Source organism: Aythya marila (genome assembly GCF_965140915.1).
Source record: "Aythya marila genome assembly, chromosome: 4".
NCBI lineage: Eukaryota > Metazoa > Chordata > Aves > Anseriformes > Anatidae > Aythya > Aythya marila.
This window is the reverse complement of record NC_139045.1, coordinates 24,841,992-24,965,427: the sequence shown is the minus strand read 5'-3', so window position 1 is coordinate 24,965,427 and position 123,436 is coordinate 24,841,992. Positions and strand designations below refer to the sequence as shown.

The 123,436-nt window shown below is 40.5% G+C and overlaps 4 protein-coding genes across 7 annotated transcripts; 2 read left to right on the top strand and 2 right to left on the bottom strand.

The window, feature by feature from the left end:
* Window positions 1-1,957: 1,957 nt before the first annotated feature.
* Window positions 1,958-72,713, top strand: GALNT7 (polypeptide N-acetylgalactosaminyltransferase 7; the record flags this gene model as incomplete). 3 transcript variants are annotated; one of them, XM_082758501.1, is made up of 13 exons in its annotated part: window positions 1,958-2,077; window positions 33,338-33,795; window positions 49,225-49,391; window positions 55,696-55,826; window positions 56,007-56,086; window positions 57,499-57,681; window positions 57,846-58,028; window positions 60,764-60,881; window positions 62,690-62,812; window positions 63,851-64,069; window positions 66,294-66,392; window positions 67,689-67,817; window positions 70,341-72,713. In XM_082758501.1, the coding sequence occupies 13 exons, from the start codon at window positions 1,958-1,960 to the stop codon at window positions 70,476-70,478; spliced, it is 2,148 nt and encodes a 715-aa protein (XP_082614627.1). In that variant the 3' UTR covers window positions 70,479-72,713. The 3 variants fall into 3 exon arrangements, with proteins under 3 accessions (XP_082614627.1, XP_082614625.1, XP_082614626.1); XM_082758499.1 differs by lacking the exon at window positions 57,499-57,681; XM_082758500.1 differs by lacking the exon at window positions 57,846-58,028.
* Window positions 72,714-79,810: 7,097 nt separating this feature from the next.
* HMGB2 (high mobility group box 2) lies at window positions 79,811-82,097 on the bottom strand. 2 transcript variants are annotated; one of them, XM_082758773.1, is made up of 5 exons: window positions 81,975-82,097; window positions 81,363-81,533; window positions 81,114-81,259; window positions 80,842-81,016; window positions 79,811-80,369 (listed from the first exon to the last, which is right to left on the bottom strand). In XM_082758773.1, exons 2-5 carry the CDS (start codon window positions 81,510-81,512, stop codon window positions 80,217-80,219), a joined length of 624 nt encoding a protein of 207 aa, XP_082614899.1. In that variant the 5' UTR covers window positions 81,513-81,533; window positions 81,975-82,097; the 3' UTR covers window positions 79,811-80,216. The 2 variants fall into 2 exon arrangements, with proteins under 2 accessions (XP_082614899.1, XP_082614900.1); XM_082758774.1 differs by having other exon boundaries at window positions 81,940-82,074.
* A 12,696-nt stretch (window positions 82,098-94,793) lies between these two features.
* On the top strand, window positions 94,794-101,294 carry SAP30 (Sin3A associated protein 30). Its single transcript, XM_082760394.1, has 4 exons — window positions 94,794-95,344; window positions 96,246-96,368; window positions 98,824-98,922; window positions 100,965-101,294. Exons 1-4 carry the CDS (start codon window positions 94,991-94,993, stop codon window positions 101,085-101,087), a joined length of 699 nt encoding a protein of 232 aa, XP_082616520.1. The 5' UTR covers window positions 94,794-94,990; the 3' UTR covers window positions 101,088-101,294.
* A 2,604-nt stretch (window positions 101,295-103,898) lies between these two features.
* Window positions 103,899-111,107, bottom strand: SCRG1 (stimulator of chondrogenesis 1). Its single transcript, XM_082760395.1, has 3 exons — window positions 111,020-111,107; window positions 106,251-106,514; window positions 103,899-104,737 (listed from the first exon to the last, which is right to left on the bottom strand). Exons 2-3 carry the CDS (start codon window positions 106,484-106,486, stop codon window positions 104,683-104,685), a joined length of 291 nt encoding a protein of 96 aa, XP_082616521.1. The 5' UTR covers window positions 106,487-106,514; window positions 111,020-111,107; the 3' UTR covers window positions 103,899-104,682.
* Window positions 111,108-123,436: the final 12,329 nt, after the last annotated feature.

Sequence of the window (123,436 nt, the reverse complement as noted above, 5' to 3'; positions counted from 1 at the left end):
GGGCCCGCACTGCCTCCCAGCGGGCATCGGCTGCTCCTCCTCCGTGGGGAAGAGCTGCCGGCTGAGGAAGCCGCTGCCCTAGGGCGGCTGAAGGGGAATTGATTTATGGCCGGGTGCCGGGCTCTGCCGCACGCGGGGTCACCCTCCAGCGGGGAGCTCTGCGTGGTCTAGGAAGTGCCCTTCAGTCATGGGTATCGGCAGGATGTAAGACTCCATTAAAAAAAAAATATATATATATAATAGGTGGGCAACCTTACAAATGTGAAATCGTGTAGTATTGACCGGCATGCAGGCAGCCCTGTCCCTGTCACTCAGCTTTGACAAGCAGCAGCAGAGCGGCTTCCTAGGGCCGCAGCCAGCTCTATGCCACCCTCTGTGCAGCACTTAGAGCGATTTGTTTCTTCTTCTTGAGTGTGCACCAGCACAGCAGAACAGACAGGGATCCCCAAAATGGAGGCTAAGCCAAGGGAGGCAGGCAATGCCACCTCTTGCTGCAGTTAAGGTCTCCTGAAGTCGGGGGCTTCCACCCCCCCAGCCTCGTGCAGGTGCTGTTGTCATCCTAAAAACAAGCACTGGAGCCTTCATGTGGAGATGTCAGTGTGATCACTGCCATCGCAAATGGGGAGGGAGCTTGGGAAAACACCCCTGGGGACCTCTCCTCCAGCCCTCTGGAAGTCAGAGGGCCATGCAAACACCGGTAAGGGTTAGAGCTGTTGCCCATGCTGTAAGTGGTGCTTTCCCATGCCTTGTACCCTGTAGCGTGGGGAAGGATCATGGGGTGCTATACAGCACTTGCATGGGTTATACGAATAAACAAAGACTTCTGTGTCTAGGTGTGTCAGCTACAAAGGTCACTCTGTTTCCTTTTTTTTCTCCAAAGTGATCCTGTTCAAGGTGTAATATCCTGTTTTATTTCTACAGCGCTTATCATTGAAAGTTAATGTTCAGGATTGCTGGATCTGATATCCTCACAGTGCACACAGGGAAAAAAAAAAAAAAAAGGATGAAATATGTAAAAATAAGCGGATATTACTGAGCGTATAGAAAAGGCAAAAGTGTTACATGGGGAGTATTGTCCTTACATCACTGTGCTTTGTGGAGGACTCAAATAATCAGGTTTGTGTGTGCGTGCAGGTGTGTGACAGCCCTTCAAAGGCAGAAACAGGATGCCTAACTTTTAATGCTGAAAATTAGTAATGAAATACATGCAAAGCTAGGGGCTGATAAGATCTCTGCAATCTCCTCCACAATCTGCTACCCTGAAGAAAAATGTGTTGACTTTACAGGCTTGTCCTGAACGCGCACCAGCGCCGTTCTGCCCCAGCTGCCTGCAGTAATTAATGGGGCCTGTGCTTGCCCAGCTGTACGTCCATCACTGTGCTCACACTGTGCTTGGATATTCACCAGCCAGTGCCCCATTGCATACCACGAAAAAAGAGAAGCGGGGGCGGATAAATCGAAAAATGACCCCCCCGTATACACATACAGCGGTCGGGGAGCTCTGGGGTCCCTTCCCCTTTCGTTTTGCGGGGGGGAAGCGGGGGCGCGGTGGAGCCCGGGACTGCGGCAGGTGCAGCGGGGGCCTCCCCCCAGGCTGGGGGCTCGGTGCCGGTGCGGGGCTCGGTGCGGGGCGGCCACGTGGAACCGCGGCGCCCGCTGCCGCCGCCGCCCCTTCCTGCTCGCCTCGCCCCGGCGAGGAGGGAGGGAAGGAGGGAGGCAGGCAGCTAACAGGGAGGAGGGGAAAAGGAAAGCGAGGGGGAGGGAAAAAAAAGATTTAAAAAAAAAAAAAAAAGAAAGAAAAAGAAGGGGGGAGGAAAAAAAAAGTTTGTACGTGCAGCGGCGGGCGAGGAGCGGGGAGGCGGCGGGGCCGTGCCGAGCCGAGCCGTGCCGAGCCGGGCGGGGGGCGGAAGGCCGGCGGTGCGCGGCGGCGGGAGGCAGAGGGCGGGCGGGCGGGAGGATGCGGCTGAAGCTGGGCTTCCTGCTGCGCGCCGTGCTGCTGGCGGGCAGCTTCTTGGGGCTGCTGCTGCTCTGGTCCTCGCTGTCGCCCCGCGCCGAGGAGCCGGCTTCCCCGGGACGGGTGAGTGCGCGGCGGCGGCGGCGGCGCCGGGCGGGATGGGGGCGGCGGGCGGGATGCCGCGGGGCCAGCCCGGGGATAACGGGGGGCGGCCGCCGGGGCCGCGGCCTGCAGGCCCGACACGGGGAGCGGCGGGGACAGCCCCGGCCGGCCCCGCATCCGCACGGGAGGCGCTGCGCCGCGGCCCAACGCCGCCGGGAAGAGGAGCCGGGAGGGGGCCCGGGGGGCGCCGCGCTCCGGATGGGCCCCGCGCCACCGCCCGGGGGGTCCCCGCTCCGCCCCGTGTCGCCGGGGGCGGCCGGAGCTAGCCCGGGTCCCCGGGGCCGCGACCCCTTCCCTGGACGGCGGTGCCCCGGGCGGGGACTGCCCCCGAGCTCCGGTGTCTGGGAGCCCAGGGGCGCGCCGGGCCCCTGGGAGCTCTGCGCGAAGCGGGATCGTCGACAGGGCTTGGAAAAGTCACAGCATCGCCTAGCGATGGGGGGAGGAGAGGTCTTGCGCCCTGCTCGTACGCTCGGTCCTCTCCGGTGGGCTGTTTTGACTCATCGGCGAGGCGAGCGAGCTGGCATCATTCTCGCTTTTCAACACCGAAAATGACTTTGGGCTCCTTCGGCAGACGCTCTGTCTTCTGAAGCTCTCTCAGTCTGCTGTATCTTGGCAGTTACTGCTGAGATAATAGGCCGTGGTGGGTTTTTTCTTGAGATACACAGTTTATTAAGTGTTGGAGTTCCTGTAATCCGGTCTTCTCGGCACAACATGGGCTTCTCTGTGTACGGAGAATTCTTCATAAATGTTGCTTCCATATCTCCCGGGAAAATGTCAAGAAATAAACATTTCACATAAAAAGCGGTTGAATTACTCATCCTGCGTAGGAAGGAGAAACAGACCTGCCAGTGGGCATCCTTGGGACAAGCGGGATGAGCAGCATGGCCTTGCAGTGCCCGCCCTTAGGTGGCTGCCCCAGGAGCCCCAGCTGAGGTATTGCACTCCCAGCACAATGGGGATTTCTATGAGTGCTACACTGACTCAGGTTACTTATCCTTCCCACCAGCCTGAAGGATAGTTTTGAGCTGAAACCTTGTATCAAGCTCTGTTGACATGTCAGTCCAATGTGGAAATCCCTTCTCACTTGCATGTGTGGCGATAAATGAGTGGGAAGAGTTTTTGCAGCCTGTCCCTGACAAAGCAGTGCTCTGTCTTGATTACCTCCGTCTGGGTTGGAGGAAGAAATATCTGTGATAGCCACCTCAGGAAATAATTCAGCCTTTGTTGGGAGCAAATATAATTCTCTTAAGTAAACACTGTCAAAGAGAAATCTAAACAGAACATGTGGTTCATTAGCGAGATCAGCCGTTTACTTATCACCATGCCGTGATATATGTGAGAGAGAACAACGCATTTTATCGTCGTTTTCTAGGAAATGGTGGTGTCATTTCTAAACTGGTGTTTTGCTTTGGACTGCTTGTCTCCTGAGCAGCATCTCAGGTAACAGATCCTAGCGAAGAAGCAGTGTGTAAGCGGTGGCTGTGCCCACTGCTGGCTGTGCCTTGGCATGTTTTGGGGAAATGCCAGGACGCCTCCAAGCACACTGCTTGGTAGGAAAAGGCTGCCTGCCCCAGGACTCGGGGATGCTCCCTGTAGCACCTGGGGATGGGCTGTGCCTTGGTACAGTGCCTGCTTTCTGCAGGTAGGGGTGTAATAAGGCCCAGCACTGTGGGGCATGCAGCCTGTGCTCTGCTCGGTCATGCCAACACGTGTATTTGCTCTGCTGGTGGCTGCAGATAACAGAATAATTCTTCCTTCTGTACAACACCCTCCTCCTGAAAGGTCTAGCCAACGATTTAACTTTTATAGCTAACCTTGGGCAGTACCTTTCCTTCTCTGCACTGTAAGCCCGGGCACAGCCTGGAGCATAACTTTAATAACACCCAGGCATTAAAGAAACAAAGCTGAAGAGTTCTGCTGCCTTGTTCTTTTTATCTTCACAAGCGTGAATCTTTTCCTGCTTATAGCAGCTGATGGGGATAGGATAGGCAATAATACTGAAGATTTTAGAGTAGTTCTATAACTATGTACCTTTTTTAAAAACAAAACAAAACAGTGCATTCTACCTTCAAATATCTTTTTTTTTTTTTTTTTTTTTTCCTGTTGATCTTAAAAGAATTCAGTGGTCTTTTAGAGAACTGGCATGACTTGAGGTGCAGAGTTTCCAAAGAAAAAAGAAAAGTGGAGAAGCATCTATTTAGGAAGGAAATGAGAGAGCACAATTAATAACAGTAATACAGAAAGGTGGAGATAAGGCATTTCTTTTTCCCTTCTGGTAGAAGACTACCACAGATTGATGTATTCACTGCTATTGAAAGCATATTTGGAACATGAGGAAACAATACACTTTTCCAGATAATAAGCCTGTAGAGCTTTGTTTCTGCAAGATGCATTCAAGAAAAAAATGTTTGTAGGATCCAGAGGGAGAGGTTAAGTAAATATCTGTTTTTGTGTAAGTAAAGACATCGGTTATCTGATAACAAGGATTAAAAAAGGTACCCAAGATTTAGGTAGGGATGCACGCATTCTTGTTTATAGCTGCAAGAAAAGATTAGACAAAATCTTTGGTTAGATTATTATGTACACATTGTGGGGTCTTTGGGATGTTTTCTGAGAGTTTGTGCTCTTCTCAATCAAGGGATGATGGTTTTGGAGCCAGCAGGAGATGATTGAGGCCATTCATTTTAAGAAGATTGCTGTAGGGATCCCAGCTATGGTGCTTGCAGGTCTCAAGTGAGATATGTTGCTAACGATCAGCCTCGGAGGTACAGCCTTAAAATCTGGTTTTGTCAAGGAGAGAATAGAAGCGGGAGTACAGCAGGCAGAGCCAATGGACTGAAAAGGTAAAGAAAGATTCACGGCTGAGAAGTTGAAAGCAGCATACCTGGAAGGAGCCTTACGTAAGCTTAGTATAGGTCAACTTTAACTCTCTAAATCAGACCAATTACAAAGAGTTAAAGTGATTGAATTACTATGCAGAAGCTTTTAATTAAATGTGTAACTAATTTTATTTTTTTTTAAGATCTGTTTAGCCTACTTGAGGCAAAGCTTGGAGCACAACTTTGCATGCTCACAGTTTATGTGATGCAGTGTAATTAGTGGTCTCCTATGGTTTCTAGTCTTTGCTGGACCACTGCAGGAAGGTCATGGAGATGACCCTGTTTGTTTGTTCCTGTGAAGGAAAGTAAGAAAGAGAGAGTGTCCAGCATGTTTTATCATCCGTGGCTTAGGAAGCTCATAAAAGATTTGATGGAAATATGTGGCTGACTTTGCTCAGGTCAGAAATGTGCTGAGACAGCAAAAATCATAAAACAAATGCCATGTTCTGACCACTTCCCACGTGCAGTGAGGAAAACGTTCCTGACGAAATCTCAGCATGTGCTGCATAATCTCCTATATGGGAACCTAGTCCTTCCGAGACACTATAATACTAGCGATGTTCCCCAGCCTCCACTAGCTGATAGCTACTTGCATCCCAGCCACTGGTGGGCTCCTAGTCATCCACCCCTGGGCACCCGTGTAGGGGTCAGTCAGCTCTCGTTGCTGCCAGCTCTCCTAAAGGAGGAGCGGGGCTCCCAGTTTGGGAAAGGTCCTGGTCCAGGTGCTGTTCTGATGCATCCTTTGGCTCAGGGAACAGCTCGCAGCCAGCTACCTGGTGGCTAAATGCTACAGATCTCATGTGGCCACTGGAAAGTGGAGGATTTATGATTTGGAGGAGGAGATAGGAAGAAACAGAAGGCAAATGGAATTTTTTTGACTTTTCTCTTGACACCCCCTTTCCCTAACTTTAAAGACCACTAATTTCCTGTACACCTTGGCTGGATTGTCACTGAGGACTTAATGACAAGTTGCAGGCTGAACTTGAAGTGTTATTGTGGTTTAAATTAGATTCTTCGCAGTGGAGGTCCCAGCAGAAATTTGCTGCTTTCCCTTAAGGAGTAAAAGCAAATGGGCTTGGAAGAGAAACAGAGAATTGGGGAATTTGAAGTTGATGTCATTACTGGAGGGAAGGCAGGAGCCGAGCCTGGAATAAGGTGATAAATATGATGCAATGGGAGCAGTGGTGTTGTGTTGTGAAGGGATTCAAGCCTAAGATAAGAAATGTGAGCGTGGTCAACATGTGATGCATCATGGCAAGCAAGCAGTCAAGCAGCGAGGTTGTCTCTCTACAATTGCTAACTGTGGTTAACTATATTTGTGATCACTTTTATTTACTGTTTTGCCTTCCTGTAGTTGGGTGAGACCTTGACGCGAGGAGCACTGCATTGGTGCTGCCACTCCTGTGATATCCGAAAGCTCAGTGCCCTCAGTCGCTTTCTGTGCCAGAGCTCCCTTGGGACATGGGGCTGGACCTAGACTTTCCTCCTCTCATGATCAAAGCTCCAGCGAGTCACTGCTTCTTGCCTGATGCTCAGCAGAAGTGAATACATTGGGAAATTTGTAGAATTTGTAGAAACTCACCAACGTTTGTTTGAAATTTGCACGCAGGGAGGCAGAGAGCTTGCTGTAGCTGGAGTGTTGCTGTTCTAGCAAGTAAACATCACTCCCCCCTCTCTGCCCCCTGGTTTATTACAGTAATCTTTCGTGTTGCTAGTGACAGTAATAGGCAAAATGTTTTGAGATATTAAATGTTAATGTTTTTAATGTGTGCTTTCATCTAAACTGGCTTTGAAAAAGCTTGTAAAAATCTGTCACCCTTGGGAGAGTGTAAAAACCCCAATCCCTGTCTTATTAAAAATGAAGTCTTTTGTCAAATGCTTCCAGTTATGTTACAGAATAAGTGACCACAGAGTGGTTTCCTGAATAATGTGAAGAAATGAAAAAAGCCTTACATAATTCCTCCAATTTGTGTATATATACATAGATTGTATTAAAACTTTCTTGAACTTTTCCATCATAAAAATCACTAGCAATAAGTTAAGTAAATAACTCATTATCTCAGGGCTATTAATTATGTAAAAACCTACTCTTCTGTAGGGAGCACTTTAGCACCATTTTATATGTATATGACGAGATTCCCGTTGTCCTGTTCTAGCCCCAAGTATTACCATTTGTGATTAATGTAAATTAAATAACTGAACAGCAGAAAAATGAAAGATGTTAAGGCTGATGTTTGCTTTTTAAGAATCCCACTGCTGGGGAAAGATTTCTAGATTGTCCAGGGAGCCTTTGGTAGCATCTGCAGCATGGGATTAAAAGTGGCTCTGTTCTCTTAGTGGCTCTGTTCTTTTTGTGCAACAAAAAGCTTGGTGGTTGTGTTCACTTCGGGAACTGTGGACTAAAACTATTCCACTAATGCTGTATCTGAGAAAGAAACCATGAGTAAGACCACAAAAGTTGGGAAGGAACAATCTACACAATGGGTTTGATGGGTTGTTTTTGGAAAACAAGTGATAATAGATGTGGCAGTTGGAGCTGCTTAGTGGCTGCAGAATGGGGCATTAAAAATAGAGTGCAATAAAGCCCTTACTTTGAAAGGTGTGAAAATCTAGGTAACTGCTAACTCTGTTCTAATTTATTGAATTGAGAGGTGATGGCTAAGCTAAAGCAGTAGAAATAAGTTTAGCTATCAGAAAAGGCCCAGTGGGTCATCGGGATGTCAGCCTGGAGAGCAGCATACCACATAGAGAAGTGTGTGCGTGGGTTTTTCATCACATGGCAAAGCAGCACGAACCTGCTCCAGCTCGAGCTCAGTAGAGTTAAAATTGCTTGTACTGAGCTGGCATTCCCTAATGAAAAATGACAGTATCTTTGTCCTATTTTTGTCAGATATTAAATCAGCATTACGGGAGACTGCCAAGTGGAAATAGGGCAGGATAAGCTGTTACATTAATAGGTTTGACTTCTACCTTGGAGGGGGGTGGATGCTTTTCACAGAAAATAGGCCATATAAACTGAGAGAAGGATTCCAAGTCTGGTAGCAGTTACATTTAATTACTAGATTTCCTCCATAAGTATGGAAAACAAACGTCTGCTGTGAACGATTAGTTTAAAAATAGAAACATGCTGCTTAAAAGGCCGCCTCCTCCATCAGTTTTCTTTAATCTTTTTGTGAATTAAGGGGAATTTATCTTGCTTGAATCTGCCTTTAACAGTCCACCTCCACCCTGCAGTGCTCTAGATTTTGGCACTGTGTTGGCAAATGAGGTATTTTCCCACTATGACTAATAGGAATGCCAAGGTACGGTGTGCAGAAAGCAGGATGTTGCCAGTATGGTCGAACAAACGGGAGCAGTAAGCAGCCAGCAATGTGCATTTCTGCGAACTGTGGTGCTGTTCAGGCTTGGATTTTGGGGCATTCAGAACTTTCAGGAGTAGACTTCTGAAAAACTTAACCCAAAAGTTGGGCTTGTGCTTTAGAGCAGGTTTCTGGTTTAGGGTTTATTGGCTTAATTGTCAGCTCTTTCCTGAAAGAGCTCGCTGGCAAAGTATGTGCTTTTGTGGAGAAGGGTGCTTTTCTTGTTGGTAATTGTAAACCAGGTAGAGGAGAAGGGGAATATTTTTATTCACCCTTTGTTTTCAAGTAGTAATCCTTATTGTGTTCTTCATATATGTGGTTAAATGGTTTTGAAATGTTTGCTTAGTCATTTGATAGCTCATTTGAATTGGTAGGTCTGAATTTTTTGGGGAAAAAAAAAAAAAGAGAGAACAAATTCCTTGCTTGCAGCAAGCTGTTTGTGGAATAGGTTGGTGCTTTTCTAGAGATGCGTTTTATAGAACAGAATTCCTATTGTCTGAAAACCCACTGCCTTCCCATTTTATTTCCACATGGGAGTAACAGTACTATTCTTACCTGGGTAGGTATAAACTTTATGTAGAAAACAAAAATGGCTACTTTTTTGAAATGAAGATGATGCTCAAAAAAGGACTGTATTAAGCAGGAATACCTGAGGAAAGAAAAGCTGAGACTTTTCACTCCCACCACCGCTAAGGATAGAAAAATATTAGTGTCCCTACCCAGCTTGCCATTTTCATTTCTTTTATTTTTTAAATTCTGTTGCCCCAGGCTAGTAGACTTCTTATCATTTTGAAGGCTTTTTATTTCTCCTTGTGTAACCATGCTTTCTTGCAACTCACAGAACAAATTAGTAGTTTTTTTCCATGTTATATTAATTGCATTTCTTTCAGGTTTCTCTCTTACTACCTTTTCTTGAATCCTTCATTCTAATCACTGACTCCAGTAATGTTTTGTTTTCGTTTCTGTTTCATATTGCTCTGGCTTTCTGAAGCTGCATCTTATTTTCTTTTGATTTCCTTGTGGAATGCTAAGTTGCAAATAGCAGCAACCAGCACTGATGTGTGGTACACCTCTGAGCAGCAGGAGGGGATTGCAAGAAGGTGTAAAGTAAAATCAGTATACTGGTTCACATTTGGAAAATTTCTTTACAGTTAAAGGTCTCAAAATATAACTGTTAATGAAATTAAAGCATAAGCAGATGGTGCTCTGCCCACAAAGTTTCTTATTTGTTTTGTTGTCTTAAAAAAAAAAAAAAAAAAAAAAGCAATGAAAATGGCTTAGCAAGAACTATTCTGAATGGAGTTAATATAGTCGGTTGATTTAAAAAGACAAAGTATTATGTTAAATAATGTGCTTTAGAAAAAAAAAATGCAAGATTTTTACTGAAATTGAATATTGTTTTTTCATAGTTGAACATTTTAGTCTCAACTTGGGGATTAAAATTTGCTTTGGTTTTAACCTGCCATAAAAGATTTCCTTTTGTGAAGGATGACTAAAAAACAATGAATAGCTTTTCAATAGGGATGAAACACAGCGGGACTCCCATTTTATTGCTCAGTTCCTGCCTTTATGGGCTTGAAATATTTAAACAGCGTCTTTATTTTGAGCTAGTTAATAAGAATTCTTGATAAGTCAAACAAAGAGGTATTTATTGTTTTGTTAAGTTAATTTGTTAACAAATGCATCATCTAATGACATTTCAAAATAGAAACAAGGAAGAAACCAAGCCACCTCTTACAGCTGTCTGCAACTGAAATGCCATGAGCTTTCTATTCTTCCTATCAACGAAGGAATAACAAGAAAGACAATATTGAGATATGTTCTTCAATGAAAATAAATTGTTCTCTGCATCCTTCAGTCTTGAAACATGATTTGCTATGCTTTCACTTAAATGAGGCCTTGAAGTCAGCTCTTCAAGGCTTGTATATATGTCTTTTATAAGCCATGCATGTGTCAATGTGCATTTATCATGCATCTTAGATTGTTTCACCTGCTCTGCTTTTGGTAATTCATCTCCCACACTGTTATTCTAATATGCTAAAGCCTTCTGAGAAGCTTTAAGCAGCAGCTATGAAATATGTTGCTCTTTTTCCTCACCTCTTCCATGTTTTGCACCTTTCTTTTCCTCCCCTCTATGAAATATCTTCCTCCTAGGCAGAACCAAGACCTTCACTAGAGATTAGCTTAAAAAGAACAATATTTCATTGATCTGCCAAGGTGGAAAAGGGTAGGAGGAGGGGTTTTGGTTTGCTTGTTTTAAGGGAAGAACAGCTTTTTGTGGTAGTCTGTATTCTAATTGTGTATGTGCAGGCAATCACTGCCTCTGATCAGAAAGTGTTTAGCCAGCAGTTCTCAGGAGCAAAAGGACGGATGGTGTGTGGGTTTCCTGTGCTCATGGTAATAATGCAGATGAATCTTGCACTGCCTCTTACATCTCTTCTCAGAGATCATCAGCTCCAAATGGTGATGATATTTCTCTCAGTGTAAGATAATCCAGTATCTGTTTTACTCCAGACTTTTACTTGCTGTGTAAAGTGATTGTGAGCTGCACCCGCTGTCAGGTATTCCAGCCGTGCCTCTGGGCCTCTCAGGTAAGACTGCATTTGAGTGACCAAGATGTTTAAGAGGTGAAGTCATCTTGTGTCTTCTGTCCCTCCCTGTCTTTAAATACCAATCTAAAACGTTCATCTTGAAGACTTGCTTGTGTTTCAATAATGCAAACAGAATAAGAAAAGTCAGGCTGAGAAAGAATGTTGACTTGACAGTGAGGCCATGAACCTCTTTGAGCAGGTCCTGTTGTAAGCTCCTCCTTCAGGGTCACCAGTGGAGAAAACATCCTGTAGGAGGGCAGCTCTGCAGTCCAGACTGGGAGAAGGCTTTGTCAAACCTGGGGCAGGTGGTTACTGTGGTTGCTTTAGCAAAGTATGATGAGACCCTTGAGTAGGAATCCGAAGTGGTGATACCAGAGCCATTATTTCATGTGGAGAAACAAAGGGGGGAATCAGGGGGGAATCTGTAAGACACAGCGTTGTTATCTTAGTGAACAGTCTTGCCTTTTCCATGGCTACTACATAAGAAGTCACCTCTCAGGTAGTTGCCGAATTTTGTTCCCACTGTTATCTTCCACCAAGACTCGTGATGACAGGGGAGTTGTCAAGCTGTTCTGATAAAAGGGAACAGCCTGCCAGGATAGTTCATGTAGCCTTTAATCTTTGTGTATGCCTGAGGGTCCCTGGGAAAAAGAGGATGGCAGGGAGCAGACTGGATTAATTTTTCTGGATGAAATGGATATGTCCTGGGGGTTGGCCTACTTAAAAATAATGAGGATTCTTTGAAATTTGCTGTCCTTGAGCACGTTTTATCTGTCCCACGTCCCCTTTTTCTGATTCCCATATGCCTAGATCTTGTAGTTGAGCATTGTGAGTGACGCTTACTGCCTCTTTGGAAGGTGGTTATTTTGGTCATATTTCTCTGTGGTGCCTAATTTATGAACTGAAGATGACTTGAATACGTGTCTGTGAGGAAATGCGCGTTGAGACTGCACACGGGCAAAGGTACTTAGCTACTGTCAGCTAAGCAGCCTCTGTTCTCAGCGTAACAGTAGGGCATGAGGTGCTGATTTTCAGGTCTTAACATAATCTCATATTTCCAGAAATTGAGAAGATATCTTTTTCTTTAAAGAAAATAACTATTTGAAAACAGTCCTGTATGATCACATCGGGTGAATAAGGTATGATGAGATCCTCACTAGGAAGCTTGATATTGATCGTTGATTGACTGCAGCCAGCACAAGTTCGTGTTGGTGTAATGAGGTGCATTGACCTTTGCTGGTCCAGGTTCTTATTCCAATCTCATCCTCAGATGATGGATGAGTACCTCACTTAATTTTTATTTTTTTTTTCCCCTAGTCAATTTTATTTTCCTTGTTGATTCTTTGTGGGGATTTGGGAAGTTAATTGGGCTTCCTCTCATGCCACACTGTTCAGCAACTTAAGAGTTTTCTTGGTTTGCACTAAGATGATAAGAATACCTGGAAGTTAAGAAGAAAGATAAATGATTAGAAGAACAGATAAATTAGAAGAAAGATAAAGGATTAGAATAGTTCTCTTGATTTTTAATCCTCTGTAGTAGCTTGGGCAGTCCATCTTCTAACAGATTTTTTAACAGGTATATAAAATTATTATTAACAGGATATAAAACTACCACTTTTATGAATAAAACTGTTTCTTTATGAGCTCTACAACTCAAGTCTAGGATTACAGAAGTCTTTACACCCTTAAATGCTAAGCACCAAAGTTCCCACTTTTGGTGACTTGGCCAGTTGCTGTTACTGGAAAGGAGAGAGATGGCTTGAACAGGTTTTTGAACAGGTTTCATCTTGCACAATATTTGCAAGAATTTAATCTGTATTGAGAATTTGTCAAAATACTGTTTGCAGCTTAATCCCAGCAATCCTGATTTTCAGGAATGATTCACAGCTGTTAATTCCTAAGAAACAGAACTTTTATCTATTAATTTGGTGTATCTAACAGCCATAATGTACTTTTTAACATTACCCTGACGTGACGTTCCGAACAGAATTCATTATACTTATTAGGTCAATGTTTTAAAATTAATTTTAGTATTTTAGCCAAACAGTCTTGACTCTGATACCTTAAAATGTTCGTCAGGGAGAATGGTTTCAAATATATGAAGTAAATTTATCCTATCTTCTTTTTTTCATTCCCAAACCTGAGATTTCATAAGTCCAGAGCACAATACTTTTACATATTTACTAAACTGTATAGGCATTTGTTTTTAAGCCCAGTTTTACTTAAGAGAAAGTTAAGGTTTCAAGTACAGGATCTGTGTCTTGTGGCTGAATTAGTTAAATATTCGTGTCTGTAGTTGTATGTAGTTGACGGTAGCTTTACAAGTGGAAGTCTTCAAAGCTGTACATACTCTGAGAGTCCTGATAGGTTCTAGCACCAAGCCCCTACAACTTTGTACTAAGAAGTCCATTTTTCCCCTGCGTGCACTTGTTAATTTTGTCAGGCATTATTGTTGCTTGACTGTTTCTGTACTGCATGGGATGTAGAACTCAGAAACCTTAAAGTGTACAAAAAAGACCTGATTAAGGTAGCTGCAATTTTTTGTAACCAATGCTGGCTTTATCCCAATGCACAGCAAGCTCTGCACTGTTCCTTTCCCTTTGTACAAACAAACACCATCCTACGTTACTGGATATTATGTGTGAATTAGAGATTACATGTCAACATGACAACAACAATTTGTTTTTCTCAGGTGGTTTTTATATCATTAAAACTTCGATGTGTATAGAATTCCTGGAAGCTTTTTTTTTTTTTTTTTTTTTTTAAGTAAAACTCGGGTTGTCTTTTTTTTTTTTTTTGTCACATTTATGTATGTTTTATCTTTAGATTTTTATTTATTTAGTTATTTTTATTTATTTATTTCCCCTCTAGACTGAGAGAATGTGGCCAGCACTAAATTGGCATGTTCCTTAATACCATTTCTAATCTAGCTGTAGTGGTGTAGAAGATTGGGAAAATACTTGCTAATTTTGTTTAATTCTTTATCTTATGTGGAAGGGAGTTCTGCCTGACACTTGGGTGCATTTTGCAAGAAAAGCATAGTACTGGAGATTTGGAAAAACATGTTCAAATCTAGTGTTGTGAAAAGTTTTTTTTTGTTGTTGTTTGTTTGTTTGTTTGTTTTGTGTTTTGTTTTGTTTTTAATGAGAACTCTGTTGACACTTAGAGCTTTCCTGAGAGAGTGCCCTCATACAGTGCAGGGGCAACTGCTGGTTGTAGGCATCTTTCTGCCTCCCTGAATTTAAGAACATGCAGCTCTCTCCATCAGTCCATAGCAAGATGAAAATATTTGCTTCCTTGAAGAGCAATCTTGTCTTAGAAGAATTAGGAGAAATGGGAGATTTGTGTTTAGAGGATAATTGTTGTTTCTGCATTGCCATTGCCATTTACCATCGAACACTGGAAGAACACTCCTGGGTGCCTTGGAAAGGTGAACACCAAGCATGGCTCTGATCACCTGCAGCAAAGTGTTTTGTTCTTATGGGCTTTCCCTGCGCAGGAGTGCATGGGTTATTTCTGGTTTCTATGACTGAGATAGGGTCTGGGCGTGGAGGCAACTCAGAAAATGGCCCGGCTGGGCAAGCCTGCATCTGTTTCTGATGCTCTTATTGCACCAGGAGTGTCTGCTTTTGTGTCCAATTCCCCAACACAGTGAGAGGTGTGCCCTTGGAAGGTCCTGAGGAGAGCTTTGAGGATGTCTAGAAATAACTCTAGTGTTCTGTGCATTTTGCTGCTAGGGCACTCTCATCTGCCTTTTTCAGCTTCCCCAGCAGCTTTTTTCATGCTCCCATTGTGAACTAGCTCAGCACTGGTGTTCAACCTGCTTACAGGTGCCAAATCCGTTTGGCATGCCCACACAGCTTGCTTTGGGAGTCCTTGATGCAGCTCTGTGCAGGTGTAGAGGTGCTTGTGTTGGCACACAGAAAGGATAAAAATGTAGGGGAGAAGTAAATTGGTTGTGGAAATGTATCCATCTTACTCTCAAACAATGGCTAGAAAAATTACCAAACATCTAGCATTCATCAGGCGGAGGTTTAAATCCACAACAAATTCGAGAAAATAAAAATGCAGGGGCAGATTCTCTATATCAGCTAAAATCAGTATTTTTCATTTATTTGTTCAGCAAGGGCTAGGTGTATCTTTCAATTCATATTCCTGGTATTCCACAGCTCACCTTGCAGCAGAGATGAAAAATATCACCTTCAGGTCTTAACTGTATCAGTGTATCTGCAGTCTTGGGAAGATAAATGTCAATGTAATGCATCATAGTATTGACATTCAGAAGTCTTCTAAACTTTGATTTTCAAATAAAGCAGGGAAGTCAGATGAGTACCTTTACTCTGTAGGACGAATAGGTAAGTGATTCCCCTCCCCCCCCCCATTTAATAGAAGTTTGACTTCCTTTACAAACCTACAGTTATGTCATGCTGTCCAGAATTATGGAACTGGAAATGGCATGTTGGGAAAAAAAAAAAAAAGAAAAAAAAAAAAAGTGTGTGCTGTTTCCAGGAAAAATATTATGTCTGAAGCAACTTCTATTGCTTGCGGCTTTCGACTGCTCTTTACTAAAGAGATGCACAGAGTTCCTGCTATTCATGTTCCGTTGAAATTATTAGAAATGGAAGCTGAGTAGTAGCTTATTTTTAAGCTTTTTATATTTTTAATTGGACTGAATTAAATGCAAAGTGAAAAAAAAAATCTAGCTTTAACGAAGTCAAAAAGATTATTCCAACTCTTTTGCATAGGATCATAGGATAATTTGAGCTGGAAGGGACTTGGAGAGGTCCAACCTCCTGCTCAAAGCAGGGTCAGCCATGGGGTCAGACAGACTGCCTGGGGCTTTGTCTGCTTGGGTCTTGAGAACCTCCGAGGAGGGAGACTGCACAACCTCTCAGCCTAGCTTGTCCCACTGCTCGGCTCTGCTCATGGGGCAAGTTTTTCTCATATCCAGTTGGATGTCTCCATCAGTTTTTCTGAAGAACACGTTGACCTCTTTATGACTGTTCCTGATGGTTTTAGAGTCTTAAAACTGTAAAACGAGTCTTAAAACTCTAAAATACCTTAGTGGTAATTTAAGAAAAATAATGTTTTTTTGTGGTTATTTTTTTCTTTAGTTTACTAGAATTGTTCAGTAGAATAAGGACTTAATCTATTTTTTCTCTCTTAATTGAAGTTTGTCCAAATCTACATTGTATGATAATGTCACACACTGAGAGACCATTGATTTGAGTAACTAGAATATGATACATTTAACCAGAGCTTATGCCTTTTATATTGTGCTGTTGTCAGTGGTGAGCAAGAACTTTTAAAAAGGAAACAGGTCTTCCCAAAACATGATTGTTTAATAACAGTAATAATATTGGCTTGGTTGATGTCTGCTGAATGTATTGTCTCTGACAGAAAAGGCTCTCCTGTGTTGCTTCTCCTTACCACTTCCAGTATAGTAGTTTTGCAGGTTACTGAAAGGTAGCAAAACACAGTGGATTTTATCCCCTCTTTTATTTTTTATACTTTGGGATTAGAGTAGCTTCCTTCCTGATTTTTGGCTTTGTTTTGCTGATTACATTTGGATGCACAGTAAGCAAGCCTATATCGCTTCCTGTCCTGTCCAAGTACTGCTGTCGGTTTCTCCTCTGGTGTTTGATGGCCTATGCGTACAGCATCCCCTTCACACTCCTGATCCAAACAGTGACATCCTGCTGCTGCTGCAGTGCTTCCTCTTGGGAGGCACTCTCTCTCCCAGGCCAGACATAAGTAAAAACAGCCTCACTGACTCTTCCACCTCTAGTTGCTGGCCAGATTTTTCTGTTAGAGAGAAAAATAATATCTTTCTCAAGGACTGCAAATGGCTTGTGAAATCAGCTTTCTGACAGGTTTTAACAAAATTGTCTTTGTTAGAAGTTAAAGTGCAAGACTAGCATATAAAGATCTTGATCTGGCAATTCATGTTCCCATTTAAACACCTACCTAATGAACTGGGTACATCATAACTACACCTCGCTAATATCTTTTCTATGTTAGATGCAAGAAGTGAAGGCTGTAGTTTTCCTAAATGCAGTTATTAGCACCTCCATTTGAAGCCTACCAGGAGCATGCAGGCTTAGCGCTTATGGAAATCGCTCCAGCTGCAAGCAGCTTTATGAAAGAAAGTACAACCTGAGAAAAGGCTTGCAGTCATTTGGGGATCAATTTTTAAGCAAAATTCCATTCTGGTAATTTATGTAGAGTCTGAGTTGCCAAGACTTCCGAGTTCATAACGAAAATGTTTACAAGGAGCCAATGTTTGTTAAAAAGCTTACAGTTTGTCATACAAATATCTCTTGCTATGCTGTTTCAGCAGTGGGGGCTAGACCCAGTGCTGATAACACTGACTTCCATTTGTTGCAAGCAAGAAGGGACCCCATGCATCTTTCTTTGTCTGCTGTATGCAAAAATAATTTCAACAGGAGATTGCTACAGTCATCTACTGCTGATTTAAATGCAAGAGATTGCAGCAGGCACTAATAGGCGCTTTCATATTAAAGCCCTCTTAAAAAAAATCTATGAAAGGCTTATCACACTGATTGAAATTCCAATCACTTAAAAGGTATAAGGCTTGTGAATTACTACATGTCTGATGTCTGGCACGTTATACTAATGTCTGTGGGGAGCTGAAAATGACCACATGTATCCTGTAAAAACCAATGCTGGCTGTGATTTCTAGCCGTGTTTAGTGCTTTGGAGGGAGAGGGGAAAAGAACAGCTAGCTATTGGAGTGTGACACGTATTCCCTGCTTGCATAGCTGTTTCAAAGCAAAGGAATTGGTGGTGTTTATGCACATCTTCGCCAGACATGTGGTCAGAAATGCCAGTCAGAGTGTACCTGAGCTGGGAACAAATTCATGTGAATACTTTCTTCAGGATCCTTCTTCAGATGTAGGTGAGAGCCTTGAAAGACGTTCAGGGATAGGCGCTGAACCTTAGTGACTTTTTGAGAGAAAGAAGGTAGGATGTCAGTTCCCAAAGTTGGCTTTGAAAGTAAAGTTTTAACGGTTAGTCTTTCCAACTCCAGGTTTAGATGCACCAAGGATCACCAGCACTAGCCAAGTAAATGCCAAGGAAGTCCATTCCTTGAAGGCCAGCAGCAGTGTCTGCCCTTCCATTAGATCTTGTGGTGACTTCTCTGGTCAAAAGAAAAGATACTGCATGGAGAGCACAGAAGTAAGGGCAAGGCTGGAAGGGTAGTGGAGGGCAGGAGAGAACAAACAAACTCAATGAAGTATGTTAAAGCTGTTTGAAAAAGTATGTGGATTAGCTTATAGAATTCTTGCTGACTACCCGAAAGATGCCAAGAATCTGGCTGTGCTCACACGTGATGTGGCTGCTAAAGCAAAGCTATGAAATAGGTTTTGACATTCATCATGTCTACTTTACAGCAAAACAAGAAATGTCACTAGATGTATGTGTCGCAGAAAGAGTAGTCAATTTACCAAGATTGATTTTTTCTGTTCAATAAATTGGTTCTCACTACTTTGGTATTCTTGCAGACCTTTTTTCCCTTATGCTTCAAATGCATGTATTGTGTTGACTTTTGGTTGAATTATTTTAAAAGTAGTTAAGACAGATAAGAACAACCCTTACCTCAACAATTCAGTAGAATATAACGGTAATTTATTGGCAAGTACCACACAGATTCTCTTCAATGTCCTACACAGAAAAGATGCAGGAAGGGGTCATGGAAAGATGAAACAGAACACAATTGATCATAAGTGATTTCCCCTCACTTGTCAAGCAGTACACAAGGTAATTATGTAAATATTCTGAATGTCTGAAATCTATTGGGGGTTCAGATGAAATTTTCAGAAATAGGTTTCAGGCTATGTGTAATTTTCATACAATGCAGCTTTTGGATTTGGCTGTTTCTTTGAGAAAGCTTTCAAAATGGTAGGACTGATCAAATTGTGGAATGCAATTTAAGACAAATAGGCTGTTGTAAAGCTTGAGAATGGTAACAATATTTCAAGATAAATGAAAATCTAATCATGCAGTTTGTTTCTTAATAGGAAGAAATATGAAATGAGTTTTGAAAGTCTAAAAAGAAAAATTGGGCATACAAGATGTAGCACAGAAACCCGCATCCCCTGATCAAGCATATCCATCAGCAATGGATTTATTGTATTGTGAATGTCATTTACTCAACAAGGTATATAAAACAGATGTATGATTTTTAAATATCTTTCTGTCTCATATGATTGAGGAATAGGGATGAAGTTCCCCAGTCCTTCTCTACTGGCTTTTGTAAGTGTAGTGTTCATAGCCTGGAGGGCCAGGAAATCTGTTCTTGGCTGCTTAAAACATTAGGATTGATGGCAGTTTTTGTTTATTTTGGAGGCTTTTTCCCTGTGGAGGGAGAAATAATAGAAGTTGGTTATTTTCAATAGCAAAGCTGTGAGTTAGAAATTTTAACTCCTTGGTCTCTTAAATTTGCTAATTTAAATGTTGATTGTTCAAGTCCAGAAGAAACAGCTAATGTTTCTTTTTTCAGTCTACAGAGAGCATTCCTAAAAGGGTCTTTGTCTCAGTGAAATGAAAAGCCTTGCCCCCTCATAGGCCTCTGTAACACTACTACATAGGAAAAGGAGGCTAGTAATCCCTGTGAAATGGAGGAAGCAAATGAAGCTGGACAGAAGACATCTTAGAAGTTCTTAAGACTCTCTAATGACCATACAAATAAAAATTAGTTCTGTCTTTAAGATCTTGCTGAAACATGCACATAAAACAAATGATATTCCCAGAGCAAGACAGAATGTGGACAGAGCAATGATTCAACTAGAAGTGTCACCAGCTTCTTTTAATCTTGAAACCTAGTGACAAGAACAAATTTTGTACAGAGTCTCATCAATGATGCTATGTTTTAAGCCTTTGACCTTGGAGGTCACAACTTTCCAGGAAATAAAAGATGGAAGTGTTTTTGGGGATGGCAAAGAGATGGCTCATTACTGCTTGAACCATTAAGGGCTGTGAAATAAAGTTTTTAGCAACCATAGTAATGACTCAACTATGGGTGTAGGACCAGTTGAGGCCAGCTGCCATGCATGAGGGCATGAAAGATCTGCGCTGCTGAAGATCACAGAGTGCAGGCATGAAATAAGGACGTACCAGACAGAAGGTATATGTGCTAGCAATGATAGAGCTGTGGATTAAAGCAATATTACAGTGAAACAATCCCTTATGGCCATAATCCCTTATGGCTGTTTTCTACAATTTTCATTTGTTTGATTGCAAAAATTATTGAAATTGTTCACCAAGTGTTTTAAAGTGTGTGCCTTTGGCAGTAGTGGAATACAACTACAGAAATAGCTAAACTACATGGATCAGCATATACTAAATTCACAAGGCATTAATACAGTGTCACTATTTTTATTCCCAGGTATTCAGAATCATTTGTTCTTTATTCGTATTTAACAACAAAAATTGTCCTAGAGATCTGTAAGGGATGGAGTTAATTTTAACTACAAAACAGGACCTGCATTCTGCTAGCCTCTAATTGGCAATACAGAGAGCTCAGATAAAGATCAATGCATTCTTTTTTTTTTTTTTTTTTCCTGAAAAAAGGGGGAAAAAAAGAAGCCATGGACCAGGGTCATAGGTAAAGACCCGAAATGTAGAGGCCCTTTTGAATCTTACAGTCCACTCTGATAGAGATGAGGTATTAAACAATTGTCCATTTTGTTCTTAATACTCAGAATTCTTCAAGTCAAGCATTTATAAAATAGCTCTAGAGAGGAAAATTGTGGGCAGTTTTCTAATTATGGATTGAGGATAATGGCTGTTTCACAAGAGTACCTAACTTACAACAGTGCTGACATTTCAATTTAGAGATATGAATCCCTTGCTATCTATCAAATGTGCCCCCCTTCTTCCTTATATCCTTGAAATTTTTTTATAAGCCAGAAAGGTGGTGGTAATTTGAATTATTATGAAGCAATTTATTATATCCCAAGTATGTTTCTGATTATCCATCACTTGCAACTAAATCAATAAATGCCTTCAACTTCACTCTGTTTTGCTGGTCTTAACTTGAAAGTCTATTTTTCTATTAAGGAAAAAAATGGATTTCTATTTATCAAGCTGCATTAGGGAGCATTATGTTTGCGATATATTCTGTATTATATGGTCCAAAACCCTCTCTCTTAGAAAAAGCTTTTTGGAAAATGGAGAAAATCCAACACTTGAATCTGAAACTCTTGTATACAAGTTGAAGGACCGAGCTGATATCTTCCTTTTTTGGAAGACCTTTCTGTTTTCTAGATGTTATGAGAAACATTCAGCGCTGTTTTTGAAATCTGGTCAGAGTGTGGGATCATTCCAAACCACATAACCATGTGCAAATGTTGGAGGAAGGAGATGGGGAGGGAACCTTGCACCTTCTGCAATAAATACTGTCCATTTTTCAAAAGGGATTTGCTGATTTTCAAAATTATGTTCAGCTTTTTCTAGAAGAAACAGTTGGAAAAAGTTTTTCTCTATACTTAACCCCCCCCCCAAAGCAAGGTAAGCAATGGCACTATCTTAGTCAAAAACACTGTGAACAAAACTGGAAATGTTATCCACTTTGAGAGAGATTAAGAGGAGAACAGAAGGTTGCATTTGAACAAAATACATAATAACAAATGTTTACAGAAATGAGTCATGATAATATTGATTAGACCCAGCCAGAATTCTGAGCATTTGGAGACTTCCCACAGCTTTCATCTGTTTAAACAATTTTCTGGGGTTGGCTGAGCCCCTAGAAGTTACTTGTTTAGAAATGCACCACTTTATCCACAGCTCCTCCTGGGTACCTGTTGGGTTTGTGTTTTTTTTCAGCGTCTTCTGAAGTATTTGTTTAAGGATGCAGTTACCTTGCGGAACCTCTCACACAGCAAGATACCCCATGTGTTGCCTCCAGGTTGAGACGTTGAAGAAGAAAATATTTTCTTAAAGCTTCTTCAAAGAAAACATGGTTTAACTTTCTAGGCAATAAGTACTTTCCTTCCTGTGAGTAAATGCAACTTGACATCTACTAAGACATCAAGTAGAGGAGTTGTTTCAGGAAAAGAAGGAAAAATTGAAAGCAATTGGGTCCTTAGCAGAGTCTCTACTGGCAAGATTAGACAAGAAACTAGATTTTATTTTGGCAAAACAAGGCTCAGTAACTGGTGGGCTTTGCTTACCTGGGACAGTTATTTTCTGTGTTGCTGCAGCAGAATGATAACTGTACCACAGGGCTTCATGCTCTCCTTGCTCTTTGGCCTCTCCAGGGGACTTGGCTTTCTGAACAGCTAAATTACAATAAAATATTTAAAGCAGCTAAGTTTAGCAAACAAGTCAACTGATATACAAATCTTATTTTTTTGATTTTTGATTGAGTCTCATCTATAGTATAGCAACCTGTATTGTGCATAGGATAAACACACTGAAATGCCAAACAGGTGGTTTGGTATTTCACAGATCTTTAAGATTTGAGTCACTGTTCAGAAATGAATTACTGTGGATGATGCTCAGCAAAAGTTTGCAGTTGAAATACCATGTTAATGACAAAACGTAAGCTGCAGTATGTAGACATTTGTCTGTTATGCAGAGAAAGGAAGGAAGTTTACGGACATTGAAAAAGTACAGTTTTTGGCACACTCGGAGGTGAAGCACAGTCTGTCAGTCAGCTGGTGGTTGATTAGACCTGTCTTAAGTACTTAACCTAAAATGACTTACCTTGTACAAAGCACAGTGTTTGCTCTTCTTGCTTTGTGTCATGTTCCATTAGGGAGAGTGGAGCAGGCTCAGCGGAACCGAGCCTTCTTGGAGCAGAGGGGTGTTTAATATGCAAGGTAGGGCAGGCAAGGAAAGAGTGTGGTGAGCTTCACGGCACAGCAGGGAGAGCTGAGAAGAGCAAGGAGCAGATCTACAGCTGATGGAAAGAAACGTCCTGGGGACCAGAGAAACTGCACTTTACCGCAACAGAAAAAGGACACCTGATTAACAGGGACATAGTCTAGAAGCAAAACGTGTGAAGAGACGGTGGGTAGGGAGATGCTTGGTTTTATTTATGTTCGTTTCTGCTTCATCACTTTTTCCTTTACTGAAAAAGTTAATTATTCTAGTTGCAATAAACTTGTAATAAATTCTTGCTTTTCTGAGATTAAAAGCCTTTTTGTCATCCTTGGGGAACAGTCTATAAGGAGAATATATAGGAAGCTCTAGATCATACTTCTGCTTTATCCGGGGTTCTTTGACAACTTTTTTTCTGCAGAAGCAGCTACAAATACTTTTTTTTTTTTTTTTTTTTTTTTAATCGCACAAGCTACTAGTGGCAACACCACACCATTCTGCAATATGGGAAACTACAATATAACATGACCTTAGGCAATATAGCAGCCTCATTTATGATTCAGTTTATGAATATCTGTGCTACTTGAGTAATGACAAGAGGCTACAAATTTAAGCAGAGACTACCATAATGGAACAGGCTCCCCAGGGAAGTGGTCACTGCACCGAGCCTGTCTGAATTTAAGAAGAGATTAGACTGTGAACTTAGGCACATGGTCTGAACTTTTGGGTAGACCTGTGCGGTGTCAAGAGTTGGACTTGATGATCCGTAAGGGTCCCTTCCAACTCAGGATATTCTATGATTCTATGATTCTATAATATCTGTTTATTCAGGTCTGAGTCTTTCTGATCTGAATCTTTCTATTTTAGATCTTTTTAATGACTATCTAAGATTATGGGGTGCTCTCGGGGGCTACAAGGAGATAAACATTGCTTGTTGTCTCCACAGTTTTCTTGGAAATGTGTTAAGTGAACTTCATTGGGTGAAGCGGATCCCTGACAAGGCTTCTTCAATGCAGCATGATTATTTGTCAGTCAATGGGGCAAGGGACAGTGTGGAACAATAGATAAACTCTGACGATACCAGAAATGGAAAGACAACCAGATGGGTAAAAGCCTGTGAGAGCTGAACCTCAAGCAAAAAGAAAGGCAAGTAGGAGAAATTAAGTTGGCTCAGTATCTCCAAACAATGGGTAATAGTAAAAATGAAGACAATAAAAGTTTACTATTTTTGACAGTAATTTGTTCTGAAGTACTCTGTCTATTTTTACTTGCTTTCGGTCAGACAGAGGAGTCTGATTGTGAAAGTGGCTGTCACACAGGAATTCGAGAAGTGTTGCAGTTCTCCCAGACTGGCGCACGTGATGTGGCTGGGCCACATCCTCACTTTCCTATTTGTACTCTGAAAACCCATCAAAGGTGGGAAGGAGGGAGAGGGAGCAAAAGAAGTTTGCAAGCTTTATGTGAACAGTGGCATCCCTGAAAAGTGACCAGGTCTGGTGCAAAGGACTCAATCCCAAGTCTCCTGGCAGTCTCTGCATTTTATGAAGTTGACTTAACTTTGCTAAGTAAAGGAAGTTGCTCAATCCAGACCAGATATGCACAAGTGTAACCTTTGTGTTTATAGAAAATCCAAACTACTCCAGGAGGAGGAACATAGAGCAGTGCAGCAGGAGACACAGAGGCAGAGGGACATGGTAAGGAGGAGTGCAGGAGCAAGGGCAGGGGGTAGGGCAGTACAAGCCAAAACAGAGCTCAGCTTTTGTGGCAGGATGGTGTTGCTCTGCTGGAGCTGAGGTGGTCAGTGCACAGCAAGGGTGAAGATGATGGCAGCAGGAGAACCATTTAAATCCACACGGATATCTTACTGATTCATTTAAATATAGACGTGTATCTCTAAAAAGGTACTCTTAGGTAAATGGGTAAAACTCAGGATTTACCCTCTGTTAGCCAAATACATGGGACATCAAGTTATTTCAACTGAAAATGAGTATTCTTGCATTGCTAGGAATTAATATCAGTCACTACATTTTCAAGTATGCCACAAAAAAGGGAAGGACAAGAGATAATCTCTATTTGTGTTGAGGGCTTCTATATCTTAGTAAAACTTGGTGTGCAATGACCTTGTGAAATGTTGTCCGCAAACCAGGGCAGTATGCAAGCAATAGCCTGTAGTCACTGTCCTAGAGGAATGCTTCTGCTGTGACAAAGTAGATGGTATCTTCAGAAAAATCTGATAAGACAGGAAGAGCCAGTTGATGGTTTTGCCCAGGGAGCTCTTACAGCAATTGCGACCTTAAAAAAAAAAAAAATGTTGAGAAGCTGAGCCTTGTCTTTTCTAGCAGTTCAAACAAGATGACCTCAGCTGTTAGTGAATGTTGTTAGTTTTTAGACTCATTACGAGGTAACATGAACTTGGTTTTGCTATTTCCTTGTAATCAATGACACAGAGACTCAGATTAATGTGGATCGCTCAGAACATGAACGCTAAATTCAGTCAAACTCATTTGTAGTAGTAGAACATCAAGCACTTACCAAGTTCACATTTTGACAAACTGTTTCTCTCCTTTTTTATGTAAGCTATGTTTTTTCTTATGGATATGTCACTTGCTCTCAAAGCAAAGGGTGTGCATAAGCAATGCTCTCGAAGTCAGGAAAGTCAACAGTAAAATGGAAGTAAATTGTTAATCTTACTCCCCTAAGTTGTTTTGCCTCAATTAGTTCTGGTAATTTTGGGATTTTGGGGCACAAAGGTATTAGTACTTTTTTTTTTTTTTTTTTTTTTTTTTTTTTTTATTTTTTTTTATCCTAGTGGACTGGGTAGATATTAATGACTGTGGTCCACTGGTATCTAGTGAAAACTAATAGTTACTTCTGTCTGAATACCAATCAGAAGTGTAAATACTAATGATTCTCCTGTACTGCCTTATCAGATAGAACATTAGGAGTGAGTGGAGAAAGGAATTTTCCTCAATGCTGCTAGCTAACAATGTTGTAGGTATCTGGCAAAACAGTTCCCTCTTGAGGAGCACCTTGGGAACCAAGAGAAAGGGGGCAAGAAAAGCAAGCTGACTAAAAGATGCTGTGGGGTACTGTGTAATGCATCAGGTAGCAATCAGCTTGACCATTACTATAAAATCTAAGAGGTAGGTGAGGGGGAAAGTTGTCCTCCATATAAAATAATAATAACTGCATTTTATTTTACGTTCTTAAATGTAGTAGAAGTACAATACATGTAGTATAAAACTTTTGCTGAACATGCATTTCTCCAAAGCTGCTTTTGGCTCTTGCACCTCAGTTGCACTTCCAAGTTGTGTGTTTTTAATGAATAGAATACTTATGTAAGTGTATGTGTATATATATAATCATATTTATATATGTAATATATATAAAGTGACGTTTGCTTCAAAGTTCTGTTTAATTTTTCTGAGTTTTCTTTGTGGCTTCTGACCAAGTCTTGTGTAGAACACTCTGAAAAGTAGACTGATGTGGTCATCTTCTGGTAGGGTTACTTGCTGTTTGGAGATGCCATCACAGTAACACATTTGTGGTACTGTAGTCAAGTCAGTTCTGTCTGCCAAAACTTATTCCGGGTTGGTATTAATGCAGCTTTAATGCTAGTAGGTTAGATTTAGGTCTTGTTGAAGTACTTTTTGTTTCTCATAGAATATTTAACAAGGCAAAAATCCAGATAGATGGCATTGGACTTTGATGTTGTCAAGATATCTGTCAAAATTGAGGGTAACTGTAGACATAAGAGCATAACTTATAGACATGTTTTCCTGGAAGTGTTGGTGATGAATACCTTTAACATGTTTTTCACTTGAGTTGCACAAAGCACACAATTACAGTGATTTAGCAATCTGTTATTTTTACAAGCATGTATTTTTAAACCTTAGAAATTTTCTATAATTTAGTGTAAAATTATATTTTTCTCTGTTTCTGCAGTTCTCATGAATGTTCTGTTCTAAGCTTATACAGGCCCTAGAAGTTACTGTAGGAGCTACTGTGCACTCCGTCACCTTTGGAGTGGCTCAGGATGACACCAAGAGGAGAAGCCAAAGCAAAAGAGTGAGCCATTTTTGCTCAGATACTGTGATAGCAAAAGCCCTTTTCTTGTGGTCCAAATTCTGCCCTAATTTGAGTACATTGTGATGAAATTGCTTGGTGGAAGCTTTTGCAAAATTTGACAGGTGGGCAGTGCTGCATATGGGGTTTAGAATAGACCTTTTTATGCTGGAACACATAAATTAATGATTACAAATGAATTTATAATTTTTTATTTTTTCTGAAGTGATGGCAGTTGTGCCATAACTCCTCCTCCTTGTTTGCAAAGTTGTGTTTTTCAATTTCTTTGTGTTTTTGGTTTTGGTTTCTCTTCAGCAGATGATCCTGCAGTAGCTACATCTTAATTGCTAGGATAGAGGTTACCATGAAGGGTGTAATTGGAAGCAGTACCATCTCCTAGGGTTTCTCTGACAGCCAGCCAAATGTGTTGTGGGAATTATGGTTTATTTTATTTATTTTGAAGTTAGTGAGTATCTGCTGTGAGATCTATTCACAAATATGTTGTTGGATAAGATGGTTCTCTACTTTGTCTGTGTTTGGTTCTGTGCAATGAAAAGTCTTCAAATTTTTTATCAGAATTATTTTTTTTTCCTATCATGTGACATAAAAATAGCTGTAGAACAAAGAGCTATATTTTGACACTATTTTTTTCCAACTATGTTCTGCGCTTACTCTACCTGGTGAGTAAAACCTACACATAACAATTAGAAGCAAACCAATATATACAATTTGGTTTTCCCACACATGTTGTTAGCATATAGAGCAGAATCATGCTAGAAGCATGGCTGAGAACAGACAGTATTTTAGTCTCTCCTCAGCATGAGTCTAGTCAATAAGGAAATCTTTGTAGTTCCCTATTGTTGTATTTCTCTTTTCTTCTTTCTCTCTGTTTTTTTTTTTTTTTTTGTTGGTTGGTTGGTTGTTGTTGTTGTTTTTTCCTAATTTTCTCCCCCCCCCTTTTTTTTTTTCCTATTTTTCCCCCTTTCTCTCTTCCTTTTTCCTCTTTTTGTCTTTTTTTCTTCATTTTCTTTTGTCTTTTATCTTTTGTCTTCAACTCTTTCTTTTTCTATTTCTTTTTTTTTTCCCTTTTTCTTTCTTCCTTCTTCTGTAACTGAACAAATTAAAAACAATCCCTCCTATTTCCTCAACTAATTAAAATGGTAGGCTCAGGTGTCATGTGTCAGAACCCCTTTCAAGTGGCCTTTTTTCTTCCAATAAGCCAGGAGTGTGACTGCATTAAGATGAGGCAAACAAAGCAAAATACTTTAAATATGTTGAAATCCTTGCTGAAGTACTAAACTTAAGCTGAGAGTTGTGTAGTCTCTGTCATAGAACCTGTGACAGTCTCTATTCAAAATACTTCGTTTTTTCCCCCTTTGTTTACTTTTAAATCTTGTCACCTGCATGAAGAATTTCAGTCAAGGGAGCTGTGAGAGCTGTTGATTTATCATCAGTTAAAAGTCCTTGTACTCTTCCTTGTGTTTGCATTTCATGGTAAGTGCCAGTGGTGTAGATGTAGCCAGGAATTAAGAAAGGCAAAAGTTAGACTGGAGAAAAATGCAAGTATATAGGGATTGACCTTCTGGATTACTAAAATATTAAACCTAATGAGGTTTTGTAGTTTTTCATCAAGAACACCTGAATATTGTAATACTTGGTATCCATCTTTAATCAGCTGGGTAAGACTACATATATTCTGAGAGCGTAGAGTTTTTAATTTCCTTTTGTAGCCTTGGGTAATAAGTATACTACTGAATTGTACTTAATTATGCTTCTCTTCATTTATTGAAGCATCACTGATTTTTGTCTAGATGAGCAAGTTGCTTTTATAGACATTCTTTTCAATTAGCAAACTTTTTTTTTGGTATGATAATTTTCCATTTTATAGATTAAACAAATCCACTGTGTTTTTATTTGTTTTGTTTTGTTTTGTTTTTTTGTTTGTTTTTAAACACCAGTTTGTACTTCAGACATTATTTCATAGAATTTTAGGGAGTTGCCAGTCTTGAACTGGTTTACTTAAGAAAAGCAGATTATGCAAGTTTGACATTTTCAGTTTTATTGCCAGCCAGAGTTCCAGCCCTTCTGTCAGTTGACTAATCTTGCAGCCTTCTGAAGGCCTCTCCCATTTTTTATTCTTTTCCTTTGTATAATTTAGAAATATGATTCTGAGAGGATACAGTTACTTTCCTCATTAGTTCAGTTTCATTCCTCTTGTTTGCAAAAAGGAAGAACCTAACTTGCCAAAAAAAAAAAAAAAAAGAGTATCTCCTTTTTACACAAGTCAGGATTTGACTATGTTTATATCATCTCAATATTTCCGATACACTCATAGCAGTGACTCATACATAATCCTTTTAAGGGGTGAAAACAACATCTAAAAAATGAAGAAGGCTTCACTTGAGCTGGAGCTACAAAAGCTGGCAGGAAATCTCTAGATTTAGCCTATAGAAAAAAAGAAAAAAAAAAAAAACAGGTTTATTTCCTGGGGGGAAGAAATCTATATTATTATATATAAACAGTTTGCTACGTGCCCTTTGTAAAGATGTCATGAGATCTTGTTGCTCTTCTTTGGTGGTCTTTAGATGTGAGATGACTCAGATTTTTGCTTCTCTTCCCTAATTTCTGGAAAAAAAAAAAAAACAGGAATGTTCAGGTGTGTGTTGTGCTCACTTTTTTCTGAGACTTCCCTTCAGCTTGTTGTAATGGATTTGTTTTTTTTTTCCAAATTTTTTTTCAAATAATTTTAAGACTTTTTTTTTTCCAATTTTTGAAAGATTGTGATTTTTTTTTTTTCATATGCATGCCTTCCAACTTGTCTGTCATTGTTGTATGAATCTTTTAGAAGTTTGATTCTTCTTTTGCTGCACTGAACTTTTAATCACTAATTAAAAACTATTTCAGTCAGTTCTGGATAAGTCATTTAATCATTTAAAAAAAATACAAGAGAAGTCATCACTTATAAAAGAGAAGTTCTAGAAGTTCCTAACTAAGGGTTTATACATGTATAATGGCCAAAATAGTTCTTTGATTGTGGCTTGACTTTGCTTTTTCGTCCAGATGGTATTTAGAAATCCTTTGTCTCTGTTATCTGTGGATAAATAAGTAATCTCCTGGCCCTGTGTACTGCACTTAAGCAATTTTTTTTTTTTTTTCCCCATAAAATGCTGTTAATTTTCTTCACAGCAGTCTGTAAGGTTTGCTAGCAACACAGCATTGATAACACCAGTGGTATAGTTATGGTCAAGCAGTGCTTGCACAGCCTGAAGGCCTTCTCCATTTTTCACTTTGTCCACCAGGGAGGTGGCTAGGATTGAGCAAGGGACTGGGAGGAGGCACTGCCAGGCAAGTGACCCAAACTGATAAAGAGATATTCTATATACATATAATGTCATGCTCAGAAAGAAGAGTGGATTTAGGGAGATTAGCCATGTTTTGCTCAGGAACTGCCTGGGCATCAGTCTGCTTGTGGGAGGTTGTGAGTGATTGCCTTTGCGTCATTTGTTTTGTTTTCTCTCCATCTTCCACTTCTTCTTCACTTTCAAACTATTTTTATCTCAACATGTGAGTTTTCTCACTTCTGTTCTTTTTCTCTTCTTTCCACCCCACTAGGCATGGGGAGGGAGTAGTGAGTGAGCGGCAGCGTGGTGCTTAGCTGCCTCCTGGGGCTGACCCACAATGAGCACCTGCTGTCATATTGTCATAGGTGTGTAGAAATTGGAGGGGAGAGGTGAACGAGTGTTTGTGTGTGTGTGTGTATAATCTGCTTGTTCTATGCGGTATTTTCTAGCCCTAGAAAAATGAAATATATTTAGTGTCTTGAAGGGAGCAGAAAATAAGTGCATTATAATGCAAATTATGTGTAACAGTTATAATGAGGCTAAGTGTAATACGAGGTAAGCCATAGTTCTGATGGCAGCAAAATAAACAAATTACTTTTAAAAGTGTTTTGCTTCAGTCAGAGAATGGGTGAAGTCGAAGCTTGTAATGTTTTACAGGTGGTGGAAATGGAGTGAACAGATATTTAATTTGGTACAGACCAAGGGCATAAGAAATGCCTGGTGGACTGAGACTAGTGATCCATCTAGACCAGGGTTCTATCTGAGAGTGGCAGCAGGACGTGCAGGCAAGCCTCGCTTCTGGCTCTGCTTCCTTCTCTTTGGACTCTTCCAGCATCCACACAGGTTGAATTAGAGTTGTTAGAAGCTACCTTCCTGCCTTGTCCTTTTACTGTCCACTCATAAACCAGTCATCCAGCACTTTGCCTCCTCATCCCTTGTTCACTGTCGGTACTGTCTCTGTCCACAGCCTCCCATGTGGCATATTCCAGGAGATCACTGCCTGTGCAAAGAACCTTTTTGGCTTTGTTGTTGTTCTTTTACAAAAATTATCCCATGATTATTTTTTTTTTGAAATGCCTCTAGATCTTGGATTTAGGATAAACAGTGGTTTATCAACATATACATCACCCTCATGATTTTCTGAACCTCAGTCATATAGCCCTCAGCCATCACATTACCAAACTGTAATCCCAGCCCTTGTGGTCATACGTCCCAAGGCACCTGTCCACCTCCTCCTTCATTCCAGTTGCTCTGATCTATACTTCCTCTGACTTTGATGTGTGCTTTCGAGATGTAAAGACCAGAATTAAATATTACCAAAGACAGGAATGTAACAAAATGTTATGTAGTCAAAATTACAGTTTCTTTAAGAATCCTTCCTGATGATGCCCACTATTTTATTGGCTTTTTAGCTGTCTCTGCACTTGGAGCAGAAATTAGGCACAAATTTGTGAGAGGTCAGCAGTGTTCTAGCAGTTGAGTGGTGGAACCTTCATGTTGATTTCTAGGGTAAGTGTGAGGTGATATTCTTTTGAAGAGTCCTCTCAACACTTTAGTTAGATACATCGTAGCTTTTTACCTCCTCGCTAAACATGCCTTTTCATGTGCTCTTATCCTTCCCTTTCCCAGGTTGGCTTTTCAGGGATCCTCAGAAAGTGATGGAAGAGCAGAATAATGTAACACTTCTGCATTTTGTACATCTTCCCTGATCCAATTAGAACAGAGAAGTAGAACGTTATTTTGAATTGGAGCCAGTCTGACTCCCATTGTTATTGTGTTACTCTAGGCATATTTTATCATGGATTTTTCTTACTTTCTGAAGTTCATTATGCAGCATGGTATGTGAGGAAAACACTGCGATGTAGTCAGCAATGTGCCCTTGCTGCAGTAAAGGTAAACTGCATAATGACTAGCAAGAGCTTAGCCATCAAGTTATGTTAAGGGAAGTGTTTCATTTCTTGATAACACACAATTAACAAGACTGCATCTGAAGCATTGTGTCTGGTTTCTCCTCCTGCAGTGCCCAGTGTAAGAGAGAAATTCAGAAATGGAAGGGGCCTGGCAAAGACCTGCTGAGAAGGCCAGGAGGCTGCAGCACATGGACAGGGCAGAGGAGTTGGGGTTGTTTTGCCTGGAGAAGTCTAATGGAGAACTTAATTACAGCCTTTCACCCTCAAAATTGAGGTTACAGAGAAAATGGAAATAAAGTCCTCTCAGGGGTCAACACTGAAAGGACAGGAGGCAATCATTCCAAGAAACAACAAGAAATTTCTAATTGGGTATGAGAAGAAATAAATATCTTCACTGAGGCACTGGTAAAGCACTGAAAGAGGCTGTCCAGGGATACTGGGTGTTTTCAGAGTATGACTGGACAGGTGTCTCAGTAGCCTGATCTTTGGACTTATACCTTCCTCTAACAGGTTTGAATAAGTGACATTCTTCTGATTTTTATTATTATTATTTTATTTTGATCCTGTATTTGTGAACAGATAGTGAGATGTTGCTAAAATGCATGTGTTTTTAGGTGACACCGAATTCCACAGAGAGCATCTATCACATTTACAAATAGATAATTTTACCAGGAAATCTGAACTTTCAGCAATGTTTCCCCATTGTCCCATTGGACGGAAGTACTAGGGAAAGCAGTGACTCTTTTTTTTTTTAGAGCGTGTTCATGGGTGGGGCTGTTGTACTCCAGGGACTTCACAAAAAGCCACTCAGAGCCTTTCTGCCAAGTTTCTTTCAAAATCACCCTTGTCCTACCCCCATGGACCTTCCTGATCACTGAAAATGCCAAGAAGGTTTCGAAATCTCAGTGTGAATTTTGCGTTTCTCTGGGAGGATGCTGTAAAATTGCTGAACAATTTTTGGGGTGTGAACATTAGGCCCTTTCCAGGACTACTTGCTCAGGTAAGTGTGGACACTGTCCAGTGATGCTCTCCAGCAACTGCTAGCTTTAATGACAAGTGTTCATTCAGGCCCTGAATGAACAGAGATTTCTCCATTCTTGCTTATAACATACATTTAGTATCAATTCTCAGTGCCCAAGGTACTGGATTTGGGGGGGAGGGGAGAGAGAAAGGATAAATAAAAGTGATACATTTATTTGATCTCCTGCTGTTTCTCTGTGTATATATAGGATGACAAAGAAGCCAACAGACCCATACCAAACAAAGGAGAACGTGGACTGGGAAATGAGAAGTTCAAACCTGTGGTACCTTGGCCTCATGTTGAAGGTGTGGAAGTGGACTTGGAATCCATTCGAAGGAAAAATAAGGCCAAAAATGAACTAAATCAGCATGGTGGTGGTGATAACAATCAGCAAAATGTCATCCAGAGGCAGTATCTCACATTTAAGCCTCAGACATTTGTATACCGAGATCCTGTTTTACGACCTGGAGTCCTTGGTAATTTTGAACCCAAAGAGCCTGAGCCTCACGGAGTTGTTGGTGGCCCTGGAGAGGAAGCGAAGCCATATGTTTTAGGACCAGATTACAAAGAATCCATTCAAGCCAGCATTAAAGAATTTGGGTTTAATATGGTGGCAAGTGATATGATTTCACTAGATCGGAGCGTTAATGACTTGCGTCAAGAAGAGTAAGCAAACTTTTTGTTTTCTTTTAGTTCTGTTTTTATGAGGTTTAATTATTTTCTTTCCATGGATCTTAATTGATGCTTAAAATAATATTATTAATTAGGCCAAGTACTTGAGACTTCTTGTCCTGACAGGCAAATGTGCTGTACTGTACCAAATGTTTCCATATGTTATTCTTAATGCTGTTCCAATTATTCCTTTCACGAACACTTAATCTATATTGATTTGTCTCTGAAGTCATCCAGTCTAATTGCATATGTTTAGATGTTCCATGTCCAGTCAGTCTTCCTTGTGGTGTGTTCTCTTTATAGTCCATAACTTCTTAAGATTTGCTTTTAAGAATGCTTTTTTTAATTATTATTTCATATGTAAGTTCCTATAGTATGTTTTATTTATTTATGATTTCATGCCAATGCTTAAAAAAAAAAAAGAAAAAAAAAAAAGAGAGAACACGAAGTAATATTGTTCCCTTTAAATAACTGCTTAGTTACCTGCATTAACAAGAGTATAGATCTGCCATACTGGAGTTTGGATTTTGGAGCTGACAGCAGATTAATCTTCTACCTACACTTCTTACTGCATTTATCATAAAGAAGGAACTAATCTTAGGGAAAAAAAAAAATAATAATAACCTGCCTGGGATTAGCTTTTTTACGTTGGACAGGAGGGTGTGTGAATTTAGGTACAAAATGATGTATTGCCTGTTTTCTCTCTCCTCTCCTCCCCAGCAGAGAGGGGGGGCTCTGCCAGTCTCGGGGTTTGGTGCCCACCTCGACATTGCACGCTTCCAGCTGCGGCAGCTGATCTGTTTGGTTGGTCACTGGTTGCTCACTGGGACTGTACCGTGGCCTTTCATAAAAACGGTGTTTTTCCATGCTGTGAGGTGGGAGACAGCTGGCCAGCTGTGAGCCTGACTCATGCTTGTGCAAGCACTGCTGCGTGAATTTACTGCCTGCTGTGCATTTGTTAAAATGACTGAAGTGCATAGATTACAGCGCCTCTCTTTCTTCATGCCATGTTCCCTGGGTGACTTACTAAAGGTTTCCACCTGCCTGAAGCTGGAGGAGAAAAACGAGTCTGTCAGCTGCTAGTGGCAGGGAAAGGTTCACTATCTTGAGGTTCACTTTAATTTTATTTCATCACTGCAGTCAGCAGTTGGGCCTCTGTGCTGAAGAGATTTTTTGAAGGGGAGGAAATGCTCCAGGTAACCTGTTTGGGCCAGCATTTCCTTCCAGGTGGCCGTTCCCTAAGCATTGCTGCTTTTGTTGTGGTGTTGGCAGCCACTGAGGCCCTTTTTGTAAGAGGCAACAGGACTACAGACACTTGGAAAGAAAAATAGTTTCCCCACTAGGTGTGGTGGTGAACTGAGCAGAGTGAAGCTGCTCAGAGTCAAGAGTTTGTGTTAGCAGGGTTCATTTTGGCCCTGCCTTCCTCAGGAGAGTGGGAGGACAGAGGTGGGAGCATGCTCCTTTCTTTGTTCTCTGCTCTGCCCACACAGCTGAGCAGAAATGGCAGCATGTCCTATGACATGTCCTGTGAAGGTGGGACCAGGCTGCCTCAGCCTAGGCTACTGACTCTATCTTTGGCAGCCGAGCTCCATGACTTCATTCTGCCCATTTTTCCCCAAGGTGGAAAGCATCAGAGAGACTACATATCTGCCAAGTAGTTCCCCACCTGTAATCTCAGAGTTTATCTTTACTACTACTCTAAAGACAGAAATTCCCTAAGAAGACTTAAATGCTTTGAGGAATAGAAAAGACAGCCACAATCAGATCAGAAATTTAAAAGAGTTTCCTCCAAGTTCACCTGCAGATAAGTCTACCATGGAGGTCAAAGCCAGCAGATCAAATCAAAGTTAGGTTTTACTGTTTAATATCCTATGCAAGCATACAGAACAGCACAAAAAATGTTAACAAAACACATCTTTCAGGCAACTTGATATAAATTATTTTGTATAATGAATACCCAGGACGCTTGCAATTATTCTGAATAGTTTAAATGTTTATTGCTTCAATGTGTTTCCTGGGAAAGGCAGAAGAGAGGGAAAGCAATGTAGGATTGGCTGGGGCTGCTTTCAGATATCCTATTTTTTTTCCTGCTCATCCCCCTGCTACTGGGAAGAAATGTAGCAAAAGGTAGCAGATGGCCTGTTGGATGAATTATTTTCCCATTTATTTTCCTTCCCCTTTTCATCCTACTGATCTCTTTAGAAGGTCATTTTAGTTGGTAAGGCCGGTCAACATTCAGCATAATCCTACTGAAGAACAGTATAATCATCCTTTTTTTTGGTTGCCAGCATTGCTAATTGAGGAAGATATTTCAGGCAAAGACAGAGTTATACATTCTGAGATGTTCAAATCCAGGTAGGCCTCACCTCTGCCTTTTCCTTGAGGCATAAAAATTCTTCAGTGTTACCCTCAGCACTCAGATTGGTTCAGGGAAGTACGCCAAGTGCTTCCCCAGGTGGTGTTGGCAGGAGTGAAATAGCACTGCAAGAGCTGAGTCTCTCAGCTTAAAAGCCATGAAGCCTTGAGGCTCGACCCTGCTGAAAGGGGAAGAGGGAAGAAATGTCTGTGAAGGGGGATTCAGTCCTGCTACGGTCAGATTTGTCTTTCGAGTCAAGCACATACGTGGCCAAGGTGATTTGCCAGCTGCTGTTATTGATTCAGCAGGAACTTTGCTGGGGACTGTGGGCTGTCTCAGCTGCCATAAAAAGCCTCTTGCTGCCCCCTGTAGAGAGAAATAATATTGGATGGCGTGTTGATATGGTTTGTCAGGTACATCGGAAAATGTTCCTTTGGCTAGTACTGTGTATTCCTGCCTGGTGTATTGTAACCAGGCTGTTTTGAGGTTGAAGGCAAACACTTCTGTTGGCATGAAAGTCACAGGTTCGGTTAAATGAAACCAGGAATGTATGGGGATGCTGAAATATCTGTGTACAAAATTTCAAATCATCTCACTTCAGCCTTTCAGCACTCTGCGGGAGGGCCAAGGGAACCATAAGCTGGGTTTAGGTGGAGCAATACTTGTATTCCATTTTACTTCTGGTTGCAAAGAAATGGGGGCAGGCTGAGCAGACCCTGTCCAAAACCTCTGTACGGTTGCTGGAAGAAAACTTTTTTTTTAAAAACTTGGTGTTTTTTTTTTTACCAAGTTGTTGTTTTGATTTTATTTTTAATTCTAATAGGCAAAGCCTTTTAAAGAGCCTTTATTCAGTTTTACCTTTTGTTCTGCTTCCTGGCAGAACTCTAGTTAAACTAATGTTAGCTTTAGGGAATACAGTAATTAATTAATTTACTCCCAGGGTATTTTTGTGATCAGGAGTGTGCACAGAGATAAAGCTAAATAAAAACAAAATGATAAAGTTTCTGGATGATTTTAGATTCAAGATAAACACACCATGCTAGGGAAATAGAAAATGGATGTAGGCTGGGGATAAATTTTGTTAGGTACAAGGTGCGTCCTCTCAAAAAAAAAAAAAAATCTGAAGAGAATTTTGTTTCCAGCACCCCATCCAGTGTTTAAAAACCACCTGTCCAGTGTTTAAAAAAATAATAATAATAACAAATCCAAATGTTCTGGGTTTGACCAAAGATCTATCTTCTCTGTGTAATAACATATGCGTGAGAGAAAACATACAATAATGGAGTAACTTCCATTGCTGGAAACCGGTGGGCAAGGGCTTCTTGAGCCAAAAATTGCAACAGGATCGTCATACTTTGTGGACCCTTTTCAGTGCTCTGACTTGTCTTTTAAGTATCTTTGAACTTCTAGAATTCAGTACATCCTGAGAGAAAGTCTTTTTCCAGGCTGAAGTAAACAGTATGTGTGCTAAAATGCTCAAAGAGCTGTCCGTATTTGGCTCCAAGGTTTCAAGTAGCAAAAACAAGTTCGGAGACCGTCTCTGAGTGCTGTGTGCACTGTGTCTGTTTCTTACACTGTGTGTGCACTCACTTGCACTTGTAGTGGGCTCTCCTTCCAGTTCATTGCCTGGATAGTGTCCTTGAATTCTTCTGCAGCTTTTTATAGTCATTTCAATTGAGACTGCCAAAGTTTGTTTCTTTTTTATTGCCCAGTAATGACCTGGAAGAGGAGGTAGACAGCTTGGATCCCAGCACAGATGCTTAGGCTGCTACAGTCGCAAATTCTCTTCAGTGTTCATTCCTCCTCCTTAAGCAGTTATTAATCTAAAAGGATCTTCTGTCTTATCCTGATGTACTTTGCTGAAGAGCTTTGCTTGAAAAGAAACCAAAGATCCTTGTCAAAGACTTTGGAAGTTCAGTTACTCTATTTAGCAGACTCACTTGTGTTCACATATTTTTTTGATTCCTTTAAAAGATTGTAATATGTTTCTGCAGCATGGATTTCTTCCACAAAAGCTGTGCCTATGACTTACTAATTTGGTTCTTTATTATTAGCTTCTATTCATCACTGGAGTCGGACTTAGTAGTCAGCTATTCTTTAGATCCCCAGGGCCCTTTTGTAAAAAATGGTGTCAGATTTTCCTACTTCTGTTTGCTTGAAATGAAGGCTGGTGTCAGCAGTAGTTATACACCATGATAGTTAATCAGTTTATGTTGCATTCTTCTGGAAATACTGTGTTTAACCAAAAAAAAACAAACAAACAAAAAAAAAAACAATTAGGTTATTCAGAGGAAAAAAAATCCAGTAAAAGCTATCCTACAGATATCATCTGTTATTTCCAAATTACAAAGTCTGCAAGCTTTGGGTAGCTGAAGATAGGAGCATGTACTGGGAAGTATCACTGTATACTTGACCTTTTTTTTTCCATGGATATCTGATGTTGGTCACTGTTAAAGAGTTCAGTGGAAATATTTAATTTAGTTTTCTTGCTTCTGAAGTGGTCTCTTTTCATTCTGAGCATTTATCAGACCACCAGACTTTCTGGCGGGCATCCTACTTGTGTTTGAAAAAAAAAAAAAATCCAATAGCAGCTTTCATACTGAAGTAAGCAATTTCCCAAGCTTTTTTTTTTTTTTTTTTTTTTTTTTTCCCCTCCATCTATCTTATTACTTACATTCAGTTTGCCTGAATTAGTGATTAGTGCTCATTTCTGTTTTCATTTTAGATACCACCCAGTTTATTTAAAGAATGTCATTCTCACTGCTAGCAGCATCTCGTTTTTATTCATGCTGCCTTTTGTAGTTCCTTGCTAGACTTTTATTTATTTATTATGATTAGTGGTAAATATTCTGGGCTTCTAGTATAGTGTCGTTGAAAAAGCTCCCCTTTACAGCTCCCCTTTTCAAGAGGAGGTGTTAACAAGGACACTTATTTGGCATTGAACACTCAGCACGTTGTGCCCATAATTAGAACAGGGCTCCCAAACAGGTGTATTTTGTGCTGAGGACTCGTATCGTGCTTTTTCACTTGTGGGTTTTCTGATGTTCTGTCCCCTGGAAACACTAATGATACCTAAAACTGTATGCTCTGGAGCACAGTTTGTATTTATTGTGTGCCCTGAGGCAGTGGAAGTCTCTTGCCTGTGCTTTCTGTGCTGTCAAGTGCTCTGATTCCTCTGTGCACATGCTGGTGCCTGTCTGAATCCCACTTGGACAGCTGGTACTTCCCCCTGGTGGTATCGATGGCTTCCCTTGTCTTCATGCTAGAAGATCCCATTTAAGTTCTGGTAATCTGTATCTGGTTCATTTTGGAGAAGGCAATCTTCCCTGGATAAAGTTAATCTATGACAAAAATTTAGTCTAGTCTTCCTCTTGTCTGTAAGCCCTTCTCATTGCTCTTACCATTTCACCGATCTCAACTCCACCAGAGTTTTGCCTTTTCTTCTTCCTCTCTGCATGTGCTTGAGCATTTTTTCTCTGTACTCCTTCTAGGCAGTCAGGCCCTACTTTCCCTACTCTTGCTTTTTGCATCCAAGCTCCATCAGAAGCTCCTGGGCTAGCCAGGTGGGCTTTCTGCTGTACCATTCCTGTAGGAATGGGCTATTCCTCTTGAGGAGATTGTCCTCAGAGAGCTAGGCCCTTTTGGCAAACTTGTAACACCTGAAATGATGAGCTTCTTCTGGCAGATGTTGGGAAACATTTAAACAGTGGATTCATTGTGAAAGAGAGTCAAAGGAGAGAAAACTGCCTTATGGACAAAACCACTGAGTAAAATGTGGAGCTCTGAGAAGATGCTGTATGGTGTGTTGCTCATTTCAAGAGGTTTGCCTGGTTATACGATCCTGAGACAATTTTAGTTGTTCCAAAGAACCTGCATTCAGTGCTTCTACAAGAAATGTGTCTGCGACGTGCTAGTGGCAGCAGTCTCTCATAGCAGTTTTTCTCTCAGAAACCCTGAGAAGCAATGCAGGTTTTTCTTTATCAAGTTCATTTCCACAGCAGAACAACACCTCCCATTCTCTTATATGGAGAGCTCAGCTGGGCTGATGTCAAGCTCATTGCACTTTGGGTTAAGATTTAGGTCAAGAAGCACTCTCTTGAACTATATTGCAAGTGATGCTCTGTGAAACTCCCTGTTAACTAACTTAGGTTACTTTGGAGCCCTAAAGCCAGGGATGTTCTTACTGTTGATCAGACTTTATGCCAGCATAATTAACTGTGTTGTCTGTAAGAAAGGATCCCTGCTCAACATGCTTTGCTCAGACTTGATATGCTGTTGTTATCCTACCCATAGAAGACTTGCTTACAAATTATTATTACTGACCCAGAGGGTTTTAGTCTTATGATTTTATTTATGCTTGATTTTTTTGACAGCCTCTTTTGACAAATGCTACAGGAATTTTACCCTGAGTAGTTTGACTGGGAGAGAAAGCATTATGACTCTTTGTGAATGTTTATGATATGAGACAAATTAATCTCTTACTGAATTTTTATTTCAGTATTATAACAGATAACTGCTGTCTCTTCACCACTGTGAGCCAGAATCTCAAGTGCATTACCCACACTCATCTGTCAGTCTGATTGTAGCAAAATAAATATTTTAAAGTGTTTTTTCCTTCCATGGATTATCCAAATTTACTTTCCTTTTTAATGACGTTATTGCCTCTTACAGGGCATGCCTCCTGGGCCATAAACCCCATACTTGAATAATTGGATCTGTTGTCCTGGATCATCTTTTTACATCAAAAAGAAATGGTGATAAGTTGTTGAAAAAAAATCAAAAAGTAACTCTTCCTTGCTTGAGTACCGTGCTCTGGGTGTACAGAAATGTGTTTTCGGACAACTGTTTTTGCAACTCCCAACATTTTATAAAATGTTTTTTTGATGGTCATAACAAAGTGAATAAGAATTGACTTGGTTGTAAAATCATAAATGTAGTTTTGGAAGGCGTTCATACTATCATTTTATTTTTTTTTACTATTATTTTTGGTATAAGCAGAGGAGGGAATTCTTTCCAAAAATAAAGCCTTGAGTTAACATAAGAATTCTCTCATAACAAGCTGTATGTTATTAAAACAAAACTGTTATTTAGTAAAGACAGTTTCCTACCCTAGTTTGATGATGATGCCTTGGACGCTTTAGCTGGTCCCAGTGCTGTTAAAAATATCAAATTCTATAGCACGTTTTTAGTGCTTACTTGAGTTGAAAAAATAACAAAATCTTTAGTTATAAACAATTACTCAAGGCACATGATAGGGCAAATGAATCTTGGCTGCTCGTTAGAAATGGATGGCCTTTTTACTCTGGGTGAATAACATGAATTTAATATCTTTTATAATGCTTAGCTGTCCAGTGAATCTTGTCATAGCTAAGCTGATTGAATAGAAAAGCTCTGGAGTAGAGCCTGCTTTCTTCAGGAATGTGATTAGTAGCTTAATTATAGCACTGTGCAAATTACATATTTGATACTGTTATATGAAATAAGCTTTCAGTAATTACTGTTGGTATCAGTGTCAGTGGAAATGGAGCATTAGGGACTTGGTCTCATTTCACATGGTACCTTGGGAACAATCTTTTCTTCAGGCGTTACATAGTCTACTGTAACTCTTCGGTGGCCAAGAAAACTAGTTTTGCAGTATGAACATAAACCTTGGTGTGCCTTGCTGAGAATCAGGTGAACACTGGTGATCAGACTAAGTGAAGAAGGACAGTGTGTCTGTGGCCGTGCACCAGCTGCCTTACTCTTGGCAAAGTTACTGGGGGGGGAGGGGGAAATGGTGTTTAAAATGCAGTTGGGGATGTATTGTCAGAGCATCTCCTTGTGGTCAGGAAAGATGAATTTCACTTGTACTTAAGCAGAAATAAGTATTTTCTGTTAACATTTTGTTAACAGGTCCCAATGGTGAAAACTAGAGTAAGGATGGATCCAGTGTTTCTTCAATGCCAGCTACTAGCATTTCAAGTTTTAGGTTTCAGCAGAGAAATAGCTCACCCTAAGAGCACAAAGAAGTTGACAGAAGCACCAGGTGTGTTGTCTGTTACTTCTGTGTGCGTATACATCTAAGTGAGAAGACTGAGCTCTGAACAGAACCTCTTATTCAAATAAATACATATGCATAGCATACATATATGGTGTACAGCATATATACCTGGTACATATTCAAATTCTGCCTTAAGCCTTGAGTTTGGAGGAGGAAGCGGAGGAAAGGATGAGAGGTTTTGTGCAGCTGTTTATGTAACCATCCAAGTGAAGCCTTGGATCATAAACATTTTGGGGCAAATGGAGGAAGCACTCTCTGTCAAAGGAGTTGTACTATGAATGCAAAGCTGAAATAATAATTGAACTGCTTATGCTCTGTCTTGTTCCTGCTCATCAGAATTTCATGTTAAAGCATTTAAATAAACTGGTGTGATATAAGTTATAATTCAGCCCAACTGAGCCCAGACAGGAACATGGGGGTTTTGATATCTGATGAGCAAGACATGGCAGAAATAACGTATTTCCTTGGGACTGAGCCACAAGCTTCTTCTCGCTGTTTAGTTAATTATATTAGGAAACACCTGTCACAGACTGCATTCTTTTAAGCCATGTGTTGGCAAATGCATCAAGCTGCAATTTCCTAAAGCAGTGCAAGCTCAAGCAGAGAAATGATGAGAATTACCATATACAGGGAGTTGTAGCTTCTTTGCAGTATTTTCTGACAAAACTGTGCTAGCTGCTGCAGAGGGGAGAGCAAAGTATAGGGCAGAAGAACAGCTTTTGTGTAACTGACCCACAGGAACATTGTCTTCAGGTGTCTGGTGATCAGTTTGCCCTGTCTGCCTTCTCTCTGTGGTAGTGTGCTGTTCTGCAGAGGACTTGAGAAATGTGGGGAAATACATTTTATATTTTATAATACTATTTTAATTATTATTGTATAATTACATTTTATTGTATAATTATAAATGTATTATTTTTATTATACATTTTATAATACTATTTTAAACCAAGAACATATTTTAAATGTTGTATCTGCAGAGCTACAATGCCATAAAACCCAGCGGCTCTAACTTGGAAGGTGAAAATGATCTGTCTCATATCACAGGAAGAACAGGCTGAGGACAGCTTTGGGCACAACACAAAACGGGAGCTGTGGGGGAAAGGATTTGGCTCCCTATGTCTGCAAGGCAGCCTCCCCTGGGGGAGGGAATTTGTTTCTGGCCTCTGGCTCTCCTGCACCAGCATGTTTATTGCTTAAACTTTTTCAGTGAAAGTAAGACCATGGGCAAGATTCTTGTGATTTTTTAAAAAAAAAAAAAAAAAAAAAAAAAAAAGCAAGGTTTATTCTTTTGACTTTCCTATTAGCAGTAATGTTGGGTCTCTACAAACCTTGTCTTGAATTTGGGTCGTGGTGCTCTAAGAGATAGCTCGGAAGTGCAGCTTGTGCTTCCAGGGGAATGGGCAACTAAATTCAGTCATATAGCTTTGCAGGCTGCTTCAGGAATGGAAGCAGACAAAGCCTGTAGCTATTATAAAAATAGGAAATGCTGCTTTGGCATAGGTTTAAGCTGTTAAATAGCGTGTAAGAGCAGTTTTGCTACTGCTTGCTGAAGGCAAAAAGAAAAATACCCAGCTGAGCAAACTGTCCTTCCTGGGTTGTCTGTTCACTTCTTTCCTGGAACCCCTGTTTTGTGAGTTATCTATTAAAAGTTTATATTCATGCTGATAATGTATAAAAATATCCTGTAATGATTCATAGGTAATAAATACAAAGTTAACAATAGATTTACTTAGTTATACCTTAGCAAATGAATGCAGAGTTCTGTAATCTGCTTCTCTCTGTGCCAGACAGAGGCATTGATGTTTCAGACTTGCAGGCACTCAAGCAGCAGGGCTCAGTGAGGACCTTGGTGTTGGCAGCTGTATAGATGAGTAAACTGTTGGAAGGTGCTTTGTGAAAGAAGCTCTCATCCATCTTCCTAGGGGGTAGATGCAGTTTACTGCAGTAGTCATAATAAATTGATGATTTAAAACAGCGTGCAGCCCCGAATTCAGAATTAAACTATGTAAACAGCCTGCTGTCTGCTGAGCGCCTGTGTCCTTATAAGATAAGAATGGGGCTTATGAGAAAAGGAAGCTGCAAATGGCAACAGCTCCTGACTTCCTCTAAGGCTCTGCTAGTGCTAGAGCTGCTCAAAGAAACAAATGCATGCATTATCAAACAATTAGCAGTTGGTGATTATTGATATCACTGTGAATCATATGCATTTTTCAACATGAAATGCAACTTAAAGCTGTTCGTAATTTTAAATTGTATTTTATATTCATTCAAAAGAGAGATTAGAACTTTAATGTTAATCACAATTTCAGGTTAATGTGTTAATACAAATGCTAAATTGAGACCTTCATCTCTTCACTCACTCGGGGCTCAGCAGAAACAGAACTGACTCGAGTGTTGTAGGAGTTGTCTCCTTGGGCGGTTACAGCAGTGCTGCCCTGGAGAAACCTGTGCTGCTGCCTTCTGGGCTGAGCACACAGGCACGGTGCTGTGAAATTAGAAACAGCCAGATTGGGGCCCAGTGTGCCTTTGGTACACACAGGTGCAATTTAAGCAGCTGACCTGAGCTTGACAGTAACAGGGAGGAGAGCTGGCTGTGGCCACATGCTTGCTTTTCTCTGGATTTGAGATGCTTGCTTGCTAGGAAAGTGAGGAATTCAGGATAACAGGAAATTCAGTTAGCTCAAGATCTCAAATTATCCTTTAAGTAGCTATCTGATTGAGACTAACTCTTAAATTGCTGTCAGGGTGCTGTCATCATTTGCTGCTTGTATTTTTTGCTTGGTGGTTGGAGTACACTTCCAGGAGAAGCAGCAAATAGCCTGGGCTTTTTTTTTTTTTTTTTTTAGACTGAGGAAATTTGAGCCTACGTCTGTGATTGTGGTGGTTGCTGCCAGGGAGGCTGTAGGATTCATCCAGTCCTTGGGCCATGCACCCACATGTGGTCACTTCTGTGGGACTAAGGGCCATCAGCAAGAGCAAGCCAATAAAGAGAGAACTAAGCACTAAATTTCCTCAAGCCAAGGGGTGCTTCAGCCCAGATCTCCAACTTCTTGTACGGAGGAGTTCCCCAGAAAAGGTGTCCTCTGCTGAGGCAGGTGGCGGAGGGGCAGGGATGCTGGGTAGTACTGTGTCCCTTCAGCTATGGAGAAGGGAGCGGGAATAATTTGTATGGTAAGTATATGGGCTGGTGGTCAGAAGAAACATTACTCACTCTGTTTCTCCATTAGGTCATGGCTGTATCTTTCAAAAGGTTTCTTCTCCTTCCAGCAATTAGTCAGCCCATGGTTCTGCTCAGTACTACTGGTGCTTGCTTGGGGACAGGAAGCTTTGACTTGTGGGCTGGTCTGAAGGTGTTGATTCCCTTCACCTATGAGCTCCCTCAAGAAAGGAAGCATAGAGAGCTGCTCCTCCCTGCAACGTTACTGAGGAACAGTGTTGCCAGTCCTTAATGGATGTGTATGCTTCTGCCTCATCTTGCTCCATGCCAGAGCTCTTTACTGGGGTCAGACAAAGTGAAGTGTCTAGTGGCAGTGCTAGCTTAAGGATGCTCTGGTCTCACTCCTACAGATCTACTGCAGTGTGGTGTCATCCCAGGTCTACCAGTAAGAATTCAAAATATTTTTTGCAGGTGAGCTGATGTTTGCTATCCTGGTTCGCAGCTTATCGCCACAGTTGTCCTGCAGGCCTCGTCTGAACAGACACCATGCAGGACAGAGGCTGCTCTGAGCAGCACGTGGGCAGGACAGAGCACCCAGAGGAGGAAGCTAGGGCCTGAACCTACTTAGATCCTCTTTGTCACAGATCTGCTTGTACTTTGAATCTGCCCCGTGCCCGATTTTAAAAGCTGCATTGGCGCCTATACCAACTTGCCCCTATCTTTTAAAACAGAAATATTAGCTTGTAAGTGTAGGCTTTTAACTTCCCCTTCCTGGTGTCTAAAATTCACAGGTAAACTAGAACTGTAAAATCCAGCTTCAAACACGGGGAAAGTGCGTCATACATGGTTGGTTGGTGTTTGGTTTGCTAACCACTGGATGTCACTGCTGCTCCACAAAGAGATTCTCCCCAGCTCCCTTCGCTGTGGGACTGGACATACGGGAGCAGAGGATTTGGGGTTTTGCCACTCAAATAATTGAACAGCAATCACGTTTCTTGGGAAAATTGCCTGAGAGATTAAAATATACATTAACCGCTTATATCTAAAGCAACAACTAATTCCCAATTCAAGGTAATTCCCAATGCAAGGTAAGAGAAAAGATTGTGTGTGCAAATTACTGCAGTCTGTTACGTTCAGGGGCTTGATGAGTCGGTATGTTGCCTGTCTAGTAAGTGAAATCAAGTCCCTGCAAAAAATTAGAAGTGTGATTTAGAAGTATAAGTGCAGTGTTTTTACGGCTTACAAATGGTATATTTAGCAACACGTGATTTTTTAAGTTTAAGTAAAATGTGCTGAGAGATTTGGGGAGATTAAGTTGGGTTGGTAGAAAAAAACCCTAGACCTCTGCTTTTATGTTTTAAAAATATATTAAATACAGATCAAAAAAGCTTATAAATTGCTCACAGATGTGGTGTTCAATTCAATTTTTGTAATAGGTTTGTTTTTTAAATATGCTAAATTACTGTCTTTCATTCTTATGCCTTTAACCATTTTGTTCCTATATTATTTGCTTACACTACAGAAAGTGGAAGAAATAAGCACACACAAGATTTTGGTTTGTTGCAGCATTTGCTTTGTTTGTTTTGTTTGTTGAAGGCAGTCTGAAATGTCATGGCTGTCTGTCTTTTTAATTGGAAAGCAAAAGTTTCCAGTGAAAACTTCCAAAGATGTCAGTCAGCAGCACCAGATACTGCCTTCTTCTTCAAGGCAGTATCTGTTATTAATGTTCTGTTATTAACCTGCTGTTAAACGTGTAACAGAAAACCTTTCTTTAAACAGCTGACTTAACACACCTAGTTAGCCTCTCCATTTTATCTCTACAAATAGCTAAATAAGTTGTCGACAACTTAAATTCTTGTGCTAGAGATTGAAGTATTGTGACTTGTAATCAGCTGAAATCTCTGAGAGGAGTTTGTGGAAGAAAAGCATTAATGGCCTGATCCATATAAAAAAAAAAAAAAAAAAAAAAGTAAGTCTAGCACCTGTGTATTGGTACCTTATAAATACGATGAGCTGCAGGTACTTCAGGCATAAAAACAATCGAGTGGGAGGCTTTTAGACATTAAACCGTACTTCTAGAGATTATGCTGTTGTAGAGATTGCTTACATCAAGCCTGAATAAGGGAGGAAAGACCTGATCAGATAGCTCTTAGCTGCAGAGTGATTTGATTCAGTAATTTTCATTTCCCTCAGGAACAAAATGGATAGTTTTTCTATCAGCCTCAGTTTTCTTTCTTCTGGTGGGTGAGGACTATGCATCAATGCTGTTACCAGGCAATAAATGAAATAATTCCTTCTTGACCAAAGAAATGTTGTTTAAATATCTATAGACCAGTTAGATGAGTCCTTTCCATGTGTCTCTTAATTTAGTTTCAGAAAACCTGGTGATTTCTGGTGAAAAAGGTAATTTCTTTCCAAACAAAGGAATGTTTCTTTGCATTTAATAAGCTTTTTAATGTATATTGGGGAATAAAACTATGTAGGTTTGTGCATCCATAAGTTTCAAAGTTTTCATTTGTAAAAAATAATTTCTTAATACATAAATGGGTATCTTTGGAAAAAGTCAGATTCGCTCTAGTAGAGACTTTGCTTGCTTTACTTGTCTTCTGCCCACTGAAATCTGGGTCTGCATCTCTGGATTCTGTGATAGGAGGTATATTGCATTTGGAAAAGGGGACTGGTGATCAGGTAGGAAAACTTCAAGGTATAGAAATACCTGGACTGGTTGTAATTAGGGAGACTGAATAGTCTCATTTAGGGCTGCAGCTGGGGAAGCGAACACGACAATTGCAAAATAAATGCATTGTTGATAAATGTGATTTAATGAATGTTGAAAAGTGTGGCTGAAATACTTGTGTTGCTTGCCACTAAATCATCTGTAATCCCTCAGGAAAAAAAGACATGAGTTCTTCCAGACACTTTGTGTGGGAAAACTATGTAGTATGTGGAGGGAAAAATGTAATGAGTGGAAAAAGTAAAAGGATGATTATGCCATTATGTTCATTCACTTGCATGTCCTTTGCCCAGAGTGTTGTCTTCAGTTCTTGTGATATAGGCTGCTGCCTGTATAATTTCAGCAGCCGGAACAGGATTCAAAGGCAGTGATGTTTAGGGAATACACAGTCAGAAAGTCTAATGCTGTCTTGTGTGGATATGGGCAATCTTGCTGAAGGGAGGGACAAGGATGGGTTGCACTTTTTCCTTATAGTTAGACAACACAGTGAAATTGAAATGCAGAATGTTTTAAATGGATGCAGAAGTGCTTTTTGCGGCACAGAGTTTTACTGGTACAGATGGTTCATTTGAAAAACTTAGTAGGAATGAACATAGGAACCAGTCATGTTTCTGATGTCACTCTTTTTTGGTGTTGGCCAAGACATAAGAAAAATGAAAATAAATAAGAAAGATAGAGTCAGATATATGTTTGACTGAACCTGTTGCTTGAATATCCACCCAGTGCATTTGTGGGGATAGAAACTATTTATTTTAATCAATATTTGCATTTTATTATTGTGCTAGCATTTATTAGAAAATTTTAAATAGGCATAACTCTCAAATAAGCCATAAATTCTTTATCTTTATCTAAAATTAAGTGGACAGTGTTTAATTTCAGTGCTTAATTTATCACTACTCTGGGTTTTTGGCACAATTTTTGTATCTGTTCAAAATATACTTACTGTTGCACAAATTTGGCCAAAGCAGGCTGTTATTTGGGCATCATACCTCTGTAATGTGCTGCTTGAGCTGTATGATGTTTTGTGTCCTGATTCATCTAGAAGATCACCCTCAGTGAAGATTTCATGTGTGGAAAGATGATCAAGCAGTTCAGTAAATCACTGATAAAACTAACACAAGGAAATCCTTTTACAGGTGCAAATTCTGGCATTACGATGAAAACCTGCTCACCTCCAGTGTCGTCATTGTCTTCCATAACGAAGGATGGTCCACACTCATGAGGACAGTTCACAGTGTGATTAAGAGAACACCAAGGAAATACTTGGCAGAAATTGTGCTGATTGATGATTTCAGCAACAAAGGTACGTTGGCAATATTAACACACTGCTTGCAGAAAAGGAAAATTCATTGCTTTAAAAATAGGTTTCTTTTGATTTATTACCTGACATGGACTGAGTTGACTCTGCAGGAAAAATAAGTTAATTCTTCACAGTCATTTCAGTTTTCAGTGAAGGGAAAACTCTTTTCCAGTGAACTGCTTTCATAAAGGTGGTGATCCTTTTCGTGTTAGGTTCCCTTCTACAGCTGTGGAGATGTATGTAGGAGAAAGTTGGAAGAACTGGTACCTCTGTCCACTCTTGTGAAAATAAATAGTTTTAAGTGTATTGAAGGAGCTTGAGTTAAGTTTATTATAAATAATTTATTTTCTTATTCTGTAGAGGAATCCAGATTCCCTTTTTTTTTTTTTTTTTTTTTTTAACTGTAATAAAAATGTGTCTAAGGTTATTGAATTATTCTGATTCATTTTCACTATCTTTTTATTTTTTAAAATCTTTTTAAGTGCATGTTGACTTCTCCCTATATTTGAGACCTGCATATCAATGTTTTCAAAAGTCCAGAAATTTTTCTCTTCCTTTGTGATGTATGTCTGGTCTTGGTTTATAGTATGTATTTATGTGTGATTCTTACAGATATAAACATACATTGACGTTTTTCCTTTAATAGTAGTGTCTTCAGGGCTAATACAAGTCAAGGCTGAATCCAGAGAACTGAAAGCAGTATGGGAGAGATTCAAATATAACATGATTGATATAGACAAAATCACTCTGTTTTTAAACTTAATGTTAAACTTAATGTACTATTTTGATATTTGTTTAAAAAAAAAAGTCAAATTTTGCGAGATATTATTCTAATGTAGTTCTTCAATACAAGTAGACAGAGAAAAAGAGTAGTGGCATAAATAAGAACATTTTAGATATACAAGAAATGTATTCTTGTAACTGAGAGTGTTTAGACATCAGTTACTGCCTCTGACTTTCTCCTTTCAGCCAAATTATTTGATTTCTTTTTCCCTTGTCTGCTGTTAGCATGGCAATAATAGCACATCTGCCTTGCCCACAGGTTTGTGGGAATAAATCCATAAAACCAGCAAAACATTCAGGGATCAAGATGATGGTGAGACAAAAACAAAACAAAACAAAACAAAAAAAAAACTTTTGGTAGTTTTGGTAAGATTTGTAGGAAATGAAAATCTGAGATGAAAAGAGAATGTCTTCAATAGCTTTACCACTGCAAAAAATCATGGTTTCAAATCTTTGCTCTTTGCATGTTGTATAATGCTATATGGCTCTGATTTTGTGGGGCAGTTTCTCAGCAGGGCTAATCCATCATTTTGTCAAAACTTTGAGGGTATACAATGACAATTTCTTTTAGATGATGGTGATGAGCCAGGGTAGGCTTTTAGGAGTATGAGCAAGTTTGAGCTGGTCAGGAGCGTAGGATACACTCCCTTTGCCCTCTGTGTGCAATAGCTGAATTGGGCAGTGGCATAGAAAGCTGATGACTCTGTGCTGAGGCTCTCCCTTTTATCAAGTGATCTGGGCTTGTCCCAGCTCCAGCCTCACAGCAGGAGTTGTTTTCTGCTGTTCTGCCCGCTATAAACCCTACGTTTGAAATCATCATGCAGTTGGGATTGACTTTTTTGAGTATAAGTTGCTATTAAAGATAATTAATGCATACTAATTTTTACTTCGTACCCGTGGGTAGGTATCATTTTCTGTTTGTTTTTACAGGAGAGGAAAAGTATTGTAAACTTGACTACATCTGGCTTAGTCTAATAAAGATACTGAATGTTACATTATAGTCTCCCGTATCCTTTACAGCCTTTGAGAATTTGGCTTAGATATACACACACGCTGTAAAACAAAAATATCTTCTCTCCTAAGGGATATAATTTTAATAATTCAGTCAGCAGACATGTACTGTGTGTTTCCTTTTCGGCTGGGATCACAGCTTTCCTTCAGAGCCATTAAAGGGCTGCCCGAGTGAGCAGCATAAAGTAACTACAATGCTGATGGTCTCTAGAAATATTAGCAGGCTTTTACTAATGATTGGGTTCAGTGTTTGGGTTGCACGAGTCATAGCTGACTCCATGCTATATATATGTAATTTACAGAATGAGTTTGGCATAACTGGTACTACAGTTTCCAGTACCTGATTATTATTAAATAAAGGTAGTGTTTTTCAAGAAATTTGTTTTCGAACGCAGAACTTATGCTCTTTGCTCACATAAGCATGGCTAGCAGATACAGCTAGCCTAGAACTAACACCAGCAGACCCTTGTCTTCATTTTTCCCACACTTCATTTTCCCAAATAACTTTAGGTTAGAAAATTGAGTAAAGCAAGCACAAGATGAAATGTTCTCATGTGCAAGCGACTCGAAAACAAGCAGGGACTGGAATTACTCTGAACACCTTGCTGCAACTGCACTATTTCCCTATAACAATTCATTAAAGTGCTTTAGGCTATTACTTGGTAAACATAATTAACTTAATTTCAATAATTCAAATTGCATTCTAGATGAAAAAAGTGGCTGAGGGAGGAGAATCTTGCTCTACTTCTTTCTCCCCAGAGAAAAGCACGAGCTAGTACAGCCTGCGCAGTGTGCCAAGCTGCCTAAAGAGATCTCCAGTTGTTAGGAGAGCTGCAAAACACAAACACCCTTCCCCATAGCAGAGCTGCTCAGGGCTTTTTCTTCTTCGGCCAGAACAGAGGTGGTGCCGATTGAAGTTCAGGACTTTCTCCTTCCCCTCCTGCTTTCAGGCCACTTGCTTCCTGTCTGCCTTTCCTTACATACCTTACAGGGAGAAACAGTTGCAACACTTGGAAAATGTTATTTTCATTTGAGTTCTTTGTATAAAGTCAGCTGGGAGCAGTCTGTTTGCTGTTTGACACTGCCTTCCTTCCGTCATCTCTTCTGCAAACAGTTGAGCTGCACGGAGAGATGTGCTGAATTCAGATCCAGCTTTTTTTTTATTTGCCAAACACAGAGAGAACAGTAACAGGAAGATGATGCCAAGCTAATTGAATTATGCTAGTTCCGATATTTTCAATGAAAAACCCTGCACTCATGTGTACTAGAACTGAAAAATCATTGCAGAGCTACCACGCTGTTGGTGTGGCCACACTGCTGCCTATATATTCTCTGCTTCAGAGTTTCTTGTACAGATCAAAACTATTTTGCTGCTAGCATTAGCTGTGCAGAGAATGCAGCTGGTCTGGAAGGGCAGCGAGGGCTCTTAAAGTACGCTTTCCTGCAGCTCTCTGCAAGTGCAGTTGTGGGTATGTCTGCAGCAACTAGCTACACATTTACATATCAGCAGTATTTCTTTCTGAAGAATGCAGGTCAAAATCTCAGTGATGCATCTGCCTTTTGTAGCCGATGCACGTAAAAAGAGTAACTACGAACATGGCAGTGTTCGCAGTAGCGTTTAAAGGATTTGTCTGTATTTTGCATTTATGTGTTTTTTCTTTATGGCTGTCTGATGCAGCATCCCCTACAATAACAAAAATGGGAAATAATGAGCACAGACAGGTAACAGAGTTTTTATTAGCTTGCTTAATAGTGCTCACGGGGTAGGGGGGGAACTGAAGCGTGAATGAGTACCCGTATTCAAACTGAGAGCTCTGCACCAGCAGTGTTACAGCACAGGGCACTGGGAGCTTGAGGGAGGGCTTCTGGTACTGTTTCTCTAGTTCTTGAAATGACATCCATGTGCCAAGGAAATAAAACAGAGCTCTCCTCCTCCCCACCCTACGTTGTAATCTGCAGCGCCTAATGCCTTTTGGAGAAAAGACGTGTTTTTTAAAAGCATTGATTCATGCTGTAATCATGCACTGAGACATGGGAGAACCACCCAAACAAGGGAAGACCAGATTGGTGGTTGTAGTACTTTGGGGGGGGGGGGAGGGGGGTAAAGCAGATGTTTTCAAACAGAAAATAAAATACTTTGAGGCTGTTGACAGATATCATAAATACACCTTTTAGGTGAGTGACATTTAATACTGGCCAAACAGTATTTCTAACTGTAAAAGGATCAGGTTTTTATACGCTACTGTCACGCAGCCTTGCAAAGCCAAGTCCTTATAGTATGGGAAAGCGGGAAAATTCAGTTTTCCTGTGGGAAATAGCACTTGCTGCTAGCCCAGGCACAGTTTCAGATAATGGACTGCAAAGTCCTGAGACTTATGCTGTAGAAAAGCTTTACACAATCAATATTACAGGTTTTTACAGCTCCCTGTGAACCTTACATAGTTGAACATTTGATAACTAAAACATTTGGATTCACAGGCAGGAGAGCTGGAAATAACTTCAGGGTTTAAAAACTCTGAAACATTCCTGACAGTCCTTCTGTAGCATGTATTTGGTATTTTCAGAATAAATGATGGTGTGATATAGAGATTCTCATAGTACCATTTCAGGATGACCTCATAACTCTCTTGAATTTAGCCTTTAAAAGTGTATATAACAGCTTTCATATCACATATTCTATATATAATACATGGCATGTTATTCTATAGAGCGTAAGTGATAAAATTGTTCTTTCTCTAGTTTGATATTTATATACTCTCAAAGTTTTTCTAATGCACAAGGGTTTACAGAAGACATTGTAAATGTGTGTGGGAAAGGAGAAGAGGTTACATAAAACTTTCACTTGAGAAAACCTTTTTTTTTTTTTTTTTTTTTTTTTTTAATAAAGTTGAAGAGGAGGAATTCTACCAGTATTAAACGATTACTGGTTTGGAATATTTTCTGGTCTTTGGTAGAACTGCTGAATTTTAAAGTTTGGAAACTTCACTTTTAACAAATAAACATTCATATTTCAATTATTTATATGTAGCTTCTGTTTAAACTTGACATTTTTTGAATACTTTTGTTAAGAACAGAAAATGTACTAAAATGTAAGGTGCAGCAAACTCCAGACTCTAGTCATTTCAATTCAAGGTGCAGACAATGCTGTAGCTGAAGCACCTTGATGGATACGTTCCCATTCTCCTGGCCATGCCACGTCTGGTGTTTGCCCAAACAGAAAACAGAGCCACCTTACCCAGCAAAAAAATACTTTTCAGGCTGATTTCTGCCAGACAAATGGCTTGTGTGGCCCCAAGGTTCAGCACTGGTGCTAGGTGTAGGATATGCTCCCAGAGGAGCCAGAAGCAGTAGAGGAGGAGAAAGACCTGCTATTCTTCATGGCAGCATGCTCTTAGGTCAGCCCAGACATGTTACCTGCCTGACCCTCCAAGTGTAGACCTGCTGTGGGTGCCTCTGCTCTAGCTTAGGTGGCTCCTTTTGGGTCCCCTCTGGGAGATCCTGGAGCTGGAGGCCATTCTTTCCAGCCTTTCAGTACAAAAATAGATTTCAAATGAACAGCAATAGTTAAATTAGTGTAGCCTCAAACTGCAAGCGCCTGACTGCCAGCCCTTCTGCCTTTCTGAATTTTCTCAACAGAATCAGCTGTGCGAAAATACTATGCAACACTATCATCCTTCTTTCAATTTGTGTGGTAGGAATGTGGTTTCCAGATTAGTTTGGCAAAGCTCAATGTGCAAATCCAGATCTGTAAGCATTCAAGTATAGCCAAATTTGATTGATTGATTATCTGTTAACTCATCCCTTTACTGACCAAGTCCCTTTGGCTAAAGTGTTCCTGTACTTTTTTCATTCTGTAGGTTTGTAGCGTGATCATCAGTATGAAGAGCTACAGCTCATCCACTGCAGTTTTGGCCCTCCAATTATTCCTTGTATTATTTTAATTGAAAACACCACCACCACCACAAGTGGGGAGAGATCTAGATGAGGGAGGGGAATGACTTGAGTATGGTGGGCTTTTGTCTCAGGTTTCCAGATTTCATAGGCTGACACACAGTTTTGTATGTCAAAAAGAAAGTCAGTGAAGAAAAATGTTAAACTGAAAAGTTATGCTTTCTACTGTATATGTGACATCTGGTGAGGAAAGGTCATAAGCTGAAATTTAGAAAATTCTCTGTTGGTCTATGTGGTTGAAATATACATGAAGACTTGAAAGTCACTCCTTGATATATTAAAGTGACTGATAATTTTTCACCCAGCTCCCCTGTGGTGTGGACAGCTTCACCTGATTTTTCTTTAAATGTGATTTTAAAAGATGAACTTGTGCCACAAAGCCAGAGAGCTCCAAGGCTTGATCCCTTCAGGTTTAGTGTTTGTGAACAGCAGCACAAGTAGTTGAATTCAAGATTCTGTAAATCCTCTGTGTCTGTAAGTATTAAGTAGAGATGGATTTGGGAATACAAAACTGATTATTACTAAACTTCACCCAAATATTTTTTTCTTTGTTATTTTATAGCACACTTAAAGGAAAGACTAGATGACTACATTAAACAGTGGAACGGCCTGGTGAAGGTATTTCGAAATGAGAGGAGAGAAGGTTTAATCCAAGCTAGAAGCATTGGAGCCCAAAAGGCTAAACTTGGACAGGTAGGAACCAGCTCACAAATAAGTCTTATATATTTTTAATTTTACTCCTTTTAATCTTCATTTTTCTGCCTCTAATATCAAAGTATGGCAATGTAAAATAAAGTTAATTAAATCTTTGTGATACCCTGTATAGAGATAAAAGTGACTGTACATCTGCTTCCTTGTTTTTCTCTTTTGAAGGTTTTGGTTTACCTTGATGCCCATTGTGAGGTGGGAATTAATTGGTATGCGCCACTTATAGCTCCTATATCCAAGGACAGGTAATGTTCTACTATGATTTCCAGTGCCTGGCCTCTTAGGAAGGAAAAGTCAGAGTAACAATCCATGCTTTTCAAATTCAAATCAATAAGTTGTATATCTATATCAATATATATCTATTTCAAGCTACATCAATATTTGCTGAATCAAGGTTTTATCAACTCCCAGCAAAAAAGCTACGTAAGGAGGAAGGAAAATATCCAAGTAAATTTCCAGATAGTTTATTTCAATTGGTATACTGAATGTTGTGCTTGTTGTAGATTAAATATCAAACAACTCTTGTCTTTTGCAGTGATCTGAGGGACAGTTACAAACGTGTTCTGTTGTAGCCAAGTAAGGACCCTGATTAAGCAAAGTGTTTATTATAAATAAACAAAATCGTGATTTGGGGTCAGAGCAGTAATGGTAAGAGTTCTGATTTAACAGGGACTTAAAGCCCCTGTGATCTCAAGAGTTTGATAACTAGATAGAGGTTAAAAACGCTCGCATGCTTCCACTGAGTGTGCATTACTGTTTTACGTGCCATAGAGGTGGGAGGAGGAGGCAGCTGCAGAGGCTCCTCCGGCACTGCCTGCAGAGGATGCATATGCAGGAGGTGCTGGCAGCTCTGCAGCCTCCATCCAAGCGCTCTCCCCTGGGCACAGCGTGCTGGTCCCTCAGCACCCAAGGGAAGAGCATGGCATTATAGCTGCTTGTTGCCTCCCCCACGTGTTTTTCCAGTCTCATACGGGATTTGTCTTAAAAAGATGGAAGAGCTCTAAGAAGAAAATAAGATTGCAGTTTGGTCACTGGGAGAATTTGGGGAGAATAACATGATGTCTTTTCCTTGTCAAATGCTGTATATGACAGATCATAATGAGGAGCACATTGCAAATTAAAAAAGAAAAATTCTTTGCAGGCCATTGCTAAAAGAGCACCAATAACATATTTTTTATCCTTAAAGGCTGGATTTGCAGCACAGTTGGGCAGAAGAGTGAACATCCATATTTACACTAGTAAAATGTTTATCGTACTTATTGGCAGCTAAGATCTAATATGAATAGAAATTATAGAAGATAATAATACTGTGAGAGTTTTAGCTTTCTAAAGGCTCCTCTGTTGCCTCCAGCAATGCTTTCTTAGAAGACCAATGTCAAGAAGAACACATGCAGGAAAAACTGTAAATGAATTGATGTATTAGCATTTTAGACTGAACTTTCCTGCTTCCAGAATGTCTTAAAACAACATAAAGAAAAGACTCTCTCTTTTTTCTAATGAGGCCTCCTTTTGCAAATAATGTTTACGAGTGACTTTTCATATAAACTACTCGATGAGGAGATTAATAATTGATGGTGTAAATTTCAGATTAGACAGATTACTCTTACTCTTCTTAAATTGTATCTTGCTCTTTCTTTCCCTTCTATAAACGTTTCAGAACTACATGTACTGTACCTCTAATAGATTACATAGATGGGAATGATTATTCCATCGAGCCACAACAAGGTGGGGATGAAGATGGTTTTGCCAGAGGGGCCTGGGACTGGAGTTTGCTATGGAAACGAATTCCGTTAAGCCACAAGGAAAAGTCCAAACGAAAACATAAAACTGAGCCTTATCGGTAAAGAAAGCTGTTTACGTGTCACGGATTGTAATGAATAACTGTCTAAAGCCTTTCCTTCTTCCCTCCTCCCTCTTCTCCCGTGAACCACGATTGGCACACGTGTCCCACGCGGGTCCCTGCACATAACCGCATCCTCCCTGCCACCATCTGCCGCCCCGCAGAACCACATGCACTGTGCCACTGATAGATGTCATAGATGGCAACACTTATAAGATTGTGCCGCAAGGGGGTGGTGACGAAGATGGGTTTGCTAGAGGAGCATGGGATTGGAGTATGCTATGGAAGAGGGTTCCCTTGACCAAGCGAGAAAAGGAAAAAAGAAAGACAAAAACCGAACCGTATCGGTAATCACTAAATCACTTACCTGTTTCTTTTTTCTTAAGTAGCTATTGATCCACTAAAACTTGCATGTACTTTTAAGCCTGAAAATCTTCGTATTGCTAACCATGACAGCTGCTTTGTTTAATCAGACCTGTTTGCTGCAACTGATTACTTGTCTAAAATAGTTTTGCTACCTTCCGCTGCCTCTCCACTCCTGCTCTTGTGTGGTTAATAGGGTGTACATCAGAATAACATGGTTTTGCTTGGTGAGAAAAAGGATTGTATGACTTCGTTTCCAGTGAAAACTTTATTTAGCTATGGTATTTTTGAAAAGTAATGTTGGAAACAAAAGCTCTTATTTAATCATCTGATTTGAAATAATGAGCATGCTGTGAGTATTTGTAACAGCTGGTAATGCATAAAATCTGTAGGTTGCTGTCATGGCTTGATGCATGCATACAGCTCGTGGGTTATGCATGTACATCAGAAAAATGCCTTTTGTCATGTTTCTCCCACTTGCTTCATAATAGATCACATCTGACAAAGATGCATACTATTTAAGAATTTTGGCTACATATTTTCTAAGGTCTGAATTTGCTTGGGGATTTTACTTTAATACATATAACTTGAAGAAAACCAAAATTTATTTTCTGGGAAAACTCCAATGATTTTCACATAAGTCCCACCTTTTTCTTTGGCTTTGTAGGGGGGTATATGTTTTCTTCCCTGCAAACAGAAACTGGCTAGAAACCCTAGCTTACGTTTCTGGATTGCTTTTCAAGACTGGGAGGCTGCGGTTCTGCTGTTTTTTATTACTTTCCCCTTCACACTTAACTAATCGTGTTACTACATTTGAAAACAATCTTCACATCTTCAGAATCTAATGTCTTCTATTGCTTGTATGTATGATTTAAGCACTGTAAGAACTTATGTTGGTAATTCCCTCTCCTCACCCATGATTGTTCTTTGCTAAAATGGCAACACATGCAAGGAAGTTACAAAGCTTTGATCTGTTTTGTGTACAATCTAAATAATACCATTTTCTGACAAGGCTGTCCACATTGGAACTTTAATACTCGCTCAGAGGGGGATAAACTATTTCAAACATCACTGTTGTGTTCTGTGTTTACCATCCAAACAGGTCTTAAAATCCTTTAAAATGTTCCCAGAAACACACAACACATGTTCTCAGAATGGTTTAAAAGATGACTTTATTTTTAATAATACTTTGATAGTTACAGTGCCTTTTCTAAAAAGAGATGTTCCCTGCATCAGTTATGGCCGGGCTCTAGGCGTTTTGTTGCGGAAAAACCAAGGCATGTAAGACCAAGTAATGACTTTGCTTAAATTGTAGACATGATTGCCTAGTTTAAAAAGAAAACAAAACAATAATGAAAAAAATCCTCAACACCTTAAACAACTTAAATGACTTCTGGTAATGGGGGAGAATAGCCCCAGGACCAAATCCCACTTTCAAAAATACTGTGCTTACCCCTTTTTATCTTGTAAAATAAACTACTGAGCTTATGTGGATTTTACTGTGTTTTTTAACACACTTGATGGTGTGTTAAAGGCCAAGACTTTACTCCAGCATTTGAGGCCTCTCTACACTTGCCAGGTCTTTACGGTGCTCAGGGAAGCCAGCAGTGCAGGCAAGCCACAGGGCTGTGCGATGCCATGTGTTTCTCCCTGCTGTGCTTACTGGCTTCCTGACCCTCCAGTCCCTCTGGAGCAGCAGCAAGGCTGGAAGAAAATCCCACAAGCAGACAAGAGGAAGGAAGGGGGCATTCAGGAGGCACTCAGCATCTGATCAGGTGGTCTGGACAGCTACGTTTGCTGTGCTGTGGGCCACCCCATGTCACCTTTTCCTTGTCACCATTTTTAATCCCCAACCTAGTGGGGACTGCAGGTTTATCCACTAGGGTTTTTTTATATTTATTGATCCTTAGGGGGAAAATGCTTGGTATGTGTGCAGGAAATGGCTTAATGTATTCTACTCTCCATTTCCATGTAAGCAAGCTGCCAGAAAGTTTTGGTTAGTTTCTGCACAAATGTTCCAGTCCTAGTCACAGCATCTTTCTGACACATTAAAACTTGTTAATTGAACTTTGGCATATGTAGAGGGATTTACAAAGCCTTTTTTTTAAAAAAAAAAATAAAATAATAATAATAAAAAAAATGAAACCAAAATGGAAACCTAATATGCCTTGATCCAGGCCCTCTTAAAAATTTCACAGAGGGTAATGAAAAGTGTTTCACGTGATGGAGGTAGAAAAAGAGCCAGAGGGAAAAAGTAAAAAGCCATCATTTAACCAGGAAAACTCTGTTGCTTGATTAACAGTAAGTAAACATCAGTTTCAATGTGGCAGCTCTGCAGAACATAAACTTAAGTATGTTATATGGTCTCATCCCTTATATCAGAAACTTGAATGTCTGTTCAGTGAAAAATGTCTTGCCACAATGACTCCTAGCATTTTTCTAGTAGAAGCATGGTGGCTGGCTGAATGATAACTCTGACCAAAATTTTGTATAATTAAAAAAAAAAAAAAAAAAAGATATGCAACCTCACTAAAAATATACACAGGTCATTTCAGGAAATCACTGGAAGCTTATGACAAAGCTTTAAGATTTTTCAGTGTATTGCCATTAATCTAATCTTTATTACATGTTAACAGCAAATTGCTTCCTTGATTGGTGCTTTCTCTGAATGTTATCTAATCCTTTTGGCAGGAGGAATTACACTGTATTCTTCTTTCAGGTCTCCCGCAATGGCTGGTGGATTGTTTGCCATTGAGCGCGATTTCTTCTTTGAACTCGGTCTCTATGATCCAGGACTTCAGATCTGGGGTGGTGAAAATTTTGAAATTTCTTACAAGGTAACACTAAATACTGAAAACTTTCCTCTTGGCATCCTTGCAAACTTAGGGTCAGGAGCTGTCAGAGAGATGGCTTAGCAAAGAGACCCAAGTGCAGAGCAATCTAGATTTCAGTAATGGTTTGGGATCACACATGCTCCCCTGAATATCCAAACTGAAACCAGACTGGCAAATTAGATAGAGGAGGGGGGAAATCTGAGTGCTCTCAGGGTGTGTATGTGTTTATAGAAAAATGTTTTTTCTAACAAAAGAGAAAAAGAAGCACTTGGTTTGTGCATAGATGCATGTAAAGTATACAAGGATGCTACCAGAAGTAATCTATCCTGGTTTCTTCCTCCTTGCCATTTTTCTGGGTGAAGAATGGTCTCATGCACTTTTCAAAATTTCAAGAACTTCTCTACAAGAGAAATCTTCATGATTGAAGCACTAACTGCATAATTCATAATCATTGCAGAAGATCTTATTTTCAATCCCAGGCATATGCACACTCTTCAGTTAGCAGGAAATGTAAGATGATGATCATTAGCTTCTGGTAGCATCAGTATTCGTAATGACACAAGTGGCAGACAGCAGGAATCTGTCCCAATTAAGAAACGAAAGTGGAGACATCTAATATCCTCAGCAGTGATCTGTGAAATCGTAGCTGAAATTTACTAAAAGTACATTCAGAGCTCCCCAGCTACTCTTGCTGTTGATGATTTTGAGGAAAGCTCTGAGTGCACTTGCTCAGCTGTAAATCCATATGCAAAAGACAGTGACTGAGGATGTTACGTATACAGGGTCTTTATCCTTCTAATTCCTCGTCTTGCTTAGATCTAAATCGTGATTGAAATTGCATACAGTAGTTTTGTAATTGAAGTGGATAGTTGTTGCTGATTATGTAGAGACCTCCAAATTGGTTTCATGTAGATCAAAACCAATCTTCAGAACTAAATAACATTTATCAGTGTTGCATGCTGACTCCTAGATAGCGAATAAAATTGCTTTGCATATCAGTTTTTTAATCAAGCTCTTATGAAAATTAATATGATGATAAAACACATGCAGTGAAGGAAGTATTCTGCCCATCTTACCTAATAATGTTAAGTCTGTTTTTTAACTTAGAATTCAGTCTGTTTTGGAATATCCACAAAGTTAGTTTGAATTTGGGTTTGATGCTACATTTTAAACTTGTCAAAGCTATAAGCGATTAAATTCAAATTATTTAGGTGCGTTTTCTTTCTCCCACAAATAGATGGATTATCTAAGGACATGTGGGTGGGAAGGAATTTCAGAATGGTAGTACACTTTCCCCATTTTTATTTTCAGCTACTACCACTGAAAAAAAATATCTGTTTGTTCTTGGTTGTAATGCGGTTACCAAATACATCATTACCTCCTACTGGTATTTATTAAGGAAATCTTAATTGTGATGGGCATCTAACCAAAACCCATCTTAGTGACAGTATGTGAATTGCTCCAATAAAATCAAAATACTGATTCTGTTATTTTAAAAATTACCCCATTCCATATTTTGTTCACTCATTCATTACTGTTCTTTTAAAATAGCAATGGAATGAGGTGACAAACTATTTTAAAAGCTTTTTGAAAAATTACTTCAGTTGAGTGATTTCATGTTGGAGTTGAAGATGTACTCAATACATCTTTATTTCCTTTCATTTCAGACATATTATGTCTATGCTTATGTCTGAAGTAAAAAAAATATTTAAATGTATCACATGGTGGTATAGTAACAGAAGTATTTTCTACGTATTTATCTATCTTAAATTCCTGTATATTAATATCTGCATCTTTGCTTGAACTTGTAGATCTGGCAGTGTGGGGGAAAACTGTTGTTTGTCCCCTGTTCCCGTGTTGGACACATTTATCGTCTCCAGGGTTGGCAAGGAAATCCACCTCCTGTCTACGTTGGGTCTTCTCCTACACTGAAGGTACTATTTTGCTGCTGATTTGAGATAACAGATTTAAATAAATCTGTGTAAATTATCAGTAGCAATTTAAAGAGCGCTTCATCCAAAGGTATTTAGTGTCTAAAGTTAAGATGTTCAACCACACGGTGATCGTGGGTTTGCATTCCCCCACTGGCCTGAAAGGGTGTTATCCCAGGCTCTGGTGAATTGATTAACATTTTAGTCAAGCTAACAGTAGGAACAGTACTATGGAGCGTAGCTGGAAATAAGCACAGATGGGCATAGTGACAGAGAAAAAGGGCAATGGGAAGGGGGCTTGTAAATGATAGCTTATTTTTCAGTGCAGGCAAGCCTCTCTGAAATTATAAAACCCTACCACTAATCTGAAAAATCTGATCAAAAATATCTTCTGCATGTCTAAACTCCTTACATGAGTCAACTTGCCTGCTTACTGGGTGAAACGAAGCACTGCTGAATGTTCTTACATAGTAAGCAGCTTCTACGTACGAGGTAGTATAGAGGAATATCTTTCTCCCTCTTCAGGCACCCTTCTATCCTAACAAGCAACAATGAAATACTTCACTTAAGGTGCATGGGAATGTAAAATCTCCTTGGTGTTTCATAGCTGGCTTGTTTAAGACTTTTTTTTTCCACCCTTAGTGGACTAAAGCATATCATTCTGGATATTTAAATTGCAGAAGTTGAATGCAAACTCTGAATTGTAGCTCTGGTACTTAGCAAATGACTGCAACATTTATTGCACCACTTACTGAAGAGTCCTTATTTAAAACAAACAAACAAACAAGCAAATAAAAAAATTTAGAAGACTTTGTACTCTCATTAAGCCAGTTTATTTTACTGGCCTAAACTCTAATTTGAAAATAGTAGTCCTGTGTGTCATAATCTGCTGAAGATGACAAAATATCATTGCTATATAATAATTTCACACTATTATGGTTTTTAAGAGAAGAAATCTTTAAATCTGTGAAATTGACACGTTATTGTGTCTGACCTGTTGTGCATGCACTGAAATAATAGCAATGTCATTCTTCTTCACAGAACTATGTCAGAGTTGTAGAAGTGTGGTGGGATGAATACAAAGATTACTTTTATGCCAGTCGGCCAGAGACAAAAGCGCTGCCCTATGGAGATATATCTGAGCTGAAAAAATTCCGTGAAGATCACAACTGCAAAAGCTTTAAGTGGTTCATGGAAGAAATAGCATATGATATAACATCGTATTATCCCTTACCGCCTAAAAACGTGGAATGGGGAGAGGTATGTAAAGCACATAACCTGTATTTATTTTCTGAGGATTTTTTTTGAAGTTCAGAATTAAAAAGGAAACGATTATTATTTGACATTAATCTGAGAACAGGCTCTTTGTTTCCTGCTATACCGATGTAAGTGATACTGGCCAGAGGACTACAGAGAAATAACCAAAGGGGGAAGAAAAAAAAAAAAAAAAAAGAATGCTACTTTAAAAGCTGGGATTTCTTTAAAATTAGATCCATGTTTCTTTCAAGATTAATTTTTGTATCTATCCATGGTCTCAGTTATGTTTAAAACTCTTTTCTCCAAAATTGGAATTTATTTATTTTTAAAAGAAAAAAAAAAAAAAAAAAAACGTTTGTACTAGAATATTGGCAAAGATTAATAGGTGAAAATTTATTTATTTATTTATTTTGGTGTAGTCTTCAAGAATAGGTAGTGAAATACAGAGAGAGTACATTCTGCCTATGTTTGCTAGCCTGAGATGTACTCATATTGGTACAGCCTCAGTAAATCCCTTGTCTGCATGTAATGATTTGATATGATTCTTTAAGAGGAGTTTCCAGCATTAATGTATATGAGTATGACTTTGCTAAATCAAGGGTGTAGATATGCCTACACATAACTTGGCATTTTCACTTAGAGAAAATTCATCAAAAGCGGCAATTTCACTTAGTTATGCTACCAGGTGATACAGGACACCTCACTGAACCTGCCCTTCCCTTCTGGCTGTAACCCCACACTTGGAGGAGCCATTACTGTAGGTCTCCTTCCCAGCTTCAAATGATTTTTTGGCCCTTCTGAGATTGTCCAGCCTTGCCCTTTCTCTTCTATCAGTTTCACTTTTGAAGATAGTAGGGGCAAAGCCAAAAAATTATTTTGCTAGCAGGGGATGAGTCCTGGGTCCCGCCAAACTGAACAACCTTCTTTCTGATGTACCTGGTTTTGTAACTTCAAAAGAAGATTAGAAAGTTGAGATCTATGCATATTCATGTGACCAAGAATGTGTCATCTCTAACTTCTCTGAGGAATTAGTGATTTATAGTGTGTGCATGGTGGAAAGAGGGTACAAATAGTCTTGTATCTGGGGACCAGGTGAACGATGCCACTTTTATTTCTTATCTGAAAGCCGACACAAAGCATCAGGTTAGTGCATTAACTTTAGACCTGCTTTTGAATTCACATAAAGGGTTAGAAACGCTTGTTATGTATTGCTCTTCACTGGGGTGAAAATATCTGAAGAGAATAAAATAATAATGGTCACCTTGTGGAAAATCATCCCTGATAAAAGCGAACAGCTCCAGAGCAGAAACAGGAAAGACTGAAGTTCAGAGGCTTCTGTGAAGTTGTCTTCAACTCTTCGCTAGCTGACAGTTATCCTACAACATCTGAGATATTTTTTTCGCCATATGTTTGTAACATCACACTAATTGCATTTCCAAACCGTCAGGAATGAAAGCGGGGTTTATCTTCCCTAATACTGTCTGGAAGTCAGGTCTCTGGGCTAAGCTTAGTCCTCCAGGCTTCCTTCTGCAGTCACAAAGGAGAAAGAAGCTCCAGCAAAGAAAATAGGCTTGGCAAGAAAGTTATTTTGTGCCATAAAGCCTTTTCAAAGCCATTTGTTGATCCTTCTGAGAAGAGAATGGGATAATCAGCAGCAAAGGAAGGCATGCTTTCTGGCAGGACTTGTGTTCTTTATCCTTGTGCCTGTGCCTGCCCCTCATCAGCGTTATCTTTCCTTTCCCCGTGTAATTGCTGCTGCAGAATGAACTGCTGAGCAGCTGGGACTGCTCCTGCCTGTACTTAATGACCGCTGTCTGCAGCTCCTTGGCATCAGATTTATCTCCTCACGTCTTCCACAGGATGAGAGCAACTTCATCAAGCTCTGCCTTTATTTATGACGATCCGAGAGACCAAACGTGCTTTAATAGGAGATTGAATAAATTAAAATACTTGGAAGTCCTACACTGTAGTGTCGTTAGTTTGGAATTGAGCTTTGCAACTCTAGTTTCATTAGTGTAACTCCTATAAGAGCCCATAGATTAGCCTGGGCAGCTAGGAGCTCCATCTCCAACAGTTAACAGAATTTTTTAAATTTTATATGCAGACTTCTTTTGTATCCATCTGGCAGATATTTGTTTCTGGTCTGAAAGAGAAGTGGGAATTTTCCGAACTTTTCACGCTTATTTTTCCTTGAGACTAACTGAAAGTGCACAACCTTTTTTTCCAGATTAGAGGCTTTGAAACTGCTTACTGTATTGATAGCATGGGCCACACCAACGGTGGCATTGTCGAACTGGGGCCGTGCCATAGAATGGGAGGAAATCAGGTAAGTGACTCTGAGGCAAGGTTGAAAGAGAAGTGCTTTCAGCGAATGATAACAGATCATTTTTCTTTTAAGTCTGCACATGAAGTCACTTATGTGCTGGCTGTTAAAATGGGAGCTAGAGGTTTTTCTTAAGCATACTGACACTGATAAAATACAGGAATCTGAAAGTATCATTTCAAACACAGACTGCACAGAATTGAAGGCAAATTCGTAATCTTGTTTTCACAGAAGCAGGTATATGTGGAAGCGAGAACTGTGCTTTAAAGCAACCTTATCACTGCATTATAGAACATCTGCAGCTGGTAGCATCACTGCTGATTCATCGTTTATCCTCCCTTAATAATTAATCCTTCAGGAAACAGCCCCCCCTTACTCTAGCTCAGTGATTTCACAAATTTGTTTTGCTCTAATGGAAGCATAAAATACTTCTGTGCAATAACTCACCTTCCACCACAGGAGACACAATATTGAATATAAATTTGTCTGCTTCATTTACAAATTAAGTGTCAGAACATAATTACTAATAGATGATTGCAATCCAAGCTACTATTATGTTTGACCTGCGTCTTCACAAACCTATGCAAACTACCAGGCAAACATGCTGTTCTGTATTTGCATCTCCCTTTTCAGTTGGATCACTTTGCAGCATTTAAAACCCCTGTTTGTACTGATGTAGACTTGAAACAGGCAAGTTGTGTCACTGCAGTCCTGAAATCACATGCAGGAAGATTCTTCAAAAAAATCACGGTTAATTCTTAATAGGTCTTGGAAATTTATCTTTTACTTTGATATTTAATGCAAAAGTTCCCTAAACTACTTTTTCTGTATATGTTACCTCCAAAAACCTTTAGTAATTATTTCATAAGAAGTAACTAAGACAATCTTTTGTATGCATTAGTTTGATTTCCTCCATGGCTAAAATACCAAAATGTTACTGCCTTCACCTGAAATTACTGTCCAAGACCAAGGACTTGCTACCAAACCTTTAGAAAGATAACGGGTCACTTAAACATCACATCATACAAAGAATTTTAACAAACACTTTCGGAAATCTCCCAAATAGGTGTCCCTTTATTTTTATCATTTTTCTCTTGCTAGGTAAGTTTCTTAGCCTTTCTCAGGAAAGTGATCAAAAAATAGTGTCCAAATAGTAAAAATGTGTTACGTCATGTAAAATGAAGGTAGGTGTAATAATACCAGAGAATATTTTTAGTGATGGTATTTCATTGGTATTTCACTTTCTAAACTGTTATTTCAATTCAGCTGTTAAAAAGGTGGCATCTTTTTTTCTGCTAGCTTTTCCGAATCAATGAAGCGAACCAACTCATGCAGTATGATCAGTGCTTAACTAAAGGACCGGATGGATCCAAAATTATGATTACACACTGTAATCTGAATGAATACAAGGATTGGCAATACTTCAAGGTATGCAACAGATATATATGGAAAATAGAAATTATAATTCTCATCTTGTTTTGTTACACCTTTTTATTATTATTCTACATGTATTGGAAAATAGAGATCTATGACAAGATTAACTGAACCACATAAAGTCAATTGTCAGTCGCACATTCTCAGAAATCCATGCTTGCTGGGAAGACTTCTCCCTAGGGGTTTTGCTAGCACTTCCAGTCGCTGACTTCTGTAGCAAAATCTTTAAATAAAATCTCCTGAGGGGACATGTTCTGCCACAGGTATGTTAGGAGTTAGCACTTGTCTCAGAGGAAGCAAAGAGGATGTCTACTACCAGTGATAGTGTTTCTAAAAGCTCTTTATGACACCACCCTCTCTGCTTGTGTGCTTTCTGTCAAGAAAGCTTCTTTATTGGGTGTTGTGAGAAGATGACTTAAGTGCTAAGGTGCATTTAGCAGCTAAGAACAATACATCTAATTTTGGGAAGGCTAAATTGAAGTGTTTAAAGACAGAAGGCTATGTTGGAATAGGTAAACATAGTTTTTCTTTCTGCATTGTCTTTGCTTTCTTCAGTATTTCTTTTTCCTGTTCATTAACCATTCCCTAAGAACATGCTCTGTTGTGAATTAAGGGTGTGGCACCGTTATAAAGCTATTGCAAAATCTATGCATTTTTAATAAAGACTTGGAATGTTGGCTGATATACATGAGAGGGCTGTTACAGCCTATTTAGTAAGTACATCTGCAAGTCCGCCATTAATTCTAGTTTTGAAAGTGTTATTTTTTAAAAAGTCTTAAAGGTTATATTTCTGTTTCTCTTAAAAAAAAAAAAAAATGAGAATGAATAGTCCAAGGGTGACGTTATCCTTGGATATGGCTACACATAACTTGGTTCTGTGTCTAAGAAAATCTCATGCCTTGATTTTTTTTTTTTCTTCAATCTTTCTAGCATATTGCATGTTTCATTAGCTGGTTATCTGGATTGTGTTTGTCTGAAAGATGTAGATACTATTGATTGCAGTGAAATCTGTCTGTTATCCTTTAAGCCACCACACTGTTTCTGATACTTGCATAGAGCTGTGAAATCTCAAGCAACCTAACACTGTTTCCACTCAGTTACCTTGTGGCATTTAGACAAAATTCTTTACATCTGAAATTTAAAAATCAACAAGTAGTGTTTCAGTGCCTGCTGACTTCTGCTGTAGCATTAGAAAAATATATAGCACTTGCTAACTCTCCAGCCATTCTAGTGTGCCCCAGCATGTTACTTGGCTCTTCTGTAAGCATTTCTTTTATGCGAGAAGATCCATTTCCTCCACAGTGGTACCAAGTTGTGTAATTGTTTGCTTATTACCACAAGTTATAAGGAAGCCCAGTAGGCACAGTCTGGGCTGTAGAACAAAAAACTGACTGGCTTCCAGAAAAAAAAGAGAAAAAAAAAAAAAGAGGTGGGGGGTGAGAGCGAAAGGACCACCAAGGGTGTGTAACCAAGCAGATATTAGAAATCTGGCACCCTTTGCTGAGCAGTACAGAGGGTATGACCGTTTCTCTTAATGAGGAGGGTGTAAGGAATGAAATGCTTATGAACTGCTGAAAAATGTTGTGGCCTGGTGCAAATGAAAGCTGCCAGGAGATGTTATCTGGTTGGTTGGTTGTTTCTGGAATGAACATTTGTGTGCAGTTTGGTGAGCATAACGTCTGTGCTTCTGCAGTATGGAGCAGGAGGGCTTTTTGGTGACCGAGTGCCGGAGAGAGTGTGTCTTTCCGCGGCCATGGGAGCAGGGGACAGGGCTGTGAAGCCTCAGCCATGGTGCTGCAGGTTTTTCTGCTACTCCGTCGTTTGGATGCAGCTTGTCAGTGAGGCAGGGCTGCCTCTGGTGCGCAGGGTCAGCAAGCAAGAGAGAAGCCATAGGGCTGCTTTGCAAATGCGTGAGATCCAGGCGCTGCAGCAAGGGGATGTGGAAGGAGCCAAATGTGCGAGTCTCAGCCTGACTGTGCTCCACACAATAGGTCTGCAGTTTCTTAGGCAGTCTCCTGTTGCTCTGGCGGCCAGGCTTGCTCTCATACCCTCTTTTCTTCCTTCTACTAGTCAAACAGGCAGCGAAGTTATGGCTTTTTACCCCAGTGGAGTTAATGTTGCTGTTGTGCATTTGCTGTATGTGAGGGCTAACTAAAGGAAGATCTGCCCAGCGAAGTCAGTTCTTGTAAAGCCATCCTCTAGAGTTAATCTTCTGTTTTGGTTACAGGATGGATGAAAGTGCTAGAAGCATTTTAGATACGGTTTTGCTTATATTCTTAACAGTTTGCTTACAAAGAGAAATGCAAAGCATTTCAAGCTAACTTACATGCATCAACATTTTATAATATAAAAGGTGTAAAAATCTAGTTTTAACAAAGATGGAGGATGAGTATAGAACTGACCTTTTTCAGGGCCCCTGAAACCTGTTTTTGTAACAGCAAATAGCTATATTACAATTGTAAAGAAAATGTTTTAAGACAAACAAAAAAACATGTTCCTGATGGTTTTGTTTTCCAGAATCTGCACAGATTTACTCATATTCCATCAGGGAAGTGCTTGGATCGTTCAGAAGTCCTACATCAAGTTTTCATTTCAGAGTGTGACTCCAGTAAAGCAACACAAAAGTGGGAAATGAACAACATTCTTAGTGTGTAGACAAACAAAACCTACCTACTGACACGTTAATTTGTACAGGACTGAAAATAGCCTGAAAACTGCTGCAATTATTAACTTTGTACAGCTGCGAGCCTCCTGATTTGGATGAAGGACATAGACGAACTGTGATTATTACAATAACATTATCATCCGCAGTTAATGTTTACAAAACTGCTTTACCTTAAACTCTGTAGATGTTTACATCTTTTTGTTTTAAGATGTTGGTAAATTAATGTGCTGTTAGCTATGTTTCATAGGAACATAGCTAAAAGCGTTGTCTTCTTTGGGATTACACTCAGGGGTCTGAAGGCAGTTTTTTTACACACACTTGAAAAGGTTGGAGTAACCAGATTTTCGTAGAACTTGGTGATTATCAACCTGTTGTATATTTTTATTTAATTTTACATCTTACTAAGCACTGCCACAGGTTATTAGCCAGGGTGGCCTTCTCTCACAATCATGCTGCTTTTTTGGAAGGTGAATTTCAACATATTTAGTGCCTCTTTCATTTCTCTCTTTCACAAGAAAAAGCATTTGTCAGAAATTATACAATGGATTTTTCTGAGCTGTCACCACGGGTAGGGATCAACTGTACCACCCCATGTAATTATTGTGTTGCTGAAGACAATTTCTGTCACTAGTTCGGCCGCTTGTTGGTGGGCGGGAGCAGAGGCTGCACACAGACGTGCTGCAGGCTCTCTGATGTGTCCCTTTGCTGGGGATGCTCTGAAAATATTATGCTGGGTCACTGCCCCATGTTCTACTCCCTGCATCTGCTGTGCTTGGCAGTGCTGAAGCAAGCAGATGCTTTGTGTGGGGCAAGGAAGAGCTTAGTGTCGAGTTTAGCACCAGTGTGGTACATGCTGATGGAAGTAAGCACCCTCTCAATTCCAATTACAAATTTATAAGCACTCACCTGCTTGTTTAAACCATGCCTTACATAAAAACAATATTTTTTTTTAAAAAGTGAAATAAAGTAAAACTGCATGATTATGTAAAAAAATAAAATAAAATAATGCTTCATTTATATTATTGTTTTAAATGGAAATCACTTAGAGATGAACTAAAACTTTCAATCAGGAAAAAAAAATCCAGCTTGCTAACACATTTGCTTACTTCTCTGAAAGGACATCTGTCAGCTAGTTTGGAGCCCAGTCTTAGATTTGAAAAGAGAAATGGAAATCCTGAAACCACATTTATTTGTGTTAATTTTTTCCGTATATTTTTATTGGAAACTTTTCCTGAGGGATTATGAACACAAAATACAACCGCTTGGTGCTATAATGTACAGAACAGAACATGAAGAAGTTTCTGAAAATGTTCCGAAGAGGAGTTTGTGAGAGCTCCCTTGGGAGTATAAATATTTACTCAGAGTGAACAGACAGGTGAAGGAGAAATGACTTATCCTCACTTCCTTATTCAAGATTTCGTGACTGTTAAGCGTTGACATCAGTGTACTGACTTAATAAGAGTTATGTCTATAACATGTCACACTATTAAATATGACTAAATACTTCCCTGAAATCTAGAATAGCATTGCATGCAGCTTCCATTGATGTTAACAAGGGTTATGTATCATATTTGGTGACAGAGTTTGATCTTTATAGGGCTGTCTGCACTGATATATTAGTTTGGGATCTTTCCTAGTTTCTTTAAACTTCTCACCTATACTTTCAGAGGTATGAAAAATAGAAAATAAAGGAGGGAGAAACTGGAATAAGGAAAATAAGGGTGTGTGTTGGTACTTGTTCCTTGTGTGTATGAAAACTTACTCCATTTTTATGTGTTGGGTAGATTAATTTAATCATATTACTATGCATAAGAGAAAGAATGGTGGCACATAAATTGTGCGGGTGTGCATTTTAAATGGGTATTTTGTGCAATTCATTAAAAGCTGATGCTGTGTGTGAACATGAATCTCTGTATGTGAGACTGAAACCTTGCAAAACATGAGATCATAAGAAGCTGTTGCTGTAATGACTTTTTCGTACTATAGCCTGCTTGGAAAAAATAATTCCCATATTCTTGCTTTGTAAGTTGATGATAATATCACTATGCATTTCTACATATTTTATAAATTTGATTTATGCAGATTTTGATACACTGTATGTTTCTGTAGAAATTGTATAAATCTTTAAAAAATTTATTAGGGAGAAATCTGGGAAACATGTATATCTTATGGGTTGCTTGTTTTTTAGGTGAAGTAAATAAAATATTTGAATTTTGGGTTTACTATACTTTTGTAGAGTAAAAATGGATTATTATCTTTATAGGAACTCCATATCTCTAAAACCGGACAACTTCTATGTTACAAACTTTAAAATATTAAAAGTGTTTTATTTTCCCTTTTTTTTTTTTTTTTTTTTTTAATCTAGGTACTTTTTGTCATATCTGAGGGAGCTCAGTTTTTTATCCAGCAAAGTCAAAAATTACTCCCACTGTGAGTTGCCACATGGACACATTTGGATTTTTGTACCTCCTGCACTGATCGAATTAGGTAGATTTACCATGCCCTCAGAAAATGAACCTGAGAATGCTGAGAATGATTTCTAAAGTAGAATCAAAGGTCCAGGTAAAAGGGGGCAAGGGGCAGGGGGACGAAGCAATATACACAAGCTGTAGGTTTTTCACAATATTGCATTGTTCTGTGGCTGTTCTGAATGATCACGTGGAGGGAGACTCTGAATTCCTTGAAAGAGCTGGTGGTGGTGGCATGTGTTGGGTGAAAACATGCCCCCTGCAAGCAGTGTTCCCACACAGGCAGGGATCCCTTTCCCAAAGCCCCCTGGGGAAGCACGGTGTCCTTCTGTGGTACACCTGGGAGAAACCGAGTCATGCCTGGCAGTGGAGGCCTTGCTAGATTGAGCCTGTAGGACAGCTTCCCTAAGGCCAGCATGGTTGTCTGATAGAGAACTGCAATTACAATTTTCCTATTTTCATTTCTGAGGCAGCATAGACAATGAATGAAAGTAGCAATGAATGAAGGTAGAGGCCTTTGCTGGATTCCTGGGGATTCATAAGAAGAGATATTTGGGAAGAGATGATCAGAACAAAAAGTACACCTAGTTGTGGAAGTGCTTCCAGTCATACTTTCCATTGTACTGAAGAATGCCCTGAAGTCCTGACTGTCCTGAAGCTGCTGAGGGATCTCTGGAGGCCAGGAGTGATGACAGAAGGGAAAGTTGTCTGTCCTGCGGCCTGGGAACTAAGGTAAGGTGGTAGAGGAGGAAAACAGCTGTGTAACCCCAAGATACAGAGTGGTAACTGGTTGCTAGTGGTATTGAAGTTATCAGGGATAAAGTAACATTGTACTGAGCCATTCCCACTTGGAGACTGGAGCTGCCCCTTCTGGTGTTTTTGTTGCTGTTGTTTGGTGTTTTTTTGTTTTGTTTTGTTCTGTTTTTGTTTGTTTGTTTGCCTGTTACAGTGTCCCGTTACCTTCCGTATGATGTTTGTGGTCCATGCTTCTGAAATATCAGGATCCCTTGTCTCTGTTGGACAAAAGCAAAGAATATTCTGACTTAGGACATGAACTGAGCTTAACATAAGAAATTTAAAAGCACGTACGAGATCAGACAAAAAGTCTAGTTAGCACAGTGGTCTTGCTTCCCTCAGTAAGCCTCACTGTGGTCAAGCAGCACAGGGCAGAGCGAAAAGACAGGGTGAGGATACTTCTGTAACACTCTCCCTACTTCTGGCAATTTACAGTTCAAGGGCTGTCTGAGCTAGGAACAGTGTTTTTCTATTTAGTATTCCAGAATTTGTCTGACCAGTTTTTGAATCTCGGCAGACTTTGGTCATCTATCACATCTGATTATGCAAAAAGCATGAAGGTTTCTAAAGGGACACACTGGCTCTGCAGCTTGTTCCCCTGCCGAGACAAATCAGTGAGATACAGAAGAATTATGAAGGCTTGTTAATGGTCTTAATTCCCAAAGGAGGATTTAGTGCTAGGTCAGTGCTGGGTTCAGCTAGCCAGGAGCGGGCTTCAAGGTGGCAGCACTGACAATAATGTCATCACAACACATTTTTCAAAAGACCTTTTTAGAAGAATGTGGTCTTTTCTACTGGAAGCTACCTGACCCTGCTGTTAAAGCTTGTCCATTCAAACATCCGTTCGGCTCTGCTGAAGAGATGATTTACGTGCACAACTTTACGAATAGAAGTTTGGGTCAAGAAACTTTGAGAATAGCCGTAGAGCTTGTAGATGTAGCACCAGATTGCAAGCTAAACATTTTTCTGGTGGCTGACACTGTATTCAGTCCTGAAAATCCAAAAGTGTCTCCAATAGTGAGGCTAAGGCTAGTTGATCTCATGATATCTAGTTGGAGCTACCTACAGGTTCACTCACTAATTGCTGCTGGCCTTTGACAGCTCTTGATTGCACTGATGAAGAAAAATTGGTATAGACAATCAACTTTTTTACTGGGTAGGTTTAAATGTCATGCACATCCCACAGTTGGAAGGCTTATGAGTCCCACAAGGGCTGTGTGTGTTGGAGAATGTAGCAATGAGCTCTACATCTGGGCTCTGTTACTGGATTCTTGACACTGGATTCAAAAGGAATCATGGAAAAGCAGACCAGGCTGTGATGGAGCTCAGATGAGAGGCCCAGCAATTCCAGAAATGCAGGGATTGTGGGCAAAACGTTTATGTACTTCAAGATGTGGAAAGAAATACAAACCAAAATGAGAAAACAAAGATAAATATATGCCTGGGATGGTAATACAAGTGAAGCAGGTTTAGTGACAGTCACCACCACAGCAAATAATCCATTGCTGAGCAGTAAGCAGCTGAGTATATACTAGTGTTACATACAAGGTACTTATCATACACAGTTATGAAACAGTTTGACAGATCATTAGTGAATCAAAGATAAAACTTCTGTTCCATGCTTTTTTATTTTTTGTCCAAGTCGATTTGCAGTTTTGTTGTTGTTGCTGTAATTCTTGATTAAGTTCTAAAGCCTGTATACACTGCGTTTAGCTCCTGGGTTTGTAGCTGTTCTGATCAGGGTTTTCCTTTTGAAAACACAATAAATAAATAAATCACCTATTAAACCTTATATTTCTTTAGGAATAAGGCAAAGTATTCATAAGTAGTTCTTGTTTTTTCTTTTTTTTTTTTAAGTTACTTTTTGAATTACTTTACCTAATAATGCCTGACTTGCTATATACTTTTCTAACAAACATCTCTTATATCTTCACAGAATTATCTATTACAGTTCCAGCGTCTCCTCCTGACTAGCATGTAATGTAGTGTATTGTCCATCCTCATCACCAAAGACATAAACACTAGTCCTCCTTTTTTCCTTTTGCTTGTGTTGGGAGAAAATATATTAACATGCAATGTATTTTGTATAAACAGCGTGTTTCACCTGCTATTTTTATTATGCTCTCACTTCAAGATGCAGTCTACATTTGCAGTTCTTCACTGTTAGCTCTCATCTTTGTTGCAGCACCATTCACCTCTTTTCTGCAAGTCATTCACACACACACACACACGTATATATATATTTATATATATCGAATAGTCGTCACTAGCCCTTAACCTGAGCTCCAAAAATAACCTATGGGTTTTCATAGGTGATTCTTCTCAACTGGTGAAACAGGTAATTAATTTCTATCTTGTTCCTGTATTTTTTATCCCATCACTCAATAACATGAGACCTTCAATGACGGCTTGCTTTCTTTATGAGGAGTCTGTCAGGAATTTCAGAAATCTACCTGATCTCCCTATCTTCACATTCATTGATTTTTTTCAAAGTCTATGTGACAGGACTTCCTCTCATGTCTTATTTAGCCATTTGTCCAGAAATTCTCATCTGTACTGTGAGAGTTTCTCAACTTGCCATATGGACATGACTGGTCTGAAGTGCCCTGTATCCCCATGGAATGCTTTCTAAAAATTAGTGTCATATTTGTGACCTTCCATTACTCTAGTGCTAGACAGTTTTAAGTGAAAAAAGACAAAGTACAGTTAATGGTTCAGCCATTTCATCCGTGGGTTTCTTTAGAACTCTAGGATGAATACCATCTGTCCTGTCATTCTTTTTCAAAACCTTTTATAGCTGGATTTGATGCAGATGCTCCACCATGCCTCCTCCATTACAAGTTCTGTCATGAACTTCTTTCTGAAGCTCCTCTTCAAGGTTAAAAATTAAAATTAAAAAAAAAAAAAAATTCCTGAATCTTCTGTGAGCATTGATTTTTGCATCTTGATCACGTGTTGTCCCAAAGGCCTGTTTGGTAGGCCTCCTGGTTCTGATATGTTTGAAAGTTAATAATCATGTATTTTCTCAACGTGTTCCAATGGCATTTTTCCCTGCAATACATTGCTGCATCTGGTCTGTTGGGGTGCAATTTTTTTTTCCCTTTTACTGGTTTAGAAGTAAGTTCCACTTTTAAAAGATTGCTCTCCTACATTTGTAATTCTTTTACACCTGCTCTTTATCCACATCAGTCTTGGTTTTTGTGGTCTCGGTCTACTTTACTGGGTGGTATGCATTTATGCTGGACCTCTCATGCAATTTATCAGTCTTCCTGATGCTGACAACCTTTTTGGGTGTCCCTTTTAGATTTGATTTGAGACAGACCTCCCTGTTCACCTCCAGGTACAAGTTTCTGGTGAGTAATTTCATAAGATTGTCCATATTGAACACGGATGTGAAAAACTAATTTAGCTTTTCTACTACAGCCTTGTCTTTTCTGACTGTTCCTTTTATGCTTTGATCACTTACTAGTTCTTCCAGTATTCCCAGGTGGGCATTATCTGAAACTCCTGATCTGACATACCGTGCTTTTTAAAGCTTAATTTGAAGGTAGTCATTTCCACATGCTCTTTTCCTTTTGTCTTTAATCTGTATTCAACATCCTTCTTATCAAAAGGTCAAAATATTATTTGAAAAACTGCTAATTGTATTTAGTCACTATATCATTCTCAGTTGATAGATCAACCTGATGTGGAGCTTTGCTGTGGGTTGCTGCAGCTCATGCTGATGTGTGTGCACAAAATGATCTGGGTAATGATGTGGGTTAGGCTGGTGAAGCAGCAGAATAGACTATTTTTGCAACAAAGATCTCCATCAGTCAGCATGTATTTGTTAATGAGATCATAAGCAAAAGTAATGCAGGTGGCTCTTCACACAGCATTATTGGGATATGGGACAAGAGTGGCAACGTTACACAGTTCTGCACAATTTTGTGCAGAAATTGTGTTGGAAGCTAAATTAGCCAATTAATACTAAATGAAGTTGAGTCCAAAAGTCTTCACTGAGGAAAAAATTAGGAGTCTCTTTATTCTGAATTACCTCAAGATACACTCTTACTCAGGCACAGTATTTAAAATTCTGTAACCCATACAGCTTTTTAGGACACTTGAAGTGTTATATTTTGTTCAATTTAAAAGCACTAGAGCAGAACTAAAAAACATTTCAAATCATCAAACTAGTCAATTTACTCTGATGTTACTGTTCCACTGCAAAAGATTATAGAAACCCAATCAGGAAGACTTCTTGAAGCGTCACCATTTTACTCTGGAAGGGAGTCTGAAAATTCAGGGGAGATGATGGGAAGTTTCTACAGGAAAACCTGAGCAGAATATGATGGAAGTGAGACCAGTGCAGTTTCACCTACATACTCTGAAAGGGAATTGTCTCTATATGGAAGAATTTTGGAGACAAGGACAAAGGTTCTCTTGAACTGCAAATTCTGTATTAGAGGATAGTGCACAAAACAACTGCCTCTCACTTCCAGTTTACACCCGTGGCTTCCCAAAATCTGAGGTAATAAAATAGAGATACTGGTCCTGCAAATGCAGAGTACCTCTGGTAGGTCCAACAAGCAAAACAGCAGTTAACCCTTCTGACGCTACTTTAAGTATCGGGGGGGTGGGGGGGGGCGGGAGGGGGCAGACCAGCCTTGGGGTTTTGTGGGTCTTCAAAGGTTAGTACCCTACTTCGTTATAAAATAGTTGTGAATTGCCTTTAGTTTTGATTTGCCTTATTCCCATGCTTTTGCAAATATACTAAATGGTTTTCTCAGAACTGGCTTCTTATAGAAAGTGAATGCTACATTATCTTTAACCTACAACTAAATGACATTTACTATGGTGATCCAGCTGAGATCTTTTTTTATCTTGTATATAAATGACTTTTCTCAAATTTATTTCAGACCTTGATGGGCAACAGAGACTTAAAAAAAAAAAAAAAAAAGAGAAAGAAAAAAAAGAAAAGAAAAAGGTTGGAAGCATGCCCTTTATAGCACTTAATCTCTAGGCATTAAATGACTTTCAGCACAGGGCTTTCAAAGGCTAGTAAGTTATTTACCTATCTCAACAAATTAAAGTGAAGGTATGAGGTTAGTTGTGGAATCTTTCATTTTTCCATGTGCAAATATCACCAGATGTCTAAATCTAATCTAGATTTTTAAATCTTTATATCGTTTTGGATTTATAAAAACAAAACAAAACACTATGAAACAGTGGAAACAGTGCAACTGGTGTTACTGTTACCATCACAAACAGTAACACACCAGGAGAAGGTGCTCTTTAAAAATACTTCCTTCCTCTTTGGTATGTGGAAATGTTCGACTTTCTCAGGCTATTCTGCAAGCTGAAAGCATCGCATGAAAAGTCACCAATATGGGGGCCAGGTTGAAAGGGAGAGAGTAGGGGGACATCAGGGAAGATATGCCACGTCTCTTACAGCCAACTTTCCTATCCTACATGGACAGCAGAAAAGGCCCCTGAACCTGAGCTCTAGAAAGTACACGATTTATTATCAGCTAATAAAGCAAGAACAAATGTTGAAACCACTGCTTGAGGGGAAAAAAAAAATCCAGGAATAAATATTATCTATCAAGTTCAGTATTAAAACTAGATTATTCACTCTGAAGATGATATAAGCAAATACTAGCATAAGGAAAAACTTAAGTGCAACTAAAGGTAGTATATATGGGAGAGAAAACCCTGGTTAAAAGGCAAAAGAAAATTCTGAATTCTGTGCAAGTTCTTAGAATCCTAGAATAGAATCCTAGAATGGTTAGGGTTGGAAGGGACCACTAAGGGATGTGGTTTCAAACCCTTCTACCAGACCAAGTTGCTCAAAGCCCCATCCGACCCAGCCTTCAACACTTCCAGGGATGGGACATCCACAGATTCTCTGGGCAACCTGTTCCAGTGCCTCGCTACCCTCAGAGTAAAGAATTTCAAAGAGCTATGACTTTTAAGAGTTTTGTCAATTTTGTGGTAACAGCAGGGGTGATAGCCCAAGAACACTGCAATGCCTGCACAGGGCTTAAGAACTCTGGGGAAAGGCAGCCTCTCAAACATTAAGAATACAACAATAGTCATGTACAACATTTTATTACAAAATTGTTAAAAAAAGTAATACAATGCAATATACTACAAAATATAAGATCAGCTATTAAGCTACCTCCTTTATTTTACTTAGCTAAAAAAGAAACACCTGGCTATCAGTCACTGAATTTCAACAAAACCATTAAATATGCAGAAACATTCCACAACTTTTTCTTCTTTTTTTTTTTTTAAACCGAACTGTAGCAGCCCCTTGGCGTACTACTTACGTTAAAAATAGAGGTCTCCCTACAAAGAACCACATTACCTATACACAATTCTGTACAGATTTTTATACTGAAGCTAACAATGAGCTGCACTTGAGTTCACATTCTTAGCAAAATATTGGATTTTGAGCGTAAATCTTTACAGCAGGACATTCATTTACTCCTCATCCTCATCTTCCTCCTCTTCTTCTTCATCTTCTTCCTCCTCCTCCTCCTCTTCAGGCTCTGCTTTCTTCTTAGATCCTGCAGGCCTACCTGGCCCCTTTTTTCCTGCATCACTCTTGCTCTTGGCACGATATGCTGCAATATCCTGCAAGAAAGATGCTGGTTAGTTGCTGGTAGTGTAACTCTGAGGACAATCATGCACTACTACAAAAATTTAATACTGCCGCGTATGTGGAAAAGTGGGATTTCCATCTTGGAACTTTCATTCTTTCACCTTTTGGCCAGAGAACATAGATTTGTACAGGCAGTTTTAAGAATTTTACGCTTACAGCGCTTGGGAAGATGACTATGTGCTTTCCCAAGTAGGTGACCTGTTTTTCTGGAAGTAAAGCACCTTATTGCTAAAATCTCTAGATATGTAAAAATCATGTTCAGGCTCACTGCAAGCATTCCAGAAACCTCCCATGCCACACCCTTTCCATGCATTCTGAAGCCTGACAGAGTTTCATATAAACACTTAGAACTACAAACCATATATGGTTTAGGTGCAAAACAGAAGTCTTACATTTACAGTGACCTATACAATTTTAGCCACTACTCTATTATCTTCAGTGTACCTTTTCATATTTCTCCTTTAGTTTTGCAGCCTTCTGTTCGTATGGTTGTTTATCTTTGGCCGACTGTTCAGACCACATTTCACCTAACTTCTTTGCCGTATCTCCAATAGACAAGCCAGGATGCTCATTTTTGATTTTTGGACGGTGTTCAGAACAGAAGAGGAAGAATGCAGATCTAAAATGAGAGACAGCGATTGGGGTTAAGCAAGTATGAGACAATTAGAATGTATAGGGTTGTGTGTTTGTTTTTTTTTTGGCACAGAACCACTCACGGAGGTCTCTTCGGAGCGTTGGGGTCCTTCTTCTTTCCCTTCTTCTCTCCCTTGGGAGGGACATAGTTCTTCATCTCCCTGTCATAACGAGCTTTGTCTCCCTTGGCCATTTCCTCGAACTTCCCTTTTTCCTTGCTGGACATGGTCTGCAGACACACGGGGGCGAGAGGGGAGGGAACCCGGCTCAGATCCAGCGCCCACTCGCCCCTTACAGCCCGGAGGGGCAGCAGCCGCAGGGGCCACGCTCACCTTCCACCGCTCGGAGCACTTGCGCGAGAACTCGGCGAAGTTGACGGACGAGTCCGGGTGCTTCTTCTTGTGCTCCTCGCGGCACGTCTGCACGAAGTAGGCGTACGAGGACATCTTGCCCCGCGGCTTGTTGGGGTCGCCTTTGCCCATGGCGAGGTCGGCGGCGGGTCCCTGCGGGGGGAGAGGGGGGGAAGGCGGATGAGCGAGGGGCGTGGCCACAGGGTGGGGGGCGTGGTCCTATGGGGGCGTGGTCACAGCGGAGGCCACGCCCCCGCCCCTCGCGCGCCGCCGCCGCCTTCCCGCCCAAGCACGCCCCCGCCGCCCCGCGCACCGCCCGCGCATGCGCAGCACCACCCGCCGCCCCTCAGCCGCCCTCCTGCCCTCGGCTCCCCGCGTGGCGGCCGGGCCCACGCCGCCGCCCGCTCCCCCCCGCCGCCTCCAGCTGCCCTCCCCGCGGAGCCGGCCCCAGCCGCCCGCCCGGCGGCCGCCCGCCCGCAGCAGCCCGCTCCCTCCCGCCCCCGTCCCTCCTTCCCGCCCTCCCTCCCCGCCTCCCTCCCTGCTTCCCCGCAGCCCTCACGGAGGCTCCGCGGGCGGGGGCCGCTCGGGCCTTGCCTGGCTGGGCGGGGCGGGGCGGCTGCGGGGCGCTGCTGGCTGCGCGGCTCGCTGCGGACTGCCTGCCCGGCGGCGCACTTAGAGCCTCTTGTTTTCCGCAGTCCTACCCGCCACAGCAACTTGACCCGCCGCCTCTCGGGGCCCGCCCCCCGCCGCTGCCCATTGGCCGCCGCGCCGGTTCAAACTGCCTTCGGCCCCGCCCCCTCGGGCCGGCCGCGCTCCCCATTGGCGCGCCGCGCCGCCGACGTCAGCGGCCGAGCGGCTGCCGGGTTAGGTGGCGCGCGAGGGGGTCGGCAGCCCGCATACTCGCTGGAACCGGTTGGGGTGAGGAGAGCGGCGGGGGGGCGGGGCCAGGCGCGCCGGGCAGCGATTGGACGGGAGGGACGGTTTAAAAAACCGCGGGGGCGCTCGCCATTGGCCGCCGGCCGCTGCGCGCCTCCTGATTGGGCGGAGCGGGATGCGGCAGCGTGGTTTAAAAATACAAAGGCGGCGGCGGGGCGCACTGCGAGCCGGGGCGCGGCACCGCGCGGGTCGGGCTGGGCCGGGGTCTGCCCGGTGCCTCCCCGCCCGGCCCGGCCGTGGGGAGCCGGGGTGTGGCCCTCGGCTCCGCTGCTCGGCCGGGAGCGCGCAGGCCGCCGAGGGAAGGCGTCGCGCGGTGCCGAGGGGGCGCCAGGGGTGAAGCCTCAGCGCCCGTTCGGCGGCTTGGCCCAGGACTGCGGGCGCTGTGTGTGTTTTCCTGGTGGCGATGTTGCGCTGTCCTCCCCCACTTTCCCCCTTGACGTCCCTTCAGGCACACCCAGCCCTCGCCGTTTCTCGCGGCTCTGCCTTTCCAGGCGCAGCCCCAGCGCAGGGTGCGCCTTCGCTCGCCGAGGATGTCACGTCCTCGGTGGAGCTTTAATCGCGTTAACCTAGTTCAGCGGCGGCGCTGAGAGCCTCGCAAGGAGAGCGGCGAGAAGCCCTAAGCTCCCTGAGGGCACTGACTCGTCGCAGCCACGGGACCGCTCAGTGGGTCTGACGTGATCTCCAGAGTCCCTTCCGTTGCAGATCTGCTCAGATCTCGTTGACTGAGAGGCATTTACCGGGCCCGGCCCTCCGAGCTCGTTTTTCTTCCTGCTGACAAAGACATGTTCGCACAGAGCAGCTTGCTAATATGGTAACAAACGCCTCCTTCAGCCCCTTTCCATGTTGAGCTTTATGTGTTTGCTTAAGCTGCAGCCCTGAGAGGCAGAGTGTAAACTGAAGAAATTGCTCAAAACCTTCTTTAGAGAAAGGGAGGTTGGGAGGTGAACTGACAGAGCTGTGCAGAGTATTTCCTTTGCAGATGTCAAAGCCTGTTAGAAGCCAGTTATCAGAATTCTGATATCAGCTAACTTCTGTGGCTATTCCTTTTGATGGTGTTTTACCTACAAACCAAGATTACACTTATCTTCTAAAATAAACATTTACGCAGGGGATATTCTGTGTTCCGGCGTCAGCTGTTTATTCCTGTAAGCCAGTCCGCTACCTCGCAGTAGTGAATTAATGTTCTCAGTTCTGTAGTACTGAGCTCTGTGGAGGCCGAGTCACTTCCCAAGGAGTGCTTTTAATTCTTGATGTAGCTTTAGAAATGTTTTTACTTCGTGTATTACCTGGAAAGTGCTGTTGTTTGTTTTTTTTAGTGAATTAAGCTGACAGATGGTTACTCATTTACTTTGTGGTGAACCACCTGTATGTGACAGTTTCTTGCAGCATGTTTTCTGGTTAATAAAGTAATTTTGTAACATAGTAGAACCTTAGAATGCTAATGTGTGCAGAATGAATCATAATACAGCCATTAGCATGTCTAATTTTAAAAACCTTATTTGTCCACCAGACTTTTCTGTATCATACCATTCAAACAAGAATAAAGTCATACTACCTCCTGCATCTTTTACAGCCACAGAAAAATGTAGATTAACTCCATCAAAATCAGTTTTACTTTTGTTTTCTCACTAATGCTGGTGAAAGAAAAACTAAGTGCTCCACCAGCTTTCAGGAAACAGGTCTCTCAATAGCAGTGCTTCTAAAATAGTGTGTCATGATCTCTGGGAGCTTGTAAGCAAAAAGTAATCACAATGGTTACGGGCACTAGAAATGATTTTTAATGGTTTAAACCAGAGGAGAATATTGTGAATTTTATCCTTGTAAATTGGGTGTTCTATCTTAGTTCTTAAACAAAACAAAAATCTATAGTTTTTTTTATTATTCTTTCTTTTAACATCAGTGTAGTAAGTTCATGGAAAAATATTTTGGAATGGTTGGTGGAAATTATGGGATATAACTGCAGGGAGACTTCCTCTAGTGCATCATTTTTTCTTATCTACCCTAAGAAAATGATTGTGGAAAAGCAGGTAGAGTAAGAAAGCATAATTACTGTTATGGGGGAAAAAATGAGACCTGCCTGCCTTCCAAATGATTTAATCATATGTTTTAAGGAAGTTGTTCAAAATTAGGTTCTTCATTCTCTTAAAACAGCCTTTTGCTACGTTCTCTTCTCTGAAAAAGAAAGCTTTTGTACAACTAAACATAAACTTGGAGGGTTACATCATGCTGTGTCATGCAGCATAGGGCAGCATAAGAAACCAAACAGCTGTAGTCTTTAACATCTGTCTGTCCTCCAACAAGGAAGGCAGTATTGAGAATTTTTCATGCTTGAATATGATACTGGAAGCTTTCTACAGCAGTGCTGATGCTGAAAGCCCCACGCAAGCAAGCTGATTTTTAAAAACTTGTCAGTTCCAAAACTGTCTACCAGAATCCTCATACTTGGAAAAGCATTTCTCTGTGCGCCTAGCTCCACAATAAACTGTCACTTTTTTTTTTTTTTTCTCATTACACCACACTGTTCCTTTACAGACAAAACCACAAATTCTGTCTCAAGAGATTCAGTCACTGTTGCTTTTCTAAAGCAGTGATCTATGCAGTATTGACTTTGGTCAGTCCGTGTGGTTAATTTATTAACCACATGTGGATGACAGTTGTGGGGAAGAAGCACAAACTCCAGGACTTCAGGCTTACTTCTAGTTGAATAATTCAGTTCTGAAATGACTTAAGTTTTATAGCTCCCTGGTTTCAAGCCATTTTGTGTTTCTAATCTACTCCATAATTGCAATTTTGTGTGCTATTGTTGATTTCACTTAATCTTCAGTAAACTGTGTGTGAGGAAAGATAAGCAATGTAGTGACTGGAAACAGGTTACAGAGCTGAGAAACTGGTTTAAAGAAAAGTGTGTTATGAACAACAAAAATGAGCAATTAGTGTTAATGCTTTACAACATACCGTATCTCTTGTTTTCTGTGACCAGTGTGTTCAGGTTTCTGAATATATACGGTTCTTATTGTGAACAAAGCAAGTGAATAAAAGAACGAAGACCTCCTATTTGAATCTTAATTAAAGCCTCAGTCAACAGATCCGTTGCATTTGGGACAGGTATGGTTCAAATGGGGGAGCTGCAAACTACAGTTGCAAGACCTTAACTCAGACCAAACTTTTATTCTGATCCAAGTCTATTATATGGTGACAACATCAGTTAGTTTTAATTCATTCAGTTGGATAAAGTGGCTCCCCAGAGACTCTGCTATTACCTGAATGCCTGTATTGAATATACGATAATGTAGCATTAATGGTAGCGAAATTGAAAAGTAATCGTTCTTGATTAATTGCAGTCTGCAGCTGAAATGGTCCCCCTCTTATGGACTTGAGAAATCACTGTTTACCGGATGAATAATGAAAGTGAGTTAAAGCCACTCTCGTTTTTAATGTCACCTAACTTCACTAGTAGCAATGAAAGATATTGAAAGAAAAAGTGAATTTAGCTTTAGAGTATCAGCATTTTTTTGTATAGAAAAAAAAAAAAAAGGATTAAAATCTAAGACATGAATAGCATTTCAATAAAGGTCACTGCTTTAAAACTTCCTTTTTAATGTGAGTTACAAAGTGTACAGACAGCAGCTCTGGTTTTGGGCCTATTCAATATGAGGGTCTCATACTAAATAGATGGTAACAGCTGTAGGATTAAAAGTAATATCTAGAACTACCTAAACTACTGCTTACTGAAGTTCCAAACAAAGCTCAGCTTGCTGTAGTGTTCCACTTATCAGCATTTACTTTCTTTGTACTTTGACAAAAACATATGTAGCAGTGCAGCTGCCCAGAAGTTCTCAGAACTGGAGTTCCTGTCCATATCTTAAAGACTTATTTTTAAAGTAATATGTTAGAGCTTTTCCCCCTTTTTCAGTTGTATAACATGGACATGATATCTATTCTATAAAAATGAAATTATTTACTGTCTAAACATTAGTTTTATTGTACATGCTATTGTAAAGCCTGCATAACCAGTTCAGCAGCTAGTAGGCAAACAGAGGCCTTGTTACACCAGGCTGTTTTAGTCTGAGTTCAGTAACTTGTTTTGACTTTGTGCTGTGTACCAAATATTTAAAACAAAGACAGCCTATATTAGACACTACCAGGGACAGCTGCAGAGCAGAGAGTGAAACTGAAGTGGTCATATGATAGGAAATAAACATAACAAATCTCTCTTGGTACTAATGCAGATAATATTAGGAACACCAGCTGTTCCTGGTCACAATAATTGTTATACTGAACTGAACTTTTTCAGTCGTAATTTTATTCTAAATTTCATTTCCTTTCTTATTTACAAACTAATACTCATATGACGCTTCTCTACTGTAGATCGTAATAGACCTTCTTATATTTTGCTATATTGTTAATCCCTTGTTACAGATACGAGAAGAAAATAGTCATTTGCCCTTGTTCATCCATTAGATGGTTTCACAGGCAGTGCAGAGGGACTTTAAAATGTGATTAGTTGTAACTTACGCTACTGAATTGGCTTAAATGGGTAAAAAAGAAAAACAAGTTCCCTCTGCCTCCATCCCCAGAACTCTTCCAGCCTTCATAAACACTGGTACTTTATCTGAAATGTATACGAGACTTACTCTTAATAAGTAAAATGTAATTATTATACAAATGCTGCATTATTTAGAAATTGGAGGACGTAGTTCCATGATGTTTTTCCTTCTATACAGTAAGACAACGGGTTGGATTATGCCTGTCTGTGAAGGTGTGACATCCAGGAAACAGTTTCGAAGAATTGTAATCACAGTCCGGCTCTTGAATAGCATAAGTAGTTGTATGAGGCTAGCCACTGGTGCTTGTTGCTGCCAAAATGAAGCATGTGGCAACTGATGATGATTTGCAATTGTTGAAAATCCTACAGAATGAATCAGAGTGTTTTGTTTATACCTTTTCCATTTTCTGGGACTATTTTTTTCTGCAGTCATGAGGGCTAGAAACTTGAAAGCAAACCGAACCTGACAGCAAAAGCTTTTTCCTGTGTAACTGCTATTCTTAAATCTTTTAGGAAAGAAAAAGAAAATGGTAAGTTGACAACACTGTGTACTACAGGCCACAAGAGAAAGGGAGAATCTGTATCCTCTCTCATGTGGCCAAAGGGAAGTGGATTTGGCTGCAAACAGCTTGATACCTAAGAACTGTAATACTCATATGCATGGATGTTGTGTCCAGGTAGTAGATGAACTTAAATGTCTCATGTTTTGGTCACACAAAGTACACGCTGGTATGAAAGTCACACCGGGTTTCATTTTTGACCCAGGGAGTACAGCTGTGAGTCCATCTCCATGAATTAATTTATTAGTTCAGGACAAGAATACTCTGTTAAAGGGAGTCTCCCAATGGGATTTTACTTACCATGTTTTTCCTTCGTATTTCAGAAAAGTAAAAGCACAAGCAAATGAAGATAACTTTTGGATGAAACCACAGTGAAAGATGTGTTGCAGGAACACACGTCGTTGACATCTGGCTTGGGGAAATAAAGTAGTCTGAAGTAAAGCCTCCCAAGTGTATGTGAGTTTCACTCTCCAAATATATTCTTACTGTGCTGTTGCTAATGTAGACGTTGCCATGGTAAAATCATTCTCTCTTCTCTGTTATTGCTGGCAAATAGTGCTGTCATGGGTCATGGAAATGATCACAGGATACACAGGTAATCTGTTGAAAAAAAGAAATAAAAATACCTAGGAAAATTTGAAATTGTTGATTCAATGATTAGTCTCATTTTTAGTCATGGATCCTGTGTGATTTTCCATCAGCTGATGACATAAAATTACCATTTCTCTAGAAGACCCCTTTGTATACCCTGCACTGTACCATTATGTTAAGTGTGTTACGGTAACAGGAAAGGATATTTCAGAGCTTTTGTACTACTAGAAAATGCATCTGCCTATAATAACAGTCAAAACCTAAAGCTTCTACTCAACAGACCAATTCCTGTGGAAAAAGTATTAGGGATGTTCTGTAATATATCCTTGGTTCTGTGATTAATCCTCATTATTTAGTGCGTGAGGCTAATTAGAAGCCCTCTGTAATTACTGGCAGGACTAAAGCCCTACTACAAATAAAAAAAGAAAGACGGAACAGTGCAGTTATGCATTTGAAAAAAATAAATAAGGAGATTTCAAATGCTGTTCTTTGACACTGAACAACTTCTTATTCAGTGCCATTGAGAAACTAAATTGCAGCTTGAACCATGCCCACCCCCCCTTTTTTTTTTTAATTAAAGGAACAATCCTTAAAATCTGTAAACTCAACTTCAGTGTAAACCTTTGAAATAATCCATTTTGATGCAAGGCTTATTACTGCTGGATCAAACATGCTGCAGTTCATTGGCTTGATTTGTGCAATTTTTGTTGCTGTGTTTTATATTAATAATTAGCATTTATTTTTTAAAATTATTGTAATGTGTACAAATATTAAAAGCATACAATCCTCATTCACTTTTTCCAGCAGTTTAAAAAAAAAAAAAAAAAGTACTTTATAACTTTACAAAGTTATAATTCATTTTAGAATAGACTTTCATGATATAACTAAAAATATAGATAATCACGGAATAAAGAAGTTAAAGTTGTTTCAAAGGTAAAAAAGCTGTATTATTATTTTCCTAATTCTGACATAAATTATGATGAGAACAACTAAAATTCTGTCCCACTCACTTGTGGAGAGAGTTAAGGATCTTATAGTGCCTGTGGATAGCTGTAATAGCGGAATCAGGTCTCATCGTTTGTGTTTATAATGTTAATAAACATTAACAACCAAACACTTAGATAAAAAGCCATAATATCTGTTTAAGCATGATAATGTTGAAACTAAAGGGTGGGAGTCTATTTTTCTTTGCGTTCTTTGCTTTAGAGTATGTATGTCCTTGACCTGATTACAAACTTATCTTTACAACTGTAAAGATTGGAAGCTTTATCAGTACTAAAGCTGAGACTCCAACGTTATCTTCCAAGAGAACTGAGATTTTGAGAGCATTAAAGATGAAGCAGGAAAAGCACAATCTGGTGATTTCTAAGGAAGAAGTTATGCTTTTGATCAACCGCTATATATTGAACGATCGATGACAGTAAGTACTATAGAAATGTGGGAAACGCAGTACCCTGTGTGCTTTGCAACTGCAATAATAAATTCTGCTCCTTGGTCATGTTTTGTGAAAAATTCTGTAAAACATTGCATCAGATCTTTTCCTCATAATATTTCCCAGTTAAGGATTTGTTTTCAAGCAACCTTAGCTAAAAACAAGTCTCATTCAAAACAGTCATTGCACTTCAGTTTGTTGGAGTGTCAGCCTGTATCTCTGACACAGAATGAGCTCTGCAGGAAGTCAGAGAAACAATTAAACCCCAAAGCCACATGTAATTTTCCTCATTTTATTTTCATAAAAGTATCTATTACTAGCACCAGACTCTAGTTTTTACTGACTTGAGAGCAAATAATTATCCTCTAAAGAATTTCTAATCCATGCATTGTAGATTTAGGTGGATGAAGTGTTCACCTGCTCTCCAGGGGCACTTCATGGCTGAAGTTAACTTCAGCAAGAGTGAAGTCAGACCTAGAGATGCTTATAACTGTACTGCAAAGATGAGGATACTGCAACAGGCTACAGGGCCATGAATGTTTCCCATTTTTCTTTCTGTAAAAAGTGCCCATATCAGAAGAGGTATAAAGGAGCAGATGGTGTAAAGGAGCCTTGTAGTTTCTAGGAACCTATGAAAAAAACTACAAAAATTGTGTAATGTGCATTATTCAAAACAAAAAGGGAATAAAGAACATGTCAAACAGAGTTTATGTAACTGAGAAATTGTTTCACAGAATGTAAGATGGTAGCAAAGAGTACAGAGTGCTCTTTTTTGTAGTATCAAGAGAGCTGACTCAGCTTTTAATTTCTTTTCAAGGGATTAAAAATAACTCTTACAATACACAAGTGTTGATCTATTATTCATAGCTGAATTTTTTGTTGCATTACTAAACAAAATCTCTGGGGTGATACTTTTTTGTTGTATTACATTTCAGAGAAGCACTAATGCTGTTTTTGTTGGACTTTTATTTCTGACTGTGTGATTACAAGCAGTCATAATATGAACCAAAATGTTAATCAAAGTAGCCAGGATGGATAACTGAGCAGTGACGCAGTGACTCTGACGCAGATGAATGTGCACTTTTAACTTTGCTGAATGGGGGCTTGTGAGAAGAACGATTATTGAAACCTAATACATACCTCAGCACAAAGCTGAAGGTAGGCTCTGTGTTTGCTTGTGTGCAGCTGAAGTATCTTCCTTAAGCTGCATCTACATATACTTTACAAACAAAAAGTATGTGACGTACTTCATTATTTTAGTCCTCCCAGCAAATAATTCCTGGCATGTATCTTCAACAAAGAACATCTTATTTTTCTGTGCTGACACGTATATTTTTGCACGTGAAAACAAAGCCTTTTAATAGAAGGTCCTCTGATGCCCAACAAATGTCTATTGCAAATGTGAGTTGGCACAAACAGTTAAGGGGCATGTATTACAAATCTTTAAAGCTTTTACAGTACACGGGTTTATCAGTTTTAATCCCGTAACACCTAGATTATTCTTAAAATACAACATTTATTTTTGGACCCTATTTACTACTTTAAGTCTAATAAAAGCCACATTACATAAACTCTTATACACCCTTAATTTCCATTTTACAAAGTAGAATGCTTAAAAAGGAACATTGGCTTCCACTGGCTTACTCTAAGACCTGGAAATACCAGTTTTGCACCAATTTAGCTCTCTTGGCTAAAGGTATGATTTTCTCTCTTACCATCTCACTTGCTTCTCATACAATAAACTCTGTGTGCTTATGCAGATTTTGTTATACAATTAAGTATCCAAACAAAGTTACAGCATAACCAATGTAAAACATGAAGTAAAGAAATAGTTTGTAAGTAAATCCAGTGTTCCTGTGTTTTAGGCTCTATGCTTACATGGAGCTGAACAATGAATGGGAGGCAGAGCGACAGGCAATAGCACAGTTAGTGGGTGCTGGAGTGGGAGAGGAAAAATCAGAAAATCAAAAAACTGAGAAAGAAGAGCACAACAAAAAGGATGCAACTCATTTCTGTTAAGGAATGACAGATTTAGTTGCTGTTCTATACAAAATTTACAGCAACAAATAGAATTCAATCTCTAATAAAGCAGTTAAAACACAAACTTTCAACTGTTTCCATGATCTCTGATGCACAGCCAGTGGATTCCTGTCGAGCTGGTTGCTCTTTCATCAAAAACATCAGGGGACGTGGTAGAATTTGCAGAATATTTAAAGCACTTTACAAGGATCTATTTTGAATTGAAGCAGTTAACAGTCCACAACAAAACGTACATGTGATGTGAAAAACTAATGCCAATCGCTTTCTGTATTACTCTATTTGCTATCAGGATAATTTGAGATGCAGCACACAAGTGTACTAGACTACACTGAGACTTGAGGTGAATGGCACCTAATGGGGAAGGGAGTAGTCATCCCCAGTGAACCTTATCATGTGAAGGTGTATATACAGTTACAAAACACATTTCCTTTCCAAGATTACTAATAATATGTTTACAATGTGCTTGTAATATGTCCAAGGTGATGTGGCCAATTATCGTTCTGCCCTCTCAAATTACAAAACACATCAGTCAGAAGCTGGCAGGAGCTGGGACATGTGGCATCTCAAACAGGCATAAGCTGCTCAGCTCATACCTGGACCTCCTTAGAGCTAGGACTGGTCCCTGAGTCCCGCTGAGTTCAGAGCCTGTGAGCTACGAATTTGGGCACACTTCTCAAGAAAGCAGCTCCCATTCCTTCTCTGTACTGCTTATGTGTCAGCCGTATTTTGCTTCAGGCATCCATGATGGGCATAGATTCAGACCATAAATGCTGGTAGAATCTCATACCGAGAGTTGCAGCTTTGGAACTGCCACTCTCTTTTAACTGTTTGAATTTTTGAGGTTTTACTCTAATCAGTATATTGTTGCAATACTGCATGCCTTGATATTTATTTAAAATTTCTCATTATACATGCTCTAGTTATGTCTGAATACTTCTACTAAACACTATTAGAGCTTAATGTTCAAAAATCATAGCTTTGTACAATATACATCTAGCAGAGACCCTCTGCAACAACTTTTATTATTATTATTATTGTTAGTATTTATTTCACAATGCCCAAGCTTTTTGCATTTTTTGATCCCACGTATGATACAAGAGGGCAGAACGATAGATTAAAAGGGATGGGATATCTCTAAGCAGACGTTCATATGGAAGGAGAAGGTCCTTCCCTGTTCCTGCATCAGTCACACAGTCCTGCCCTTCCATTGGATCTTCCTCTGTGCTGGGACACGATCAGGCAACTGAACAGTCAAGCAGGTCGGGGTTAAACTTGACTGATTTTCTTTTGCTAGTCTAGCTGTAACCCAATCTAGTTTGCTGTGGAGCTTTCTAAACGCTTTTACAGGCACAAAGAAGGACAGGGCACAGGTGTGAAAAAGCAGCTTACAGCAGAAGCAGAACTGTGTTTCTCAGCCCCACTACAGTCTTATCATGATCTAATCATGAAACTATGATACTACTCTATTGAAATTCAGCTTATAAATTAACATATTGGCGAGCATGGCTGAGTAACAATCAGGCTTTTAGTTGCTCACAAACTATACAAGCAGGATCAGGCAAATGTGTGCATGATCCTTGTTTTACCAAATCATAGTGTATGTAGATTGATGTATTTTATGCTCCCTGTAAGGTCAAAACCATCTGAAGAGATTAAATGAATCTCAAAAGAGACAATGTCAGATTCTAGAAATTGCTATTCGTGACCCAGATTTCCTCTGAAAAATTCCTGGAACTCACCCTTGGCCCAGTTTTCCCAGCATGTGCTTCCTATGTCCTTCTTTAGGTACATGCTCCCACTTTTTTTTTTTTTTTCCTTTTCTTTGTTTTGTTTTAATGTTAACATAATTACGATGTTTGAAATGGTCAAATCACGAGAACCCTTACAAGTGAGTTAAACGTCTGTTCTCTGAGATTATACAGTGGCAGAATGTGGAATTAAACCCAGATGCTTCGTTTAGTCTTCAGCCTGGTTGATAACAAAAGAGGGTTTGATATTTTTTCCAACCCTTACCCAATTCCTCCCCTTAATCACTGAAACATCCCTTTTGTGTAACTGTTGCCTGTTACTTTAAGCTCAGCCTAACTTCAGTTGCTGTATCCTTCATTCAATTACAACTGTTGGGAGCGTCAGCGGGACCTGCCCTTACTCTCTAATACCGAGTTATGTAATCAGATTAAAAAACCATCTGCAGCACAAACTGAAACTGCGGTATAATCATGTTCCCTGGCTCGCGCAGAACTTTGGCTTACACCGGATCTGCGTCTTCTCAAATCATTCACTGACCTCCCCGCTACTCTTCTGCTCCTTTCTGCACGCTGAGAACGCGCCGTAATGGATAGGGCCGCGTGTTTCCGCGATTAAGTCACCGCGCCCCGCGTACGGCCGGCCCCGCTGCCGCTTCGGGGCTCTCGGGGAATGTCCGCCGCGGCTCGAAAGCAAAGCGGAGCCTCGCTGGCCGGTGCGTGCGCTTTGCATGGCAGCAGGTCAAAGTTTGCCGCTTCTGTCACCGCGCTGCCGCCAGCTGAGCTGTTAAATGGCCTCACGGCAGCGTCCCTCGTGCAGTTTGGTGCAGTCTGGAAAGCAAAAATACTTTTGTCGCTGTTTGCAGCGTTGAGCTAGTCTTGTGCAGGGCAAGGTTCACCGTTACTGAGAGCGCTACAGAAACCTGAGGTGTTTTTGGTTGTCAGAGCCGCCTTTATTACCAGAGGGACCATTTAAACGCCCACACTCGCAACTTGCCCCGCGCTGCCTTTGTCCTCGCAGACCCGTGCTGCGGAACCCCGCGTGCCGCGAGGCAGCCCTAACAAAGGCCTCCTCGCTCCGCGCTGCCCGGGCACCCAACGCGAGCCTCCGGGGGAGAGAAACCGAGCCGGGAGCAGCGCCGGGGGGCGCCGCCATCCCTCACTCCTCACTCCTCACTCCCCGCCTTCCCGCCTCGGGCCCCCCGCGGCCTGCAACCGCCGCCCGCTTTTCAAATCCCAACGGCCGCGCGGCCGGGGAGGAGCGACCGGCAGCAGCGGGGGAAGGGAGCGCGGCCTTTCAAGAGCGGGGCCGAGCCGCCGCCGCCGCCCCAGCACGGCGGGCCCGGCCTCCCGGCGGCGGGCGGAGAGGAGGGGGAGACCCGGGGGAGAGAGGGCGGGCCGCGGCCAGCGCGCTCGGCGCCTCGGCAAAATGGCCGGCCCCCGTCCCGCCGCGGGGCACGCCGGGAGCTGTAGTTTCCCCGCCTGTCGCCGCGCGGCGGGGGCTGCGGGCGGCGGGACTGCGTTTCCCGTGGCGCCCCGCGCGGCGGAGGGCGGTGCGCGGCGGCGGGCAGGTTGCTGTTGTTACATAGGAAACAGCTGAAGAGTCCCCACATGACGGAGGGGGAAGGAGGAAGTGGGGCGACCCGCGGGGCGACGCCGACGCTCCGGTAGCCGCGGGGGGCTTCGGCGACTCGGGCGGCACCGGCCGGGAAACGGCAGCGGGGGAACGGGAGCGCCCTGCCGCGGGGCTGGCGCCGGGCATGAACGGCTTCGCCCCCGAGGAGGTGACCCCGCGGGGGGCCGACCCCGCCGCCGCCGCCGCCGCCCCGCTGGGCAGCGCGGGCTCCGCCGCCGAGGTGCCGCCACCGCCGCCAGCGCCGCCGGGGCTGGCTCCGGGCTCGGCCGCCGGTGCCGGTGCCGGTGCTGGAGCCGGTGCCGGTGCCGCCGCGGGCTCGGCGGGTGCTGCCGGTGCCGGCGGCCCCGGGGCCGGGCAGCTGTGCTGCCTGCGGGAGGAGGGCGAGCGCTGCGGCCGCGCCGCCGGCAACGCCAGCTTCAGCAAGCGGATCCAGAAGAGCATCTCGCAGAAGAAGGTCAAGATCGAGCTGGACAAGAGCGTGAGTCACGGGCCGGCGGCACCGGGGCGAGCCCGGCCGCTCTCCCCGATCCCCAGCAGCTCGCTGCCCTCCCTAAAGTTCTGCCTTTTTTTTATTAGTAATTTTCTTTCCCATTTCTTTTTTTTTTTTTTTTTTTTTTTTAACTCTTTCATCCGGCGGCGTGGCAGCCTCGTCTCACCCCACTGTTTTTTTTTTTTTTTCTTTTAATTTCCTCGTGCCGGACTTTGCCGGGGTTCCTGGCGCTGCCCCAGCCCCGTTAGTTAGCTCGGGGCTGCGGCCGCCCCGCCTCGTCCCGTCACCCGCACGGCTCCCCCCGCGCCCCGCCGCCTGGCAGCCATCGGGCGCGGCCCGGCTCGGCACGGGGCTGAGCAGCGGCCCCGGCCCCGGCCCCACGCGTGGGGAGCCCCGGCGGAGCCAGCGCGGCCCTACAGAGGGGAGCTGGGGGTAAAGCTGCGTGCTGCTTGACCTTGGCGGCGGTGGGAGCGCGGGGAGGGGGGATATGTGGGGCGAGAGGCGGATTTTTGTCCTCCAAACAGCGTGAGGCGGCTTTTCCTGCTGGCTTCTCTCTCTCTCTCTCTCTCTTTTTTTTTTTTTTTTTTCCCTTGCTTGTTTGCTTCGCGATCCCCGAGCCGGAGGGCGGGCTGTACGTGTCTGTGCCGCGCTCCTCTCGCCGCGCCAGCCCATTGCAGCGCCTCGCCGCTCCCCGGCCCAGCCGGCGGCAGGGCTCTGCAGCACGGCACCTCCTGGCACCTCCTGCCCTGGCGGGGCCGGGTGGGGAAGCTCCCTGCGCCCTGCCAGCGGGCTGGCCGAGAGGATAGCGCCGTGTGCGCGTTTGTTTGTGTCGGACGCCCAGGAGGTGTTTACGCGGAGGTGATTGAAAGCTGCGATGTTGCTCTTTTAGGCGAGACATCTTTATATCTGTGACTTCCACAAAAACTTAATTCAGAGCGTGAGGAATAGAAGAAAGAGGAAAGGCAGTGATGATGATGGTGACTCGCCAGTGCAAGACATCGACACTCCAGAGGTAGTCAAACAGTTGCTCTTTCTAATAGTTATGCGAAGCTTGCTCTTACCTACCGCTGAGTCTGCGCAGATCTGCTTTCCCACTCTTACAGCTTTAGTTTGGGGAGTGGGGAAAAGGCTGACTCCTGATTTGCTCCGTTAGTTGTGCAGAACAAAACGAACAAGACTTTCTAGAATGTTTTAAAGTGTGTGCTAGTTCTCTCAGACAACTGCTGCTTCCAGCTTTCTCCTTTAGTGATTTGTTTCCACAGTCCTACTGAAAGTTGTGCTTTGCTACTTATTAGCAAGACCTCTCTTTGCAGAGGTTGAAGGGAATTGCATGTAAGACTTGAGATATAAATGTTTCACTGCCCCATCCCTCTAATCCTTGCCTGTCATGCAAAATGTGTTGCAGATGGTTCTTGCAGTTACCCTGTTACCTTAGTCTAATGGAAAATTTAGTCATAGCTCTTTGTGTTTAGCCCTTGCTGGGGGAAGCGATGTTCAGGGAGCTGTACTCAAAATGAGCTGAGAAGGATGGCACTTCTGCTTGCTTTCTGCACTACAGACCAGTGAAACATCACCCATTATGAAAGCGATCCACAGCTCTCAAACCTTTTCCAATAATATAATGGGAGAGAATGTACCTAGGGCTCTCTTCTTCCTACACGTGCTCTGGATTATTTCTGCTACAGCCCGTGTGTTAATTTTGAGCAGAGCCTACCTGGTCTTCTCCAAGAGGGATTTTTAAAGCGTTCTTTCGAAATTGCTCCGTAAGTGTTAATTTAATGGCATCCTTATGGTCAGCATCTGCAGAAATCAGCAATATAGGTGATGAAACTTTGTACAAGAATCCCTGCCTGAAGGCACATGGCTCCAGTTTGAAGGCTCTGACTAAGAGGATTTTAGGGGATTGGAAGTAGTTTGATGCTGGACTGTATCTTTTGTCGGTAAACATGTTGGATCACTTCTGTGAAAGTTCTCTTTAAACCTAATATTCTGTGTGGCTTTAGGTAGCTGTCTGGCAGAGAGGTAATTGCAGCTCTTCAGCGAGCCTGTTTTGTTTTCCCAGACAAGAATAATAAAGTATGACACAACTGATGGATATCTCTAGAACAAAAAAGCAAGTGTATTTTTAATGGTTCTACTGCAGGAAAGAAAGCTGCCAGGGTAGTACTTTTGAGGAGTTTCAGCTAGCCATTTGGACAACAGCAGTATGCACTTCCCATGTGGTTACTATACACCTTTCATGCCTGTTGGCCCTTGACCACTTATATTTTCAATTGCTATCCAGTTTACTAAGGGGGGGAAAAAAATATTCTGAGCACCTGCAGGGCCTTCCAATTTCCACCTCGGTTATGACCATCACTAGATATTAGTGATTGTTACCGAGAGGACTAGGCTTCCACAGTATGGCTTAAGTACCAGGGGATGCCCATCCTCCTGCACATAAGGAAGCATTGCATCACATCTGGCCAGGTTACCAAGTAGGCACTAGCACTGTTGTTACCCAAAATCACAAAATACTCTATAGTTGAGAATGCTAAATGGCTTTAAAGTAGAAATGAATGCCTTAACTGATCTTTAGTGCAGGAAGTTTGGAGAACACTGCTGCAATAGCAACTGACCTAACAGAACTTCTCATTCAGCCTGTTTTGTCAGTTTACTTTCCTCCTCAGTCTTTTGATTTCACTTTCTTTTGCATTGTCCAGGAGGGTAAGCTGTTGGTGGGAGAAGTGACTGTTGATCAGAGTTTGTGGGATTTAAAACCAAGGGAGTACTGGGTTGAGGTTGTGTATTTATATCCCTAAAAGGAGCTTGTGCAATTCTCTCAACTGTCAACTCACACTGAAAAATAGTTTTGGGCAACTATGCCTGTGCACATACCTCCTATGTTGTGCTTATGTAGCAGGGACATGTTTGGAGACCAGGAGCAGCTGTTTCCTTCTCTCACCTAAAGCCAGAGAACTTTGTACTCAATACATTTTCTTGGTTCTAATGCATGCTGTCTCATGGTACAGATGTGCTATGTCTTGCATGTAACCTGTGTAAAATCTGATGGCTGAAATCTCAATACAAAAGCATCCTTTGAATCAGATATTATATGAAATTTGTTACTGGCCTTTGTGCAAGCATGCTCAAAACTGGGAACAAACGGGGAAAAAAAAAAAAAAGAAAATATTGAAGTACAATAGTGAGTTCCAAATATTGTCTGCTGCTAACAGGAGGAAGAGCCATGTTCACTAACAGTAAACTGCTCTTAAACTGAACTGGAGTGTTTTTCTTTCTGTTTGAAGGTGTGGGGTGGAGTTCTGTTGTTTTTGTTTTTGTTTTCTGTCAAAATAAGACTGTCAGCTCCAAAGATCTATGCTTTTGTATGCGTGAGATCCTAAAATGTTGAGAGGCAAGCTATTAATAAATGAAACCTTATCAGTTACATAAGACTGCTTTCTTCCCCTTCCCTCATTTTCTTCTAGGTTGATTTATATCAGTTACAAGTAAACACACTTCGAAGGTACAAAAGACACTTCAAGCTACAGACCAGACCAGGACTTAACAAAGCACAGCTTGTTGAAGTATGTATGAGTGTTTGTTCCATAATAGAGAATGCAACTTGCTATGGCATGTGTGTTTCTTCTCTATACAATATGATCCTTGCATAAAGTGCATGTGTAATCTGGATTTTATGAGAACAAAAAGGAGCAGCTTATCTAGCTTCCTTCATTGGCCACAGCTCCTGAGCCAAGTAAATCAAAAGTAAAAGTTTTTTCCAGAGGAGGGACTGTTAACTTTGAGAAGGAATGTATGCTGCTTAAAAACACAAAGTGCTGAGTTGAATGGTAAGGTGATCTGCATCTCTCTGAATATCATAGAATTGTGGATTTGTAGCCTGTGTATCAGTCACAGCTTCAGCTTAAGAGTCCTGCTGATGATAGCTGGGAACTGATGTAGCAATGAAATTCTAGTAAGGCTCAAGCTTAGCTTTAAAACCCTAGTTAATATAGACATATGTTGATGTGTTGAAAGTACAGAAACGTGAAAAACAGATTTCAATTGATCATTAATTTCTATCAATTAAAAACAATTCTGTTATCGCAGAATGGAATGTCATAAAATTCTTTTTTCTCAGTAATATTTCTAAAAGTGATGAAGCAGTGACTACAGCTGTATGTATCTTTACTGTATGGGAGTGCAGTTTTAAAGGAACTCTTCCACACTGCTAAGGTGCAGATACAGACTGCTGATATAAATATGTGGAAGCACTGGTGTCTCTCTCAGGAGGGAAGTACAGCTGCCACCTTTTCAGTTTTGTGCAGTAATGCTCAGTTGTACTTCAGTGCAGGCATTTTGTTGATCTCTCTACAAAGCAGTGTGGATTAAAGCCAAGGTTCTTAAATGTGTGAGAGATCTCAAGGCCAAGCTGTAAAAGAACAATGCTGCTGCTGCTTCTATGAGTAAGAATTTAAATCCAGTTTGCTTTTCTTGATGTACAGCTAGTTCTTGAATTAGCAGGACTGATTTGAAAAAGCACAAGTGATTTTATTTTATTTTTTTCCCCCATAGATCTAGCATTTCTAAGGGTCTGTTTTAGGTGCATCTCATGAGATATTTGCAGTAGCATATGCTGCTTGTGCTGCTTCATGTGAATAGGCAAAGCTTCTGTCATGTGCTTTGACTGACCTACTGGTCTTTGTGAGATATAGCCACAGAACTTCCTTACTTTATAGGCCATATGATTTCCTGTAACCTATCCTAATGTACAATGGTCGTTCTGCTAGCTGTTACTTAAAACTCCATGTTAAAGGGCTCTGTCAAACTGTCTCTGACAGGGGTTTGAAAAGCTTTCTAACTTGCTAATTGTTTTAAACACTTATACCTTGTGGTAGTTCAAAGAGCAGTCCTGTTCTCCTCCCTTCCTCTTGCTAATTTTAGTCTAAAAAATTGTTCTGCAAAAAGCCAGAGAACAGACTGAGGCAGTCAGTCAATGTGAATACTTATAAAGCTGACAGTCCATTTTGATGAAGAGGGGAAAAAAAAACTTCTGGAATTACAGAAGTGATTCAAACTGTAGAAATTGACATTTTAGTATGTATACCACAGTGAATTTTTATCCCTGATGGCTCTGTTTTGAAGAGCTGAATGTTCAATAATCAGTCTTAAATTCTTTTTTCAGGATCTTGCATTTTTCTATATGATACAGGTCCCTCTTCAGCCTGAGTAATGAGTAGTAGCCTAATTTCTGTGCTGTAGTTCTGTTGATATTCAATAGTCATTACACGTTCTATAGGATTCAAGCATTGACTACATAGATGTAATGATATTCCTATGCTTGTTGTGAGAATTGATTATTTTTTTTCTGACAATTTTCTGCATGTTTTACTTTGGAAACTAGGGTACAATCTGCTGTATTTGTTTCAGAGTTCTCAATAAAATGGTTCCTATCCTAACTTTTGTATGACTAATAAGGACTTTTGAAGGGAGGTAGAGTTTCCTCTATTAATTTTAAGCTTTTTGATCAAGCTCTTAAACATTTTTTAATGTAGTCTATTTAAATCTGAATCTTCCGTTTCTGCATATAAAAGTGGTTATTTAATTTCCTTGCATTCTTCCTTTGTAGATAATTGGCTGCCATTTTAGGACAATTCCAGTGAATGAAAAGGACACCTTAACATATTTCATCTACTCAGTGAAGAATGACAAGAACAAACCAGATCTAAAGATGGATAGTGGTGTTCACTAGACAGAAAAGGTTGGGACTGAGACTCACGCTGCAAATCAAAAGACTGAGGGTTTTTGTTGATATGCAAAAGCTTTCTTTGTAACTTTTTCCTCCCAAGAGAGTTTCTCTGTTTTATTTTTCATAACCTTGCTGATTTGTTTGAAAACCATCTCTTATGAAACAAACTTCCTCAGCAAACTATTTTAAATAAATATCACTTATACTGTTGCTCAAGTGGATGTGTCTAACTTATTTGGTGAGTTACTTGTTCTTAATAATTAAGCTTTAATTCCTTATGTAATGATTTTTTTTTCATTTAAAATCTACCAGTAATACGTTTATGAATGTACTTCAAGTTCTCATAATGCAAAGCTGTCTTAAAAAAAAAAAAAAAAAAAAAAAAAAAAGTGGCAGACTTAGCAATAGGCTCTTTTTCCTAGAGTAAAAGGTTTTAAATGACAGTTCCAGCTATTAGCAGGGCAGAAATTGCTGAATAACATTTTCATTTTCCTCTTTGGAAACAAGAATTGATGTGGGCTTTTCTGATTTGTTTATTCATCTTGTCATTGCTTGGATATGTGCTTCCAAGCACTCAAGCCTTCCTGCTCCGATATTAAAATGGGGAAAAAAAAAATGTGGTTCTTGAATTTCAAAGCTATAAGCATGGATGAAAAGACTGCTGCAGCTTACTGTGCTGAGAAATCTTCCACTTGGGAAAAAAATTCTTTAGCTGCTGACATTTTTTCCCATTCATCTACGTAGACTGCTGCTAAGAACTTAATTGGAGAACGGCAGACTGAGTTTATGCTGGGTTCATACAGTATCTTCTAATAGGCATGCTGTTTCTTGTTCGTTACATGCATTAACTCAGGCTGCTTAAAAACAAAAACAAAGAACACACTGAAACATAAAGTACCATGAGAAATATATTTAATTGGCTATCTTAGTAAAGTCTGTGATGTTGAAGACAGGATTATGTATGACTTCTTGGATTTCATTGTTAGTTATTGTGCTACTCGAAATGTATGGTACATGAAATATTTCTTTCTGCGTTAAACTGTGTGCATGGGTTGAAGAAAAGGCAGAAAGAGAAGCTTAAAGCAGAGGAGGACATGGCTTCAGTTTGTTCAGTTAGCATTTGCTGCAACTTCTAACCTTATCAGATGTTTAAAGGCTATTTCTTAAATAGGGAAAAATGAGAGAGTATCTCTGGTCTAAACTGATGGATGTTAATCTTGTGAGTTTTTTTGGGAAAACTACTTTCTTGGCATCACTGCAACCAAGATGCTCCATTCTGCTATTTTGACCTGTGGCACTCTGTTGCTTAACTGAATGATGATAAACCCTAAACTCAAACTGGCTGCCTTCCCAGGAGCTATAAGTGGTCTAATTTCTTTCACTCACAGTGTCTTAGATCTTTCCACATTGAAGTTCTGCAGTGATGGCCTAAGTTCAAACTGCTTAGTGGGTTAGTGATATCTAGCTAGTGGTGGCTAAAGTTGGTATTTCTTGGGAGATGTTTCAGTACCCTTTTCACAGAAGTGTCTGCAAAATTGTTTACTAAATGGTCTTTGCACAGGTTGAATTTGTAGTCTTCAAAACATTATTTGGAAAAGCATCCAGAGAAACTGGCGCTAAACTGGGCACCTGAAGGATAAAGGCTTTTTCTCTCTTACAGAATGGAGGGCAGGGATGAATGTTTGCATTTAGGTCTGGCAGGACATGTAGAAGATCCTTCAGGAGGGAAGGAGAGTGGGAAGAAAGAAAAGCAATTTTCTATAGGGAATTGGTCTTAAAGTAATAGCCTAAGTGACCTTATTCATCTGCATGTGGAAAGTGGCAAAACTTTTTTTCCAGCAGATTGTGGATTTTTCCAAGTCAGTAGTGGTGGAAGGGGAAGTAACTGAAAACCACTTACTGACTTTACAACCTAGCTGTGTATCTGCCTCAGTTCTTATTGCTCCTGCTCTAGAAAGCTGTGGATGATAGGCATATGCAACATGATTTACACAGGAACTAGGTGCCATAACTATCAGAAGCTACTTGCACTTACTACTACTAGAAGTTTATAGAGGACTTTGCACAAGAGTGGATACCATATGTTTTCTTAGCAAAACACTGACTTTGTATGTTTCAACTGTGAGTTGCCAGATTATTTTTTCCTTAATTGATGATTTGGTAAGAAGCCCAAATGACTCAGGAATAATTACACAAACCAGGCTTAAAAAGCCTAGTGAAACAAACTGTTTGTTTAACACCCAGTAGCCTAAAAATTACTTGGCAAATGGTACATGCAGATTTACTTGAAACGTTTATTATTAGCTATGTATAATCAAGACACTGCTACCCCATCCAACCCTTGTTTACTAACAGAAAAAGTCATTGATGTTTCATATGGTATGTGAAATAAGTTTGGTACTTCAATGCTAGCAGTTTTCAGTGTAATGTAAAATTATTTGGTGAACAATATACTGATTTGAGGGGGTAAAAATAGTGACCTCAGTACTACATGCTTTTCATGTGGCTGGCTAAAGGGTTACCATTTGAAAGGCAGTAAGATAGTTTACTGCCTCTAAGCCTGGCTTGTTCAGATGGCTGCTGTTAAATTTATAAGTGAATATAAATTACTGGCTACTTTTCTCTGATACTGTAATCAGCCTCAGCAGGTATTGAGAGGTAACTGTATAGGCTAGATCACAATAACTCAAATTAAGATGATTACTTCCAATATTTCTAGTTACCTCTGTCTTCATTTACCCAACTGTTTCCTTATCCTAAAAATAAAAAAGCTGGGATTTTAACTTTAATTCCCAGGTACTGTATTTCAAATGAGGCTTGATCCAAAAGCTGCTTAAGTGAGTATTTTTATGTTGCCTTAACTGACCCTGTGTCAGTCTGATTTTCTATGTCTTTCTGAATTTATATATATGCTATCACTGCTGCTCTAGCATTCTAAGAGTTCAATGTTCATCTTAAGATTTCAGATGCAACTGAAAAATTATACATAATTATCATTTACATGTACTTTACTATGTATGAATCTTAACTTTTTTCCAGTAGAATTTTCAAAGATGAATGGTGTGAGTTTTGTTTTTATTTTTTTTCCGAGACGGCCAGGTAGAAGGTGGAAACGTATGTATGGAAGTGCTAGGTACTGAATAGTGTCAGCTTAAACCAACATTAACTGTGTAGAGGCAATAAAGCAACAGGAAGCTGCACTGCAATAGATTCCTGCAAGAGTTCTTAACCACATGAAGGCTTAATCTTGAAACTCCTTCATAAAAACTAGTTGAGAACACTGTGCTTATTAAAAAGGTAGGCTTTTTGCTGGGATCTGCATATTAAGACTATTATGCTCTTGTACAGTCTTTCGCATGATATGTGGAGCTAATTGACAGCTACCAAATTCAAAGGGAGAACTTCTTACATATTCCAAAAAGGTAAAGAAAGGAAATTTTTCTCCATTGTAAAGAGAGGTGCTGCAATGTGCTTAGAGAGAGAGGTGTGTTTTTTTTAATTATTGTTTTTGCTTGATGTTGGTTTTATTTTTCCCATTGAAAGTGTTATGCAATTGCAGAACGATGTCTGTTGTCCTCACTGGCAGACTTGATGTTGATCACTCACTGTTGCAGGGGATCACAAAAGATACCTTTGGTCCAAAGAAAATCTCCCTGAAAGAGATTTAGATATTTTAATAATTATTAGAGCTTTACCGTGACATGCATTTCTATGTTTGTTAGTTTTTGATGAGTTGTATGTGTTACTATTGTGTATATGGGATGCCCTTCCAACTATGCAAATGCAGCTGCAGGTCTGTATGAAGATACTGTTTCTACCTCTGCTGGCCTGATTCAGAAGTGATGGCAAAAACTCTCTTGGCTGACCATTGTGCCAGGACTCTGGAATGGTATTTTAGCTTTGTAAAAATAAAATTACAAAATACATAATATTATAAAGAACTTTGGCACATGCATGCACTCTGCTTAGTGCAATTTGCCCTGAGAACAGATCCACATATTAGGTCTTCCGTACCTTAAGATGGATGAAAGAAGACTTCCTTGTGTATTTGTATCAAAGTAAGAGGCTTTCAAAGCTCAGGTTAAGGCTGGAAACCCAAAGTGTGCTTCAGGGTGAGGGCACTGTATCTGGTTATAGGGAGAGTGAAATATGAAAAATGTACTTAAACAGTGCTCTGGGTCTAAATGTTTAAATTTCTAGCTTTAGGAGTCATTCCTGCTTGTTTCAAATCTAGTCCTCTACAGGAGTATGGACAAGTTATCTTTTATTGGACTTAAGGGACTTGAGAAACTTGTGTGGCAAGAGGAGCTCATATAAAAAGTTATTTTTGCTTGCCTATATAATGCCATCACATTACAATGTCCCTGGAGCATTAAGAAGTTGTGAAGCGTTGATGTTTTAATCTAAATTTCCTGAAGAAAAGACATTGCTGGAAAGCTGAATGGAAATAATCTCTTAATATATTTTATATCTTCAAACCAGTATGGGCTGGTGGTGTTTATTCACTAAATATTAATTTTATTGAGATGTACATTCTTTCTGTAAAACAACAACGAAAACACATTCCATGAGAATTTCTGTATTGCTTTGTCAACACTGTCAGCCAGCAGGCAAAGTGTTGGCTAAGTCTCTAAATCTTTTTCCTCCCTTGCAGGCATTTGAAAACCTATTCTCCCCCCGTTTGCCTTCCTACTTAAAACAGCTGTCTTTACAGAATTCAGCTGACATATATGCACATGCCTTGGAATAGCAACATAACTCTTTACTGGCTAACAGAAATCAAATGGCTTTGTTTATGGTCCTGAAAACATTTTCATTGCAAACTGCTGTGAATAAGGATTTGTAGTTCATGTTGATAGTTTAAACAGTTATTGGCAGAAGAGTCAAAAGCTGGGCAATTGCAATGCTAAATCCCCTCCCAATGGCACTTGCAGGTTTACAAAGTAAGCTAAGCATGTCCCAGGTGAGGCCCTGAAAAACAAGGATTGAAAACTGCCAGTGTGCTAGGTAACTGGTTATATCTTGATATAGCTTCATACCACCTCAAGTAATGTGTTTCTTTGTAATGGCAGCTTATTCCTCCAGTGGAAACTGTAAAGTGATGGAAATATAATGGATGGCTGTACAGAACTCGGCAAGTTTCTATGATCTTGAATGTAACCTTACTTTGGACAGCAGAGCAGTTCCTTGAAGTTGCAGTAACAGACAGTCTCGCAGCCCTTCCCTTCCCAAAAGTGATCCTTCAGGCTTCCATCGATTTGTCGAAGGTTCTCCATGCCCTCGTGGATGCCGTGGCAGTTGTGGTCCTTCAGAGCCCTCTTGTAACAGGAGGGACGCTGGGAAGGGGCCATGTGAGCACCCAGGAGAGTGCTCAGCAGAAGCAGAGCTGAGAGTGTTTTCATTTTTGCAAAGCTCCCCACGGCAGGAGTGCTAAAGAGAAATGAGGTACGTGACACAGGTATAGTTGTTGAACAGGTCTTTTCCCCATCTTGCTTTCTGGCTCACATTTTTCTGTCTTTCCTGTGAACTTTTGGAGGTTTGAGCCTCTGTGCTGGCAAGTGTTTTCTCCTAGGAGGTAAATAATATTGCCATGGAATTGATATTCATTACTTTCTATACAACTGTAGGAATCCTTTCTCTGGGAATTGAGGCTTCTGTTGCTGGCAATTTTGTTGTTGCTTTGGCCTCTCACCTTGAGAAAATTGCTTTGAGCTGGTCGTGTTCTCTCAGCAGTGTAAATGCACGTATCGGTGGCTACCAGTGTGGGGGACATGTTCGTGGCTCTCATTGCCTTCCTGGTGATTTCAGCTGTTTGAGACAGTTGAAATGAGTAATTCGCATGAAATTAATACTATCTTTCCCCCATAGAAGTTGTGGAAAAACTGTCTGCTGAATCAGACTGCTGTCCCAGGCTGCCTGAGAAACTGAAGTGCTATATGGCCCAGGCAGCCAGAGCCCTGTAGGGCTGCCAGGTGCTGTACCCTTGGCAAGAACTGCACTGCAGGTTCTGGTGGGATGCAGCATTACCAAGAAGTTTTTTTTAATCTATCTTGGTACTGAAAACTACTTAGTTGAGTCTCGCTACAAGAGGTCATTATAGTTTAATAGACATTTCTTTTTAAATGATAGGATAAACTATTCCTTGCAGAACTGTTGTTGGTGATGAGGCTTCCCATCATCTGTGTGAGGTTGCTTAAAGCCAGCTGTGCTTTTCTGGGCTGCTTTGCACAGAGTCTGTGTCACAAAGCTTTGGGTATGACCCTTGAACTTGCATTTGCTTTTCTAAGTTAGTCCTTCTTTTACTGGTATTAGGATTGAGAGGTTGGTGGGTTTGACTTTTTTTTTTTTTTATTTATTTTTTTTACTGCTTTTGCCTCGTGCTTCAATGAAAGAGACTTGCTATCTCTGGATTTTAAAATGAATTTTGCTCTGAAACCTCACCTGAAACAATGGTCAAGTCTGTGTAGCTAGCTCTCCCTGTGAGCGTTCCCAACTTTATTTGTGGTAGCATCAAAAAGATTGTTTCATCACATTGGCACTTCAGAGTTGGTGGCCCTTTGCTACAACACTATGGGCTAGTTTGGGTCTGTCTTGTGTGGCTGCAGAGCAGAGCACTCTAAACTAATCCAAAACCAGGAATAAAACAACATGTGAGCAAAGACTATCAAATCTCAGGTTAAGGTGGCAGAGCTTTTATCTAGATAAGAAAAGTGTCAGGTACAGAGGTCACTAAGATAATTGAGTCCTGCTTCTGATGTTTTGTAGAATGGTTGAGGTAACACTTGAAAAACAAACAATAAGCTTTTAAACATATAAATTTACTGTATTGGTAGTATATTTTTTTTCCTGCATAGTTACATAACTACCTTAGATTTCTTGCTGACTTTCCATGATATGCTAGAAATAGTTAAGAAAATCTGGGAATTCAAATTTATTAATAAGTGGCCAAAGTATTAAGGAATATGACTAAGCTCTTGTGTATTTTTTAACTTCTGTCATTGAAACATAATTCATCCAATCTTTCTTTTTACTTTCTATGAACTTGTATGTGAACTTATGAGAAGACTCCATAAACTACTAGTAATGGAGCCTTAAGGATCTATTTTTTAATTGCCTTGGAGTGTGGTATTAAATAATGTACCGTCTTTAGTAGGTCTAGGCCTCAAAATTACTCAAAGTAAACACTGCTCTAACTTTGCTTTTTTTTTTTTTTCATAATCAGGTAAAGAATCATTATAATAATGGTTTTATTTCGTGGGATTACAAACACTGCAGTTTGAGGGTTCTGCTAAGGGATGTCTAATACTCAAAGAGGAAGTTTGTTTATACTATACCTTGATAAATGCCAATGTCAGGAATACAATTTAACATTTTTCTGTTCAAGTAATTGAACTTCATTATGAAAGTATTTAATGGAAGAAATGTTCCATGAAAGATAAATTCAGGAAGCAGAGGTTTCTGTGCCTGTTTTCTGTGATTGGATTATTCTATCAGTTCTTCCCCCGAGGATGAGGCATTTATAATATCTTGCTCTTGTGCACGTTTTTTGTTCTTAATAATTTGGATGAGCTTTCTCTATATGGAGTTTAGCTGGAATGCTCATTTGAGTCTGTTGCCAGCTGCTGATCTGCTCAAAATTCATAGGAACATATTCTGTCCTGAAAATGGACACATTTTCTGTAGACTGTCAAATTGCTGGATTCAGAAATCATGATCTACACTTTAGGGATACCTCAGTGCCCACTCTGGAGTATAACAAGATAGTGCTAGGGTGCATTGTTGAGATGGCTGATATGGATAGCTGCCAAAATTGGTATTAGCAGAGTCATGTGCCATTGAGTTATGGACAGACAACTTCACTAAGAGGTCAGTTATGCATCTTATTTGCTTAGCATTGCTGTTTTTCAGAAAAGTCTTTTTTTTTTTTCTTAAACATTTACTTTTTTTTATTTTTATTTATTTTTTTTACAGTTAGTAACCGAAAGGAAACTTTCAGTCAAAGACCTTTCTTCAAAAGGTTATTCTTTACAGTGAGAGAATGGTACCTATTTGCAGATGAAAGATCGCCAAGGAACTGGAGTGTTTCATCAGTTCCCTGCACAGGATCAGTGATGATGAACTCCGCAGATCTTTCAGAAGCAGAATTGTTTTTCCCCTGACAAACTGCTGCAACTTCTGACTATGGTTTCACAAATGATTGAATGTTACCAATTGCTTAGTTAAATAGCAGAGCTAGGAAGTGCATATGCATTTGAAAATGCATGTCAAAGACCTTATCTGCTTTTGCATACTATAGAAACTGTCTTAAAAAAAATAAATCAAGGAAATTAGAATAAATCCAACTGCAAAAGGGACTCAAAAATCACTGCCCACAAACAGTCTTACATTTATGTAAAACCTTCTGAAAAAATAGTAATGCCAGTTATGCCTAGCCTGACCAGGTTCTCTGTCCAGATTATATCTTCTCAAATTCTATCAGAGGAGTAAAACCATCCACAAATATTTAAGATCACTTTGCATTTGCAGAAGTCCATTTTAAGAAATTATTTCTCTGATTGCTTTGACATGGTGTAAGTAAAGTTCAGAGAAGTTCAGCTGTGAAAACAAGTGCTTTGAAAAAAATTAGGATTTTGTGTTGAAGAAAACATTTTGTTTGGGACTGAGAGCTGTGAGTCAAGAATCACCACTATCCCTGCTCATTCACCCGAGAGTGTTTGAATTGTCCTGCCAAGTGATTTGGCACCATCTAGCTTATGGATCTGCAAGGAGCAGAGGTAGTCACAAAAAGACCAAACAGAATAACCCAGGTTTCAGCATCCATGGCTGAGAACTACAGGGTAGTATTTCATGAGAATAGAGATGCACTTTAAATGCCCCGTGATATTTGTAGGAGCTCAGGTGCTAGCAATAGAGACAGTCACAGGGAACACTGAGAAATGGCACAAGGTGCATATTTCAGCACAGCTAGAGATCCTTCTAGTTTGGGAAAAGATAAATATTTACAATTTTGTCTGTCAGCCATTATATATACCTTTCAGAGTTTTTACTCTTGTCTATGGCTCTCCAGTTGCCTAATTCTGAAAACAGCAGATACTCTAATCTAACTGGTACTGTCTTGGTGTGTGATCTGTTCCAATCAGTCCAGTGGCAGGTGCTGGGTTAACAAGTTGGCAATTTGTGCTTTAAAAGGTGAGGCTTTTTATTTTTTGACATAACTTATACACTGCAATCTCAACGTGTATTGAGGTCGAGAGCTAGAAGTACCTATTCAAAATAAAATGCCTTTTATCTTTTTTTCATTTGTCAGGTTTCTAACTCAGAAACACCTGTAAAGAACCAAACTTAACATTTAATATTTAGGTGTTAGTGCATTATAGTTAGGCTTATTAATGCATTTGTAAGAAATCATTACACAAGAACTTCATAACTGATATTAAGAACTTTTTTCCATTAAAGAAGTCTTCAAATCTGTTTTTCTTTAACAGTTGGTGCATTGTGAGGACAGCAGCTATTCCACTGAGAATGAATTCAGTGAATTACTGCTTTGTAATTCCCATCAATACCATGATTCTTTCCAGAAATTGAGTTCTCATTAAAACCCGTTTAGTTTTCTTAAAGACAGAAATTCATTGTGAACACACCTCTCTCCACGTTCACCAACTTTGCAATAATATTAAGTACAGGCAGGCAATATAGTATGTTTAATAACTTCAGATGTTAATATATAACATCCAGCTTTGAACAGCAAGATAGGGAAAGAGTTATCTTTAGCTGGATCATATTGATGCATCTGTCTTGAATAACATCTTTTGCCTACAATGTATCTGATTTTTCCCAAATCTTCTTCATGTTCCCATATGTATTTCTAATCCTGTAGTCTGTAACTAGCACCAGAAGAACAAGTGCACAAGGATAATTTCAGGAGCACGACATACCTTTTTCTTCTGCTTCACTCTTTCACTTTCTTGGCAGCTGTGTATTTTCAGATAGACACAGAGAGCTAGAGCTAGCGGGGGTGAGAAGAGGGAGGGCTGACGGGAGATGCAGGACAAACAGCCCTTTGTCTGTCCTGACTTCTGTCTGTGAGTGACACACTCCCTTCTCCAGCGAGGGGCCAGAGGATGGGCTTCAAGAACTGCTTCATTCAGTCACTGCCAACCTAGACAAGGAAAAAAAAAGTGAACGTATCCTTTCCAGCAGGAAACTATTAGTTCATCCAGGACCTGGCAAGGTGTCTCCTCAGAGAGCAAAGTATAACATCCAGCACAGGGAGAGGGAAAACGCCCTGCAGAATACGTGCGTCCTGATGTGCAGCGAGAGCAGGCGTGGGGCTGGTGGGGGGAGCAGGGCACGGCACGGAGCTGATGTGCTGTTTGCATTGAGCAAGACCTGTGCACCTAGCCAGCAGTCTTGTGCAATTCCTGACTTCAGGAATCTGTTTTTCAAAAATGAAATAATCAAGAACTGTAATTATTTTAACTAGACTTTTTGTACAGCGTACTATGTGACATTGAATTGAGTTCAATACTGGCCAAGCATTTAATCAAGAGGTAAAGTGAATGGTATTTTAGAGGAAGTTATTTTATACTAAAAATGCAAATCAAATAATCTGGTATCACAAAAACACAACTTGAAGTCCTTGAATGGAGCTGAAGTATTATTTATTAATGAGAAGAAGTCTCAGGGGCGAAGTCTGGGGTGTTGTCAGTGTCCTTACGTTTCTGTTGCAATTTAGGCCCTCCTTTTGTTGTGGCCATGCCGGCTCTGTTTTGTCATATGAATAGACAAGTAAGGTTACACCTTAGATGTCAACTAGTAATTTTTTACACTTCTAGTCTGCATCATTTTTATTCTCTTGTAGCTAGAGTTTTTCTCTATTGGGCTGCTTCTAGTACAGAGGTTTGTTACAAGTACAAAACCACACCTCTGCTCAGCTGCTTCAATATACAAATTGAGGTCTTGGTGCTTGTCTTGAAAACCTCTTAAACCTGCACGTCCCTTCTGGTGGTGGTCACAGCCAGCAGGTTATTCCTTCTCTTTGCTGGAGAAGGACAGCTGGGTCAGCAGGGAGCAGGACATATGCTTGTACCTGTACAGGACATCAGGGTGACAAAACACCTCGTGCTGGCTCTGCTTCTCTGCAGTAATTCCTTTCTGGCATGGATCTTTGCCCTGGCAGCCCGTGCTCTAAATGAGATTATCCTAATGCCTCTGTGAGGACTCGGTGTCCCAGTTCCCTGTGAGTGACTTGCTTGGGTAGCAGTCCAGCAGTTTGGTGGGCTGATAGCTCTGTTTATAAAGAGAAGTGTGCAGGGGGAGATGTTTCTTTGGGAAAGGTCCCCTTGTGGTTTTGAGAAAAGACAGTTCTAACAAAGCTAACGTTTTGCTGGCGTTTTTCCCCCCCTCTTCATAGGTTTGTGTATGATGTTTCCAGTTGTGGCATTCAGGAACAGGAGGAAACTTTCTCTCTCCTGATGCTTCTTCAGCATAGAAACTGGGAAGTAAATTGAGATTGGGAGGGAGCAAAGGTTTTAGGCAATCTGTGGGGTGAGGTGCAGCCAAAGGCTATGTTGGCTGCTGTAGGAGCAGCTCTCTGAGGTGTGAAAGGTAGGGTATGTTACAGGACAATGCATTGAAGGGTAGGGCAGTGTGTGATACTATTGGCCTGGGAGAGAGTGAAGTGAAAAGCAGTGTTACCAGATCTAAATTCTTTCTCAAGATGCATGAGCTCTGTTAGGAAATCCTGCTTTTTCACCCTTCTTGATCTGCATGCGTGTACACAATGAACATAGTAATTACTAATTATATTCGATTTGTCTAGAGAGCCTCTTTTCAGATGCCTACATTATCCCTTCTCCTGTCCATGATGTATGTCAAAGTAAGGTGCAAAACAGAACAGTTCAAAAGGGGCAGTGACAAAGTCATAGCAGTAATCCATAGGGGAGCAGTAGTTCTTAAGGGAGAAAGGCCATTGGCAGGGTGTGGAGATGGAAAAGGTAGCAATGAAATTCAGCTGCAAAAGGGTGGTTGCCTCCAGTATACAACATTACTCTAGAATAACCTTACGTAATGTGCCCTGGGAAAATAATCTTTGCTTTTTGAATTTAAGTACTCAGCATTTTATATGTGCTTTGCATTTTTAATGCAAGCCACACAGGTTTAACTTTTTTTTTTTTTTTTTTTTCTGTGAGCAAAAATCAATTTGCATTTTATTGCATTCTCAATGTCAACATCCAGCTTTTTGCAGTCTGACAGTGAAGAATACCAATGTTTCTCCTTTCACAGTAAATCTTCTTAAAAGTTGCCACTTAAACAATGAGTCAGCTCATTTAATACATACAGTTTATATGAGGAACCTCGGAACCTGATTTTGGTGGATGATGCGATCTAAAGCCTATACCTGAGGATTGTAAATGACTGTAGATATTGTGGGGATGCATAAAGACCTTGGAGACTTCATGCTGGTGGTAAAGACCGTGCCAGTACAACTAAGACATTAAGTGCTGTCATCATTTGCTACAGGATGACAGTAGGTAGGGTGCCTTAGAGTCAGTTTTCAATGTGATGGATTTTTAAGCAACAATAAATCTTACATGCTCATTTCACAAATACCTGTAACGCAAACATCATAACTTGCATTGTGCCTTTCGTGTCACCCTTCCCATGTCTCAGCATTTATAATGTCAATCAAATAGTATTTGCAAATGCATTTTTTGTGCTTAGACTTGGTGTAACTTTACAAAGCTTTTTCTTAGTGTGACTTCAACAAAAGATGCTTTTTGTATCCCTTGTTCTGTTGTTGCTTGTGTTCAGAAAACATCTGTGCTATTAGACATCCTATTATTACCTTTAGAATGCCCACATCTGGCAATTTGCTTTACACCTAGTACCCGCATTAGCCTGGGGTTTCATTTGAATTTTCTGGACAACAGTCTGTTGCTTGTTCTGAAGAAATCAGGGCACAGTAGTAGTTGATCATGTGACTTCTGTCTCTTGCCTTTATCATCAAGTGTTGCTTTATTTCCAGTGGCTGTTCTCTGTGAAGTCCCAGAGCCTCTCTATTTTCTCTCTCAGTAATTTCTGACTTCCTGTTATTGCTTTTGGTTTTCTCAACTTCTTCTGCAGGCTGCAGTCTGTGCTTGGTTAAAATATGAGACAAAGCACTGGTCTAATCAAAGGCATCTTTTAATGTATTTCCTCAGATCAATTCTCTATTGGCATGCTCAGGCTGTTGCTGCTTCTCTATTAAAGCAGAGAGGATGCAATACAGTCAGAATCTGCTGATGATATGAACTGTCAATTCCAGACATGCCAAGTAAGTTAATATTGGACACGTACGTGTATACATCTTGGCGTTTCAGAGAAGCAAATGAATCTGAATATATTATGAAAAGAATTACTGTAAATTGGAAAAGTATTCCCAGTAAACAGCTATCACAGACGCACTGGTTGTCTAATACATAGAAGTACGTGCCTGGTCTGATTCTTTGCTGATTCGAAAGGTTGCTGCATGTTGCTGGTTTTGTTTTTTTCCTGTTACTGCTTTGCTAGGAATTAGTTGTTGATACTTCAAGGTGCCTAGCCTTGAGGGTGTGGAGCATTCTGCAGCTGCTGGAGTGGGCTGGTGCCAGGAGTCTGAAAGAAAACAGGGAGAGATACCTTTGTCTCTATCACCTATGCTAGTATCTCTGTAGTTAAAGGGAAAAAAAAAGAAAAAAAGAAAACTCACACACACAAAATGTTATTTATAAGATCTGACCTAATTTTCCTTAATCAGTGCTAAAGACATTATAGATTACCACCCTGTCTTTTGAAGCCTTTGACCATCCCCCTGCCTTTTGTGTGTTACAGGGTAGCTCTGAGCAAGGCTGCTTGCCAGGAGGCTCAGGTCCGGGGTGCTGCAGAGAGACTGTGAAGGCTCATCCAGCCCTCAGACCTCTACCCCTGCTGCTCTTCATTGTGACCATCAGCCATGCAGCCAGGAGAGAGCTGGGAAGTGTGAAGAGTGACCGTGTGGGACAAAAGCTCCTTTGTTAACAGGCTGGCCAGCCTGGTGAGGAGGGTTGTAAGCAAGGAATAATGGGATGGAGATGGCACCACACAGCTGAGTGAGGAAGTGGTGGCTGTCTCACGAAGCCTGTAAATAAAGCAGGACTGGAGGGAGTAGACTGTATGCCTGATGGTTACTCTGCTACTCAGAAATAAGCTGGCAGGAACACCATAATGCTCAGCAAAAGTTGATGCAGAGCCCTGTACCTGGGGAAGAAAACCCCATGCAGTAAGACAGGCTGGGGACCAACCAGCTGGAAAGCAGCTTTGGTGGGAAGGACACGTGTAGTCCTGGTGGGTGCTGAGATGAACATGAGCCAGCAGCAGGTCCTGGCAGCAAAGAAGGCCCGTGGGCTGTGTTAGGTCAAGGGAGGTGACCCTACCACTTTACTCAGCGCTGGTGAGTGCTGGATCCAGGTCCAGGTGACCTAGCGTAAGGCAGATGTGAATGCAGTGATGGGGCACAAAGGTACTGAAGCATCTGTTGTATGAGGAGAGGCCAAGAGATCTTGGACTGTTCAGCATCGTATGTATATTATATATACTGTAACTAGGGGGGTTATCTTATCACGGTGTATAAATACATGGGGGAGGGGAAAGAACATGTAGCCAGGCTCTTCTCAGCAGCAGCCAGTGACAGGAGCAGAGGCAATGAACGCTGGCTGGGAGATGGGAACCTCCATTTCAACGTTTGAAGGAGCTTTCCTGGGAGGCAGATCAAGCACTGGCACAGGTAGCCAACAGATGCTGTTGAGTCTCCATCCCTGGAGATATGAAAATCTCATCTGAATGCAATCCTGGGCAACCTGCTATAGCTAAGTCTGTCTGAACAGCAGGGTGGGCTTGGGTGGTCTCCAGAGATGCCTTCCAGCTTCAGTCACACTGTGATTTTAGCACCATGCTCTAAAAAAAGTGAGTTTGTATTTCAGTGCATGCTGCAGAAATGTATTTGTCTGTACTGAGAGCACCATCTTGAATGAGCTCATGTAATTTGTGGTTTGGCAAAGCGAATTTCTGTTTGTGTATCCCTTATTGGTTGCTCTCATGCTTTCTCAAGTTCCAGCAAAGATTCCCTGTGAGAACAGCAACCTCCCTGCATTGTGGCAAGTGACCATGTGTGCTACTGTTTGTTTCTGTACTTCAAGTATGAATAGACAACTCAGCTTCCTTAAGAGCCTCTGACAAGGGATTTTTGCCAAAAGTCTTTCTGGAAACTCAAGTGCTGTGATAGAAGCTGAATCACCCTTATCAGCTTAGTCATCTAGTCCTTCAAAGAGCTCATCTAGATTTTGGAAGTGTAAGTTCTCCCTGGAAAAAAAACATTGAGTCTTTTTCAGCATTTCATACAAATCATGTCGTGTATATACTGATTTTTCTTTTTTCTTTTTTTCTTTCTTTTTTTTTTTTTTTTTCCCCACCGTGGCCTCAATTTCTCACATCCCCTTGGGAGCCCCTTCACAAATTTTGTCATATCTTTTGCCATCCTCATCTTCTATTGTATTTGTGTAGTCTCTGTTTATGTAACATGCTACACACCAGAAGTCATATTTGCAGTGTCATGTTTGACTACTGCCATACTCTCTGGTCCTGCTGATATTTTATTTTGGCTTTTGTTTGACTTTTAGTAAGAGCTGTAGATGTTTCGATTTGAAGCAATTCTTCTGACTCCCCTAGAGTACAGAAAGGTTAGGATATATGACCTTAAGTTGTATATTGATTACTAGTGGCAAAAAAAAATAAAAATAAAGAGACCCTTCTGAAAAGCATTTTGTCATGACAAGTCCTTGCCTCTAAGGGCAGATGTGGTTCTATCAGATGATGCGAAATGGAGAGGGGAACATCTCCACATTTCCACCTGGAGACATCTATGTGTAAAGCAAAACAGCATGCTTCTCTGCTGAAAGGGCTGTCCTGTATGTTGGGGCCCTGAGCAAAATGCTGTCTGAGATTCTTTACTGTTGCAAATAAAGAGGAATTTTACTAAAATAATTTTTGAGTCCTGAATTACATTTGAAGTCAAAACATCAGTGTCTTATGCATACAGACTATAGATTGCAGTCATATAACTGACATGTAGAAGGACTACTCCCTAGACTTTGGGGTAGCAAAATTACAAATCATAGCTGAAACCTTTTTTTTGAAGAATATTATACCAGACACTTAGCAGAGACAAATAATTTGGTCTCATCTGTAATATATGTCAGTGCAGCTCATTTTTAATCAGCTTTAACTACAGAAGACAACTGTTTACTGTTATAGTTTACTATCATCATAACCCAGAAAAATCCACAAAGGAATGTTATTTGTGGAAATATGAAATCCAGCTTATCAATCTTTATTGCTGAATAGAAGCTGAGCAGGAACAATAAATATTCTTATGCACAACTTAGAATAAGTACCTTTCACATTGCTCTAGCAGGTCACTCTGATCAAGAGTTAATTTTCTGATGCTAGTTCTTTTTCTCAATGTCCATAGTTTCCGGTTCAGCTGAAAAAAAACATGAAACCAGAAACATATATTAATGCCTTTTGGTGACCCTTATGTCAATAAAGAGTGCTTCTGCTTTCCTTGAGGAGCTGTTTCAGCAATTCCTTCAAAGATACTTAGTTAATCACTGCACTGTTGCATGTTTACTGCCATTGCTGTAAAGAGTTTCCAGAGTTTTTACCTTTAAAGTTAAACAGAATAGGTCAGTTCTTGCTGTGTATCTCTGATTTCTAAGACTTGCTAAGGATATACATATTTTGTAAAAGATACTGTGCAATGGTTATGTACATATACAGATGGGGGTCCTCACCTTTCTGAGAGCCTATCAAATCTTCCCTGGCTCACTGGAATGACTGAGAAATTCATCCAAAGAATAGTCAATAAGTCTTTCCAGACTGCTGCTGCTTTAACTGAGACTAAAAGCTTCATGCTCACAGTAACCAGAACTGAATTATTACTTTATAATCTTTGCACAGACCCTTGATTGTATTAGTAAGAGCTGACAGTTGAGTGTTAGGTAAACATTATGCAGCTCTTCAGTTTGGATCTAGTAGAGTTCAATGTGTTTTGACAGTAAGTAGCCCAAGAAAAAGGACGATTTTGCATAAAGCAAAAACTATGAAGCAATTTGCTGCTGTCTTCAGCAGCCTTGGCACACATTAAGCTTAAGATATGCCCAAAACATGGAAAATACACAGCATTCCCAGGTCAAATTATTTTTATATGTTTATGTAAATGTTTATATAAAATTTAATATTTTCTATACATTGTCCTAAGCCTGTCACCACCACATTAATCAGGACCTGTATTTCTCCTTACAAAAATTCATCACTGTATTTGCAAGATACTCAGCTCTATGGGAATAAACTGCAGAAACCCTTCCATCTGGGGAGTCTCCATCCTTGGATTTTGTTTACATATCACAGCATAAAAGTTTAATTGCCCGTATGACATACATTTGCAGCAGAGTTCTCACTAAATGATTAATATTTTGTGGGGTTTTGGTTTATGTTTTTTTTTTTTTTTTTTTTTTTTAATAGTTCAGAAGCAATTGCAGACAAACCTTTCTGTCTGGTAGGCTGACAACAAAATTCCAGCAGATAACCACTAGCATTTTTCACATTTCTCAGGGCATGCTCTCTAAGGAAAGAGATGGTTAACCAGTCCAAAAGGTTAACCAGATTCCTGCTTCCAAGCTGCTTTTCTCTGTTCTGTTGTTCTGTAATGGGATTGTCTCCCTGGGATTCACAACTCAAGTAATCATCATTATTTAAGTTGTAATTGTGTTTAACTCCTCTTGCCAATACTGTTCCCTGCTATTGAACTGCTTCATTAATTCTGAGTCAATTTTCCCAGTTTCCTTTTGTCAATACCAGCATATTAGTGTGCACAGTTCAGCCAACATTTTTACGCCCTGGAACATGATAAGCTGCCTGAGCACTGTCACTGGAAGGATTTGTTCAATTTGAGAAATCCGTGCTTGAAAGTAATTGGCACGCAAAGCAGCACATTGACTTCTAGATGGTGAGTATTCACCATTTACAAATTCATCACGAAGAGTTCATGCTTGAAAGCTGTTTGCATTAAATATCATGGGTTTGCTTTCTCACCAACTGAATAAACATAGGAAGGCTTACTTAAATCCTGGTCCTCATTCTGCCAAGTTTTGAGGGCTTTTAGTTATCCAATAGGAATGCAATTCATTGTTAATTGTATACTCTAAAGTTGGATTTGCTGAAAAGTGTGAAGATTCTGTTGTTTTGAATACTCCTGCAGTGTTTACTCTAATGCCATTTTCTTCATTTGCCTTCTCCATCATACAGCTTACATAATTAACGGCTCGGTAAGTTCTTTTGGCTAAGGATTCATTCCTGCTCTAATATTACTTGATGATGAGCCTAATTTAATGTGAAAAATAAACCTAAGTGTAGCTGACTTGCTCCTTTTGCAGTTTTCTTTTCTCTTCCATTTATATCACTGTGTCATATCACACATAAAGCTCAGGTATCCACCTAAAAAGAAAGCATTCAGATTACAAAACTATGAATGCTGTTGACAACACACAGTAGCAGCTTCCTGAAGGTGGAATGAGAAGTGAAATAAGTATGTCATGTGATGACCACAATGTATCCCTGATTGGTCACATTTAATCACTAGGTAGGTAAAAATTTTCCTTACTAAAACAAAACAAAACAAACAAACAAAAAAAAACTCACTTTGGTAGGCATCACCTATTGCTTTAGGCTTTTATTTTCCCAGTTTGTGCCTTGAAGAGGGTACATGTCATTCATAGGTTGTTTTGGCACTAGTTGTTTGATGCCTGGGAATACTTTTCAAATTTAAACCCCAAGGCTTGGCCTTGTTCTGGGTGGCTAATGGAGGAGGAGGATAAAGGTTCCCAGCACCAGATTCCTGGAAAATATCCCCTTGTACTATTATCATCATTAAAAGTATGCAAGATGTATTTGGGAGGGGAAAGTAGGAACAGTGAGGCGCTTCTTTCCTTGATGACTTTCCCAAAGAAATCAGATTTTTAACACAGATTTCCTGTGCAGAAAGATTGACCAATAAAAGGCAGTACTGTTGCCAGCTGGATAGAGAAGGCTCTCCTGTATGAGATGGTAGGGAAAGAAAATGAGTGGAGAAGGACTGTACAGTTAAGGAAAATTTCCTAAAGTCTGTGGCTGTACCAGTCACATGCGATCCTCCAGGTTAAACAGTCTGAGGGTTTTAAAAGCCCTCATAGCCCCACATTTTTGGGGGAGGCAGATGCCTAAATTCTCTCCCTTGGAAACAAAGCAGGAATCTGCTCTTATCTTTCCTGAGGGAGGAAGGGAACCATGCAGTAGTTGGGTGGTTAGTCAGCTTTACCAAGATAAGGGAGGCAATTCCTTCTCTCTGCAATTTAAGACAGTGCTCTAAGCAGTAGGCTATAGTTTGTTTAGGATAATTGGCAGCTGTTTTATTTTGTGTAATTACTTTTATGTTCATGAAAGGAAAAGAGGAGAGAATAAATTGTCTCCATTACAGGTAAGATGAGCTGGTGATTACAGATTGGACTTGCCAGTCCTTGATGGCTAAACTGAAGCGTGATTAATTTCACCCAGGTTGATCTTCGCAGTTGTTACAGATGAGGTATTGCATGAAATGTGGCATTCCCACTGTCACTGCCTGTGCTTTGTTGGCTCTCTGGAGGGCGCTGACCAGACTGGACCCATGGGGTGAGCATTTAGCAGGATGTTTCCCATAGTGCCAAAGGGAATTAGGCATTTGGCTGCCCCTGTGCAGGCACTGCTGATCTTCCACTGACACAATGCTTTTGGGTGCCTGGGAAGCCTCGGTGATGAAAACTGAAGCATTTTGAGGGCTTCAGATAAAAAGAGATTTGGATTTCAGTTTTAAATTAAAGAAGTTAAGCCCTTGTTTAATTCTGGCCCATTACCGCTGAAATTTGCTGTTTAAATTCCACTGATGTAATGGTGGCACAAAAGCACTGATTTTTTAGGTGTCCAGTCTGTTAGTTTAATGCATACATTAAACAATGCATCCCTAAACAATCATGTCTTTTGAAAAGTAGGGTTTTAGTTTAAAAAGAAAAATGAGAAATTATGACAAAATTCTACATATATAAAGTATTTTTAAAATCAACTTTAATCCTAGCAGACAAACACTATCATTGTGATAAGAGTTTTCCTATAACTTGAGAGTATCAGTGGTTACAGAGCACACAAGATCTTGGTCTTGTCACCTTGTTCATGTGAGTAACTCTCTGCGAAGAGTGTTTTACGTGACTTGCTTGAATGAGAAATGCTTTGTGGGAATAAGCCCTTGACCTTTCACTGGAGGCATCTGCTTCCCAGTTCCCCATATAATTGAACTCGGGCCCTATCTTGCAGCTTTTTACTCATGTAAGAAGCACTTGTTGATTTAAATTCATCTTTTTTTTTTTTTTTTTTTTTTTGAGCAAATAAAAAGGAGACTCTTAAGAAAAATCTTAAAAAAGGAATCTTTAAACTTTTATTTTTATTTTTTGTGTGTGTGTGAAAATTAAAAATATTACCTAACCATGACTTGCTTTAGATATTAGCAGTCAGAGGACAACACAACTGCCACAGAAGAAAAACTGAAAGTTATAATTTATTGAAGCTGGTATTCAGCTCCTTATACCCACCGTCACCCTAAACAGTGATCCTGACACACAGAAATTGAGTCAGAAGTTGGCAACATTTTGTCACCCAGCCTTCCCAAACATCTACTTACAGGAAGGAAGTATCAGAGATGCAGAAGTGGAGAGAGGACACCCCTCATGCTACTGACTGCAGGGAGGATGCTAGTTCGGACAATGAGGAATGGGAAATTCCAGATAACTGCCTGATTGCTCTCTATGATAGGAAGCATTTTAGAAGGTTCACAGCCTGGCTGACAGTCCAAAGAAGTCAAGTGTACAGGGAATCTGACAGGCATGGTCTCCCAGGCTGGCACGTGATTTGAGTTGTGTCCCAAGAGCATACATTGGAAATCGAAGAGGAGACACTGCAGGAAACTTATTGCATAGGAAGCCTACCTTGTTACTGTATCAGAAAGCAGTGAGGTTCATGTCACCTTTGGACAACTTCAGCTGCAAAACACAGTGGTAAATATTAAAGTGCAGAACTGCCTTTCCTTAATGATGTTTCTTAAACAGACTGTTGGATTCCTTTCCTTTCCTTTCCTTTCCTTTCCTTTCCTTTCCTTTCCTTTCCTTTCCTTTCCTTTCCTTTCCTTTCCTTTCCTTTCCTTTCCTTTCCTTTCCTTTCCTTTCCTTTCCTTTCCTTTCCTTTCCTTTCCTTTCCTTTCCTTTCCTTTCCTTTCCTTTCCCTCTTTTTGAATTATTTTTATTAGTTAAAGGCTGACTTGTACATAACTTTCCTGGTTGATCAAACAGGTGGGGTGTATCTGTGGCTTTGCATTGTTGTTTTGCTAGTTCTGACTACACTAATCCCACCCTAAACCTGCCATCACCTGGAGAAATTCCATATGTACCTGCCCATGCAGTTATTTTGCTGATGTAATGTTTGTAGAGCATGTGTATATCACATGAATATACATGTTTTTGTAAGTAATACTTAATCCTGCCTCCCTGTGAGCAGCTGCGAAGAACATCAGAGCAATTTTTCTCTGTTCACAGCTGCCACTGCCGGATGGACTGATCACTTCTCCCCTCCACAGCCAACAACTTTCCCTCTGGCTGGGATGTTCCTGCTCCATCTGGTGGATAATTTGTAATAAAATTGTATAATATATTTTACAGGCAAAATCTGAGGAAGCTACAGGGTTCCGTTTCTGCACGTGAGCGTAGGAACAATATTTTTATGTTGGCAAGGTGTGAGTGTATAAAATCTGATCACTCCTCTTTGCTTCCCGCAGAGGAAATGAAATTAAATAGCTGGCATCCGACTGAACATCTGTGGCAGGTAAAAGACAATTATTCAAATAGATACATTAACTTTGTGTAATCAAGATTTCCTTTACCTGGGAAATTCACTTTGGAAATTCACCTACAGCAGTACTGCGGCTTCTCAACCACTTACATGGTGGTCTTTGGGTGTGCTTTTCTTACACACACACTCAAAGGTCAAGTCAGAGTAACCATGCTGGTTATATCAAAGAAAATTTGAAGTAACTTCACTGTGGTCTGTTAAGAGATATAAGGCTACCCAACAGATAACAGTGTTCTGCACTTGTCCTATTTGTTTGGTTTTGTCCAATTATTGGGAGCAGTGCAGCAGCAACCTCAAGAAGTTTGATAAAGACATGCTTATAGTCATGAGATAAG

Excerpts from the sequence above, each read along its gene's own strand:
- SCRG1 (XM_082760395.1), bottom strand. The coding sequence starts at position 106,486 with ATGAAAACACTCTCAGCTCTGCTTCTGCTGAGCACTCTCCTGGGTGCT. Across the intron at positions 104,738-106,250 it reads GAACTGCTCTGCTGTCCAAA|GGAGATTTTCTTTGGACCAA; the intron begins GTAAGGTTACAT and ends AATCTCTTTCAG.
- HMGB2 (XM_082758773.1), bottom strand. The coding sequence starts at position 81,512 with ATGGGCAAAGGCGACCCCAACAAGCCGCGGGGCAAGATGTCCTCGTAC. Across the intron at positions 81,017-81,113 it reads AACGCTCCGAAGAGACCTCC|ATCTGCATTCTTCCTCTTCT; the intron begins GTGAGTGGTTCT and ends CTCTCATTTTAG. Across the intron at positions 80,370-80,841 it reads TAAAGGAGAAATATGAAAAG|GATATTGCAGCATATCGTGC; the intron begins GTACACTGAAGA and ends TCTTTCTTGCAG.
- SAP30 (XM_082760394.1), top strand. The coding sequence starts at position 94,991 with ATGAACGGCTTCGCCCCCGAGGAGGTGACCCCGCGGGGGGCCGACCCC. Across the intron at positions 95,345-96,245 it reads AGATCGAGCTGGACAAGAGC|GCGAGACATCTTTATATCTG; the intron begins GTGAGTCACGGG and ends TTGCTCTTTTAG. Across the intron at positions 98,923-100,964 it reads ACAAAGCACAGCTTGTTGAA|ATAATTGGCTGCCATTTTAG; the intron begins GTATGTATGAGT and ends CTTCCTTTGTAG.